This window comes from Gymnogyps californianus, unplaced genomic scaffold (assembly GCF_018139145.2).
Source record: "Gymnogyps californianus isolate 813 unplaced genomic scaffold, ASM1813914v2 HiC_scaffold_61, whole genome shotgun sequence".
NCBI classification, from domain to species: Eukaryota; Metazoa; Chordata; class Aves; order Accipitriformes; family Cathartidae; genus Gymnogyps; species Gymnogyps californianus.
Window position 1 is genome coordinate 2,200 of NW_026114454.1, and position 144,179 is coordinate 146,378.

The 144,179-nt window shown below is 43.3% G+C and overlaps 1 protein-coding gene and 1 pseudogene across 1 annotated transcript; one reads left to right on the top strand and one right to left on the bottom strand.

The window, feature by feature from the left end:
* The first annotated feature begins 1,366 nt into the window (after positions 1-1,366).
* On the top strand, positions 1,367-27,126 carry LOC127029012 (S-phase kinase-associated protein 2-like; annotated as a pseudogene).
* Positions 27,127-34,406: 7,280 nt separating this feature from the next.
* LOC127029013 (NAD kinase 2, mitochondrial-like) lies at positions 34,407-68,250 on the bottom strand. Its single transcript, XM_050914683.1, has 12 exons — positions 67,873-68,250; positions 52,043-52,131; positions 51,597-51,685; positions 49,978-50,059; positions 47,242-47,325; positions 44,716-44,852; positions 43,568-43,646; positions 41,106-41,249; positions 38,816-38,871; positions 38,679-38,732; positions 38,088-38,211; positions 34,407-34,575 (listed from the first exon to the last, which is right to left on the bottom strand). Exons 1-12 carry the CDS (start codon positions 68,248-68,250, stop codon positions 34,437-34,439), a joined length of 1,455 nt encoding a protein of 484 aa, XP_050770640.1. The 3' UTR covers positions 34,407-34,436.
* Between the last annotated feature and the right edge of the window lie 75,929 nt (positions 68,251-144,179).

Here is a 144,179-nt window from a genome sequence, read left to right on the forward strand (position 1 = left end):
TTTTTCCCCCCTCCTTTTTTTTTTGTTATATTCCTTTTCATTACTATTATTATTATTACATTTCATTATTATTATTGTTAGTATTATATTTTACTTTAGTTATTAAACTCTTCTTATCTCAACCCACAAGTTCTGCCTTCTTTCCCGATTCTCCTCCCCATCCAACTGGAGCGGGGGCGGTGGGGGGCGGGGAGTGAGGGAGAAGCTGCGTGGTGCTTGGCTGCTGACTGGGGTTAAACAAGACAAATAGTAATGAAAGGAATATAACAACAACAAAAAAAAAAAAAAGAGGGGAAAAAAAAGAAAAAAACCCCAGTGATGCATAATGCAATTGCTCACCACCCGCTGACCGATGGCAGAGCCGCGATCCGCGCCTCCCAGCCAACTCCCCCTGTTTATATACTGGGCATGATGTTCCATGGTATGGAATACCCCTTTGGCTAGTTCAGGTCAGCTGCCCCAGCTATGCTCCTCCCAGCTTCTTGCACACCTGCTTGCTGGCAGAGCATGGGAAACTGAAAAGTCCTTGGCTTAAGATAAGCGCTACTTAGCAACAACTAAAACATCAGAGTGTTATCAACAGTATTCTCACGCTAAATCCAAAACACAGCACTGTACCAGCTACTAAGAAGAGAGTTAACTCTGTCCCAGCCGAAACCAGGACAGAAAGGGAGGAATGGGCAAGGGAGGAGGAGCGAGGCCGCAAGGGAGGGACGGGTGAGAGAAAGGGAGGAATGGGCGAGGCAGCGAGGGAGGAAGGCGAGAGAAAGGAGGAATGTGTGAGGGGCTCCCGCCACGTCCCGCTGTGCTGGCCGAGGTGTCGCCGCGCCTCCCCCGGCGTTCCCGCAGTCCTGCCCTGTTCCTGCGAGGAGGCTCGGTGCCGGCTGCGCCTCGGCCCTTCCTGGGGCCGCGCTCGGATCCCCGGTGCTGTCAGGGCTGTGCTCTACCACACCTCCTAGATCAGCTTTTTCCCCCTGCTCACCCCCTTACTCCATCGGGGAACGGGATGCACTTAATGCCCCGGAGGTTGTAGCGTGAATCTGCCTGACTGAGCACACGCCTCCACTGTGTCTGCTGCTTGTACTTTCAGTGCCCACAAATCCAATGGCACCCAATACCAGTTTTAATTCAAGTTATTGCCCTGCATGGTGATGTGGATTATGTGTTACTGCGAAATGCTTCTGTACAAGGAGTCCCTCTGTAGCCATCTTGTGTTTGGTATCAGTCTGGCTATACCTTCAGAGCATGTGGGTTTTGCTGTGTCTGCAGAAAACATCTCCAGGAGATTGCATCCTCTAGCAGCAATGTTTTTACCAGCTTCACCTGGGATTGGGACTCCAGCAAGACCTCAGAGCTTCTCTCGGGCATGGGAGTGTCTGTCCTTAAGAAGGACAAGCTGGGCAATGAAAACATGCCACAGGACCTGTTAGTGTCACCCTGTCCTCCTCAGAAATGGCAGAAGGTGAAGGAAAAGGATTGTCATTGTGCACCGGCCTCAGCTGCTCCAAGGCAGAGTCAGGTACTGTCACCCCAGTCCAGGTTTCATCTGCCGTTCAGTAGATGGAGAGTGGGCATCACAAGCCTTTAAGCAGAGGTGATGTGTCCAGCTCCAGAACTGTGGCCCACGTATGCCATGCTTGGCTCCTGCCTAGACCCGCCAGTCCCTGTGTGCCTGAGGTTTGTGCTGTGTATCCCTGTGTCTGTCCATTCATGCTGCTTGGCACTTGGGTCGCATCTTGGCCCAGCAGGGCCCTGAGCTGCATATGTTGCTCTGCCCGTGGGACCCACTCTAGGAGATGTTTCACCACGTGCCAAGCAGGGCCAGGCTCCTCACAAAATACAGCTGCGACTGCCAGATGAATATGATCTATTGGTGCTGCTGTCCTCAGTATAATTTTGAAACCCGGGGCGGGGGGGGCTTGTATTTTTTTTTACTTAAGCATCTAAGAAGTAAGAGACTCAGTCCTCAAGACCAAAGGGATCCAGATCCACATCTTTTGCTGTGCAGGCTGTGAGGTATGCCAGAGGGGCAGCATCTCCGCTTCTGTTGGAGTTGAGCTGTGAGCAACGCGAGGGACCCTGCCAGAGAGTTACAGGGAAGGTGCAGCAAAGGGTGTAAGGCTCCTGGGCTGAAAAGGGACTGGCAAGGAAAGAGCAGGGCTGTAATCTGAAGACCTGGGGCACTTGAAGAAGGGGTGATGGGATGCTGGGTTCCTTTCCCTGGTATCAAAATGTGTTTTCAGACTGCAGCAACTATGTAATGCAAAATAGAGAAACAACTCTTTCCAGACACCAGGCTGTCATATGAAAGGTGAGAATGTCCTCAGACGGCCCTGCTTTTAAATAAGAGGGAGTGCTGGGTCATAGGCAGCTGTTCTTCAGCTCCACCACCCAGAAATCTCCCATGTGACTGTCAACACCTTCTGGAGCCCTGTATCTACTCATGAGAAGCTGAAATTGCACCACATCTTTCAGATAATTCTTGGGAGGGTGGGGGGGTGTATTGGGTTTGTGTGCAAGGTTTTGGTAGTGGGGGAGCTACAGGGGGGGCTTCTGTGAGAAGCTGCTAGAAGCTTCCCCTGTGTCCAATAGAGCCAATGCCAGCCGGCTCCAAGATGGACCCACCACTGGCCAAGGCCGAGCCAATCAGCAACAGTGGTAGCGCCTCTGGGATAACATATTTAAGAAGGGGAAAAGTTACTGTGCAGCAGCAATTGCAGCCAGAGAGAGGAGTGAGAATATGTGAGAGGAACAACTCTGCAGACACCAAGGTCAGTGAAGAAGGAGGGGGAGGAGGTGCTCCAGGCGCCAGAGCAGAGATTCCCCTGCAGCCCCTGGTGAAGACCATGGTGAGGCAGGCTGTCCCCCTGCAGCCCATGGAGGTCCACGGGGAGCAGATATCCACCTGCAGCCCGTGGAGGACCCCATGCCAGAGCAGGTGGATGCCCAAAGGTGGCTGTGACCCTGTGGGAAGCTGGCGCTGGAGCAGGCTCCTGGCAGGACCTGTGGAGAGAAGAGCCCACACTGGAGCAGGTTTGCTGGCAGGACTTGTGACCCTGTGGGGGACCCACGCTGGAGCAGTCTGTTCCTGAAGGACTGCACCCCGTGGATGGGACCCATGCTGGAGCAGTTTGTGAAGAACTGCATCCCGTGGGAAGGACTCACATTGGAGAAGTTTGTGGAGGACTGTCTCCCGTGGGAGGGACCCCATGCTGGAGCAGGGGAAGAATGTGAGGAGTCCTCCCCCTGAGGAGGAAGGAGTGGCAGAAATAATGTGTGATGAACTGACTGCAACCCCCATTCCTCGTCCCCCTGCTCTGCTTGGGGGGAGGAGGTAGAGAATTCGGGAGTAAAGTTAAGCCTGGGAAGAAGGGAGGGTGGGGGGAAGGTGTTTTTAAGATTTGGCTTTATTTCTCATTATCCTACTCTGATTTGACTGGTAATAAATTATTTTTTTTCCCCAAGTCGAGTCTGTTTTGCCCGTGACAGTAATTGCTGAGTGACCTCCCTGTCCTTATCTCGACCCATGAGCCTTTTGTTATATTTCCTCTCCCCTGTCCAGCTGAGGAGGGGGAGTGATAGAACTGCTGTGGTGGGCACCTGGCATTCAGGTCGTGGTAGTTAGCATGCATGTTTTAAGGAGCACTTTGTAGTACCTGCTTTTCTCCGTGTACCATGCAAAAGCATAGCTCACCTTGGGCTTCCTTCTGGGAGCCTGATGTGCATAGGAAGGATGGGGATTTCAGCAGGGGAAAAAAAAGTAGTCCAATACCAGATTTCTGAGGCCTCCTTTTTGACTTGTCTTTCCCCTCCCGCATTCAGGTGAGTGTACAAGCCTTAGAAGTAATGAGATGCTCTTGTTTCCTAAATGAATATGTGAATAAGATTATTGTCATTATTTTTCCATAGCTTTAGAATGTATACTAAGTTGATGTTATGGAAAGTTCTGCATTTGCCTGTCATACATAGGCAAAGATGATAATAATATCTTCCTACAATGAAGAGCTGAAAGGGGGATGAGTAGTGGGCTGGTGTATGTATAGCCTAGAGAGAGACTGTAGTGCTTTTAACAACCAAGCCAAACAAGGCATCTGATAAACAGGCAAAAATGAACCAGCTTTAACTAAAACACATTCACTCTTTCCCTAAAGGTATTTCTTGGGATGCACTTCCAGATGAATTGCTATTGGCAATCTTTGCATATTTGCCCCTAAATGACTTGCTGAAAGTTTCCTTGATTTGCAAGAGATGTCATCTTCTCTCGTAAGTATTACTTCTCATCACTTAGCACTAAGAAAACATTTGCTTCCATAGATTGATAAATGATCTGGTTCTTATCTTGTATATTCATGTATAATTCAATTTGTGCTGTATGTGGGTTATATGTATGTATTATCAAAAGATGGCTCACATTTTAACATTAGTAAATTCTATTAAATGGCTTTCTCTTCTCTGTCTTTTGTGACACTGAAAACCTTCTGTGGTTGTACTCATAGTTCTGACCCTTCATTACTCACTAACAAGTAAAATTCTGTGCCTTAGGTTTGATGAATCTCTCTGGTAGACTCTCAATCTGACTAGTAGAAATCTGCTGCCAGGAGTGACTGGACAGTTGCTGCCTGCAGGTGTTACTGTATTCTGCTGCCCAAGATCTTGTATTGGGAATCCATTGTTTAAAACAAGCAAGTAAGGCTTTTTGTCCATGTTCTAGATCCTGAAACCACGTCTCAAATATTCACAATTTCTCTGTGTATTTTTGGTTTTAACATCTCCACCAGTAGTAGCATTTGTGCTGTCTCTGTGGAGTGTGGAAGAGCTGATCAGTGGTTAAGCATGTGTTGAAATAAGAGGATCTGCATTCAACTGTCAGTTATTTAAAATCAAGTTAATGTAATTTTTGAAAGTATACTTCAAGCACTATCATCCACTTGCAATTTATTTTTTGTAGAACCAAGAATTGTCAGCCTCTCCAGCATTTTTATATGTGAAGCTCAAAAAAATTGTTTAACTCCAGCAGGATAGACTTGCAGCTGTTGTGATGAATCCTATAAATGCCTTGATGATAAGAGTTCTGCAGTTTTGGCTGGTAGCTTAGCAGTAGGCCAAATTAGCTTAGTATGTCCAGTGTGCAGCTGAAGTACAACAGTATAATTATTTTCTGCAAGCTTTGTATGCTTTTAGTGTATTTGGTATATTTATGGTATGGGGAATTTGTGGAGCAGGTTTTTAATGTAATTTTAGTAACCTGCCTTTCTCCTTTTTTGGACCTCTCCGAGTTCAACATATGGATTTGTCAAACTGCACAGTGTCTGTTGCAGATCTTCTTTGTCGGTGTGAAAGGCTGCAGAACCTCAGCTTGGAGGGACTAGTGCTTTCTGACAATATCATCAAGTGAGTAACATGTTTGGGAATATTTGGTAAATACCTTCTGTTTGGTGCTGTCATTTTGTGCAGGCTAGCGAAAGAATGCAGTTGAGAGTTGTCCATTGTGGGAGTTTTTTGAAATGGCCAGTTTTAGGCACCTAACAGAGCTAGCTGGTAGGCTAGATGAGCTGCCTCTTTCCTCTCTATCCTCCAAGAGATGAGGTGAGGAGGAAACACCTCTCTAGAAGAGTTTGTTAGGTTGTTTGTTTTTTTTTATTATTCCCCAGAGTAAGGGGAGCCTAGAGAAACTGCTCATCTCTGTAGGGTTTATGTGTCCCTTGGCTGTTCCTGCAGCCAAGCTGCACAGCAGAGCTACTTCTATTTTCCCATTTCTGTGCTCCCAAGAGAGCTTTGTGTTTGGCATACATGTTCTTTTCTATTTTAAGGGGTCCCAGCAGCTCTCCCACCAGATGCCCTATGTGCTTCTGCACCATTTCTCACTTCTTTGTTGACCTTCACTCTGAGCATCTGGAAAATTACAGATTCTGTCAAGCAGATGAACTGTTGTTTGGTTAAACTGGAAAGACACTAATGGGTGTGCAGTCAACCACCTGTTCAATCACATCAGGTGATTGTGGAGGTGCCAGGGACCATAGGTCAGATGGCAGAGGCTCTGGGTGTCCTGCTTTCTACTTTTGAGCTTTCTGAGCTTTTTCATGAGTTTCCTTAATCATCCTTAAAGGAAGTCTTGTTGGTGGGTAAAACCCATTTATGTCCTTTTGATTATCATGTAAATTTGATTTTTCTCAATGAAAGCAATATGTGATCCTCACAAAGCTCCCTTTGCAATCAGAGTATGGCATGAATGGCAGAAAACTGTGCCCTTTCATCCATCCATGATAGAATAATCCTTCAGTAACCTTTTACTTTATGAAGCACTGTGTTCAGATTGACAGTTCCAGTGATTAAACCACCTGCTGGCAGGAAGTCACTGAATTGAGCCACAGTCAATCTGGGATTTATATCCTGATCTTTCCACCGACTTCCTGTGAGATGTTGGACAATTTACTTAATCTTTGCTTCAGCAAAAGCATGTTTGTAATCAAACTGCTGCAAGTTCATAGACAGACAAAGCCTTAATATTTCTCTGCCTCTCAGGGGTAGATAATGCTATCTATTGCTTGCTCTGATTACTTGGATCATGAGCCCTTTAGAGAATGGCAGTCTGTATAGTGCACAGTGAATAGCAGATGGCAAACCTGATCTGGGCTAGGAATGCTAGTGGCAACCTAGGACCATTGCTTTTATGACAGTACAGTATGCGTTGGCTTCACCACTGCATGTTCTCCAGTGATATTCTGGGGGAGGGAGAAAGCTTCTAATTTCTTTTAACTGTTTTGTTTTTTCATTTACATATAGATTGCCAGCTAAAGGCTCTAGTTGTGCTGTTTTCTGTGTCTTTGTCCTCTGGTTACATCTACAACACCTGCACATAAAACAAATACTTTGTCCAGCCCCGAATAGTGATATGCTATAGGTAATCAAGCATGTAAAGAGAATTAAGGTCACAACATGGCCAATGCTTATATAAAACTATAAAGTATTTTATGCTAATTAGGATTAATTGGTCATCTGACCAATACTAATAATGGATAGCCAAAGGTCTCTTTTCCTCTCAATGTGAACATCTGTTCAGTAGGAACAGATTCAGGTCACCAACCAGAAGCAAGATGAAAAGACAGTGTCTCCCCTTGGCAGTCCTCTGAGAGAACCATTTTACTTCCTAAGAGATTATTGAATCATTCTGATTGGAAGTGGCCTTGGGAAGTCACTTCAACCTCTTGCCCAGAGCAGGGTCTAAATTCAGCACTGGCCAGGTTGAGGAGGACTTTCTCTGGTTGGGTCTTGAAAACCTCCAAAGACAGATTCCACAGCCTCTCTGGGCAACCTGCTCCAGTGCTTAATTATTGTCATAGCGAAATTTGTAGTCATGAATACAGGAACCTGGTAGTAGATGTATTACAGTTTGAGTTCTGATATTTATCTAATACAGTTGATATTTTTAAGGCAAAAACTTATATTTCAGTCATTCTTCCAAACAACTCTTTGTTCATTTGTGTGTAGGTTGGAGGAGCTGAACTTGTCCTGGTGTGACTTCACGTTACTTCAAAAGTAACCCAATTAAATTTAAGTGGATACAGACAGAATCTGCAAATATCAGGTAAATAGCAGCATGGCATACATTTATCCCACTATGGGATAAAGCAGCGGGCTTTATATTTTCTTCTGGTTGGCATATGCTGTGTGTAGTAGAAATATCATGCACTAACACTGATTTTGTGCTCTGTATAGCTTGATGTTCTTGCTGTCAGAGAATCTTACTCATGTCTCTGGCTCAGCCATGAGGGACGAGATAATTTGTCTTCTGAATTTAAAAACAGTCAGGTGAAAGCTCATTTCATCTTCAGTTGAAAGGTGTATAGCCTGCACTTCTGAAGTAAGCCCTGGAAACAAGATACGCTGGATCCCATGTTCCACTGTGAACTAGCCTTCCAGATACTGTGGGAGGGAGCTCAGTTCTCGAAGCCTTCTTAAGGCTTCTGCTATTGTTGCTGCTGAAGGTGTCTTCCTAAAGAGAACAGTCTTGAGTTTCAGCCTGACGTGATGTCCTACAGATACCAGTTAATTTGGAAGGCAAATAATCTCAGCAATCAACATAACTATTCACTTGCTAATAGTTCTAGGAGGGAAAGCTGCGTAAAGTTGCAGGGTAAAAGAAATTGCAGAAAAATCTAGATTTGGGGAGAGAGGGCACAACAAAATGGACAGGAGCATAGATAAAGGGTGAAATGGCTTTGGTGGTGAAGAGAAATTCATTTTCTCAATGAGCAAATGTGACAATAGGGCATTGGCTGACAAGCAGGTAGGTGGCACACAGGCTGAGACCTCCCTTTGATCTGTTTAAATGTCACACAAACCTTGGCATGCATTCCCTTGTGGGGAAATACACCAATCTACTTTTTATCTCAGCCCCAAAACCATAAACAAACGCACTACATAATCTCCTCCAAATCAAGAATTTGAACCTTCTGTTGGTCTGACCATTAGAGACAATATGCAGAGCTCTTCTGTTTGCAAAACACTTTCTATGAGTAATTTTACTGTTTCAATGAAACTTAGAAGGCATAAGATTTGAAGAGTTTACTAACCATCATAATTTAAGTATTGTTTTCTTTAGTTTTTGCGTGTGAATTCTGAAATACCAAAATCTTCTTGTATGTTGATATTGACCTTGCTAATAGTGGCCTTTTAGATGATATCTGAGTCATAGGTGATTCTATGCTATTTGCAGACAATGAAAACATGGTCTCAAGAATTTACAGTTTAAATCAGGAAAACCATAATATTCTGTCATGAGGGAAGAACTTTCTGTGGGTAAAAACGGAGACCACCTAAAGAACTTGATGCTTGTATTGGGTTTGCGTGGCAAGGTTTTGGTAGTGGGGGAGCTACAGAGGGGACTTCTGTGAGAAGCTTCCCCTATGTCTGATACAGCCAATGCCAGCGGGTTCCAAGATGGACTCGCCCCTGGCCAAGGCCGAGCCAATCAGCAACGGTGGTAGCGCCTCTGTGATAACATATTTAAGAAGGGGAAAAAGTTACCGCGCAGCAGCAATTGCAGCCGGAGAGAGGAGTAAGAATATGTGAGAGAAACAACTATGCAGTGTGGTGGGTTGACTCTGGCTGGATGCCAGGTGCCCACCAAAGCCACTCTATCGCTCCCCCTCCTCAACTGGACAGGGGAGAGAAAATATAACGAAAGGCTCGTGAGTCGAGATAAGGGAAGTTTAATAAAGCAGAAGCAAAGGTCGTGCACGAAAGCAAAGGAAAACAAAAGATTTTATTCTCTACTTCCCATCAGCAGGCGATGTCCAGCCACTTCCTGGGAAGTAGGGCTTCAGTACGCGTAGTGGTTGCTCCAGAAGACAAACGTAAATAACGAATGCCCCTCCTTCCTCCTCCTAGCTTTTATTGCTGAGCAGATGTCATATGGTATGGAATATCCCTTTGGTCAGTTTGGGTCAGCTGTCCTGGCTATGTCCTCTCCCAAGATCTTGCCCACCCCCAGCCTACTGGTGAGGGGGGGAATGTTGGAGAGACAGCCTTGATGCTGTGGGATCACTGCTCAGCAGTAGCCAAAACCCTGGTGTGTTATCAACACCTTTCTAGCTACCAATACAGAGCACAGCACTATCATTGTCCCAAAAATCAGGATTCTTTCACCCGGTGTGCAAAAAAGCCGATTAACACACAGAGTCGAGATATTTGTTTATTTTGTGTCCGCACAGAGATGGGTGCTAGGTGGTAACTCCACAAAGCTAGCACACCTGGTTAACACCCAGTAAAGCATTTTATACCTTTCGAGCAACAGTTATCAGTATTTTTACAGTTTCGCTGAGTTACCCTCGTTCCTATTGGTTCTCGCAAACCTCATCTCCACTTGAAGTTGCAGCGTCCTCCTTTTTTACTGCGCATGTGTCCTGGTTTCGGCTAGGACAGAGTTAATTTTCTTCCTAGTAGCTGGTATAGTGCTGTGTTTTGGATTCAGTAGGAAAAGAATGTTGATAACACACTGATGTTTTTAGTTGTTGCTAAGTAGTGTTTATCCTAAGTCAAGGATTTCTCAGCTTCTCATGCCCAGCCACCAAGAAGGCTGGAGGGCACAAGAAGCTGGGAGGGACACCGCCAGGACAGCTGACCCAAACTGGCCAAAGAGCTATTCCATACCATATGACATCATGCCCAGTATATAAACTGGGGGAGCTGGCTGGGAGGGGGGATCGCGGCTCGGGAAGTAACTGGGCATCGGTCAACGAGTGGTGAGCAATTGCATTGTGCACCACTTGCTTTGTATAGTTTAATTCTTTTAGTATTACTATTGTCATATTATCATTATCATTGTTTTTCATTCCTTTCTGTCCTATTAAACTGTCTTTATCTCAACTCACGAGTTTTTTTTCCTGATTCTCTCCCCCATCCCAGGGGTGGGGGGGCAGTGAGCGAGCGGCTGCGTGGTGCTTAGCTGCCGGCTGGGGTTAAACCACGGCAGTCCTTTTTGGCGCCCAACGTGGGGCACAACGGGTTGAGATAACGACAAATCTGACTGGAATGTGTTAGAACAAATTTGTTAAACATACATTATATTAGTTCACTAGTCACTGGTCACAATGTTGATGTATTCGCTCTCAAAGTTGGTGCACTTGTTCTTAAAGGTGCAGTACGTAATACCTTACTTGCAGTATATGCTCCCTGTTGTGCTGTTTATCACCCGTGGGAACTGGGCCAGAGTTATCATGTTGTTCTACTTTGTAACACTGGCTTATGATACGATAGAATTGCTGGTCGTGAAACTAATCTGGTATTTGTACTCAGCATTGCCGTCACCTCCGTACTTCAGGAGCCGTCTATCAGAAACTATTAATAATTACACCTTGTACCTTTTCTCATCGGAGAGCCAAGCCACGGGGGAGACACATTTCTTCACCTTCCCCTTCTCCTCCAGGCAAATTACAGTGGCTCTTGAGAATTTTGAATATCCTTGGGATGTTCAAACCAGCATGTTCCTATTGTTATGTCTCCTGAACGTGTTCCAGGTCTTGTTTAAGGTTAAACAACTGTTTAAGAATACCACCCAGAGATCTGCCCCAAGGCTGGATAGTCATGGGTGGCATGGCATGTGGGAGAATATGGGCAGGTATCTAGAGAACTTCTCACCTCCAATGGTTTGGAACTTCACTCCTGAACAACTACAGGACCCTGATGAAGTGATAGACTATCTGAAAGGAAAATGCTGTGGCGATTCCAAAGACGCACAACTTATCGCACTGTGCTGGGCCCTGGCTAGTATCTACCAAACACTGCTCGATACTGTGCAGCACCCTCAGGGGGAAGGGAGGGAAAACAGACCGACAGATACTGTGGCTACTCCAACCCCTGCAACAGACACAGCGGCTACTGCAACCCCAGTGACAGGCAAGGCGGCTACTCCAGCCCCCACAACAGACACAGTGGCTACTCCAACCCCCACAACAGACACGGTGGCTACTCCGACCCCTGTGACAGGCGCTGCGGCTGAACCAGAGAACCAACCTGTGCCAGTATCAGTCGCCCCTATACAGAAGAAGAAATATACAAAAAAATCAGTTCGTTTAACGAAGGATGAAGATGAACCAGGGCCATCACGAGAACAGGAGGAAGAGGCAGAACCAGAAGTAATCACCCGATCTCTATCCCTGAGTGAGCTGCGGGATATGCGAAAAGATTTCAGCCGTCGTCCAGGCGAGCACATTATCACCTGGCTGCTCCGATGCTGGGACAATGGGGCTAGTAGCCTGGAATTAGAGGGTAGGGAAGCCAAGCAGCTGGGATCACTTGCTAGGGAAGGTGGCATTGATAAGGCGATTGGAAAAGGGACACAAGCCCTCAGCCTCTGGAGGCGACTCCTGTCAAGTGTGAAGGAAAGGTATCCCTTCAAGGAAGATGTTATATGTCAACCAGGCAAGTGGACCACCATGGAAAGAGGTATTCAGTACCTGAGGGAATTAGCTGTGCTAGAGATGATTTATTATGACCCGGACAGTTTACAATTACCCAGAGATCCAGATGAAGTTCAATGCACATGACCCATGTGGTGGAAGTTTGTACGGAGCGCACCATCATCGTATGCCAACCCATTGGCAGTAGTAACTTGGAAAGACGAAGAGGCACCGACAGTGGATGAAATGGCTCGCCAACTCCGGCAATATGAAGAAAATCTCTTTTCATCCCTACGAGCCTGTGTCTCGGCTGTGGAAAAACTGTCTGAAAAGTCCGAAAAACTGATCGAACTGATCGAAAAGTCCTACTCCCCACCTGTACAGACCAATATCTCAGCTATTAGGAGTGAGCATTCCTCTGCTCAAGAGAGAGAATATAGAAGGTACACACCACGGGGTACCCTGTGGTTTTACCTGCGTGAGCACGGAGAGGATATGAGGAAGTGGGATAGAAAACCTACCTCGGTCCTAGATGCACGGGTACGTGAATTGAAAGGAAAAACAACCACAAAAGGGGATTCTTCCAGGAAAGATGCCGCTCCGGTTGCCAGACAAAGTAGAAGGGCTTCTGACCCTCTTGAAGGGACCTCTAAGTCATTTTTACAAGAAGTGAGTAACAAATACTCTGACCAGGATTAGAGGGGCCCTGCCTCCAGCCAGGTGGAGGAAAGGGACAACCGGGTTTATTGGACTGTGTGGATTCGATGGCCTGGCACATCACACCCACAGGAGTATAAGGCTCTAGTGGATACCGGTGCACAGTGTACCCTAATGCCATCAAGCTATAAAGGGGTAGAACCCATCTGTATCTCTGGTGTGACAGGGGGATCTCAACAGCTAACTGTATTGGAGGCTGAAATAAGCCTAACTGGGAATGAGTGGCAGAAACACCCCATTGTGACTGGCCCAGAGGCCCCATGCATCCTTGGCATAGATTATCTCAGGAGAGGGTATTTTAAAGACCCAAAGGGGTATCGGTGGGCTTTTGGTATAGCTGCCTTGGAGACAGAGGGAATTGAACAGTTGTCCACCTTGCCCGGTCTCTCTGAGGACCCTTTGGTTGTGGGGTTGCTGAGGGTTGAAGAACAACAGGTGCTGATCGCTACCACAAGGGTGCACCAGCGGCAATATCGCACTAACCGAGACTCCTTGATTCCCATCCATATGCTGATTCATCGACTGGAGAGCCAAGGAGTGATCAGCAGGACTCGCTCACCCTTTAACAGCCCCATTTGGCCAGTGCGAAAGTCTAATGGAGAATGGAGACTAACAGTAGACTATCGTGGCCTGAATGAAGTCACGCCACCGCTGAGTGCTGCTGTGCCAGACATGCTAGAACTTCAATATGAACTGGAGTCAAAGGCAACCAAGTGGTACGCCACAAGTGATATCGCTAATGCATTTTTCTCAATCCCTTTGGCAGCAGAGTGCCGGCCACAGTTTGCTTTCACTTGGAGGGGCGTCCAGTACACCTGGAATCGACTGCCCCAGGGGTGGAAACACAGCCCCACCATTTGCCATGGACTAATCCAAAATGCACTGGAAAAAGGTGGAGCTCCAGAACACCTGCAGTACATTGATGACATCATCGTATGGGGCAACACAGCAGAAGAAGTTTTTGAGAAAGGGGAGAAAATAATCCAAATCCTTCTGAAAGCCGGTTTTGCCATAACACAGAGTAAGGTGAAGGGACCTGCACAGGAGATTCAGTTTTTAGGAATAAAATGGCAAGATGGACGTCGTCACATCCCAATGGATGTGATCAACAAAATAGCAGCTATGTCTCCACCAACTAATAAAAAGGAAACGCAAGCTTTCTTAGGTGTTGTAGGTTTTTGGAGAATGCATATTCCAAATTAGAGTCTGATTGTAAGCCCTCTCTATCAAGTGACCCGGAAGAAGAATGATTTTAAATGGGGCCCTGAGCAACAACAAGCCTTTGAACAGATTAAATGGGAGATAGTTCATGCAGTAGCCCTTGGGCCAGTCCGGGCAGGACCAGATGTTAAAAATGTGCTCTACACCGCAGCCGGGGAGAATGGCCCTACCTGGAGTCTCTGGCAGAAAGCTCCTGGGGAGACCCGAGGTCGACCTCTAGGGTTTTGGAGTCGGGGATATCGAGGATCTGAGGCCCGCTATACTCCAACTGAAAAGGAGATATTAGCAGCATATGAAGGAGTTTGAGCTGCTTCAGAAGTGGTTGGTACTGAAACACAGCTCCTCTTAGCACCCCGACTGCCGGTGCTGGGCTGGATGTTCAAAGGGAAAGTCCCTTCTACACATCATGCAACTGATGCTACGTGGAGTAAGTGGGTTGCACTGATCACACAATGAAGTCGAATAGGAAACCCCAGTCGCCCAGGAATTCTGGAAGTGATCACAGACTGGCCAGAAGGCAAAGATTTTGGAATATCAGCAGAGGAGGAGGTAACGCGTGCTGAAGAGGCCCCATTGTATAATAAACTGCCAGAAAAGGAGAGGCAATATGCCCTGTTCACTGATGGGTCCTGTCGCATTGTGGGAAAGCATCAGAGGTGGAAGGCGGCCGTATGGAGTCCTGTACGACAAGTTGCAGAAACTGCAGAAGGAGAAGGTGAATCGAGTCAGTTTGCAGAGGTGAAAGCCATCCAGCTGGCTTTAGACATTGCTGAACGAGAAAAATGGCCAATACTTTATCTCTATACTGACTCATGGATGGTGGCCAATGCTCTGTGGGGGTGGTTGCAGCAATGGAAGCAGAGTAACTGGCAACGCAGAGGTAAACCCATCTGGGCTGCTGCATTGTGGCAAGATATTGCTGCCCGGCTAGAGAACCTGGTTGTGAAAGTACGTCATGTAGATGCCCACGTACCCAAGAGCCGGGCCACTGAAGAACATCAAAACAACCAACAGGTAGACAAGGCTGCTAGGATTGAAGTAGCACAGGTGGATCTGGATTGGCAACATAAGGGTGAATTATTTCTGGCTTGGTGGGCCCATGACACCTCAGGTCATCAAGGAAGAGACGCAACATATAGATGGGCTCATGATCGAGGGGTGGACCTGACCATGGACACTATCGCACAGGTCATCCATGAATGTGAAACATGCGCTGCAATTAAGCAAGCCAAGCGGTTAAAGCCTCTTTGGTATGGAGGACGATGGCTGAAATACAAATATGGGGAGGCCTGGCAGATTGACTACATCTCACTCCCACACACCCATCAAGGCAAGCACCATGTGCTTACAATGGTGGAAGCAACCACCGGATGGCTGGAAACATATCCCGTGCCCCATGCCACCGCCCGGAACACTCTCCTGGGCCTTGAGAAGCAAATCTTATGGCAACACGGTACCCCAGAAAGAATTGAGTCAGACAACGGGACTCATTTCCGGAACAACCTCATAGACACCTGGGCCAAAGAACACGGCATTGAGTGGGTGTATCACATCCCCTATCATGCACCAGCCTCCGGGAAAATCGAGCGATACAATGGGTTGTTAAAGACTACATTGAAAGCAATGGGTGGTGGAACTTTCAAACATTGGGATACACATCTAGTAAAGTCCACCTGGTTAGTCAACACTAGAGGATCTGCCAATCGGGCTGGCCCTGCCCAATCAGAACTTTTACGTACTGTAGAAGGGGATAAAGTCCCTGTAGTGCACATAAAAAATATGCTAGGGAAGACAGTCTGGGTTACTCCTGCCTCAGGCAAAGGCAAACCCATTCGTGGGATTGCTTTTGCTCAAGGACCTGGATGCCCTTGGTGGGTGATGCGGAAGGATGGGGAAGTCCGATGTGTGCCTCAAGGGGATTTGATTTTAGGTGAGAATAGCCAGTGAATTAAATTGTATTATGTTAATTGCTATATAACCCTGCCACTGTATGTTATCATTAGTATAGTTGTTATATGCTATATCAACAGTATTACAGTAAGAATTATCTAAATTAATAAAGAATGAACTTTGATAAAACCAAGTGAAGTGCAGTAGTGATGGAACCAGGACTGACTGCAGCATGCAACAATCCAACACTACACACCATCCTCCTGCTGCGCCCAATGTCATCTGCTCGCTGCACTGCACCAAAGCCTGATCCTGCTCTGCCAACTGAGCGGACTTCGCACCATCCCTCCTGCCCAGACAGACTGTTATGATAGATGGAGTCCAAAGTCATGGACTGAATGAACTCAACAGACATTTTAAATGGACATTTTAAAGGTTTATACATTAAGGGAATTATATCTGTGTGTATATGTATTAAAAGGCAGCAAAAGTGGTGGTGATTAATTGAAAATGCATTGGAAATTGTGGGACCTGGACATGATGTAGGTGGTATAGAATAAGGGGTGGATACTGTCCTGGTTTCAGCTAGGACAGAGTTAATTTTCTTCCTAGTAGCTGGTATAGTGCTGTGTTTTGGATTTAGTAGGAAAAGAATGTTGATAACACACTGATGTTTTTAGTTGTTGCTAAGTAGTGTTTATACTAAGTCAAGGATTTCTCAGCTTCTCATGCCCAGCCAGCAAGAAGGCTGGAGGGGCACAAGAAGCTGGGAGGGGACACAGCCAGGACAGCTGACCCAAACTGGCCAAAGAGCTATTCCATACCATATGACATCATGCCCAGTATATAAACTGGGGGGAGCTGGCTGGGAGGGGGGATCGCTGCTTGGGAACTAACTGGGCATCGGTCGGTGAGTGGTGAGCAATTGCATTGTGCACCACTTGCTTTGTATAGTCTAATTCTTTTAGTATTACTATTGTCATATTATTATTATCATTATCATTGTTTTTCATTCCTTTCTGTCCTATTAAACTGTCTTTATCTCAACTCACGAGGTTTTTTTCCTGATTCTCTCCCCCATCCCAGGGGTGGGGGGGCAGTGAGCGAGCGGCTGCGTGGTGCTTAGCTGCCGGCTGGGGTTAAACCACGACAGCATGTTCTGTGAGGAAGGGGCTTCTGTTGGTAGGGGGCTCTCCCTACCCGAGGGCGGGTTTTCTAGTATGTTAATTAGGAGAGTTCACTCAAAGTTCAAGTAGCTCTTTGGTTGCCCTTGTGCTTATCTTGGTATTTCTTTACCCAGCTAACTTATGGTGTCATCTTGTTTCTCTTCTCAAGGTTGCACCTTGTTAACTAAGTAGCATCCTTTGGTTTTGTTTCTCGCATATCTCCAACACTATGAGGGCTGCTATGGGGAAAATTAACTCCATCTCAGCCAGATCCAATACACGCAGACACCAAGGTAAGTGAAGAAGGAGGGGGAGGAGGTGCTCCAGGCACCAGAGCAGAGATTCCCCTGCAGCCCATGGTGAAGACCATGGTGAGGCAGGCTGTCCCCCTGCAGCCCATGGAGGTTAACAGTGGAGCAGATATCCACCTGCAGCCTGTGGAGGACCCCACACCAGAGCAGGTGGATGTCCGAAGATGTCTGTTTTGCCTGTGACAGTAATTGCTGAGTGATCTCCCTGTCCTTATCTAGACCCATGAGCCTTTTGTTATATTTCCTCTCCCCTGTCCAGTTGAGGAGGGGAGTGACAGAGCAGCTTTGGTGGGCACCTGGCATCCAGCCAGGGTCAACCCACCACAATGCTCTAAAAGGGTATTTTAAGTGTGGAAAATTTTTGGTATTTTTTCACTACATGTAAGAATTTCAGGCATCTCAACATTACTGCGTCTCAGATTTCTACAGCAATATCATTTGAATTACTCACTTGCTAAGTTGCTGGTGCAACTGACTTTTAAGGATACTTCTTTGGATTAAATGGATCTATTTTGCTGAGGATTTAAAAAAGTACCTGTAAGGTATCTTGATAGGCAGACTATATGCTAGTCTAAATGTATATCTTTTTAACAAAAAGTTGTGTTTCAAATGTGGGGTTCCAGTAGAGAAAATGTAAATGAACATATATGGAAGTGAGTAGGCTGTATAAAGCATGCCTATCTTGTTACTGAAAGATAGGCTGACTGTGGTGACTTCTTCAGATGTTAAAACACTGGTGGAAAGATGTCCTTCTCTTGTCCATTTAGGTCTAAGGTAAGATGACCTGTGCATCTAGTCCTTAAATCCTTATGGTTCAGAGGATTGCCAATTCTATTGCTGTGCAGTAATTATATAGCAATAATGCATGAATGTGTAGGATTTGCACAACCAGAAAATGCTTTCTATGCTAAACCTACAAAAGATTTGCTATTTGGCGTGACCTAATCTGGAGCAGGTAACTAACTTTAAGATTTCTTTGTGTCGTGGTTTAACCCCAGTCAGCAACTCAGCACCACGCAGCCGTTTCCCCCTTCCCCCTCCCAGTGGGGTGAGGAGGAGGAAAGCAAAGGAAAAAAAGTAAAACTCGTGGGTTGAGATAAGAACAGTTTAATAACTAAAGTAAAATGTAATACTAACAATAGTAATAATGAAATATAATAATAATAGTAATGAAAAGGAATGCAACAAAAAGAAGGGGGGGGGGGGAAGGAAAAAAAACCAGTGATGCACAATGCAATTGCTCACCACCCGCTGACCGATGCTCAGTTAGTTCCCGAACCGCAATCCGCACCGCCTGGCCAACTCCCCCCTGTTTATATACTGGGCATGACGTTCCATGGTATGGAATACCCCTTTGGCTAGTTCAGGTCAGCTGCCCCGGCTCTGCTCCCTCCCAGCTTCTTGCACACCTGCTTGCTGGCAGAGCATGGGAAACTGAAAAGTCCTTGGCTTAAGATAAGCGCTACTTAGCAACAACTAAAACATCAGGGTGTTATCAACATCATTCTCACACTAAATCCAAAACACAGCACTGTACCAGCTACTAAAAAGAAAGTTAACTCTGTCCCAGCCGAAACCAGGACAATATCCACCCCTTATTCTATACCATTTACGTTATGCCCAGATCCCACACTTTCCAATACATTTCCAATTAATCACCATCACCTTTCCTGTCTTTTAATATATACGTATAGATATCATTCCCGCAGTCTATGGGCCATCTCTATCAAATGTCTGTTGAGTTCATTCAGTCCATGACTTTGAGCTCCATCTATCGTAACAGTCTGTCTGGGCAGGAGGGATGATGCAAAGTCCGCTCAGTCGGCAGAACAGGATCGGGCTTCGGTGTGATGTGGCAGGCAGGTGACATTGGGCGCAGCAGGAGGATGGTGTGTGTTGTCGGATGGTTGCATGCTGAAGTCAGTCCTGGTTCCATCACTACTGCACTTCACTTGGTTTTGTCAAAGTTCATTCTTCATTAATCTAGGTGATTCTTACTGTAATACCATTAATATAGCATATAACAATTATAATAATGATGACATACAGTGGCAGGATTATATAGCAATTAACATCATACAATTTAATCTATTGGCTGTTCTCACCTAAAATCAAATCCCCTTGAGGCACACATCGGACTTCCCCATCCTTCCGCATCACCCACCAAGGGCACCCAGGCCCTTGAGCAAAAGCAATCCCACGAATGGGTTTGCCTTTGCCTGAGGCAGGAGTAACCCAGACTGTCTTCCCTAGCATATTTTTTATGTGCACTACAGGGACTTTATCCCCTTCTACAGTACGTAAAAGTTCTGATTGGGCAGGGCCAGCTCGATTGGCAGATCCTCTAGTGTTGACTAACCAGGTGGCCTTTGCTAAATGTGTATCCCAATGTTTGAAGGTCCCACCACCCATTGCTCTCAATGTAGTCTTTAACAACCCATTGTATCGCTCGATTTTCCCAGAGGCTGGTGCATGATAGGGGATGTGATACACCCACTCAATGCCGTGTTCTTTGGCCCAGGTGTCTATGAGGTTGTTCCGGAAATGAGTCCCGTTGTCTGACTCAATTCTTTCTGGGGTACCGTGTCGCCATAAGATTTGCTTCTCAAGGCCCAGGAGAGTGTTCCGGGCAGTGGCGTGGGGCACGGGATATGTTTCCAGCCATCCGGTGGTTGCTTCCACCATTGGAAGCACATGGCGCTTACCTTGACGGGTTTGTGGGAGTGTGATGTAGTCAATCTGCCAGGCCTCTCCATATTTGTATTTCAGCCATCGTCCTCCATACCAAAGAGGCTTTAACCGCTTGGCTTGCTTAATTGCAGCGCATGTTTCACATTCATGGATAACCTGTGCGATAGTGTCCATGGTCAGGTCCACCCCTCGATCACGAGCCCATCTATATGTGGCATCTCTTCCCTGATGGCCTGAGGTGTCATGGGCCCACCAAGCCATGAATAATTCACCCTTATGCTGCCAGTCCAAATCCACCTGAGCTACTTCAATCCTAGCAGCCTTGTCTACCTGTTGATTGTTTTGATGTTCTTCAGTGGCCCAGCTCTTGGGTACATGGGCATCTACATGACATACTTTCACAACCAGGTTCTCTAGCCGGGCAGCAATATCTTGCCACAATGGGGCAGCCCAGATGGGTTTACCTCTGCGTTGCCAGTTACTCTGCTTCCATTGCTGCAACCACCCCCACAGAGCATTTGCCACCATCCATGAATCAGTATAGAGATAAAGTATTGGCCATTTTTTCTCATTTAGCAATGTCTAAAGCCAGCTGGATGGCTTTCACCTCTGCAAACTGACTCGATTCACCTTCTCCTTCTGCAGTTTCTGCAACTTGTCGTACAGGACTCCATACAGCCGCCTTCCACCTCCGATGCTTTCCTACAATGCGACAGGACCCATCAGTGAACAGGGCATATTGCCTCTCCTTTTCTGGCAGTTTATTATACAGTGGGGCCTCTTCAGCACGCGTCACCTCCTCCTCTGGCGATATTCCAAAATCTTTGCCTTCTGGCCAGTCTGTGATCACTTCCAAAATTCCTGGGCGACTGGGGTTTCCTAGTCGACTTCATTGTGTGATCAGTGCAACCCACTTACTCCACGTAGCATCAGTTGCATGATGTGTAGAAGGGACCTTCCCTTTGAACATCCAGCCCAGCACTGGCAGTCGGGGTGCTAAGAGGAGCTGTGTTTCAGTACCAACCACTTCTGAAGCAGCTCAAACTCCTTCATATGCTGCTAATATCTCCTTTTCAGTTGGAGTATAGCGGGCCTCAGATCCTCGATATCCCCGACTCCAAAATCCTAGAGGTCGACCTCGGGTCTCCCCAGGAGCTTTCTGCCAGAGACTCCAGGTAGGGCCATTCTCCCCGGCTGCGGTGTAGAGCCCATTTTTAACATCTGGTCCTGCCCGGACCGGCCCAAGGGCTACTGCATGAACTATCTCCTGTTTAATCTGTTCAAAGGCTTGTTGTTGTTCAGGGCCCCATTTAAAATCATTCTTCTTCCGGGTCACTTGATAGAGAGGGCTTACAATCAGACTCTAATTTGGAATATGCATTCTCCAAAAACCTACAACACCTAAGAAAGCTTGCGTTTCCTGTTTACTAGTTGGTGGAGACATAGCTGCTATTTTGTTGATCACATCCATTGGGATGTGACGACGTCCATCTTGCCATTTTATTCCTAAAAACTGAATCTCCTGTGCAGGTCCCTTCACCTTACTTTGTTTTATGGCAAAACCGGCTTTCAGAAGGATTTGGATTATTTTCTCCCCTTTCTCAAAAACTTCTTCTGCTGTGTTGCCCCATATGATGATGTCATCAATGTACTGCAGGTGTTCTGGAGCTTCACCTTTTTCCAGTGCAGTCTGGATTAGTCCATGGCAAATGGTGGGGCTGTGTTTCCACCCCTGGGGCAGTCGATTCCAGGTGTACTGGACGCCCCTCCAAGTGAAAGCAAACTGTGGCCGGCACTCTGCTGCCAAAGGGATTGAGAAAAATGCATTGGCAATATCAATTGTGGCGTACCACTTGGCTGCTTTTGACTCCAGTTCATATTGAAGTTCTAGCATGTCTGGCAGGGCAGCACTCAGCGGTGGCGTGACTTCATTCAGGCCACGATAGTCTACTGTTAGTCTCCATTCTCCATTAGACTTTCACACTGGCCAAATGGGGCTGTTAAAGGGTGAGCGAGTCCTGCTGATTACTCCTTGGCTCTCCAGTTGACGAATCAGCGTATGGATGGGAATCAAGGAGTCTCGGTTGGTGCGATATTGCCGCCGGTGCACCCTTGTGGTAGCAATTGGCACCTGTTGTTCTTCGACCCTCAGCAACCCCACAACCGAAGGGTCCTCAGAGAGTCCGGGCAAGGTGGACAACTGTTCAATTCCCTCTGTCTCCAAGGCAGCTATACCAAAAGCCCACCGATACCCCTTTGGGTCCTTGAAATACCCTCTCCTGAGATAATCTATGCCAAGAATGCATGGAGCCTCCGGACCAGTCACAATGGGGTGTTTTTGCCACTCATTCCCAGTTAGGCTTATTTCAGCCTCCAATACAGTTAGCTGTTGAGATCCCCCTGTCACCCCAGAAATACAAATAGCTTCTACCCCTTTACAGCTTGATGGCATTAGGGTACACTGTGCACTGGTGTCTACTAGAGCTTTATACTCCTGTGGATCTGATGTGCCAGGCCATCGAATCCACACAGTCCAGTAAACCCGGTTGTCCCTCTCCTCCGCCTGGCTGGAGGCAGGGCCCCTCTAGTACTGGTCATAGGATTCTCCACTCACTTGTAAAAATGGATTAGAATTCCTTTTCATAGAATCAGGAGTAAGATCAGCCCTTCCACTCTGTCGGCCACACCGCTCGCAGTGCTCACTGGAGGCTGAAGCAACCATTTTCCTGGAAGAACCCTCATTTGTGTTTGTTTTTCCTTGCAATTCACGTACCCGTGCATCTAGGACCGAGGTAGGTTTTCCATCCCACTTCCTCATATCCTCTCCGTGCTCACGCAGGTAAAACCACAGGGTACCCCGTGGTATATACCTTCTATCTCCTCTCTCTTGCCCAGAAGAATACCTTCTCCTAATAGCTGAGGTTTTGGTCCGTACAGGTGGGCGGCCAAACTTATCCTCAAATCGCTGGAACTCTTGGGACCATTTCTCGGCTAGCGTGTCTGGCAGTTTCTCCACAGCCGCGACGAGGGAGGAAGTGAGACTTTCTTCGTATTGCCGAAGTCGGCGAGCCAATTCATCTACTGTTGGTCCCTCCTCGTCTTTCCAGTCCACTACTGCCAATGCACTGGAATACGATGATGGTGCACTTTGTACAAACTTCCGCCACATGGGTCGTGCACATTGGACTTCATCTGGATCTGTGGGTAACTGCCCATCGTCTGGGTCATAATAAACCATCTCCTGCACGGCTAATTCCCTCAGGTACTGGATACCTCTCTCCATGGTGGTCCACTTGCCTGGCTGACATACAACATCTTCCTTGAAGGGGTACCTTTCCCTCACGCCCGATAGAAGTCGCCTCCAGAGGCTGAGGGCTTGTGTCTTTTTCCCAATCGCCTTGTCAATGCCCCCTTCCCTAGAAAGGGATCCCAATTGCTTGGCTTCCTTACCCTCTAATTCCAAGCTACTTGCCCCATTATCCCAGCATCGGAGCAGCCAGGTGATAATGTGCTCGCCTGGATGATGGCTGAAGTCTTTTCGCATATCTCGCAGCTCACTCGGGGATAGTGACTGGGTGATTATCTCCGGTTCTGCCTCTTCCTCCTGTTCTCGTGATGGCCCTGCTTCACCTTCATCCTTCACTAAGCGAACTGATTTTTTTGTATATTTCCTCTTCTGTATAGGGGCGATTGATATTGGCACCGGTTGATTCTCTAGTTCAGCTGCATCATCCATCGCCAAGGTTTGAGTAGCCACAGTGCCTGTTGCTGGGGTTTGAGTAGCCACAGTACTTGTCATAGGGATTAGAGTAGCTGCAGTAGCTGTCGCCAGAGTTTGAGTGGCCGTAGTGCCTGTCGCCAGAGTTGGAGTAGCTGCAGTCGTGGGAGCTGATCTCTGGGTGGTATTTTTAAATAGTTGTTTAACCCTAGGCAAGATCTGAATCACATTCAGGAACAGGCTGATTCCTAGCAGTACGACCATACTAAGTTCAACATCCCAAGGATATTAAAAAATTACAAACTCCTCCAATGCTATTGCAATTAACCTGGCAGAGAAAAGGAAGATGTGGGAAGATATCTCCCCAATAGGTTGGCTCCCCGAGGAGAAAAGGTAGAAAGTGCAATTATTAATATTCTCTAGGAGATAGCACCCGAAGTACGGAGATCTGTCCTCCACAGATTGGTTCCCAGAGGAGAAAAGGTGAAAGGTACAATTATTAATAGTCTCCCATAGGCAGCTCCTGAAGTACAGAGGTGACAACAATGCCGAGTACAAACACCCAATTAGTTTCACGGCTTGCACTTCTATCATATCATAAACCAGTGTTACAAACAACAACAACATGATAACTCTAGCCCGGTTCCCACAGATGATAAACAGCACAACAGGGAGCATATACTGCAAGTAGGGCATTACATAACGCAATTTCAAGAACCACAACACCAACTTTGAGAGCAAACGAACCCACATTGTAACCAGTAACTATCAAACCAATACAATGAATACTTATAACAAGTTTGTTTTAACACACTCTGATCAGATCCGTCGTTATCTCAACCCTTCAGGCCCCACGTTGGGCGCCAAAAAGGCTGTCGTGGTTTAATCCCAGTCAGCAACTCGGCACCACGCAGCCGTTTCCCCCTCCCCCTCCCAGTGGAGTGAGGAGGAGGAAAGCAAAGGAAAAAAAGTAAAACTCGTGGGTTGAGATAAGAACAGTTTAATAACTAAACTAAAATATAATACTAACAATAATAATAATGAAATATAATAATAATAGTAATGAAAAGGAATGCAACAAAAAGGGGGGGGGGAAGGAAAAAAACCAGTGATGCACAATGCAATTGCTCACCACCCGCTGACCGATGCTCAGTTAGTTCCCGAGCCACGATCCGCGCCGCCCGGCCAGCTCCCCCCAGTTTATATACTGGGCATGACGTTCCATGGTATGGAATACCCCTTTGGCTAGTTCAGGTCAGCTGCCCCGGCTATGCTCCCTCCCAGCTTCTTGCACACCTGCTTGCTGGCAGAGCATGGGAAACTGAAAAGTCCTTGGCTTAAGATAAGCGCTACTTAGCAACAACTAAAACATCAGAGTGTTATCAACATCATTCTCACACTAAATCCAAAACCCAGCACTGTACCAGCTACTAAAAAGAAAGTTAACTCTGTCCCAGCCGAAACCAGGACACTTTGTAACCTCAGCATAAATGTTACATACATATAGGATTTGTTAACTAACAAGTGATTGTAGTTGATAGGTAGAGTGGAAGGAAACATTTAGACACATACAGTTTATGAGCCTAGTATCCTAGAGAAGGTGTAGTTCAGCTCTGATATAAATTTGTTACTTGGCCATAGAACTGTAAAAAAAATAAAAAGTGTATTTTGGTTTTGACCTAGTCAATTAAAATAATTTGAAATCTCATGTAATTGCCTTTTCATGGCATGAGTTCTGCTACAGAATATCTGCCTGCAGAGAAGCTTATGCTTCACTTGCCCTTCAGTGAAAATGAAAATTCCTCCCCCCCACACACACTAGAAATGGGTTACTTCCATACTAAGGAAAAAAAAAAAATACTTCAGTGGTAGAAAAAGTTGTTAATATTCATTAAACTTCTCAGCCTGAATTTTAGAAATATCAAATTTACTGCTGCTTTATACTTAAACCTCTATTTCATGTGTTCTCATGTACAGTGACAGCGTGATGTTGAAGCCTGAGTGCTTCCAGTATTTTCATCAACTCATCTTTCTACAACATCTGTGTCTTAGCCAATGTTATCAGATATCACCCACTGCCTTAGTGTAAGTAATCTCTAAATAGCTTTGGTTTGCTATTCATAGAGAGAATAAATGAATTTAAGCTTATTTTATTTTAGGCTTAAAATTGCAAGTACTGTTTTGAAAAACTTACTGGTACAAGGAATTAGGAATAAGGTACTAAGATAAAATAACCTGACTAGTAGAGCATGTACCTTTGAGAATCCAGACTGGAACCAAAGTTATCTGAGATAATCTTTCCGTGATGTCAGTCTGTACTCATGGAACTTGCTGCTCAGTGTGTGCATAGTGTCTTCCCTTAATGGCATTATACTACTTGTCCTCATTACTGTGAGGTACAGCTGGAGGTTCCAGTCCTGCCAATGACCAGTATTAGTGTCAATATTAGGCTTTCAATTATGCAATAAGGAAGGTTAGTCCTTTGGAAAAGTTAACAGTGTGGATAGTACTTGCTGACTAGCTAATCTGTGTATATTCCTTTGCTTTTGTATGCACCTGTTATTGGTTGCCACTGAAACACAGCTTATTTATTTGCTTGTGGGGTTTTTTTTCTGCCTTTTATTATTATAGCAGCTATCCATCTTAATCCTCTCGGGAAGGATGTCAGTCTTAAGGAAATGATCAACACTAAGAAAGAGGTTGTGAGAGGAACAGGACTATCAAAACAGGAAACTGAAGAACCTTTTCTGTAGTAGCACGTGCTGTCACGATGATAGCTTGTGTATCCCTGCCTTCCAATTTTGTCCAATACTTGCTTACAGACACATAGTTTACATGATGACTGGGCAGATGTGAAGCAATCAAGAAGCCAGGGCTGGCTACTTACCAAAACAACGTAACAAATTGGAGATCAATAATACCTAGGGGCTTGTGTCCTCTGAGCCACATCCTGAAACTTCATCTAGGGCAATTCCTTCCACTTGTTCTAAATATTCAAGTCCAGGGAAATGAAAGGGGAGGAACCAGTTTGTTTTCACTCTATGTGTGAGAGAGAGTGAGAGAACAGTAAGAAGCAATTTATTCAACTGGTTTCCTGAAATAACAATACAGAGAACTAGTTTCAATTAAATATGTGCTTTTAAAAAGTAGGAAGGGGAATTTAGCTTAAGTAGTTATTCACCTTACTTCTAAAAATTTAGTAGAAATGCAGTTATCTAGTTAGGATACAGACTGCAAAAAAAAACCCAAAAAAACCAAACCAACCTGTTTTCAGGTTAATGATTCATTTCTTATTGCTCTCTTTCTAGAGAACTTGGTGAAATTCCAACATTAAAGACTCTTCAAGTATTTGGAATAGTGACTGATAGCTCCTCAAGGAAGCACTTCCTGACATGAAGATCAATTGTTCACACTTCACAACTGTTGCAAGGCCAACTGTTGGCAGTAAAAAGAACCATGAGATTTGGGGCATCAAATGCAGATTGACACTGAGAAATCCTAGTGGCTTATAATCATGTACAATGCACTGGATGCAATAGACACGCTATGTGTAGTGAAGCTCCTTAAGCAGCAGAGTGCTGGAGCACCTTTAATCGTAGTATTGTTTTCATAAAAAGCATTCTAACTTGATTTTATGCCTTAATGTAGTTTCATAAATATTTTTACAGTTTGTTTTTTTTACTTGAAGCCTTTAGAAATCTGATGATCTCTGAGCAATTGTAGAAATTTCTTTTAAGTCTTGGTTGGTTTGTTTTTTCTTTTTTATAAGGAGAGCTTTTTTTTTTTTGAGAGCTTTTTTAGAAAAAATTATGAAACAATCACTATAATTAAACAATATCAGCCTCTGGCAACTGTTGCAGGTTCTGATGCAGCTTTTGTTGCTCTAAGGTGTTCTAAAGATGCTTTTTAGTTAACTCTTCCAGCTCTATAACTCCTGAAGCAGCTTGCAGAGGTGCTAGATGTCTTAATAAGGCTTATTAAGGAATTGTCTTGGTCTGAGTTTGCAGAACTCAAAAACAAATAATGGTATTAAACTTATTCAAATCCTTAATTGAACAAGATGTATAGTAAGATGAGAAGTTACCCACTGTTTGTGAGAGGGGCAGAGGACTGAATCTGAATTCACCAAACCTGAAAACAGTGAACAGGAAAAGGGAGCTCTCTCTTAGCTGCTTTTGTATAGAGCTCAATACTGTACAAGTAAGAAGTTTTTCTTTACCAGGCCACAAAGGTAACATCTATTTTTAGCATTCTTTATTATTAGCAAAATATAGGCTGAAAAGCCCATTCAGAATAAGCATGTGTAAAAGTAGATGCTGGTTATCAATTGTTTCATGTTATGCTGCTAGGTTTTCTGATTAAATGTTACAGAACATTAATGTAGCTTCTGGGAGTTTGAATATGATCTCAGATAAAACTTCTTACAAAAGTTCTCTTTCTTTAAAGAATAAGATCTTTCAACTGCAACTAGTAAATTGGCAGAAGTCTTGCAGGAAGAGGGCTCAAATGGTTCTAGATCTCAGACCAACAACAAAACCTGGGACTGCAGCATAAGAGCAATGAAAGGAATAGATCCTTTGGTGCTATTTTATAATAGCTTATGTTTAGTATCATTTTAGTATAATTTTACTACTTTAATCTGTAACACTAGACTGCAGTGGTTAGTGTTGGTTTGGTTTGTTTTTTTTTTTTTAAAGTCATCATCAGTGTCCTCCTGCATAAGCATAGGTAGGGCATGAATGTGCTTGCAGTAAGGAAGTGGTGAATTTATTCATGGATGTTTAAGGTTATGCTACAGCATTACTGTAGGGCTGTTGCATAGGTGTAGTGTTTTCCCATCTCAATTTGAAGAAAAGAGCTCAGGAATAAATATTTGGTAGTATAGAACAGATTAGTTACTGTGGAAAGATTGTATGAGTATTAGAAGTTGATATTTAACTTGGTTTTCTATACTAGAGCAAATACAGCATTATCTTGTCAATCTGTTCTAAGCTTTTTTTTTTTTTTTTTTTTTTTTTTTTTAGAATAGTTCAGTTGGAAGGGACCTACAAGGATCATCTAGTCCAACTGCCTGAACACTTCAGGGCTGACCAAAAGTTAAAGCATGTTGTTAAGGGCATTGTCCAAATGCCTCTTAAACACCGACAGGCTTGGGGCATCGACCGCCTCTCTAGGAAGCCTGTTCCAGTGTTTGACCACCCTCTCGGTAAAGAAATGCTTCCTAATGTCCAGTCTAAACCTCCCCCGGCACAGCTTTGAACCATTCCCACGCATCCTGTCACTGGATACCAGGGAGAAGAGATCAGCACCTCCCTCTCCACTTCCCCTCCTCAGGAAGCTGTAGAGAGCAATGAGGTCACCCCTCAGCCTCCTTTTCTCCAAGCTAGACAAACCCAGAGTCCTTAGCCGCTCCTCATAGGACAATAGAATCCTCATAGGATTAATTAAATTTAACAGGGTGTAAGTAACACTTAAATCACTAATCAGCTTGTGCCCCTTACAAAGGGGTTAATGGGCAACCTACCTTGTGAAAACTGGAGTGGAGAAAGGATGGGAGGTTGGAGGATACTGGATAGTCTACTGCTTCAGTTTGCAGCCTTAGGTTTATGCCTTAAATTACTTCAAGAAACAAGTAAATCTTTGCAGCACAGCACTATTGTAAATTCTTCTTCTCCCTATACACAATGTAACCCCATACAACTTTTCTTGCATTTAATAAAGATCTAAGGAATTGCTCTATTGGACAAAATAACTGATGGATGGGAGAACACTTTCCCTGACTTGCCACCAACTTTGTGTCATGGGTTTAAAAAAAAAAAAAAAAAAAAAAAAAAAAAAAGGAGTGTCTAAACAATGGTGGTTTAAAGGACAGGGTATCACCAATACATGTAGCATTCAGACTGCTTTAAAACCCTGTACAAAATTGGGATAGTAATATGGCTTTAGCTAGAAGGAATAGTCCTGAACTTTTTTTTTTTTAAATACCAGGTTCAGTGTTGGAAGAGGACAAACATTTCTATTGCAGATTTGTTATGAAGGCAGCTGTAGCAGACGCATAATGGAAGTCCTCTGGGTGAGGTGCAGCACTGACCTTTTCCTAACTGAAAAAGTTAGTTGGTAGCTCCAAGCAATCCATACCAAAAACCGCCACATAGATAAGTCTCTGTATTTTACCTATGGAAAGAAAGCACGAAGGCTTAGAAACCATTATTTAAAACAAACTGCATAGCAAGCAAGAGGAAGCTGAGCACATGAAACATTTTTGAAAGTTGAAATAAGGCACAAGACAGCTTCGTGTATCTATTAAGTTTTTAATTTTTATTACATAATGTATAAACACCACTTTTTTTAAAAAAAAACCAAAGAATGACAGGTCTAGTTTAGCAGAACACAGAATTGTGAACTGGCACTAAATGAAGAGACCATGGATTTGATTCAGCAGGTAGAAGAGGTAGAGTTCAGTGCCAGTCCAGGCAGATTAAATCAGTGTTAAACCAATACTCAGTCCTGTCACAGAACACTGTCTACCAGGTAAGTTGTCTGTACTGCAATCCTTTGTAATGAAGGATCCTTAAAAAGGATTCTACAATTCTTTAATTAAAAAAGGTAGCTGCTTACTGTTTATCTATTATAGATCTCTGAATCATCCTAGTTATTTAAATCAAGCATTCACCAGTAAATGCTTCAACAGAAGTGCAGTTAAATACAGACACAAAACCAGTAGAGGCCACTCAGGAGTAGGTCAGGTTTCCATTTTCCTAAGTAACAGTTGGAATTTAACTGTGAAATCTCTTACTAAGCCCTAAGCCAGATCATACTTTGGCTCTATAGGGCTTGAAAACATTGCCTAATGACTAAAATGCCTAATGACTAAAAAGTCTCAGCATTCAGAATAAGGAATGACAGGCATCTTTAAGTATGCACCCTGATCAGACTAATCAGTCTCCATTAAAACATTACAGCACACAAACGCATCTAAATAAGTAGGGGACAGAGTTTCTGCCATAAATTTGTCTATGCAGGTAATTCAAGGACACTTTCAATACCTAAACCTCTGATCTAACACAGTGGTAAAGTCCTAGGAAGTCATAAATTAGTGCTACTGGCATTGGTGGGGTGGTTTGGTTTTTTTGGGGTTTTTTTTTTTTTTTAATCTTAACAGCATATTGACTAGTGTACTAGACAGAGGCACATAAACCATCCTTAACTGGTTATAGATGGATTAGGAATAACTAAAACACCCTAGTCTCTGTGCAGTCAACTTTCTAAAGAAAGATTAGTCTTTTGTATCTTTACCTTTAGGCCAGTTTTGCAGATTATTTTAGACATTGAGAGCTTTACTCTGATAGTTCCTGAACTTACTGTCATGGTTTAGCCCCAGCCAGCAACTAAGCACCATGCAGCCGCTCCCTCACCCCTCCCCCCCCCCCCCGCCCCGGTGGGATGGGGACAAGAATTGAAAAGAAAAAGTAAAACTCATGGGTTGAGATAAGAACAGTTTAATAATTGAAATAAAATAAAATATAATAATAATAATAGTAAAAGGAAGATAACAAAAAGAGAGAGAGATAAAACCCAAGAAAGACAAGTGATGCACAATGCTCACCACCCGCTGACCAATGCCTGAGTAGCGATCCACCCCTCCTGGCCAACTCCCCCCTGTTTATATACTGGGCATGATGTTCCATGGTATGGAATATCCCTTTGGCTAGTTCGGGTCAGCTGCCCCAGCTATGCTCCCTCCCAGCTTCTTGCACACCTGCTTGCTGGCAGAGCATGGGAAACTGAAAAGTCCTTGGCTTAAGATAAGCGCTACTTAGCAACAACTAAAACATCAGAGTGTTATCAACAGTATTCTCACACTAAATCCAAAACACAACACTATACACCAGCCACTAGGAAGAAAGTTAACTCTATCCCAGCTGAAACCAGGACACTTACCAAGTTTTAAAAGAATATTTGGCTACTTTGATTTTCCCTTTCTGGTCTGCGATCCAGATGACTCAAGCAGATACTATAAATAACTCAATCTGCAGCACACTTAAAAGGTGAAATGTACACAAACAGTGATAGCTTATTCAGAAAGCTCTATCAGTATCACATTTTCCTAGAATTGAATGGTCCAGTCAAATCCATTTCCTCCAAATTCTGTTTCAGAGTGAATACAAAAACTAAAGTAGTAAGTAGTAATAAAGTAGTAGTATCAGCAAAAAAACCCTTTATACACTACTTCTACCTATAAAGATCAGTTTACATTTTGTGATTGGCAATAAATACAGATTGGCCACACTGGAGAACATTCCCATTAGACCTGAGAATATTTGTTACAGAAGTCTCTTCACTCAAAAATAGTTTGAGGAAAACTCACTTTTGGAAAAAGATCTGTAGTAGACAAGACAAAACCCATTTGTTTCAAGTCATGTAGCAGAAGAGTTCCTGCTGTAGTAGTCTTCATTTTGTCAAATTCTGCCCTCTCATCTATGCATTAATCAGCACAAACTTTCAAAGGCAGTCAAAGTTCACAGTTTCTCTAAAACATTATCTAAAAAGTCACTTCCTCTTCTATAAGAGCTTTTTTCCATTATCAACTTGCAACACATAATCAGAGACATATAAAATTAAAATTAACTTGTTGCCAATTAAATATCAGTAGAATTCAGCACAGGATTGGAAAATTAAACTTTCTGGAGAAGTTAAACTCATACTTGGAAAACTGGGAGACACATAGGTATTAACTTGAGCTCCAACTACTAACTAGCACCCAGCACATCCCATTCTTCAGTTATAAAGGAACTCAGAACCTAAAACTCCAAACCATTCAACTTAAGGCCAAATATCTTTCTTAGTGATAGCCACCTGCATATGCTACCGTGACTGAACACCTGCTAGCCAGCTAATCCATTCAGTGAAGGAGTATATCTTACTTCAACATGTTTTCTATAGTTTGTATATTCCTATTAAAGGGCTCAAGAAAACCCTTGGGTTTCAAGTCCCTCTCTATCCAAAGAGAAAAGGTAAAGAGCTACCTCATTCAAGATGTGAAAAGAGCTTCTAGAAATTAAACCAGACTTTACTTTTGATGTAAATCTACAAAGTAGAAAAAAATACTGGAAGAGAAAAAAAAAAAAAAAAGCACATCACAAGTTGTATGAAACTACAGAGTTGTAAAATTTTTGAAAAGCATACTGTATTAGATTTGCGTGGCAAGGTTTTGGTAGCGGGGGGGCTATAGGGGTGGCTTCTGTGAGAAGTTGCTAGAAGCTTCCCCTATGTCCAATAAAGTTAATGCTAGCGGGTTCTAAGACAGACCCGCCGCTGGCCAAGGCCGAGCCAATCAGCAACAGTGGTAGCGCCTCCGTGATAACATATTTAAGAAAGGCAAAAGAAGTTACAGGGGAGTTGCAGTTGCAGCCAGAGAGAGAGCAGAGTGAGAAGATGCGAGAGAAACAACTCCTTCTTCCCTGACCTTGGTGTCTGCGGAGGGGGAGGAGGTGCTCCAGGCACCGGAGCAGAGAGATTCCCCTGCAGACCATGGTGAAGACCATGGTGAGGCAGGCTGTTCCCCTGCAGCCCATGGAGGTCCACGGTGGAGCAGATATCCACCTGCAGCCTGTGGAGGACCCCATGCCAGAGCAGGTGGATGTGCCTGAAGGAGGCTGGGAGCCCGTGGGAAGCCCACGCTGGAGCAGGCTCCTGGCAGGACCTGCAGACCTGTGGAGAGGAGCCCATGCTGAAGCAGGTTTGCTGGCAGGACTTGTGACCCCGTGGGGGACCCACGCTGGAGCAGTTTGCTCCTGAAGGACTGCACCCCGTGGATGGGACCCATGCTGGAGCAGTTCGTGAAGAACTGTAGCCCATGGGAAGGACTCATGTTGGAGAAGTTTGTGGAGGACTGTCTCCCGTGGGAGGGACCCCACGCTGGAGCAGGGGAAGAGTGTGAGGAGTCCTCCCCCTGAGGAGGAAGGAGCAGCAGAGACAACGAGTGATGAACTGACCCAAACCCCCATTCCCCGTCCCCCTGCACCGCTCGGGGGGAGGAGGTAGCGAAAATAAGGAGTAAAGTCAAGCCTGGGAAGAAGGGAGGGGTGGGGGGAAGGTGTTTTAAGATTTGTTTTTATTTCTCATTATCCTGCTCTAATTTGACTAGCAATAAATTAAACTAATTTTTTCCCCCAAGTCGAGTCTGTTTTGCCTGTGACGGTAATTGGTGAGTGATCTCCCTGTCCTTATCTCGACCCACAAGTCTTTCGTTTTATTTTCTCCCCTGTCCAGTTGAGGAGGGGGAGTGATAGAGCGGCTTTGGTGGGCACCTGGCATCTAGCCAGGGTCAACCCACTACACATACAAAAGGTTTGTATTTCCATTTCTATTATGTCAACATCGGGATTTACCAAAATCTGTATATCCTTGCATCAAATCACTAGATTGACAGTCAACTTTTATAGAAATGTATGAAGGTGTTTAGTAAGTCTGGGACTGATGAAACTAAAAAACTGTACATCTGAATATTTAATGCTACTGACTTAATACTTGAACCCATCTACCTGTGTTTAAAAAGATGTTTTCATGTTTGCCTTACAGGTTAAAAATGTTGAGGTAAGACTTCAGATATATTTCCTTTACACCAGATGCAAAAAGAGCTTAAATATCAGGCTAAGATTTCCCCAACCGAAGGAATGAAAAGCATCTCAAGCTTCCTCCAAATGCTCTTGCATCCAAAAAAGCCAACTTCCAACTTAATGCAGCACTGTTATGTGCTGTCTATCTCCAGGAGTTCCCTCTCTGGATCCAGAATTGTTTCAGCAGAATACACTAGGGTCCTTCATTCTTCCAGCAGAACAGTGCACAGTGCATCCTCTATATCAATCATTATTGAAGCTATTGCCCCATCATTGAACTCAAAAGATGTTCCTCCATCTACAACCATACATGCATCCCAACAACGGGAACGGACGCAGACTCTGCAAAAAACCCAAAAAATAAGTTTTCACAAAATAGCTTAAAAAAATTAGGTATTTCACACAAGCACTTATCTGAACAATGAGACTGGTTCTTGGACATTCCTTTGTGTGGGTCAGTAAATGCTTAATCACACAGGAGCATGCTTAGAGAAGAATTTAGCATAGTACTAAGCACTAGAATCCCCCAACCTATGAGTACTTTGTACAGACATAGCAAAGAGTCCAGAGAGAACTTAAGGACCTGTTCAAATGGAGACTATTACTCCAAGAGTCTGAGAACAGCCTGTAACATAACACTTGATATTGAAAGCTGCAGTTTAGGTGTATTTTTTTTTCAGCAAGCTACTGATTATCCCATTTAATAGTGATTTGCTTAATCTTTCACAGAAAAGTTTTATATTAATTTACAATTCTAGTGTATGGTCTTCATGTTAAGTGGAACATGCAGTCTCAACTAGCAATGCTTGAGATTCAAATAATTTGGATATTAATATAGTCTATTTTGTTACATTAATCATTCACAGAGAGAAGGGAAAGTCACTTCAAACACAAAGCTGAAGGTCAGAATGCTTGCCAGGCAACATCATGAACAGATATGGCAGCATATTTGTCCTGGTTTCGGCTAGGACAGAGTTAATTTTCTTCCTAGTAGCTGGTATAGTGCTGTGTTTTGGATTTAGTAGGAAAAGAATGTTGATAACACACTGATGTTTTCAGTTGTTGCTAAGTAGTGTTTATACTAAGTCAAGGATTTCTCAGCTTCTCATGCCCAGCCAGCAAGAAGGCTGGAGGGCACAAGAAGCTGGGAGGGGACACCATCAGGCCAGCTGACCCAAACTGGCCAAAGAGCTATTCCATACCATATGACATCATGCCCAGTATATAAACTGGGGGGAGTTAACTGGGAGGGCGGATCGCTGCTCGGGAACTAACTGGGCATCGGTCAGCGGGTGGTGAGCAATTGCATTGTGCATCACTGGTGGTTTTTTTCTTTTGTTGTTGTTTGTTTGTTTTTTCCCTTCCTCCCCCTCCTTTTTGTTATATTCCTTTTCATTACTATTATTATTATTGTATTTCATTATTACTATTGTTAGTATTATATTTTACTTTAGTTATTAAACTGTTCTTATCTCAACCCACGAGTTTTACTTTTTTTTTTTCCCCTCTTTCCTCCTCCTCACCCCACTGGGAGGGGGAAGGGGGAAGCGGCTGCGTGGTGCTTAGTTGCTGGCTGGGGTTAAACCACGACAATATTACTGTCAATATTAGAGTTTGACTACTATATCTTTAAGCTAATAAATTTAAGCTTATAAAACTTAAGGCAGCTCTTCTACAGCTGGACAAGACAGGATAAAGCTACTAACCATATTCTTCACTTACCTTTAAAAGGAAAATTAACTCAACCATTGGGATTTATCCTTTCAAATATGTAGAAAGTGAAAACACTATTTAATAAAGAGTTCTCCAAACTTTTTTCATATTGCTAGATGGGAACTAGTAGTGATGCCAGAGCAGCTGCAAGACTGCAGTCTCACATGGATGTGCTTGATTGTTCCTGACTTAGGCCTTGGTCTAGACAATCTTCTGATCTCCAAAATTTAATCAGCAATTATCCAGTGACTTAAATTTTCATGAAGACACATCTTTCATAAATATGGAAAGCTGGGAAGCATGGCCATAGTGTCAAAGCTTAATTGGTCTGTGATCACTAAAACACAGTCAAGTCTGGACACTGCAGAAGAACGTGGAGGCATGCTCCACTCCATCTCACTCTGGGCAGCTACTATGTCAAAAAAGATAAATAACAACAGAGGGGAGATCTCTAGTATCAAGAGCTAAAGATCAACTGTGACAGGCAGCAAATTCTACTTCAAAAAGGAAAAATGGGCAGATATCCCTCATAAGTATGCAGACATTTGTTGCTCCAGTATAGTTTTTACAGTATATCCCATGCTGAGGACTCCAAATAAGACAAGACTTAGTCCTGGAGAACCCATGGATGAAGATGCAATTATTTGCTCCTATTTTAGCCTCTCCTTTTACAATCTCTTAAGATTTTCTCACCCTTGAGACCTCCCAGATCAAAATGACTAAGAAGCAGTAAACATTTAGAGACATGACTCATACACAGTAGGCCTCTAATATCACAATATTTAGCCCCAGTAGACAGAGATGTCCTTTATTACCAGGTCATAAGATGTTTTTGTAACACTGATGTGGCTCAAAAGGAGTGGAATTTGAGTCTCCTTCCACTCAAAGCAGGCCTTACTTGAAAGACAGATTAGGTTGCTTAGGGCCTTGCCCAGTCAAATTTTGAATATCTACAAGGACAGTGATAGCACAATCTCTGGGTAACCTATTCTACTGCCTGACCATCCTTACTATGAAAAATTTTTTCCTTTTATTTTTATCAGAATCTTACATCCTATAAAATCATGGCTGTTGCTTCATATTCTGCTCTGAAAAGAGTTTAACTCAGCCTCCTCTGTAACCATCCATTATGTAGCTGAAGACAGCAACCGGATTCTCCCTGCTTAGTCTTGTCTCCTCCAGGCTAAACAAAAGCACCCTTTGAGTCTCTCCCTTATACACCATGTGTTTTGGCCCCCTAATCATCTCAGTGGCCCTTTCCTAAATTCACTCCAGTTTGTCAATGCCTGTTTCTCATACTTGGGGAAATGGCACACACCCAAAACTGGGAACAGTGAGATTATTTTATTCTGTAAGATTGTGCATGGATCAAACATTAAAAAGGCATAACCCAACTTGGAAACATTTTCTTCCTGTTCTTATGAGAACAATACTCAAAAGCCCCTCAAAACACAAACTGATGTTGAAACACTTCAAGTGAAACTCCTGGATTACTGTTGCAGTTTAATCCCAGCCAACAACTAAGCACCATGCAGCCGCTTCCCCCTCCCCCGTCCCAGTGGGGTGGGGAGGAGGAAAGGAAAAAAAAGTAAAACTCGTGGGTTGAGATAAGAACAGTTTAATAACTAAAGAAAAAATAAAAATACACTACTAACTAAGAATAATAATAATTGTAATGAAAAAGAATACAACAAAAAAAAAGAAACAAGAAAAGAAACCAGTGATGCACAATGCAATTGCTCACCACCCGCTGACCGATGCCAGAGCCACGATCCGTGCCTCCTGGCCAACTCCCCCCTGTTTATATACTGGGCATGATGTTCCATGGTATGGAATACCCCTTTGGCTAGTTCGGGTCAGCTGCCCCAGCTATGCTCCCTCCCAGCTTCTTGCACACCTGCTTGCTGGCAGAGCATGGGAAACTGAAAAGTCCTTGGCTTAAGATAAGCGCTACTTAGCAACAACTAAAACATCAGAGTGTTATCAACATTATTCTCACACTAAATCCAAAACCCAGCACTGTACCAGCTACTAAGAAGAGAGTTAACTCTGTCCCAGCCAAAACCAGGACAATTACTCATACTTCGACAAATACACAGAATGAAATAACTCTGCAGCTGACTGCTGCAGCCAACACTTACTTTGAAGAGAAACCACACTGCCGACTACTTGAGAAAACTCTGTTTACAATAGGTTCTCGAATACTGAAAAACATCTTTGGTTCTTCTAGACTGTAGAGCAAGGAGTCATTGAAATCATTTGTTACTGTAAATAGAGAAATCAGCCATTAGTTTTTCCAGAGAAAATTAGTTACTCAGAAACACACATTCCTCCAGAAAAGAGCAGCTTCCCTACCGAGAGGGAATATTGAGTCTTGCCAGATGTTTGATAGCCTTCGCCTTCAAAATGATTTAATTTTACAGACGATTCCTTTCAGTTCTATTGCATGACTAACACTCAACAGCTCTCTTCATGTGATTAAGTACTAAGTGTTTCAAATCTTAGGAGAACTGAAATTCTCCTGAAGATCTATACATATGAAAATCTAAATAAGTGCTTTCATATTGAGTCAGACATTTTTCACCAAATGTGCCTACTAAATAATGGTTGTAAGAAAGACTAATATTGCAAGAGCACTAAAATACTGAAAGCAGCGCTGAGTATGAGAGTACTGTTAAAATGAACTGGTCAAAGTTACGATACCTTAAAGAAATCTTGCCTTTTTCACTAACCTTTTTGTACTAGTTCCATGTTCAGTGGCATATTCAAGCTTCCATGCTTTTTAGCTGTTGAGCCAAGAGAAAAAGCCCCAATTAGATAGGAGTATCTTTATATAAACTTAGCCAGTAGTGCCACACTGTTCACTCACCAATCTTAAGGATCTCTTCAACAGCTTGATTTGCTACCTTGTTAATATTATAGGACCTAGACAGAGAAGTAGAAGTCTTGTTTGCTAAGCAATACAATTTGGGAGGAAAAAAAAAAAACACACCAAAACCCCAAAACAAACAAACAAAAAAATCTTGCATACAGATGAAGAACCAGGTTCCATAACAGGAAGAAGAAGAAAAAAAAAAAAAAGAATGCTATTAACTGTGAGCTGACATCAGTCTCTTCAAAAAAAAACCAAAAAAACCTTAAAGTAACTCTTGATTTGACATCTACCTGTGGTTTTGTAAACCTTAATCCATTAAGTAAAGTCTTCAGGAAAGAAAAGCAAGATACACAGGGTATAGTCTCCTTATCAATAATCCTCCTGCCTTAAAACCCCAATAACTGGTGATTTAAGTCTGCATTAGAAAAACTGAAACATGACAGTTCCACAGATTGTGTGCGTTCTTATCCCTTCTATCCACCTCTTGCTAATTAATTCCTTCTGTTAGTTCTAATTTATGGGACCCAACACTTCTTTACAAATATTATGCGCCTCTGTCCATACCATAAGGCGTGGGCTTGAATCTCACAAGAATTGGTGTATATAGAAAAGGAACAGTTAGATCAGACACTTTTGCATTTGCCACATTTGAATGCATGACAAGTCAGCATAAAGCCTCAGTCTGAACCAAGTCTAAACTCCAATAAAAGTCTCCCTCCTGTACCCAGGATCAAAATGGATTAGGTACTAATCACAGCCTCCGTGCAGCAGTACTGTGAACATCTCATTTGCCCAGGTCTCAGTAGAGCTTACAATCCTCAGCCCAGCACTTCTGTTGTGGCAGTAAAATACCTCAGACTGCAACAGACATCCACTATACATCTAACAGACTACAGAGCTGCTGAGAGTGGTTGTTCAAAGCTCTTCCTCTTACACTCGTTGCTTACCTGCAAGCCTGAGCAGATGCTTGGGAGAAATGGAGATGCACAGTCTGAAATCATTCTCTCTCAACTACATATCCTTTTATGCAAGTTTTGACAGCTGAAGGAAGCAATTGGACATTTAAATGCATCTCAGGCTGAGGAGGTCTGAAATCCCAGGAGAGCCCCTAAACCACAGGCTAAGGAAGATCACCCCACTGAGGCTTGGCCTCAGTTTAGAAAAGTCCAGCAGTACACACTGATTACAGCAATGAAGATGGGCAATCCTGGAATTTGGTCCCTGGTTCTGGGATTGCTCAGTACAGAATGTATAATCAAATGAAATGCATAAGAACAGCTTTGAACTAAGACTGTACATTCCCAAGGTACTAAACACTAGGAAAGTTCCCCTAGCAGTCTGCCAATTTCATCCTTGGCAGCCTCCAGGACCAAGTTATGCTGACTGAATACAAAATTCTGAATTACAAAGAGTAAAACCCAGTAACCATGGCTACAGCATGAATATTCATTTTTTAATTTCCTTAAAAGCTTCGGGTTTAGTTCATCTTAGCTTGCCACATAAATCCAGGGCCTGTTGTACAACTTTAAACTATAAGCACAGCCAGATTTCCAAATGAAAGAGGCTCTCACTGTACACATCTCACAACTAAATTGATTAGACTTACATGCAGTACTGCAGCTTGTGTAAACTGAAGTTAAGAAAATTTACCCCTTTGATTAAGCACAGCTCTGCTTAGATATGCCCGTCTTTGTTTAAGGGGAATATTTTGGCAAAGAGACTGTGCCCTTTCAATTGTTTGAAAGAGGCTTGGAAGGAGAACGGACAGTAGATGTGCTAGAGAACACTTGATACTGTTTCCAAGTACATGTTTTCCCAGTTCTTCTTAGAGCATAGATTTTTATGAGTTTTCCGAGCTACTTCATCTAAACATTTTAATTTTAGCCAACAAGAGTAGTTCAGACACCACCACCCCCACACCCCAATATGCTCTGCAAGTCAGACAGAGAAGAGTCTCTTTCCCTCACCACCTCCAACCATTCATCTCCATGTGGGACATGCAACTCTTTCACCAAAATTACACCTAAGGTAAACTTCTGTCTCAATGCCTCAGCTCCTCATCCTTTCAACTCTTCTTTCCATACCTACAAGTGAGGGGTGCTCTGCTCTTCTCATACACCTGAGACAGCTTTGAACCATACTGACAGTGAGAATATTTGGACATAACTGACATGCACTGTCTTACCCATAGCTCAAGAGAGTCTCAGTACGGACAAAATGCTAGATGGACCTATTTTGCTTATCTGAAACAATATTTTATATCAAAGCAGCAACATGTACTTACCATGCTTTTGATCCTGTTCCAGTACACACATTAAGCCCTGAACTCTTCTGTTTTTCCCAAGGACCATCATCAACTGATACCTCATAATAGGAGGCCCTATGAAGCGAGAATTTAAAACTGGGTTTGCAGGACTTAAAGTTCTCCCTGAATAAGACAGAACACACAGCCTTATCAGGCACAAACATTTTGAGGGGCTAGCTTCAAATCTGGATGACAATTTCACAGGCTTTGTACAGTGTTTCCAGTTTGGCAGCCACTTTTGATTCACTGTTTTATAGCAGTTTTTATAATGGACAAAAGTGATTTGCAGCATGAACTTTTAGGCAGTTTTTCTGCAGCTACTTTTACGAATTAAATGCCGCACAAAGAACTCATATGGGAATAGCTTTGTATACAAGCAGGGTTTGCTAGACTTATAAATGAAACTACAAATACATTACCTTCCTTGCATAATTGTTGAACTATCACATAAACTGTGTTTATGCTGTGACTGGGTCTCAAAATTACATCAGGGAATGCTAAGAGGTAAGGAATTTCAATGTCAGTAAGTAATAGCATGGCTTCAAGCTGAATTCTTTATCACTTCGGTAATTAAAAATCCACTGTGATTCTTCACAAACAGTTTTACAACACTCAGCAGGCTTAAGTTTCTCTCCAGGGAAAATTCTTCCTAAAACTCAAATGTAGTAAGTCTTGGGGCACAATCATCATTCTGCATGGTATTATTCATATATCAGGGGATTCCTAATGTTAGGCCTATGGCAACCCATCTCTCTCCATAAGCTTCATAACATCCAGGTGTATATTTATGAACCAAAGTTGTTGATGTTCATAGTGCCTAATCCAAACAGTACGATATAGTCTTCAGATTAATAGATACCCTCTTAGAGAAACACCACATTCACTGTGTTCAGCATGACTGAGTTTCACCCTTTTTAGTAAAAGGAGCTTACTGAGCTGTTTTAGGTGATGAACATTTCAGTCTGGATCGACTAAGAATACACCTCTTGAATATTTGGTGTCAAACGGTTTAGACTCTTAGTAACTAAGAGCATTGTGTGTACTCACTCTTGAGAAGATGGGAAGATTAAAGAACTGGAAGCATGTTAAGAACACAGATGCACAGCTTGATTCAGTTTAAGAATTTTTGCAAGCTAGGTATGAAAGGTTTTTTTCCTTCAATTCCTTGTTTTCTTAATTGACATGCAGAATAAGCCCTTAGAAGAAGCACCTAGAGTCATTTTGTCTTAATATACAGCAGATGTGTATTTGAACCTTACAGAAGGGTCATCTGTGTGACATCATTATTTAAGTCTTCAAGAGTAAGGTCCTATTAACACAAAATTTATTACTAGAGATTTGTTCCTACAGGCACTGTGTTCCCCAATGCTTCTCAAATATACTGGAACCAAAGACCACAATGTATTTGTGAAATTCAGAAGTAGAGGGCTATTGTAAAGTGTTGGAAAGCAGTTCTGTGTTCCTCTATCACTGTATGTTAAAGAAACTTTTTAGAAACTTGATAAAATTAGGTTTGATTTAGTAGAGAGCAAAATTTGTATCTCAGACTAATTCCTTCTGCCAGTCTGAGGTTGCAGTCCAGGTGGAAGATAAAGCACTCATGGAACATTTATACTGTTTCCAGCAGCAATCACAGTGTCCCAGGCACTGTACAAACACAAGACTACGTTACACCCTAAAGTTTAAAAAAAAAGAAAGATAGATACAGAATAAAGGGAAAAGGGATATAAGATACAAGTAAAAGTTTGGCCAAGTCCTGACTAAGGATCATGTTTTAACTCCTTTCCCACATCCTTCTTGTTATAGTTTGGCTAGCAGAAATGCATTGATCTTCAGGACAGAAAGGACAGTCAAAGGTATCCCAGATAATGCAGTACCAGGATTTGATACAAACTGGTTTCTTAAAAAGAAGAAATAAGTGTTGGACATTTTCCCACAATAACAAAGCTTCATCAGCCAAAGGCAGGCTGATACCTTTGCCTCTAAGGACAGAAAGGCAGGGAAAGAAGTTACTAGGATTTCAGTTTGGTCATGCTAAAAGCTTATGAAAAGATATTTAAGAAGATATGCAGGAGAGGAGACAGTTTAAGTAAGGATATTTAAATCTTCAATCCACTGTAAAGATAGTAATTGAAGGTATTTGATTATGTAAGAACTAGCCAGGAAAGGAATAAAACAACAAAGAAGAAAGCAAGCAGCCAGGAATAATGAAAGATGGAAAGGCCAGACAGGAAGGTGGACAACCAGAAATTAACATCACTGCACTTAAATCTCTGAATATACACTTTGTAATCAGCAACAATACAATCAGTGTTATATATTCATGGACTAGAACAGAAATTTGACAGCAAAGACATCCCATCACTGATTGCCCATTGCAATGTCATAAAAAGAAATTAAGTCAGTTGTGCCTTGCTGCAACAACAAACAATTAAATATACCTGGATGAAAGAGATTCCCCAATGAAGACTTCATTGAGTGCTCTCACTGGTAAAAGATGTGGACCAGAAATGTCAGATCCTGCAGATATTGAATATAACAGTTATAAATCATAGCTCTAAAACCCAAATTTTCAAAAACAATTCACAACTCATTGGAGGACACACTCTGCTGCCTGGGTTTGCATTCTAGACCTAGTGCTCCATCTTCTTCAAGGACTCACTTTTTCCCCTTACTGGAGACTACAAGTATTTGAACCAAGGTCAATAAGGCAATGACACTTATTTTCAAACATTGCTTTCCCCAAAAACTCGTGGGCAACCAGACAGATTGAAGTCTTCTCTTCTGTCACTCTAACCTAGTTAAATTCACTGACAGTGACTTAACAGACATTTCTGATAAAGTTCAAAGAATTAAACTTCATACCACAGGGTAATTAAGGGGGATTAACAAATTGTTCGTGTTGACTAAGGACTTCTCACTGAGGAAATGCAGGGCTAGACACAGGTTTAGGATAGAACTGTGCATCTTCAATCCATCATAAAGAAAACAGTTGAAGGTGTCTGATGACCAAGAAATTACCCAGGAAGAGATTCTAACTTCTAATTTCTCATTTGCTTGCAGGCAGTCTGTGACAGCTTTTTCAATTGTGAGGTAACCTACCTCAAATTTAGCACAAGTTAAGAACACGCACACACGCTTTTAGTGTGGAGCAGCTAAACGCATGGTAAATTGTTCACATGGTAACCCAAAGTGTCTATAGTAACCCTAAGATATACCATTTTAAAAGAGTTCAGGTATTTTGCCAGCAGATAATACTATTTAAAAACATCTCTAAATTAACTGTTAATACTGAAAACTAGTTCTAAGTGTACAGTCCAGAATAAACACATATAAACTAAAAATACTCCCTTCTAAAAAAAAAAAAAAAAAAAACCAAAACCAAAAAACCAACCAAAAAAAACCCCCCAAAAAAACCAAACCACAAAAAAACCCAACTTAGTCTGGGTCTTCAGCTAACAAGAACCATCTCTCCCTGCCTCTCAAATATAGCAACCAGACTTCAAATACTTCAACTCTTACAAATCTTTATCTCCTATTCCAAGTTATCACAACAAAGTGATTATTCTTGTCACAGATTTTAACCTACTTTGATCCTGGAATCTTTCATTTATGTGAGCCCTGTTGTGTTGCTCTTGGCTTAGCTGCTGTTCATGTAAGTCTACAGGGGTAGGGTTAATACCAGTTCCTTCAAGATACAGTCGGATTCTTTGTCGCCACTGCCACCTTAGGAGAAAGAAGTTGGTATCAGTAGCTGAAATATTTGTTACAGAATTAGATAGGATCAGAGAGTCTTCACTCTCAAAGCAGAGCATCTTAAGATTAAAAGTTAAATATATTTGAAGTCACATTTCAAGTTTTATAGCTTCTGCTATCACTTCTAAATTTAGAAAGTTAATCATACTAAAATGTAAAATACTTTACGCTTACCAATTTGCTACCTAACGCTTTTTTATATGAGTAAAGTAAGAGGACACTGGCCAAAAGTAGTCTACAAACATTACATTATACATAACAACCCATCTTTTTAGGCATGTGATCCTAACTTATGAATTCATGACTGATGTAATGAGTTTGAGAACAACAAGCTCTCAGGAATTTATACAGCAATACATGCTGTATTTTTACCATCTTTTGTTTGTAATTTGCAGACATCCAGAAAAGCAACTCTAACCACCTCTTTATACATTAGGGCCACAAGTATCCTCTCATTTTAAGAATCTCTCCTGGCCTAGAAACTTTAGGATGCTTAAGAGGAGTTCAAATTAAGAAAGAGAAGGATATAAAAGGCATTCTTCCTTAAGCTGTTACATCATTCAGATTTCTTGATTTTTTCCTAGAGAAGATATCAATTCCTTTTTCTTCTTACAATTTAGATATTATTTTTAAAAAATAGTAATAATAGTTTTGATTAAGAAAGCAAATCACAAGGAAGTGTTTTGAGCACATCTTTTCCCAGTTCACACTGTTGATATCCAGGTGACAATAACCAGCTTACATGTTTCCTGAAATTACAGCAAGGAAGACTTACACATTATATGAATACATTACTAGTTTTCCCTCATTGTCACTAGCTTCCTTACAATACTCATGTCAAAACCCCTATAAAATTAGAAAATGGGACTGTATCCCTATTGTACCCCTATTCTGAGATCCTGTTACACTGTTTACCATCAAAAAAAAAGAAACGTGGGTAGTCTGATATAGTTTGTCCTTTATAAATCAATGATGTTGGTTGTTTCATGGGACGAGGTAAGTGCTTACACAGATTGTTGCACTAAAGTGGCTGACGCACACTTCAAGGATAAGGACAAGGAGAAAAGACAATCCTCCTTTTCCAGTCTCTGGCACCTCACCATCCTTATGTAACTCCGAGCTACCAAAAGCTCTTTCAGACAGACTGATCTACTTATCCATCCTTTTTAAAGTTTCCTTAGGCCCAAATAAATCTGAGAACTGCCAAGTCAAACACCCATTCAGGTCCTTGCTTAGGAACATCAGTTCTTATTATTCTGAAACAATAACTAGGAAGATCCTTTCTGTTTCACTCTGGTGAGGCTCCAGCTCCATAATGAGCAACAACAGGAGTGTCAGCAACAACAATATAACATAACATCCAACAAAACATTAGAAGTGGCTAGAGTATCAAGGGAGGTTACGTGCATCAGCACTACCAGCTTTACCTAAACAACTTAGCATGATGGAGAGTTAAAATATTCTGTTTTCTAGGTCTCAGAATATTTGATTTGAAGGTACCTTTTCATTTAGTAATACCTATTGAAACCCCTTCAGTTATTTATAATCAATCCTGATGACTGTATTCACCTCATTCTAGAACTTTTCTATGGCACAAATACAGTTACACTTCAAGCTACAAATTAAATAACCCAGAAGTATAAACAAAAAAACAATTGCAATATATTTTCATGTGAATGACTTATTTCTGTTTGATGGTTTGCCATCATAAAAGTATCCTGGAATGTTAATACACCACAGAACAATGTATCTTTTTAAGAATTTTTGAAAAAAACCTCTTTCCTAGTCTGTCCTTTAAAATTCAAATTGCTTCCTTCTCAATTCAAGGGAAATTCTTCTATTTTAAGAATATCTAGTATTGAAAACATCAAGCTACCTTCAGCATAAAGAAAAGCTTTGCCTAACGTTAATCTGGTAACAAAATTTAAGCCACTCTACCGTAATCACCAAAACCCCAGATGCATCACACTGACCATTTCCTAACTGCATAGGCTTCATTAGCTTCTATTAGTATGGCCCATCACAAGTGCTTTCAAGTGTTAAAATACATAAACCAATACATCCTTTACAAGAACACAGTTCCTCATTTATGTATTTGCTAAGTCAGAAAAGAAAATCAATTATTGAAGGTCATACCAAAAGTCTTTTTGCTGGAATTGGTAGTCAATTTTATCCTTTGTATTCCAATCCCACTCTCAACTACAAACCCATTTTTCAACACTGTAAGCATCTACACAGAATTCACGGTTTGAGGCATTAAGATTTTACTAAGCATCATCTGCTCCTTAGGAACTGCACATCATTAAGTATTTTCCAATCGTAATATGTTTTTTTAAAACCAATGATCAGTGAATCCTACCTGAACTCACCACGATAAAGCTTCTGTAGTGCTTCAGGAAACGATTGCGTATATCTCACAGGCAAGCATAAGTGACCCTCTGATCTGGAAGCAAAAAAGGACAATGAAAATGACAGTATAACTATCAAGATTTGGTCCCTTTAAAAAAAAAAAAAAAAAGCAGCTCTTTCTGTTACATAAAGCAAAGCTAGACTTTGACCTTTATGAACCTATACTATTCTTACATACATAACACATCAGCAACAATACGCCTCTCAGCTCCTGAGGTGTATGTATGTGAGACATCAGAATCTTTCTCCCACATTTCCTCTAAAAACTGGCTGTTCAGCTAGCAATCCTGCAGGAATACGTAGGTACTAATATAGTTCGTGTCACTATAGTTCTAGGCAAGGAATTCAAGCTTAATAAACCTTGCAAGTTAGAAAGAATATTTCCTCAATTTACACACAAGTTAGTGATACAAGACAGGTAAGTAACATGCCTAAGATCAAAAGAATCTCATGTCAAAGCCAGAAGACTAAACATTGTTCCCCTTTCATGAGTGATATTTGATAACTTGAAGGCACTTTGTTATTTGAACCCTGCTATTCAGGCTTGATATTTGTCCTGGTTTAACCCTGGCCAGCAACTAAGCGCCACACAGCTGCTCGCTCACTTGCCCCAGTGGAATGGGGGGAGAATCAGAAGGGAAAAAGTGAGAAAACTCGTGGGTTGAGATAAAAACAGTTTAATAATTAAACAGACATTTTAAAAAAAAAAAAAATTGTAAGGGGAAAAAAAAAAGAGAAAAATAAAACCTAAGAGAAAGACAAGTGATGCAAATGAAAACAATTGCTCACCACCAACCGACCAATGCCAGCCAGTCCCTGAGCAGCAGCCCCCCTGCCAACCTCCACCCCCAGTTTTATTGCTGAGCATGACATCATATGGTATGGGATTATCCCTTTGGTCAGTTGGGGTCAGCTGTCCCAACTGTGTCCCCTCCCAACTTCTTGTGCATCCCCAGCCTACTCGCTGGCAGGGCAGTGTGAGGAGCAGGAAAGGCCTTGACACTGTGTAAGCACTGTTCAGCAGTAACTAAAACATCAGTGTGTTATCAAAACTATTTTCAGCACAAATCCAAAACATAGCCCCATACAAGCTACTATGAAGAAATTTAACTCTACCCCAGCCAAAACCAGTACTGTAGAATATCTATTCACAGCATTTGAAAAGTTTTGGAAGAGGAATAAGGTATGGAAAGAATTAAAACTTTTTGGCCACCACTTATCTACTAAGATTAAATTAACTGGTAATATCAGAAGCAAAAATCTAAATCTGGAAATCTCAGCAGACAGAGTCTTAGCAAATTCTGAGTTTTACTTGCCATCCATTTGAAGGTTATACCAACCAGGCAGTACTAATACACTGCATCCACCTGCCCAAATCAATCTTATGGCTAGGTGGATGCAACTTGTGTGTTTATAAGAGGACAACTAAATGCCATTAATCAGCTGAGGAGGCAGCATCCTCTGAGGTATGGCATGGTTTACATGAAGAAATCAGAACAAACTTCATTTGAGGCCCTATCAGATTTCCAATAGGATTCACCTTCTTCATAAAGAAACGAAGTTTCTGAATGTTCAAGCACCACACTGTTAGTTGCTTTAAGTCCCTTTTCCTGTCACTGTTTTATACTGCCATCTCTAGCATCAAGCTTCTGGTTAGTAATACAAGTTAACTAGCTGTCTTGGTTTCGGCTGGGACAGAGTTAATTTTCTTCCTAGTAGCTGGTACAGTGCTGTGTTTTGGATTTAGTGTGAGAATGATGTTGATAACACTCTGATGTTTTAGTTGTTGCTAAGTAGCGCTTATCTTAAGCCAAGGACTTTTCAGTTTCCCATGCTCTGCCAGCAAGCAGGTGTGCAAGAAGCTGGGAGGGAGCATAGCCAGGACAGCTGACCCGAACTAGCCACAGGGATATTCCATACCATAGAACATCATGCCCAGTATATAAATAGGGGGGAGTTGGCCAGGAGGGGCAGATTGCTGCTCGGGCATCGGTCAGCAGGTGGTGAGCAATTGCATTGTGCATCACTTGTCTTTTCTTGGGTTTTATTTCTCTTTTTTTTTGTTATATTCCTTTTTATTACAGTTATTATATTTTATTATTATAATATTTTATTTTAGTTATTAAACTGTCCTTATCTCAACCCATGAAGTTTTACCTTTTTTTTTTCCTGATCCTCCTCCCCATCCCACTAGGAGGGGGGAGGAGCGAGCAAGCGGCTGCGTGGTGCTTAGTTGCTGGCTGGGGTTAAACCATGACAGTCCTTTTTGGCACCCAACGTGGGGTGCGAAGGATTGAGATAACAACAGATCTGATCAGAGTGTGTTAAAACGAATTTGTTATAAGCATTCATTATATTAGTTTAATAGTCACTAGTCACAATGTTGATTTATTGGCTCTTAGAGTTGTGGCACTCCAAGTGCTGTTACATTGGTGTGTGAAAACAGCTGTGGTAGTTTAACAGAGTCATGCTTATCCAATATTACTTAATGTCCTCTCAGATGAGACAGGATAACTCATTATGGAAACTTTTCTAATAAAACAACAGGTTCACTTGATATCCACAATCCACTAACACAGACATTTATGCTGCCAAATGCCACAGGCATGCCACGTACATCATGAAAACAGATGCATATTTGTGCCTGATATTAAATAAAGCATTGCTTTCCCAAATGTGTTTTTACCTTTCAGGATCAGTATTTACTCCAATAACTGGTTTAAATTTATCAAAGACCTTACTGGCTGCCAGCAACATTGTACCATCACCTACAGAAAAAGCAAAACGAAAGTTAGAAGTTAGTTTCACTTCACATTCTAGTATCCCAAACAAAATAGTCTCACATGTACTGCAGCATTACCATTACATGCTTTTGTATCAACAACCAATCAGGTAAGCTGCACAAAAATAAAATGGGATCAAAAAACTACTGACACCTTTTAAAGCAGAGTAGTGACAACTGAATTCAAGATAACAAATGTGATTGGAAAAAGTATTATTTATCTGACAGCTATACACACCCAGGCAACTGAATTTGGCAGAAGCAAGTTTGAAGAGAGATTTATGGAAGTTCCTGTATGTTTATGAGCTAGTAAGAAAAATTCTTTAAGAAAATAAATTTAGAAAGTATCACTAATCAAAGCCACAAGAGACAGGAAACAACACCAAATTTTACTGTGAATCCCATGAAAACAATGACTTTAGTTCCATCTCAGTTGTTCTCCTAGAAGGCACAATTTAAAGGTCTTATTTGGTCCCAAATAGGCATGGAAAAGAAGCCTCGGATAAAACTGTTGAAGTAGAAATCTTTAAGTGCCACCGGTTTCTTCAGATATTGATATTCTTTCCTGTCTGTTAAACAGAAGGACAACTATAATCTGAATCAGTCTTTGCACCAAGATATAAGCTCTGAAAACTGTTGATGATGTACCACTTCCCAGTTGCTTGCCTCATAACCATGACAGACGTTGCCACAGCCAAACTGGCAGAGGAAACATTCCCACCTCACTTTAATCTCCAACTTAGAGGAGTTCTTTGAAGTCTACAGGAGTATATTAGGATGTTTCAGGAATGAACACATATCCCTTTCTACCCATTCTGAGTGGTAACCAGTAGCTAAGGGCAAAGCAGACCAGTGGTCAAGTCTAACTGCCACAGATGATTGAACATTAAGTTAGAGTCTAGCAACACACTGCAGTATTTGCAGCAAATCACAAAAGTAAGACTGAATGAACTGCTGCAATCCAATGTTAAAAAGAATCAGTCCAGTTAGTTGCTCTATTGGTTCATTTAAAAAGCTCTAAGCAGTCACACAGGCTGCTCAGAAGTTGCATACTTTTACCTGTACCATCCAACTAGATACTCCAGTAACTGGAATTAAGTGTGAAAGCAAGACAGACAGTTTGGGCAAGGGAAAAGGTAGCATGTTAGTCTCCACTCTCATACCTAAAACCAGAGAGTAGGGTTTAGGGCTATGTATAACCACATGATAGCAAGCATTTTATCCTCTTTAGTTGAAAACTATAGTAGATGCCACAGTTTATACTGTTTTACATGAAGTAATACTAAACTTTTCCAAAGTGGCCATGCACTGGCATGCACTTCTTAGTGCTACAACTTTAGATACTAGAGGAAGAGAGGATGGTCACAACCATTGTATTTTGTCATATTTTCTGACAATTAGATCAGCAATTTGTTTTCAAAACATGCATACCTCCAGGTGCTTCACACACTGCAATTTTTTTTTTTTAAAATGTATCTATGAAAACATACTGAAACAAATACTTCCCTTCCATAAAGTCATACCTCCTGCTGATATAACAGCATCTGCCCACCGAACTGTCTCTTCATTATAGTCTTGACGTTTAACAAGACGAACTTCTATCCTCTCGTTCCTATAAATTGCAGGAAAAAGCCTGAATGTGTCCTATATTGTTCCTTGTCACATCCTTCTGAAAAACTGACATGGAATTAAGGAGTAATTACAGTGGTATTTGGTTTACAAGCATTTGACCCTCACAAATCCTTTACATCTTTTTCACTTGTTTTCAAGACGATAATGCACTGTGTTAGTTAACTGAACTGAGCTAGCTCATATTACAATTGTTTCAGGAATGACTGTTCATCTGCATCACCTTGTTTTCAGTATTCCTACTTTATTAGGGCTTGTAACAAAGTTTTCTTTCATTGTTTTACACAATCCATGGATATCTGCACTGTTTCTTAAATTCTCAACACCCATATATTCTTACCGTAAACTGTCTACAACATGTTCCACATTTTTTGTATGAATGCAATGCCGCTCCAGTAGACCAGCATAGTTAGATCCCTTCAAGGCAAGCTGTAAGACACAAATTGATTTTGTAGTAGTTAATCACTACAATAAGTGCTCAAGTAATACAAATAGAAGTGTCATGGTTTAAGCCCAGCCAGCAACTAAGCACTACGTGGCTGCTCGCTCGCTCACTCCTCCCCCCCCCATGGAATGGGGAGGAGAATCAAAAGAAAAAGGTAAAACCTCATGGGTTGATATAAGGACAGTTTAATAGGACAACACAAGGAGAGAAGTAGTAACAACAACAATAATACTAATAAAAGAATGTATAAAGTGAGTGATGCACAATGCAATTGCTCACCACCCAGAACACTATGCTCAGCCCCTTCCCGAGTCACGATCCCCTCCTTCCCCCCAGCCAGCTCCCCCAGTTTACATACTGAACATGACATCATATGGTATTGAATATGGCTAGTTCGGGTCAGCTGTCCCGGCTGTGCCCCCTCCCAGCTTCTTGTGAAAATTAACTCTATCCCAGCCAAACCCAGGACAAGAAGCTATAAAAAAAGCACATATTTTATCTCAGTAGAGACACATGCTTTTATAAGCATTCCATTAGTTACATCTCTATATACATACCAGTCAGCTTACATTCACTAGTTCTTTAAACTAGTTACATGGCCACAGCAGCCAAGAGTCACAGACCTTTTAAGGGCTCTACAAAAATATGCAAACAAGTATGCTACACTGACTTCTATGCCACTTCAGACACTTTGCTTTCCCTGAATTTGCTAAGTAATTTAAACTCTAGGTAAATCTACATAAAATAGTTATACTAACTATACTCCTCTGTCATGTGCTAAAAGCACCCAGACAGTTACCTAATTACCTGAAGAGTTATAAACATTGTGCTATAGAGAAAGAGGCCAACAGAAAAAGCAACAGGAATAATAATTAAGAAAACGGGCATCTTTGAAATACCTAGAGCATTAACCTTCAGATTGTATTTCAGCTAAAATGGAAGACTGCCAAGTGGTGACAAAGGTGACGTTTCCCCTACATCAAAAAAAGCTTAAGGACAACCCACCTACTGCCTTTGATATTGGCCCCTGGATTACAGACCAGATTTTTCAAACAAATTCATATCAATAACAAGACAAACAGTATTTAGCAGTTGCATTCTAGCATCATTCTTCCTGGAAGCTGGAGAAATTAAATACTTAATCTTGACACACTCTTTAGACCATGGAAACATTTTGCAGTTCATACAGATAGACTCAAATGAGCAGGCAGGTAAGACTTCTGGCTGAAGATTAGATTTTTTTTGCAACAGATTTCTGTACAAGTAATTCAGTCACCATCTGTATGCATTCATTCTTCACCTCACTTAGTCGACATTGTTAAATGTTCAAATAGCTGAGTACATAAAAGCTGAGGCAATTACAACTGCAGTTGTAATTTTAGTGTTTGAGAGCACAGAATGTCTTACAGAACAGATATCTTTATACTAAGTATTGAAATTCTTGGCTAAAACATGAAAAGAAAGCTATTATGACAGACCAGTGTTGAGTTTATTTGGCATTTCAAGTAGTACAGAGTAGCAATTTGATCTGAGTATCAAGTCTACCTGAAGAAAAATGGAGTTATACCAAACACCTGATAACATCTATTAAGTAACTTTGTATAAGGTGGTTTCTTTAGGTTTTATTTTTTAAAATCCTCATGAAGACTTAAATGACGTAAAATAGAGCTCTGACATTTTACAGGAAAAAGTTATCATCCAAAGTAATCCTTGTACTTCATTTTACCACTAACCTTTTCATGAAAGGTCACTTCCTTCCATGGAATAAGCAGATATGTTTTGGCCCATGAATCTGAAGAAAGCCTCATAAAATTGAAAAAATCCTAAACTAAACGTCATGGGGCAGTAGTATATACTCCTGTAAAACTTATCCATACTAACACAGAAAAACTAAAAAATTACAAAGAATGTTAAGATGCCTACCAGTACAGTACAAGGAGTATATTGTAAACCACTAAACATTTAAACTTAGACAGCAATATTCTTCCAGAAATTGCCAGACTGAAGACTGACTTTTTAGACATAGGCTGGAAAATAAAATGCTATTCCTACAGAGCTCATGATCTTTAAACTGGAGTACGCTTAGAATTTCTTAGTGTTGAAGTTGTAAAAACCTACACATGACCCCTCACATAGCTCTGGAGCCCTGCACTGCAGGTTAAATAATTTCTTCCAGTGGTTATCTGGAAAGAGAGCAAAGGAAACTGAAAAGTACTGATGAATAGAAGTTATCGACTATAGGTCTGTAAACACACAGGAAATACGACGTTTGCCAAGTCCTACTTGCTGAGGCCACCAGAACAAGAAAAAGCTGTTCTTTATTCCCATAGAGAGTAAGGGTGGAACACACAGGAAATGTCACATCAGAGCACAAGGATAATCAGCTAAGGGTGGCATCAGCAGAAGTACACAAAAGCAGAAGTATTCAGAGAGTGGGAAGAAACAAGTACAACTATAGGCCTATTAATCTGACCTCAACAGCATGCAAGATTGTAAAATAAGATACATGAATATAAACGAGAGCTATTCTAGCTAAAAGTGCATTAGCACATGAAAACAGGGACAAACTGGCCAAAAATACATTCAGGCATAGCTTCAGTAGTGTCCTTAAACCTCACAGCAGAGATGCACTACAAAGCAGACTTCCAGAAGAGCTTGCATTGGAAAACACACTCAGATGAGCAGAATGTGCTCTATGATGGAGTTATTTTTCCTTATGAACCTGAAGGAGAAAAGGACTAGACTGAATGTCCCAAAAAAAAAAAAAAGCTCTTATCTTTCAGCCTGATCTTTTTTAATGAAAGAATAATTTTTCACAGAGCTCCTTTAACAGTCATTTAGGCAAGAGACATTTGCTTGACTGCCTTCCTTTTGGAGTCTTAACTCTCATCTTTGGCAAATCTCACACCACTCGGTTTGAACTGTGGGACTGTTGTTCTAGAGTAATGCTGGCCCCCAAGTAACAACATTGCACAATTAGGACGTGGCTTATAGCAACAAATACAAAAGCAACACAGCCAAGCAATATCCAAATACCTGCTATTGTCTACATACATGGATTATGATCCTTGATTTAGAGAATGGGGAAAAGAAAAGCCATAGCCAAGTTTTACTAACATTTGCTAACCTAAGCATTAGGATAAAATAGTACGCTCTCACAAAACAGAAAGTTGTGAATGTTGTCCAGAGAAAAGTTGTGAATCAAGCACCTTCTACATCTTATCCCAGTACACTAAGATTAACAGGAACTTTTCAGATGCATTTTGACTATGTATGAATACATATATAATATATATTCATATTCTCATTACTAGGCTTATCCTGAATTTACAGCACTAACCTTCACATTGCCTTAACCTACCATTGCACCAGGATGAAGTTAATGTCTCAGTATACCAATCAGTTGTTTTACGACTGTTGCTCATTGTGCTGGTTTTGGCTGGGACAGAGTTAATTTTCTTCATAGTAGCTAGTATGGGGCTATGCTTTGGATTTGTGCTGGAAACAGTGTTGATAACACAGGGATGTTTTAGTTATTGCTGAGCAGTGCTTACACAGAGTCAAGGCCTTTTCTGCTTCTCACACCACCCCACCAGCAAGGAGGCTGGGGGTGCACAAGAAGTTGGGAGGGGACACAGACGGGACAGCTGACCCCAACTGACCAAAGGGATATTCCATACCATATAACATCATGCTCAGCAATAAAAGCTAGGGGAAGAAGGAAGGGGGGGGGACGGGACGGATGGACGACGACACAAGATGACATTCAGAATTATGGTGTTTTGTCTTCCCAAGTAACTGTTACATGTGATGGAGCCCTGCTTTCCTGGAGATGGCTGAACACCTGCCTGCCGATGGGAAGTGGTGAATGAATTCCTTGTTTTGCTTTGCTTGCACAGCTTGTTTTACCTATTAAACTGTCTTTATCCCAACCCAGGAGTTTTCTCACTTTTACCCTTCATATTCTGTCCTCCATCCTACTGGAGGGGGAGTGAGCAAGTGGCTGTGTGGTGCTTAGCTGCCAGCTGGGGTTAAAACACAACACTCATGCAGGAGTTAAACTAAATCTCTGACTAGAAGAGAGGAAAAAAAAGGCAGCATAGATCTAGAAACAATTACTCTCAAATTTCCACAATGAACTTGCCCCCACACACACCCCATCAGGAAAACAAGAACAGATCACTGCTTTCCAATCTATCAAATTTCTACAGAAAGAACCACCAAACAAATGGATTTAGAAAGCAACAGCTAAACACAGAAGTTAGTATTTTTTTTTCTTCAGGCCAAAATTCAATGACCACTATAGGTAAAAAATCATCTAGCCATTTCTAAGCAGAGCACAGCATTATTAAAATTCTTGTAAGTATTTACCCCTGTGTTCTCTTGTGGATCCAAATGTACAGTGGTACATTTGAAGGTAGTATCTTTACATTGTCTCTCTAGATTAACCACATCTCCCAAGTACAGACAGTTAGTGCTCTTGGTTTTAAAAGAAACAAGCATTTATTTTGACAGGGCTATGGAAAAAAATTTCTTCTTTTTCCAAGAGTGTTAAGTTTTGAACTAGAAACAGCTTTGAATATAGCATGTGCTTCAACTAATACACTCTTCTTAGCTTTCCTGACAAATAAGGAATACCGACTAAAAATTTGCTTAAGTACCAAAGTCTAAGACTGGCAATCCATGGTTGCATGCAAGTAATTTTCCTATGTTCTAGTGTTAACTACTAGTTAAGTTAAATCTTCATCTGTCACATTAAAAACAAATTCAGTTTTCCTCACAGGTCAGGCAGACACTGAACTGTCTCATTTCTCCTCATCTGTATTTAAGAGCTCTGATCACATATTAAGCTTTCCTATTTTGTAATGCAAAAATAATCCACGTACAAATAAAGTGGGATTAAAGCATGATTCAGTTTCTGAACCTTAAAAAATAAAGCACAAAAGACAAAGAAAAATAAACTGAGCAGTTCACCATGACAGAACCTGCCCAGTAGAAATCTGCACCTTGGAGACCCATTTCAAGTGCTCCACAGAAAAGGGTCTGCTAGAAGCACAGCCACAGCAACCTTGAACCACAAACCTGAACCTTCAGTGGGTTTTCCAGCATCAGCTGAAACTGATGGGGGAGTTGAATTTGGTGGCTGTATACAACAGGTGTCCAGGTTGGGATATGACACCAGCCTTCACAGTAAGTGTTGGACAGCATGCCCACCCTCAATTTCTTCTAACTAGAGAAGAATTATCAAGACAAATACCATTTATGAGCTTCAGTTGCTGTATTTATAATAATGACCCTGCTTTCACAGAAGTTGCTCAACGACTTAAACTTCTCAAACTTCTTAAAAGGTGAAGTGTGTTCTCCTACTTACTTTTGCATTAGAAACTAAATGCATCATGGTTTTGCTAAAGGAAAAAAATTAGATAGTAGGGTCACCACATTTGGAAAAAAAACCACACTAGTCAAATTTAAGTCTTTATTGAACAATTCCAGGCTCAGTGAATTGATGCTTTATTCGATAAGCCTCTGGCTGAACCTTTTACTAACAACAGGGCAGGCTTCAGCAGAATCATGCTTGCAGTACTAGTGGATTAAACCCCATTTGGGACACTCAGCTCTTTCAGGGACCTGCAGTCCAGGTAATTGAGACTAGCAGGAGTGCTCCGAGGCCCTCTCTGAAGTGAGCCGGAGAACCAGTTTCACTGAGCAGCAGCAGGTCCTAGGTGAACTTAAAACACATTGGTTTCAGATAATTTAATAGTTAAAAAATGCAATCCACAAACTCAATGTCTTGTTTACAGGATGGCTTTAATAATGAGCATTTGCCTTAGCTAAAGTAGCAGAGAACCATGCAGCTTCCCAAAACAAAGTCCTACTGAGAATCAACATGACCTAGGCCCCAGGTTTAAGTTCTCTATAAAGCTTTAAACATGAATCAAGTCTTCAATTTCAAACTACTGCCGAGTTGCAAGCTGCAGGCATTAAGCTCAGTTGCTCCCCCTTTCCCACTCTGGGTTATTAGCTATTATACAGACCATTAACTGCTTGCTTATAAAAAATTGTGGTAGGTTAACCTATATGGTAGGTACTGACCTACTATAAAAGAAAGGTAGTAGGCTGGTCCTGTTAGAGATATGCAAGAAACAAAACCAAAGGATGCTACTTAGTTAACAAGGTGCAACCTTGAGAAGAGAAACAAGATGACACCATAAGTCAGCTGGGTAAAGAAATACCAAGATAAGCACAAGGGCAACCAAAGAGCTACTTGAACTGTGAGTGAACTCTCCTAATTAACATACTAGAAAACCCGCCCTCGGGTAGGGAGAGCCCCCTACCAACAGAAGCCCCTTCCTCACAGAACATGCGCAGTAAAAAAAGAGGACGCTGCAACTTTAAGTGGAGATGAGACTTGCAAGAACCAATAGGAACGAGAGTAACTAAGCGAAACTGTAAAAATACTGATAACTTGCTCGAAAGGTATAAAATGCTTTACCGTGTGTTAACCTGGTGTGCTAGCTTTGTGGAGTTACCACCTAGCACCCATCTCTGTGCGGACACAAAATAAACAAATATCTCAACTCTGTGTGTTAATTGGCTTTTTTGCACACCGGGTGAAAGAATCCTGATTTTTGGGACAACAGTCCTACCTGACCTGTCTACTGTTGACTGCTGAACTAACCAGTTGTCAATTGCTCAGAATTGTTCCTAATAGTTTGGCCATTTGCTAGGTTTCTACCAGTTTGGTACTTCACCCCTCGTGCTGTAGAAGCCCAGTGAGCTGCTTTAGCTAGGAAATTTTTTTTTGCTTATATTTCCTCACTGTTTTCTTCAGCAACTTGGACCCTTCACTTTCATTATAGTCACAGAAGCCTTTCAAATGCTGCCTTTATAATCATTACTCTATAGCAGATATAAAGTGTTTTGCATATTGTAGCATTTTGTATTCCATTACTTCTGTAGTAGCTGACTTCAATAATTTCTTCACTTGGTAAATGAAACTGACAACATTATGTTCCTGAAACTTTATAAAAATGCTGCTTTGGAGCAAGAGTTTGATCTATACATGAAGTAAAAGTGCCATAAACCATTTTCTAATTCTTCATATACCACATTAAAGTATTATTGTAATTTTAACCACAATTGAAGAATACACAGTGGTTTGTAATTCAAAGGTTAATGCAGAGCAAATTGTGTTAACTATAAACAAATCAGTAACTATTTTCTGCACTAACAGGTTTCTAGAAATCCAGTGTGTGTTGGGTTTGTGTAGCAGGGGAGAGGCTACAGGGGTGGCTTCTGTGAGAAGCTGCTAGAAGCTTCCTCGGCTCCAACTCAGACCCGCCTCTGGCCAAGGCCGAGCCAATCAGCAACGGTGAGAAGCTGCTAGAAGCTTCCCTGGCTCCAAGTCGGACCTGCCTCTGGCCAAGGCTGAGCCAATCAGTGATAGTGGTAGCACCTCTGTGATAGCATATTTAAGAAGGGGGAAAAAATGCTGAGGTGGTAGGAGAGAGGAGTTACAGAGAAGAGGGATGTGAGAGAAACAACCATGCAGACACCAAGGTCAGTGAAGGAGGAGGTGCGTCGGAGCAAAGATTCCCCTGCAGTCCACGGTGAGATGGCAGGCTGTTCCCCTGCAGCCCATGAAGGGTTAACAGTGGAGCAGAGATTCCCCTGCAGGCTGTAGAGGACCCCATGCCAGAGCAGGTGGCTGGGCCCAGAGAAGGCTGTGACTCTGTGGGAGAGCCTATGCTGGAGCAGTTCATGGAGGACTGCAGTGCATGGAAAGGACTTGAGTTGGAGAAACTCATGGAGGGCTGACCCCCGTGAGAGGGACCCCACGCTGGAGCAGGGGAAGAGTGCGAGGAGTCTGCCCCCCGAGGAGGAAGAAGCAGCAGAGACAACGTGGGACAAACTGACTGCAACCCCCATTCCCACCCCTCTGTGCCGCTGTGGGGGAAGGAGGTAGAGGAATCGGGAGCAAAGCTAAGCCCGGGAAGAAGAGAAGGGTGGGGGGGAAGGTGTGTTTTTAAGATATGGTTCTATTTCTCATCATCCTACTCTGATTTGATTGGTAACAAATTAAATTTATTTATTTTTCCACAAGTCAAGTCTGTTTTGCCTGTAACCATAATTGGCAAGTGATCCCTCCCTGTCCTTGTCTCGACCCATGAGCTTTTTGCTGTATTTTCTCCTCCCCATCCCACCGAGGGGGGAGGAGTGAGCAAGCAGCTGCGTGGTGCTTTGTTGCCGACTGGGCTTAAACCACAACACAGTGCAATCCAGACAATTCAATCATTCAGTTCTCATTACTTCAGCAGGACACCAACATAACAATATCATAAATCACAACTAGCTAAGTACTTAAAAACAATATTAAAGTCACTTCCAAAAAGCAGCCTTTTTTGGCTGTATAAAGTATCAGATGCTTGGTGAGATAGTCTGTGAAGTTTAGTTTAGCTACACTGAAATGCCCTACTTCTGAATCTATTTGCTATATATGACTAAGTATACTTGAATGGGGTGCTGGAAAAAAAAAGTGGATGGAATGTAGTAATTCCTTTTTCCATAGTGTTTGTTTGTTTCCATCATTTTCCAGACTCCTCTTATGACAAAATGACAACCTAGAAGGAACTTTTTAATAAAGCAGAAGCAACTAAAGTTACTTAGCATTGATGCAAGTATATAAAATTTCAAAGGTAAAGATACACAACCACAGCATGCATTTGTTAACTTGAACAACATTTATACCTATCTCAGTTTCCAATGGACTAGCTCAAAATTTTTATTTCTAAAAAAAGTGTCTTTAGCTTTATATAATCTTGGTGTACTACAATCTGTGTCTTGACTTCTGTATGCTTCAAATTCAGTAGATTGAGACAATTTTTTCTCCCCTCTTTTTGGGGTGAGGTAGAGCCAACTATAGTCCTACCAGTTTTTAAACACTTTATGCATTCCCTAGAAGAAGAAAATCTGCCAGAATAATTCACATTACAGAATAAGCAACCAGAGATAGGTAGTCTGAAATCATCAGAATGATGAAAAGCTTCACGGTACCACTTCATTCATTAAATAAGTTTCCATTTAAAGATACTATCTTCAAATGTACCACTGTACATTTGGAGCCACAAGAGAACACAGGGGTAAATACCCCAATACTTACTGCTTTTTAGTATAGCTCAACTTTTTTTTTTTTTTAAACACAAGGGCTTCTAAATTTTTTAAGAAAAAAACTCTGCTGAGTTATCTGATTTCATTTAAAAATTAGAATTCAGTTGAACTTTCTTTCTGCTACCTTCCTTGCATCTGTAAAAATCCTAGTGTTTTGAAAATATTTAAGCAATCTTTTCTAACGAGAGTTCTAGTGGATCACAGGCATCTGGATTGAAGTGCAAGTCTCCCAAATCTAAGAACAAAATGCCTGGCTAGTTTCCAAAAAGTGTACCTTGGGGTGGTGGTGTGAAATTCACAAACCCAAAAGGCTAGCAGTTAGGAAAGGTAATTCCAAAGTGATACATTAAATGGTGAAAGATGTATTTTTTGTAAAAGAAGGTAAAGAATTTTTTCTCTAATAAAAGAATCAGTCATCAAGTTTGAAGTAAAATAGTATATTTCCCAAGAGAGAATTTTCTAAGAAACATGAAAACTTTAATGTGCAGATCAGTAACAGCTGGTGCTGTAAGCATCTAAATGGGGGGGGGCCTGCTTACACACACACTCCACACACAATTCTGTGGGTTTTGTTTTGGTGTGCAAGAACATACAAGCTCCAATTGAAGCTCTCCTACCTGTTGGGAGATAAGCCTTCCTGACCAGCCCTGCTCAGTATGTTGTTGGTGTTCTATATTAAAGATGAGTTCACATTGTGCCTCTTTCAGAGGAGGCAATATCCTGCTAACAGGATACCTTTTCTCTACCCAGATACCGGTTTTCAAGAAAGCTGTATGAGCTTCACATTTCTGAGATGATCATCCCTGCCAATTTGTTGCAGTGGTCCAAAAGAGCCAAAACTTGTTTCAAACCTCCAACTCCTTGCTCTCCCTCCCCACTCCAAATAAAGACACATAAAAGAGTCACAGTAGAGTATCAACTGTAGTCCACATTGAATCTTCTTCCAATTAAGACCAAAATGAACATAACTTTTCATTTGACAAGACATTTTCAAAGGTAATTAAAACTGCATATGAAGTGTTTGGACAGCTAATTTTGTTGACCTTCCCTAAACACCTTCCAGCAGTGAGAAGTTAGCAGTTGCATCTCAATTGTGCTATCAATCAAAAAAAATAGGACTCAGGAAGTTAGCTTTATCTACTACTGGGACATTAAGTTCTCTTAGTTTATATAAGGACAACAGCAATGCTTGCTCTGTATAGGTTTTCTGAGAGTGAAATAAACAGTTGTAAGTGGCCTTAAAATTCTTTCAGGACATACAGTAGCTTTCAGTATTGGTTGACTGGATCATTCATTTTTGTAACCAGCCATATTTAGATGCCAATCCCAATAACCAGGTCACAGGAAATTCAAATTGCTGTCATTTCTGGTAAGCAAACTGTTTGTAGGGACTTAGGAAGATGACTAGTATTTTTATTTAACTTATAGCTGGTAACTGCAAGTGTTAGAAATCCAATAGTCTCATGAAGGCAAACAAAATTGTTCCCTGTGTAACTTGATGCATGGAATTTATTGATGCAACACTTTTTTTTTTTTTTTTTAAAGTGCCAGGTCATTTTGGGGCATTTTTCTTTCTCAGTATTAGAAATCTCTCATTTTTATAGGTCTCTAATCTCCCTTCTGAACTAAAGGCTCTGAAAACCTCCCCTGTACAACAGCATTCAGAGCACTTAATCACACTTTTCAGAATAGTTCAGAATTAGAATACTAATGACAATAGTCAGATGTGTTTAGGTACAGTTATCAACAGATTTAAAAGACTCATTTGTAAGTGTATAAGAGCATCTGCCACAAGATACATAAACAACCACCTGGAGCAAGCATGCATAACATATATAGAGATGCAATGAAAGATTTAATCTTTTACAGATCTACTAAATATTCTTTCAGGAGTGTTTGCCCTTGCTCTCCATCTCTCCCCCATCTGTTCTGCTTTTCTGCTGCCTAGACTGTTTCTTCACCTCACCCATCTCTATTTGCACAGAGAAAGAATTCAGAAATTCTGACCTTGCAACCTTTAACAGTGTTTGTATAGTACAACTCACTTGGTGCATCAAAAAAAAAAAAAAGAGGCCACAGCTGCTCAGGGCCTCTATTTCCTATTAGAAGTGTCAAAGTGTCAGACAGCCAGTTTTGATATTGACATATTCTGCTGCTTGAAGTATGCTATGATTTATATAGTATATCATATATATGATATATGCTATGATTTCTATCATATTTTAATGAATCATTGGCATACACATCTTCAGCCTCCTTAAGTATGGAACAAATCCTATTTAGAGGCCCAAAGACACACATGCAGTGTCACTTGTGCATTAAGACAGAAAATGCAGTAAGTCACTTAAATACATAAACACACAGATTGCAACAGCCAAGTTCAGGTCTACTGTCCTGTTTCAGTGATCAGGCACAACTGCTTAAGCCCATGATGATCATTATTTGTGCTATACTAAAACCTGAAGCTTTCAAGTAGAGATGTCAGTTACCTTCCAGGAACTTGCAAACATCTCTTCTGCCCACAACTGGTAGGCAAACAAGCCCAGGTACAGCTTCCCAAATCTAAGCCTCCAACATTGCCTTGAAATTGAATTTCTGTATTTAAGATAGCCAGTGTCTGGACATCTGAAGATCCATGACAGATGACAAAGGCACCATGCCCCTCTGCTGGTACAGGCTCCCTCATGCCACAACACTGCCACACCACAAGCCAGCTCTAGGGTCACCTGAGCTTGAGCCCCTGCAATATAACATCATCAGGTGAGCCAAACTTTTCCTATACACTTTTGCTTTCACTCTTTGCCACTACCCCAACAGCAGTCTTTCACATGAGCCTCGATTCCTACCCTACTCTCTGTATGGCTGTTCTGCATGACTGAGCTCCCACACCAGATTCACAACTGCTTCAAATCATGACCTTCAGGATAAATTGAGCATCACCCTGGGTAGCAGCAGTAGGGACTCGCTGCACATCCAAGGGCAGTGTCTGGCCTGTTCCTCAGAGACCAGTAGTCTTGGGACCAGCTTCTCAAGTCTCCCCAGGAGAAGCGGGGACACAGGGAACACAGAGTGCAGCTAACCTCAGGAAGCAAAAAGCATCATGATCCTAAGCTGCCCACAAAGGATGTGGCACAGAGAGGGAAGGACACTTTGCAGCAATCACTCTGCTAAGAAGTGATCTCTGTCCACAGTAGAGAGGGTAAGAATCTCCTGAACCTTCATCTAACATATTTACTGAGAATGCTGTTAGCTCGAAGAGTTTGAGAAAAAAAAAATTGAGACCAGAGTCATAGAAAAATGTAAATACAGAAATTTTTTACAGGTCAGCTAAAAAATGTGGGAAACAGGAATTCTCCTTACTGCCTTCACTCTCTTATTTCCTATTTCAAATATGTAATTTTGGAAGAGCTTTTCAGTGTGTTCTTGCACAAATCTTTGTATTCCCACCCACACAGCAAGAACCTAACTTAATATTGCTAAACACAGTTAGACAAGTTAGTGTTGCCAGGTAGACAAAGCCTATGAGTTTTATTGCTGCAACTCCTCACATAGAGGTATTTTGAGGGGAAAGCTAGATTAAAAAAAAGCACCAGTTTTCTAGAATAAAAAACCAAATACAGAGAATTAACTTCTTATACCTGCAAGTTTCTCCAAAAGGACAAACTCTAAGGTGTTTCTGCAACTACTACAATCAGACACTGTGCATTTACAGGTGGGTTTTTTTTAAATGCATCTTCAGACTGATACAAGTTACCAATCCTGCAAAACATTAATTCTTGTGAGAAGAAAAACTGCAGCTATCGCTACATTCAATTGAGAGCACCTTTAGGGATGTTCAACACTCACTAATGACACCGCTCACTAACTGATTCGCTGTCCCAGTCTTGCCTGTACACAAGCAGTTAAGGAAAGGTGAACAAACAGGCCATTTTGTTTTTGTTTTAGCTGTGCACTGAGGACAACCTGATTCTCTATACTTAACAGCAAGAAATGCTTCCTCAAGAGAAGCTTAAACAGAGACAGAAAACCAGTCTTACAGATGAGCTGTAAGAGACATTGCTTTTCCATAGCCACCATACGAAAGGAAGTAGAGGGACATCTCAGCAACAGGAACCTACATTATAGGTGAGAATAAGAACACAGGGTGAAGTTTCCACATTAAACTTGGTATCATATGATATTTGATTAGAGAGCTTTACAAAACATGTAAAAGTGTTTGGACAGGAATTACATAGGAGATGGATGACCAAGGCTATACAACTGTATTGTGTTTGCATGGCAAGGTTTTGGTAGCAGGGGGCTACAGGGGTGGCTTCTGTGAGAAGCTGCTAGAAGTTTCCCCTGTGTCCGATAGAGCCAATGCCAGCCAGCTCCAAGATGGACCCGCTGCTGGCCAAGGCCGAGCCAATCAGTGACAGCGGTAGCACCTCTGTGATAACATATTTAAGAAGGGGGGGGGGGGGGGGGGGGGGGGGGGGAACTGTGCAACAGCAGCAGCAGCGAGAAGAGAGGAGTGAGAATGTGAGAGAAACAACTCTGCAGACACCAAGGTCAGTGAAGAAGGAGGGGGAGGAGGTGCTCCAGGCACCAGAGCAGAGATTCCCCTGCAGACCATGGTGAAGACCATGGTGAGGCAGGCTGTCCCCCTGCAGCCCATGGAGGTTAACGGTGGAGCAGATATCCACCTGCAGCCCATGGAGGACCCCACACCAGAGCAGGTGGATGCCTGAAGGAGGCTGTGACCCTGTGGGAAGCTCATGCTGGAGCAGGCTCCTGGCAGGACCTGTGGACCCATGGAGAGAGGAGCCCATGCTGGAACAGGTTTGCTGGCAGGACTTGTGACCCCGCGGGGGGGACCCACTCTGGAGCAGTCTGTTCCTGAAGGACTGCGCCCCTTGGAAAGGACCCATGCTGGAGCAGTTTGTGAAGAACTGCAGCCCGTGGGAAGGACTCACATTGGAGAAGTTCGTGGAAGACTGTCTCCTGTGGGAGGGACCCCATGCTGGAGCAGGGGAAGAGTGTGAGGAGTCTTCCCCCTGAGGAGGAAGGAGCAGCAGAGACAACGTGTGATAAACTGACCCAAACCCCCATTCCCCATCTCCCTGTGCTGCTCGGTGGGAGGAAGTAGAGAAAATCGGGAGCAAAGTTGAGCCCAGGAAGAAGGGAGGGGTGGGGGGAAGGTGTTTTAAGATTTGGTTTTATTTCTCATTATCCTACTCTGATTTGACTGGTAATAAATTAAATTAGTTTTCCCCAACTCGAGTCTGTTTTGCCCACGACAGTAATTGGTGAATGATCTCTCCCTGTCCTTATCTCGACCCACAAGCCTTTTGTTATATTTTCTCTCCCCTGTCCAGTTGAGGAGGGGGAGTGATAGAGCAGCTTTGGTGGGCACCTGGTGTCCAGCCAGAGTCAACCCACCACAACAACTATATAGTTTGTCCCTGTTACATAAGTTACTGAATTTGGATTAAACTTTCAAATGCACTTAAGTGAATAGAGATCTAAAATATTTCCAATTGTAGGAGACCAAAGGCTAGACAGACCAAAATTAATGATCTTATTCAGAATAAAGACAGTAGTATGAGCTCATGACCTGGTCTGCACAGACTGCTGACAACCAAAGTAACTCCAGCAAGTACCATCCTTTAGCCCCCCCGGTGGCAGATGACACAGAGCACTGAAAGGAGACAGTCACAGGGTACATGTAAGACAGGACAGGGTCACTGAGCTTGGTGGAGATGAAGACACAAGACACTGGGTGCACATATCAACCCTTAGAGATACCTGCTTTCCTTAATATACCTTCATTAATGGAATAGCCACTGGTTTTGTACTGAGTGTTTCTTAAAGATCAAATAAAAAGGCAAGACGGATGTGAATGAGAGATTTAGCTGTTTAGCTGGAGTAGTTAGAAAAAAAACCTGACAGATGAAGTGAAGAAGCAAGGCAAGGATACAGAGCAAAGAAGCAGAAGGAAATGAGAATGAATCCTCTCTAAGCCTCAGAGAGGATTTTCACAACATAGTGCTTTCCTCAGCACACACTTTCCTAAATATAGTATTTATATTACACATTGCGAGAAAAAAAATTGTAGCTTGTTGAACATTACTGGAATTACTCCGAGAATAAAACTCAAACACGCTTACTACGCAAATACCTCAGTAATTTGCAATAGATGAATGAAGGGAGGTTAAGCTCGTACCCCCTCTCCTAGCCTACCGCAGCGAGCGGTGCCGCTCACCAGCTCACACAGACGGGCTCAAGGGCCTCGGGAGGCGGCGGGATGGGTACAACCGCCCGGCAACGGCCGAGCGCAGGGAGAGCGGCCGCACCCCCGGCCCACGGCGCCGCCAAGACGAGGGGAAGGCTCAGGCCCACCCCAGACACCTCTTCCCCGCGCACACGGCCCGGCGGGCCCCTCCAGAGCCTGGGCATCGCCTTCGTAACTCCTCAAACCTCCCCGCGCTCGGACACGTCCCCACAGCCCGGCCCCACCGCGACCCCGGCAGTAGCGCCCGGGGAAACCGGGACCGCCGCCCCCTCCCACCGCTCACCAGCTGCTTGAGGTCCTCCTCGGAGAGCCCGGCGTAGTGGTATCGCTGCTGCTCGAACTCGTACCGCGTCGTCTTCACCACCACCACCACCCGCGCCGGCCGGAATCCACCGCCCGCCGCCCCGAGCCTACCGCAGCCCCGTCGCCGCGGCGCGCACAGCCCAGCCCCCGCCGCTCCCCGCCCTACCGCCGCACAGCGGGCGGCGGGGCTCAGGCCGCGGGAGGCGAGGAGGCGCCGGCGAGCACCACCGAGCATTGGCAGCCCCGGCAGGGCGAAGGAAACCCCCACCGCCCGCTGGCAGAGCAGCAGGGAATAGCGGGTGGCCGCTCGGCTGACAAGGCAGAAGTAGCCGTAGAGGAAGCCCCGGAAGGAGGACATCACCCGAGCTCACTCTCCCCCCCCAGGGCGGAAGCCTGCAGCCAGCACGCGGAAACGGCTGACCCCACTCTGCAGCAACCTCCACTCCTGAGCACCGCTCAGCACACGTGGCGCAGCCACACCGCAGCGCAGCACCCCTCCCTACGCGCAGGCGCCGCCTCCACTAATGTCGAAGAGCGCCACAACACACCCACCCTTCGCGGGGGCGGGGCAGGAGCGGTGGGGAGCGCTCCCGAGCCGGGCCCGGCGCAGCGCGCGCCCTTCCCGACCAACTGAGCCGGCTCGAGGAAAGGAAGGTGGGGAGAGTATGTGGCGAGCGCTTGCCTTCTAGTGCTTTGGAAGCACGGATTGCACACGCGACTGGCGCACAATATCTTTCCCCCGCCATCTTTCTATGCCCCCGGCTCTACCTCCTCGCGGGCCCGGTGGGCGGGACGGTGCGCGGGTTGCGTGCACCTGGCGCCAACGGCCGTTGTGAGGGGCTGGGTCCTCTCAGCCGGGCTGCTTCGGCTCCCCTGCCTCAAAGGGACGTCACCTGTATCCCTTCCTCATGGTCTGTACAGCCCTTTTCTGTGCTAACAGTTTCTAAAATAAAGCCAGTTGCATCCTCTGTTTTAACTCATGGAGACAGGACTTGGTACCTGGCAGACTCTGGAAATCCTGAGGTGGACCTCAGTGAGGTGCCTTGCTGGGAAGTTGGCTTGCTTCCATGTTAAACGTCTGTCTGAGGAGAAGGATTTGGAAAGTTAGAAAAACACAACAGGTCCTTTATTTAAAAAGGACTAAATACTGCATCTTGTGAGGATCTGATGAGAAACATGTAGTTTGAAAAGTCCACCTCTTATTCATGACTATTCTGGTCTTTATTACATTTATTACAATGTCTGAGGAAGCAAAGAAAAAGGCAACACAGTGAAAGCAGCAGGCTTGGAAAAAGACCTGTGCAGCAGCGCTGTGAATGCATGTGAGTGGGACAATTCTGCATTTTGCAAGTCCAGGGGAAAAAAGGAAATAATCGATCCTGAGCTACTTTTTAATATTGTAAGCAAGCTATCTGGAAATACTGTTGGTTGTTGGTTTTTTTTATATCAGTATCAATAACTGCCTTTTCAGGTGTTATCTTTCACACACAGTACTTCTACACTAAATGCTTCATTTATGCACATTTTTCTAATTACTCACCTTGTGCCTGTTCTTTCCTTGGGGGAAGTTACGGCTTATCGCTGTGGGGAAAGATTGAAGCAGCAGCTTTTTACCTGTCAGTGCAGCACTCTTCTACAGTGCTTTGCTAAATACGAGAGTCTTAGGAAATCAGACTAGCTAAAGCCATTCAGCCCTTCCCTACTCTTGTATAATAATACAAAAGCTCCATCCAGTCTTTACTGACAGGTAGGAGGATTTTTTATCTATCTACTGATTAACTTAGCCTTGAAGGAAACTACCACAAACCAGATTACCAGGAGAGTAATTAAACATAACTAATTCCTTTGCTAACCAGAAAATGCCTCATTCTGTATAACCATTAACTTTTGGATTGTACAAAGCAGTAGATAATACAAAATCCTGGAGACCAAAAGGGATATAAGAGGTTTGGAAAATTTACAGCTCTATTCTGAATGGTATCTATCTCTTTTATAACTTATTTGACCATTGAGCTGCTCCTCTAGGATTCTGTGCTTCACACGTTACCTATTTATATTGAATTGTTTTGATCTTTGTTTGAAAAACAAATCATCTTCAACCTCTAAGGAGAGCTTGAATATGGAGCAGTATTTTACCCTGAGGCCATGCAATTATCATATTATGGTCTTTTGAATTAATGCCCACAGCAAACATTATAAGCATAAAATATGAAAATATATATTTTAAAATGTAAATTCAAAACAGTATATGATATCTTAATGTTCTGGAAGCAGAGCTGAGGCACAGAACATGAAGTGATTTATCCAGGGTTCCCAAAAGGAAGTCTCTAACAGACTAGCTGAAGGGTACACAGATCATCTTAATGGAGATATGCAAGAAACAAAACCAAAGGATGCTACTTAGTTAACAAGGTGCAACCTTGAGAAGAGAAACAAGATGACACCATAAGTCAGCCGGGTAAAGAAATACCAAGATAAGCACAAGGGCAACCAAAGAGCTACTTGAACTGTGAGTGAACTCTCCTAATTAACATACTAGAAAACCCACCCTCGGGTAGGGAGAGCCCCCTACCAACAGAAGCCCCTTCCTCACAGAACATGCGCAGTAAAAAAGGAGGACACTGCGACTTTAAGTGGAGATGAGGCTTGCGAGAACCAATAGGAACGAGGGTAACTAAGCGAAACTGTAAAAATACTGATAACTGTTGCTTGAAAGGTATAAAATGCTTTACTGGGTGTTAACCAGGTGTGCTAGCTTTGTGGAGTTACCACCTAGCACCCATCTCTGTGCAGACATGAAATAAACAAATATCTCGACTCTGTGTGTTAATCGGCTTTTTTGCACACTGGGTGAAAGAATCCTGATTTTTGGGACAACAATCTGACACCCTTGTGGAAAAAGGTTTAAACTTTCCATAACACATAAAATAGAGTTTGTGGAATGTTACTTACAGTTTGCATCTTATTCTGTAGATGGACCTACTTACAAAATGTTCAATAGACACTACTTAACCTCTCCCTTACTACACCTTTTGATTTGAACATACACCTGATATACACAGGAACAAGACACAAGTATCTGTCAGATGACACTTTACTTATTTTGAAATATATTCACAATTTGTGACATATGACACATGTTCATGCCCCATCTTCAATGACTTCAGAGCAATACACCCAGTGCATTAATGGACAGATTAGTTAATACAGAATTAGATTAATAAGCATAGGCATTTTAGCCTGGTATTCTTATAGGATACGAGTATGGAGCAGGGGTGAATTCCACCACCATGGTGAGGCAGGCTGTCCCCCTGCAGCCCATGGAGGTTAATGGTAGAGCAGATATCCACCTGCAGCCCGTGGAGGACCCCACGCTGGAGCAGGGGAAGAGTGTGAGGAGTCCTCCCCCTGAGGAGGAAGGAGCAGCAGAGACAATGCATGATGAACTGACTGCAACCCCCATTCCCTGTCCCCCTGTGCTGCTCAGGGGGAGGAGGTAGAGAATTTGGGAGTAAAGTTAAGCCCGGGAAGAAGGGAGGGGTGGGGGGAAGGTGTTTTTAAGATTTGGTTTTGTTTCTCATTATCCTACTCTGATTTGACTGGTAATAAATTAAATTATTTTTTTTCCCCAAGTCAAGCCTGTTTTGCCCGTGGTGGTAATTGGTGAATGATCTCTCCCTGTCCTTATCTCGACCCATGAGCCTTTCGTTATATTTTCTCTCCCCTGTCCAGCTGAGGAGGGGAGTGATAGAGAGGCTTTGGTGGGCACCTGGCATCCAGCCAGAGTCAACCCACCACAATAATAAACTGGAAATTATCTATTCTGTGTTACAAAACAATGTAACTGGAAAAAATTATGTGTAAAACCTAAATTATTCCTATGTTGTTATACTAGCTGCAAAACTCGTAATGCACGACTGTACCAGCAGTTTTACATAAGAAGTTCTCCAATTGTAGCTTTTTTCATCCAAAAGAATTTATATATTGCTTCTAGTGTAGTTACAATCTAGGACAACTCTTCATTTCTACTCCTTATTAAAGTCTGTAATGACTTCTTGTGATTATTTAATTAATAACTAGTTATATAATTAACTAATCCAATCATTTACATTCTCTAGATTTTCTTTATATGCCCCTAAATACTACTGATACCTGAAAATAATAGTGCTATCTTTGTGTTGAAAATGATAATGCTATCAGTGTTAGTTGCGTTTATAGAGGAGGAGGTAAACAGACCATCATGGTAACGTTTCACAAAACTGAGTCCTCAAATTTTGAGCCCAGCTGACCATAGCTGTTAATTCTGATTATTCAGAGGAAAACTCCAGACTAACACTTAGAGAACACATCACTCGTTCAAGACATCAAAATCTTACAAGGCAGGTAGATGAATACATTAGCAGGTATATTCTGATTGAATTTCTGATCCCAGATTCTATCCATGTGTGCTTGCATTTTGCTTGCAACGTATGTACCCTCATCAGTGATTACATAGTTGGGTCATATAATTTGCTTCATAAATTCCAAAATAGAGGCGGATTCTTCAGAAAAAACAAAATAAATGCAATTATTCTTATGAATACAAATTATTGAATTTTTTCACACAAAACCAATGAGAAGGGGCAAGCTTTTATGTTTACACTTTCATTAGAATATGTTTTAATTAACAGACATTTACTTTTCTACTTTTCTTCCCAGTCTTTGTTTATGCAAAGCAAACTACACCATCTAACACAACTGACTTCAACATTTCAGAAGCAATTTGAATATGCTCAAACAGCTGCACACATTGTTTTGTAAGAATGAATTTAGTGTTTGTGAAAGATGACTCTGGAATCTGAATTCCACTTTTTAGACAGACAACTGCTGTAGAACAGGCAATGTATGCTTTTTTCTAGATTTTCCTGCCGGTATGCTCCAGTGTTATGTCCTCTAAAACCCATTTAAGGAAAATGGTTTCGGCTAGGACAGAGTTAATTTTCTTCCTAGTAGCTGGTATAGTGCTGTGTTTTGGATTTAGTAGGAAAATAACGTTGATAACACACTGATGTTTTTAGTTGTTGCTAAGTAGTGCTTATACTAAGTCAAGGATTTTTCAGCTTCTTATGCCCAGCCAGCAAGAAGGCTGGAGGGGCACAAGAAGCTGGGAGGGGACACAGCCAGGACAGCTGACCCAAACTGGCCAAAGAGCTATTCCATGCCATATGACATCATGCCCAGTATATAAACTGGGGGAGCTGGCTGGGAGGGGTGGATCGCGGCTCGGGAAGTAACTGGGCATCGGTCGGTGAGTGGTGAGCAATTGCATTGTGCACCACTTGCTTTGTATAGTCTAATTCTTTTAGTATTACTATTGTCATATTATTATTATCATTATCATTGTTTTTCATTCCTTTCTGTCCTATTAAACTGTCTTTATCTCAACTCACGAGGTTTTTTTCCTGATTCTCTCCCCCATCCCAGGGGTGGGGGGCAGTGAGCGAGCGGCTGCGTGGTGCTTAGTTGCTGGCTGGGGTTAAACCACGACAGTCCTTTTTGGTGCCCAACGTGGGGCACAACGGGTTGAGATAACGACAAATCTGACTGGAATGTGTTAGAACAAATTTGTTATAAACATACATTATATTAGTTCAATAGTTGCTGGTCACAATGTTGATGTATTTGCAATCAAAGTTGGTGCACTTGTTCTTAAAGGTGCAGTACGTAATACCTTACTTGCAGTATATGCTCCCTGTTGTGCTGTTTATCACCCATGGGAACTGGGCCAGAGTTATCATGTTGTTCTACTTTGTAACACTGGCTTATGATACAATAGAATTGCTGGTCGTGGAACTAATCTGGTATTTGTACTCAGCATTGCCGTCACCTCCGTACTTCAGGAGCCGTCTATCAGAAACTATTAATAATTACACCTTGTACCTTTTCTCATCGGAGAGCCAAGCCACGGGGGAGACACATTTCTTCACCTTCCCCTTCTCCTCCAGGCAAATTACAGTAGCTCTTGAGAATTTTGAATATCCTTGGGATGTTCAAACCAGCATGTTCCTATTGTTATGTCTCCTGAATGTGTTCCAGGTCTTGTTTAAGGTTAAACAACTGTTTAAGAATACCACCCAGAGATCTGCCCCAAGGCTGGATAGTCATGGGTGGCATGGCATGTGGGAGAATATGGGCAGGTATCTAGAGAACTTCTCACCTCCAATGGTTTGGAACTTCACTCCCGAACAACTACAGGACCCTGATAAAGTGATAGACTATCTGAAAGGAAAATGCTGTGGCGATTCCAAAGAGGCACAACTTATCGCACTGTGCTGGGCCCTGGCCAGGATCTACCAAACACTGCTCGATACTGTGCAGCACCCTCAGGGGGAAGGGAGGGAAAACAGACCGACAGATACTGTGGCTACTCTGACCCCTGCGACAGGCACTGCGGCTACTCCGACCCCTGCGACAGGCGCTGCGGCTACTCCAACCCCTGCGACAGGCGCTGCGGCTGAACCAGAGAACCAACCTGTGCCAGTATCAGTCACCCCTATACAGAAGAAGAAATATACAAAAAAATCAGTTCGTTTAACGAAGGATGAAGATGAACCAGGGCCATCACGAGAACAGGAGGAAGAGGCAGAACCGGAGGTAATCACCCGATCTCTGTCCCTGAGTGAGCTGCGGGATATGCGAAAAGATTTCAGCCGTCGTCCAGGCGAGCACATTATCACCTGGTTGCTCCGATGCTGGGACAATGGGGCTAGTAGCCTGGAATTAGAGGGTAGGGAAGCCAAGCAGCTGGGATCCCTTGCTAGGGAAGGTGGCATTGATAAGGCGATTGGAAAAGGGACACAAGCCCTCAGCCTCTGGAGGCGACTCCTGTCAAGTGTGAAGGAAAGGTATCCCTTCAAGGAAGATGTTATATGTCACCCAGGCAAGTGGACCACCATGGAAAGAGGTATTCAGTACCTGAGGGAATTAGCCATGCTAGAGATGATTTATTATGACCCGGACAGTTTACAATTACCCAGAGATCCAGATGAAATTCAATGCACACGACCCATGTGGCGGAAGTTTGTACGGAGCGCACCATCATCGTATGCCAACCCATTGGCAGTACTAACTTGGAAAGACGAAGAGGCACCGACAGTGGTCAGTGAATTGAAAGGAAAAACAACCACAAAAGGGGATTCTTCCAGGAAAGATGCCGCTCCGGTTTCCAGACAAAGTAGAAGGGCTTCTGACCCTCTTGAAGGGACCTCTAAGTCATTTTTACAAGAAGTGAGTAACAAATACTCTGACCAGGATTAGAGGGGCCCTGCCTCCAGCCAGGTGGAGGAAAGGGACAACCGGGTTTATTGGACTGTGTGGATTCGATGGCCTGGCACATCACACCCACAGGAGTATAAGGCTCTAGTGGATACCGGTGCACAGTGTACTCTAATGCCATCAAGTTATAAAGGGGCAGAACCCATCTGTATCTCTGGTGTGACAGGGGGATTGTGAAGGACTGGAAGCTGTCAATGTCTCAAACATTGTAGATAAGTAAAACCCTGAGTTTCAAACAGTGTCGGGAAGATAAGTAAATCGCTTGCAAGTGTTGAGACATTCTTTGGTTATCTAAAGAATGTGGGGGCCCGCTTGCAGATGTTGAGTATCTAAAGACATGTGGGGGTAGGGGCAGCCAGGACTTCGGCCTTCATCCCGGCAACCCCCAGGAGGCAGATTACAACCACCTAGCAACTGCCGGCGCAGGACCAGCCGACACGGAAGCAGGGACTAGAGACTGTATAAAAAAGGGAACCCTTCTCCATTTTGGCGCGCGCCCATCACCGGAGGATTGCCACGCTCGTCGCCAACATCGCGGGAAGATTGCCACGCTCATCGCCGACATCGCGGGATCCAAGGGTGGTGACTATCTCTTTTCTTTCCCCCCCCCCTTTCTTTTCTTTTTTCCTTATTCCTCTCTTTTCTCTCTTCTTGTGAACGTTTTGCTGCAACCCACGCTGCCCACCGTTATGCCTTCCGCAGTTTGGATTGTTTGAATAAAGCGTTCAAAGTGATCGTTTGGTGTCGTTTCACCTTAATTTAGCCCGGGGGGATCCCAGAACCTCTACGGCCCTCTGGTCTGTCCAGTCCGGGTCGTAACAAATTTGGCGTAATAGGCAGGATTCCCTCATTGGTGCTAAAGCGATCACTGGGACTAGGCTTTTACCAAAGCCCCTCTCTGAGAGGAGTCATACACCAGGGGAGACAGTCCTCTGAGGACTAGTACGGGATCTGGTCCCTATAATTGTACACTCATAATGGCCTCCCTGGGAGGACCGATTGTAGATTGTACCCCTCTCCTGGAGAGGTTAGAGGGCTATAGCGCCCGACCTTCTCTCTCTGGTATGACTTGGGCCCACAATAATTGGCACGATCCACAAGCGGTAGCCGACAGAATTTCCACCTTGGCTAAAGAATGAAAACTGAAACTAGGAAAGGGGAAGGCAGTAGTTTGTGCGGTTTTAGGAGCAGCTCTGGTGGCAGCACAATGGAATAAACACATGGCCCAACACGTGGAAGGGGAGACAATAAAATCCCTTCAAGATCTGGTGGGGGCTCTGCAGGAGTGTCCTGGTTTCGGCTGGGACAGAGTTAATTTTCTTCTTAGTAGCTGCTACAGTGCTGTGTTTTGGATTTAGAGTGAGAATGATGTTGATAACACTCCGATGTTTTAGTTGTTGCTAAGTAGCACTTATCTTCAGCCAAGGACTTTCCAGTTTCCCGTGCTCTGCCAGCAAGCAGGTGTGCAAGAAGCTGGGAGGCAGCAAAGCCGGGGCAGCTGACTTGAACTAGCCAAAGGGGTATTCCATACCATGGAACGTCATGCCCAGTATATAAACAGGGGGGAGTTGGCCGGGAGGGGCGGATCGCGGCTCGGGAACTAACTGGGCATCGGTCAACGAGTGGTGAGCAATTGAATTGTGCACCACTTGCTTTGTATAGTTTAATTCTTTTAGTATTGCTATTGTCATATTATTATTATTATCATTATCATTGTTTTTCATTCCTTTCTGTCCTATTAAACTGTCTTTATCTCAACTCACGAGTTTTTTTTCCTGATTCTCTCCCCCATCCCAGGGGTGGGGGGGGCAGTGAGCGAGCGGCTGCGTGGTGCTTAGCTGCCGGCTGGGGTTAAACCACGACAGTCCTTTTTGGCGCCCAACGTGGGGCACAACGGGTTGAGATAACGACAAATCTGACTGGAATGTGTTAGAACAAATTTGTTATAAACATACATTGTATTAGTTCAATAGTTGCTGGTCACAATGTTGATGTATTTGCTCTCAAAGTTGGTGCACTTGTTCTTAAAGGTGCGTTATGTAATACCTTACTTGCAGTATATGCTCCCTGTTGTGCTGTTTATCACCCGTGGGAACTGGGCCAGAGGTATCATGTTGTTGTACTTTGTAACACTGGCTTATGATACAATAGAATTGCTGGTTGTGGAACTAATCTGGTATTTGTACTCAGCATTGCCGTCACCTCCGTACTTCGGGAGCCGTCTATCAGAAACTATTAATAATTACACCTTGTACCTTTTCTCATCGGAGAGCCAAGCCACAGGGGAGACACATTTCTTCACCTTCCCCTTCTCCTCCAGGCAAATTACAGTGGCTCTTGAGAATTTTGAATATCCTTGGGATGTTCAAACCAGCATGTTCCTATTGTTATGTCTCCTGAATGTGTTCCAGGCCTTGTTTAAGGTTAAACAACTGTTTAAGAATACCTTTCGGAAATCTGCCCCGAGGCTTAATAACCATGGGTGGCATGGCATGTGGGAGAAAATGGGCAGGTATCTAGAGAACTTCTCACCTCCAATGGTTTGGAACTTCACTCCTGAACAACTACAGGACCCTGATAAAATGATAGATTATCTGAAAGGAAAATGCTGTGGCGATTCCAAAGAGGCACAACTTATCGCACTGTGCTGGGCCCTGGCTAGTATCTACCAAACACTGCTCGATACTGTGCAGCACCCTCAGGGGGAAGGGAGGGAAAACAGACCGACAGATACTGTGGCTACTCCAACCCCTGCAACAGACACAGCAGCTACTGCAACCCTGGCAACAGGCAAGGCGGCTACTCCAGCCCCCACAACAGACACTGCAGCTACTGCAACCCTAGCGACAGGCAAGGCGGCTACTCCAGCCCCGACAACAGACACTGCGGCTACTCCAACCCCTGCGACAGGCGCTGCGGCTACTCCGACCCCTGCGACAGGCGCTGCGGCTACTCCGACCCCTGCGACAGGTGCTGCGGCTACTCCGACCCCTGCGACAGGCGCTGCAGCTACTCCGACCCCTGCGACAGGCGCTGCGGCTGAACCAGAGAACCAATCTGTGCCAGTATCAGTCGCCCCTATACAGAAGAAGAAATATACAAAAAAATCAGCTCGTGTAGCGAAGGATGAAGATGAACCAGGGCCATCACGAGAACAGGAGGAAGAGGCAGAACCAGAAGTAATCACCCGATCTCTATCCCTGAGTGAGCTGCGGGATATGCGAAAAGATTTCAGCCGTCGTCCAGGTGAGCACATTATCACCTGGCTGCTCCGATGCTGGGACAATGGGGCTAGTAGCCTGGAATTAGAGGGTAGGGAAGCCAAGCAGCTGGGATCACTTGCTAGGGAAGGTGGCATTGATAAGGCGATTGGAAAAGGGACACAAGCCCTCAGCCTCTGGAGGCGACTCCTGTCAAGTGTGAAGGAAAGGTATCCCTTCAAGGAAGACGTTATATGTCAACCAGGCAAGTGGACCTCCATGGAAAGAGGTATTCAGTACCTGAGGGAATTAGCCGTGCTAGAGATGATTTATTATGACCCGGACAGTTTACAATTACCCAAAGATCCAGATGAAGTTCAATGCACACGACCCATGTGGCGGAAGTTTGTACGGAGCGCACCATCATCGTATGCCAACCCATTGGCAGTACTAACTTGGAAAGACGAAGAGGCACCGACAGTGGATGAAATGGCTCGCCAACTCCGGCAATATGAAGAAAATCTCTCTTCATCCCTACGAGCCTGTGTCTCGGCTGTGGAAAAACTGTCCGAAAAGTCCGAAGAACTGATCGAACTGATCAAAACCTCCTACTCCCCACCTGTACAGACCAATATCTCAGCTATTAGGAGTGAGCGTTCCTCTGATCAAGAGAGAGAATATAGAAGGTATACACCACGGGGTACCCTGTGGTTTTACCTGCGTGACCACGGAGAGGACATGAGGAAGTGGGATAGAAAACCCACCTCGGTCCTAGATGCACGGGTACGTGAATTGAAAGGAAAAACAACCAGAAAAGGGGATTCTTCCAGGAAAGATGCCGCTCCGGTTTCCAGACAAAGTAGAAGGGCTTCTGACCCTCTTGAAGGGACCTCTAAGTCATTTTTACAAGAAGTGAGTAACAAATACTCTGACCAGGATTAGAGGGGCCCTGCCTCCAGCCAGGTGGAGGAAAGGGACAACCGGGTTTATTGGACTGTGTGGATTCGATGGCCTGGCACATCACACCCACAGGAGTATAAGGCTCTAGTGGATACCGGTGCACAGTGTACTCTAATGCCATCAAGTTATAAAGGGGCAGAACCCATCTGTATCTCTGGTGTGACAGGGGGATCTCAACAGCTAACTGTATTGGAGGCTGAAATAAGCCTAACTGGGAATGAGTGGCAGAAACACCCCATTGTGACTGGCCCAGAGGCCCCATGCATCCTTGGCATAGACTATCTCAGGAGAGGGTATTTTAAAGACCCAAAGGGGTATCGGTGGGCTTTTGGTATAGCTGCCTTGGAGACAGAGGGAATTGAACAGTTGTCCACCTTACCCGGTCTCTCTGAGGACCCTTCGGTTGTGGGGTTGCTGAGGGTTGAAGAACAACAGGTGCCGATCGCTACCACAACGGTGCACCGGCGGCAATATCGCACCAACCGAGACTCCCTGATTCCCATCCATACGCTGATTCGTCAACTGGAGAGCCAAGGAGTAATCAGCAGGACTCGCTCACCCTTTAACAGCCCCATTTGGCCAGTGCGAAAGTCTAATGGAGAATGGAGACTAACAGTGGACTATCGTGGCCTGAATGAAGTCACGCCACCGCTGAGTGCTGCTGTGCCAGACATGCTAGAACTTCAATATGAACTGGAGTCAAAAGCAGCCAAGTGGTACGCCACAATTGATATTGCCAATGCATTTTTCTCAATCCCTTTGGCAGCAGAGTGCCGGCCACAGTTTGCTTTCACTTGGAGGGGCGTCCAGTACACCTGGAATCGACTGCCCCAGGGGTGGAAACATAGCCCCACCATTTGCCATGGACTAATCCAGAATGCACTGGAAAAAGGTGGAGCTCCAGAACACCTGCAGTACATTGATGACATCATCGTATGGGGCAACACAGCAGAAGAAGTTTTTGAGAAAGGGGAGAAAATAATCCAAATTCTTCTGAAAGCCGGTTTTGCCATAAAACGGAGTAAGGTGAAGGGACCTGCACAGGAGATTCAATTTCTAGGAATAAAATGGCAAGATGGACGTCGTCACATCCCACTGGATGTGATTAACAAAATAGCAGCTATGTCTCCACCAACTAGTAAACAGGAAACACAAGCTTTCTTAGGTGTTGTAGGGTTTTGGAGAATGCATATTCCAAATTATAGTATGATTGTAAGCCCTCTCTACCAAGTGACCCGGAAGAAGAACGATTTTAAATGGGGCCCTGAACAACAACAAGCCTTTGAACAGATTAAACGGGAGATAGTTCATGCAGTAGCCCTTGGGCCGGTCCGGGCAGGACCAGATGTTAAAAATGTGCTCTACACCGCAGCCGGGGAGAATGGCCCTACCTGGAGTCTCTGGCAGAAAGCACCTGGGGAGACCCGAGGTCGACCTCTAGGGTTTTGGAGTCGGGGATATCGAGGATCTGAGGCCCGTTATACTCCAACTGAAAAGGAGATATTAGCAGCATATGAAGGAGTTCGAGCTGCTTCAGAAGTGGTTGGTACTGAAACACAGCTCCTGTTGGCACCCCGACTGCCAGTGCTAGGCTGGATGTTCAAAGGGAAGGTCCCTTCTACACATCATGCAAGTGATGCTACGTGGAGTAAGTGGGTTGCACTGATCACACAACGAAGTCGAATAGGAAACCTTAGTCACCCAGGAATTCTGGAAGTGATCACAGACTGGCCAGAAGGCAAAGATTTTGGAATATCACCAGAGGAGGAGGTAACGCGTGCTGAAGAGGCCCCAATGTATAATAAACTGCCAGAAAATGAGAGGCAATATGCCCTGTTCACTGATGGGTCCTGTCGCATTGTAGGAAAGCATCGGAGGTGGAAGGCGGCTGTATGGAGTCCTATACGACAAGTTGCAGAAACTGCAGAAGGAGAAGGTGAATCGAGTCAGTTTGCAGAGGTGAAAGCCATCCAGCTGGCTTTAGACATTGCTGAACGAGAAAAATGGCCAATACTTTATCTCTATACTGACTCCTGGATGGTGGCAAATGCTCTGTGGGGGTGGTTGCAGCAATGGAAGCGGAGTAATTGGCAACGCAGAGGTAAACCCATTTGGGCTGCTGCATTGTGGCAAGATATTGCTGCCCGGCTAGAGAACCTGGTTGTGAAAGTACGTCACGTAGATGCCCACGTACCCAAGAGCCGGGCCACTGAAGAACATCAAAACAATCAACAGGTAGACAAGGCTGCTAGAATTGAAGTAGCTCAGGTAGATCTGGATTGGCAGCATAAGGGTGAATTATTCATGGCTCAGTGGGCCCACAACACCTCAGGCCATCAGGGAATAGATGCAACACATAGATGGGCTCGCGATCGAGGGGTGGACCTGACCATGGACACTATCGCACAGGTCATCCATGAATGTGAAACATGCACTGCAATTAAGCAAGCCAAGCGGTTAAAGCCTCTTTGGTATGGAGGACGATGGCTGAAATACAAATATGGAGAGGCCTGGCAGATTGACTATATCACACTCCCATAAACCCGTCAAGGCAAGCGCCATGTGCTTACGATGGTGGAAGCAACCACTGGCTGGCTGGAAACATATCCCGTACCCCATGCCACTGCCCGGAACACTATCCTGGGCCTTGAAAAGCACATCTTATGGCGACACGGTACCCCAGAAAGAATTGAGTCAGACAACGGGACTCACTTCCGGAACAATCTCATAGACACCTGGGCCAAAGAGCACGGCATTGAGTGGGTGTATCACATCCCCTATCATGCACCAGCCTCTGGGAAAATCGAGCGATACAATGGATTGTTAAAGACTACATTGAGAGCAATGGGTGGTGGGACTTTCAAACATTGGGATACACATCTAGCAAAGGCCACCTGGTTAGTCAACACTAGAGGATCTGCCAATCGAGCTGGCCCTGCCCAATCAGAACTTTTACGTACTGTAGAAGGGGATAAGGTCCCTGTAGTGCACATAAAAAATATGCTAGGGAAGACAGTCTGGGTTACTCCTGCCTCAGGCAAAGGCAAACCCGTTCAGGGGATTGCTTTTGCTCAAGGGCCTGGGTGCACTTGGTGGGTGATGCGGAAGGATGGGGAAGTCCGATGTGTGCCTCAAGGGGATTTGATTTTAGGTGAGAACAGCTAATAGATTAAATTGTATGCTATATAATCCTGCCACTGTCTGTCATCATTATTATAACTGTTATGTGCTATATTAATGGTATTACAGTAAGAATTACTTAGATTAATGAAGAATGAACTTTGATAAAACTGAGTGAAGTGCAATAGTGATGGAACCAGGACTGACTTCAGCATGCAACAATCCGACACCACACACCATCCTCCTGCTGCGCCCAATGTCACCTGCCTGCCACATCACACCGAAGCCCAATCCTGTTCTGCCGACTGAGCGGACTTTGCATCATCCCTCCTGCCCAGACAGACTGTTACAATAGATGGAGCTCAAAGTCATGGACTGAATGAACTCAACAGACATTTGATAGAGACGGCCCATAGACTACGGGAATGATATCTATACGTATATATTAAAAGACAGGAAAGGTGATGGTGATTAATTGGAAATGTATTGGAAAGTGTGGGATCTGGGCATAACGTAAATGGTATAGAATAAGGGGTGGATATTGTCCTGGTTTCGGCTGGGACAGAGTTAATTTTCTTCTTAGTAGCTGCTACAGTGCTGTGTTTTGGATTTAGAGTGAGAATGATGTTGATAACACTCCGATGTTTTAGTTGTTGCTAAGTAGCACTTATCTTCAGCCAAGGACTTTCCAGTTTCCCGTGCTCTGCCAGTAAGCAGGTGTGCAAGAAGCTGGGAGGCAGCAAAGCCGGGGCAGCTGACTTGAACTAGCCAAAGGGGTATTCCATACCATGGAACGTCATGCCCAGTATATAAACAGGGGGGAGTTGGCCGGGAGGGGCGGATCGCGGCTCGGGAACTAACTGGGCATCGGTCAACGAGTGGTGAGCAATTGAATTGTGCACCACTTGCTTTGTATAGTTTAATTCTTTTAGTATTGCTATTGTCATATTATTATTATTATCATTATCATTGTTTTTCATTCCTTTCTGTCCTATTAAACTGTCTTTATCTCAACTCACGAGTTTTTTTTCCTGATTCTCTCCCCCATCCCAGGGGTGGGGGGGGCAGTCAGCGAGCGGCTGCGTGGTGCTTAGCTGCCGGCTGGGGTTAAACCACGACAAGGAGCAATTAGGAAATGAGACAAGACATCTCTCTGATCAGCTTACCGCCGAGCGGGTGACTAACCAACGGCTACACACTGCTTTGACGGAAGCTTTGGAGCGGGAGCGAATATTGCGGGAACAATTAGATGAAATCCGCTCCCCAATTGTTGTAGAAAATTCGGATGCCGATTCTGACGAGGGGAAAAATCCAAAATCGTTATACCCTCTTAAAGACCTAGACCGTATAAAAGAAATATTTTCCCTCGGGGAGGGAGCTGTAATGCGACCTTTGATTAAAACTGAGACTGTGGATGGTGGTCAAGGAGGACCCCAACAAGTTACCACTCATATCATTCCCTATTCTCCCACTGATTTGGGTAAAATTCAGGAGAAATATTCCCGGGGCCCCTGAGAAACTGAAACTGAGTATGTGTGGAGAGTGTCTCTTACCGGGGGGGACCGTATCTTGCTGAGTGAGGACGAGGCGAGAGGATATTGGGGTCCGGGAGTTTTTCTAACCACAAATGACAATAGAGAACCCTGGTCCCTGACCCAAAGAGTGGCATACTGGGCGGGTGGATTGGATCCCATGGAAAGGGGAGACCCCTTCTCGATTGAAACGCCTACGGCGGGGCACGTTTTAGAGAGTGTACAGAAAACTGCGTGCCTCCAGTTGATGCATGACCGGTTATTGGTTCCGCAACAGCCCTCTCCCATGCAATATGTGGCAGACCCCGACAGGTTGCATCCCCTTATAAGAGGATTACCTGATGCTTTGAAATTATATGCGGTGCAACTACAAGATCGGTTGAGGGCGCCTCGACCCCAGAGAAGGGGAGCCCCCCCGGAGACGACATGGGGAGAGGTGGCACAAGAATTGATTAATTACGGGAGACGGATGGGATTTACCGGCCAGGGAGAGACAAAATCCAAGGCGGACCTTAGGAGGGTGGAAGGCAATGGGCGAATAAAAGCTGCACCCCCGAGGCCGACGCGGCCCCCTGATAGTAAAAGATATGTCTTATGGACAGAAGGCATCTCAAAGGGGATCCCCAGGGAGGTGATGGATGGGTTACCCACCCCCAATCTGGAAAGTTTGGTGAAAAGCTGGGACAAAATAAAGGAATCCCCATCTCCCTCAAACCCCAAGGATTTTGTTCTCCCATCCCGGGAACCTGAAACAATAATCCCATCCGCCCCCCCCAGGAGACTGCATTGATCGATCTGAGCGTCCCGGAGTCGGGAAACCCCCTCCGCCGTCCCCAGTCGGTGAGCCGGGGGATGGCCGGTGGATCTATTTAAGGAGGCTCACAGAAAACGACAAAGGGGACTTGTTAATTACCTTTCCCCTGGGTCCCTTTAAAACTCCAGTCACCTTTTTAGTAGATACCGGAGCCCAGATGTCGGCTCTCCGGGAGGACGTGGCTAACCGCTACGGGATAGTGGCGGATAAAAAGCGAATTTGGGTTACTGATGTGTTTGGAAATTCCAGACCTCAACCGACTGCTCGAGTAAAATGCTGGTTGCCTGGGGACGAATCCCCGATAGAGGTTTTGATGATATTGGGGAGGTTGCCGACGAACATCTTGGGACTTGATTTGCTCCGAGGGCGTGCTTGGGTGGACTCGAAGGGAAAAGAGTGGGTGTTTGGTTTACCGACAGTCACGGTGCGACTGCTACAATCCGCGCCGGAATTACCCCCCTCTAAGGTTGTGAATGTTAAACCCTATCCTCTCCCTCTAGGAGCTAGAGAAGGGATTGCTCCTGTGATTTCAGACCTGAAAGAAAAGGGAATAATTATCCCTGTACATTCCCCCTATAATTCTCCCGTTTGGCCTGTCCGCAAGCCAGACGGCAGATGGCGGCTAACAGTCGATTATCGGCACCTAAACGCCAATACAGGCCCCTTAACCGCCGCGGTGCCAAACATAGCAGAACTAATCGCAACCATCCAGGAACAAGCACACCCGATTTTGGCAACCATTGATGTAAAAGATATGTTCTTTATGGTTCCCCTGCAGGACTCAGACAGAGAGCGTTTTGCTTTCACATGGGAAGGTGTACAATACACATTCACTCGCCTTCCCCAGGGCTATTGTCATTCACCGACTATTGCCCATTATGCTTTAGCACAGGAACTTGCCCAAATTACCCCCAGGGAAGGAGTCAAAATATATCAGTATATTGATGATGTGCTAATCGGTGGCCCTGATGTTTCCGTGGTAGGACGGACTCAGGAAGACATAATTACCCATTTTGGAAAATTTAGGACTCCAGATTCCAACAGGGAAAATACAACTCCCGTCCCCTGAAGTGAAATTTCTAGGCATCTGGTGGAGGGGAGGAACAGTGTGCTTTCCCTCAGAGACCTTAACTACCCTCCAGCAAGTGAAAGCGCCTGGTAACAAAAGGGAGCTTCAACACGCTTTAGGCCTACTGGTATTCTGGAGAAAACATATTCCGGACTTTTCTATTATAGCTCGACCTTTATATGACCTGACGAGGAAAAGGACCTCTTGGGAGTGGACCCCTGTCCATGAGGAAGCCTTAAAACTATTGATCTTTGAGGCTGGGGTATACCAGGCTTTAGGGCCAATACACCCGACTGATCCACTCCATATTGAGTGGGGCTTTGCCATCCACGGCCTATCAATACACATGTGGCAGCGTGGACCTGAAGGACCAACTCGCCCTGTCGGGTTCTACTCGAGAAGCTTCAAAGATGCTGAAAAACGATATTCAATTTGGGAGAAGGGTCTTTTTGTAGTTAATCTAGCCCTACAGGAGGCTGAAAAAATCATAAAGCAACAACCGATTATTTTGAGAGGGCCCTTTAAGGTCCTGAAGCCAGTGCTGGCTGGGACCCCACCCCCGGCAGGGGTTGCACAGCGAGAAACAGTCAGGAAATGGTATGCGCAGTTAGATCACTATTGTCATGCACGAAGGGTAGAAGAAGGGGCACTTAAGGTACTCCAAATACAGGAGCCACCTGATGGCCAATCCAACCAGGATACCCCTCCTTCCCTTATAAAACCAGCTCCTCCATTTGAACCTCATTTGAAAAATGTGTGGTTTACTGATGCGTCCTCAAAAAGGGAGGGAAAGGTGTGGAAATATCGGGCAGTAGCCTTACATGTTGATTCGGGGGAGCGGATTATAACAGAAGGGGAGGGAAGTGCTCAGGTGGGGGAGTTGGTGGCAGTGTGGAGTGTGATTAAAAGAGAAGCTGAGAACAAAGAATTGTCTTTTATTTACATGGATTCATACGCTGTATTCAAAGGATGTACCGAGTGGCTCCCCTTCTGGGAACAGAATCAATGGGAGGTTAATCGCATACCCGTGTGGCAGAGGGAAAAGTGGGAGGAAATATTAGAGGTTGCTAAACAGGGGACTTTCTTGGTGGGATGGGTAGCCGCACACCAGAGGGGGGATCACCCAGCCCATATTTGGAACAATCAGGTAGATTCGCTGACACGTTTAGCTCCAATGGCAGTGGAAGCCGAAGAAAAAGAGTGGGAGCGCCTGCTGGAGTGGTTACACGTGAGACGCGGTCATTCAGGAGTTAAAGATCTTTTCAGGGAGGCTGGTAGCAGAGGCTGGCCAGTAACTCGGGAACTGTGTAACACGATCACTTCTGCTTGCAGTCAGTGCCGCACCCGATTAGAGAGGCATCCCTTGCAAGGACCCCCTCTCCACTTACGGGACGGAAAGGGTCTCTGGGAAACTTGGCAAGTAGATTACATAGGTCCTTTCAAAAAATCAGAGGGAAAACAGTATATTTTGGTTGGGGTAGAAGTCGTCTCCGGCCTTGTTCAAGCCGAAGCAGTGGCACGAGCTACCGGGGAAAATACGGTAAAAGTGTTAAAGCGATGGTTCAGTTACCTACCCAAACCTAAATCTATCCAATCTGACAATGGCAGCCACTTTACTGCCGGGGTGGTTCAAGAATGGGCAAAGGATGAAGGAGTTCAATGGACATTCCATACCCCTTACTATCCCCAGGCTAACGGGATAGTAGAAAGAACGAATGGGTTATTAAAACATGCTCTCAAGCTGCACAGTGCTGGGTGGCCCGCACGGCTCCCGGATGCTGTGGCAAAGGTTAACAACAGGTGGGGAAAGAACGGATGTCCCAAACTCACTGCTTTCTGTCCAAAACCCCCCTCTTCACTGCCGGGAAAAAGGGAAGATGAAGACCCAGAAAAACCCCTCCATTATCTGGGACAGCCAGTTTTGGCTGATCTGCCAACTATAGGGGAAGTACCCCTCACTCTAAAAACCCCACTGAATCTTTACACATGGGTGGCTACTGATGCCCACGGGAAAGACCATCGCATTCACACCCGATGGATAATCCCGTCTTTCTAATATATGTATTACAGGTTGACAGAAGCCCATCGTGGGACTTAGGGTTTCAGTTGTTCAGCGGGTCATTCTTTGCATTGTTTGCCTGATCCTGTTAGGCCCGTTGCTGTTCTTTATTAGGGAATAGATGGTGTGGGGAAAGTTTATATTCTTACTTTGTGAATGTATAATCTTGTCTCAATCAACGGGGAATCTGAATAACCAACCCAACCTGGCATGGGAATTGATTACTGGTTTCGTCCGAATCTGGAATCGAACAGACCAAGGGTTTTGCGTGGACCTCCCTACGTCCGCGTCAGAGGGTCTCAAATTTGCCATTATTTGGTTAAATCTCTCACGAGTGTTAAATTCAAAATTAGAAATGTTAAACCAAAAGTGTATTCAGAATACTCTCTGGAAGGGACAATGTTTGTGGGGAATTGACTACACACCTCCTCCAGGGTGGGAAGCTGACTACATACACTCTCCAGTAGCCTATAGGTTTCCAGTTAACACGACCTGGAGGGATATGTGGAAGGCTACATGCTGGAAGCAACAGCTCTGTATGGGAACTATGAGTGCTACCCTTGCAGCCCGAGAGGGTTGGACAGCATGTCCCCAGGAAGTGCACCTCCCTTGCATGTCTGTACTGAATTCAAAGTGGTGTCCCCGGGAGGAGGGGATCCCTTGTAATCTGGTACGTTGGTGGGACCCTCCCCCTCACGGTGAACCCCTACAACATGAATATAATGTTCCGTTATCCCCAGGTTGGTGTATTCAAATTCCTCGCAGATGGGGTGGCTATGCCCACCAGAATCGTTCTCATTATGAATATGCTTGGTCCTTAAGCATGCTTTACTTGATCCAGACAATATAATTGATGTGCGGGAAATAGATCCCCTACCCTATAAGAACACCCCCTTAATGACCTGTTCACGGACCATTGATTGTGAATCGTTAACATGGGACCCTATAGAAACATGGTATGTCTCAGTGTGGTGGGTTGACCCTGGCTAAATGCCAGGTGCCCACCAAAGCAGCTCTATCACTCCCCTCCTCAGCTGGACAGGGGAGAGAAAATAAAACGAAAGGCTCGTGGGTCGAGATAAGGACAGGGAGATCACTCACCAATTACCGTCACAGGCAAAACAGACTCGACTTGGGGAAAAATTAGTTTAATTTATTGTTAGTCAAATTAGAGCAGGATCATGAGAAATAAAACCAAATCTTAAAAACACCTTCCCCCCACCCCTCCCTTCTTCCTGGGCTTGACTTTACTCCTTATTTTCTCTACCTCCTCCCCCCCCGAGCAGCGCAGGGGGAACGGGGAATGGGGGTTTGGGTCAGTTCATCACACGTTGTTTCTGCTGCTCCTTCCTCCTCAGGGGGAGGACTCCTCACACTCTTCCCCTGCTCCAGCGTGGGGTCCCTCCCACGGGAGACAGTCCTTCACGAACTTCTCCAATGTGAGTCCTTCCCACGGGCTACAGTTCTTCACGAACTGCTCCAGCATGGGTCCCATCCACAGGGTGCAGTCCTTCAGGAACAGACTGCTCCAGCATGGATCCCCCACAGGGTCACAAGTCCTGCCAGCAAACCTGCTTCAGCATGGGCTCCTCTCGCCACGGGTCCGCAGGTCCTGCCAGGAGCCTGCTCCAGCGTGGGCTTCCCACGGGGTCACAGCATCCTTCGGGCATCCACCTGCTCCAGCATGGGGTCCTCCACAGGCTGCAGGTGGATATCTGCTCCACCGTTCACCTCCACGGGCTGCAGGGTGACAGCCTGCCTCACCATGGTCTTCACCACGGGCTGCAGGGGAATCTCTCTCTGCTCTGGCGCCTGGAGCACCTCCTCCCCCTCCTTCTTCCCTGACCTTGGTGTCTGCAGAGTTGTTTCTCTCACATCTTCTCACTCTGCTCTCTCCGGCTGCAACTGCAACTCCCCTGTAACTTTTTTTCCCTTTCTTAAATATGTTATCACAGAGGCACTACCACTGTTACTGATTGGCTTGGCCTTGGGCAGTGGCGGGTCCGTCTTGGAATCCGCTGGCATTAACTTTATTGGACATAGGGGAAGCTTCTAGCAGCTTCTCACAGAAGCCACCCCTGTAGTCCCCCCTGCTACCAAAACCTTGCCACGCAAACCCAATACACTCAGAATTGCAAACTTTCATTCGGGATATGTGTACTTGTTGGGATTTTCCGGTACCAGGATTTAAACCTAGAGACCCCAGGTGTAAAGGGCCCATTACCAGTCGAAAAACTGCATTAAAATGTGGAGTCACACTTACCCACGAAACCAAGTGGAACCTTGTGTGGAAAGGAGGAATCGGAATAACTAAATCCTATGACCCATTAACGTGCTCCACTACTAGATATCCATCCCCTCAGGGCACCTTTTGGGCATGTTCGAATGGGAAAATGTACTCACACCTGCATGTACACGAAATGGCAGGTTTACGCTGTACCATCGGCGTTCCAACAATGTGCCCTTCTAAAGTGTTCAATTTCTCAGTGCCCCATCATAACAGAAGGCGCCGGGAAAGTGATGGACCCGAGACGTGACCTGAGTGGGCAGTGCATGGAGTTCAAGTGCCTGATTATTATACCTGGGGCATGACAACATCTCTGATGTTGGAGAATATATTTACCCCATATGTGACCCTTAAAAGGCACCAATTCATTTTAGAAAATCTGACCTGGCAAGTACACGTCCTAAGCAATTGGACCCGTTATGCCTTCGGGGAAATGAATTTACAGATTCAACAAGTGTCTAAAATGACTTTGCAAAACAGATTAGCTTTAGATATGTTATTGTTAAAGGAGCAAGGTGTATGTGGAATGTTAAATCTCACCGATGGAGAATGTTGTCTCACCACACACAACGCAACCACCACCATAGAAGAAGCGCGAGAGAAGATGAGAGAGGTGACAGAGAAAACCGGAGAACTTTTTCAAGCGATGCAGCCCAAGGATCGGTTTAACAGCTGGGATCCGAAAACTTGGCTCACCTCTCTTGTAGGCTCACTGGGACTTACAGGTTGGGGAAAATGGCTTGTAAACATTGGCCTCAAGATACTGTGTGGATTTTTATTTTTGATGATGGGCCTTGCAATAGGCAGATGTATGATCTCTCGCTTGCTATCCTCCATTACATCTATTCATCATGTACGGATCACAACAGTCGAGGAAGACCTCAGGGAAAGTGACTTTTGAATATTGTTGTAATGTTAGGACTGTGGGTTCTTATTTTGCCTATTCTTGTTACTCTTACCTTGTGTTTCCTCTTTCTGCTGTCTGTGAAGTCGCCACCCTGGATGAGGATTATATGGACAATGTTTGAGCCACGGGGTGGTGTGAGGGACTGGAAGAGTTAATGTCTGTAAATGTCTCAAATATTGTAGCAACCAAGGTACGGTCTGCATAACAAAGAGGGAGGGCCATCAGCAAGAAGTTGGTTGGCATGGACACAGGGGGCATGCCGGAGGGTATGCAGTCCGGTGTTCTGGCAGACCCAGCCTGGTAACCCACCATATATGGTCAGAGGTCACACAAAGTTTATCTGAGGAGGGGGCTTGTAGCTCCTTGGAAAGTCCCTAAGACCACCACCCCAATAAGCCGCACATGCTCAGTAGGTGAAGAACCCTCTGGAACACTACCATATATGTTGAGAACTGTCTAGAACGAACCCATATAAGTCTTCAAGAGGCGTGACTGTGGACGGAGATTTAGACTATAAAAGACACACCTGCAAAGAGCCACGTGGCACGCGCACCCATCACCAGAGGATTACCACGCTCGTCGTCGACGCCGCGGGATCCAAGGGTGGTGACTATCTCTTTTCTTTTCCCCCTCTTTCTTTCTGTCTTTTCTCTCTTCTTGTGAACGTTTTGCTGCAACCCACGCTGCCCACCGTTACGCCTTCCACAGTTTGGATTGTTCAAATAAAGCGTTCAAAGTGATCGTTTGGTGTCGTTTCACCTTAATTTAGCCCGGGGGGATCCCAGAACCTCTACGACCCTCTGGTCTGTCCGGTCTGGGTCGTAACAGCCCCAGCTGCAGGCTGTTGTACAAATGTACTGGGAACTACTAAATAACAAGAATGGTGAGGAGGAGTAGCTCACGTTGACCGATTCACCAGGTTCTCTAGAGAAATGTGCGCAGCTGGATGTCCCACTGCTTGAGGGCTTGGCAAACATACAAACAAAAGATAGATAATATATCTATGCATAGATGTATGGAACAAGTACAAAGTAGTCTATATTTAGTGCACACATAAATCACTTTGCTGACAAGTAATTGTATGCTTATGCAAGAAATGACACAATCCCTCCTTAGAAAAACACCCTAGAAATTCACAGCTGCTGAAGTCTCAACCACGGGTGGACGCTCTGTCATGCCTGGGTCTTCCCCGCTGCCTCCCTTCAGGGTGCTCCTGGAGCTTCCCCCTGCTGTGGGATTTGTGAGTATACAGAATAAAAGGATATTAATTTCAGCATTGTTGTGGTTCATTTCTGAATGTGAATCCATTCCTGCTATTTTGCATAACAACAAGTCTGGGGAATGCTTAGAGAGGCACAAGGCCCTGGCAATTGAAAAAAAAAACCAAACTGATTGACTATGATTTTCTGTGAGAAGTATAAGGCCTATGTAGAAAAAAACCCACAGATGTAAAGGCTGGAAGTGCATAACATGCTATGAACAGATCTGCAACGTAAACCAGCACCAGTGTTTCATTCCCATGATCAAAAATCCAGAAGCAAGGCAGGGCTATATTATCTGTGACATGGAATGTATGCAGGAAACCAGAACACATGTCCCGAACTACATTTTTGCCATGGAGTTAGCACCAGATGCCCCTTGGGATGAAGAAGAAGGAGAATGGGAGTTTAAAAGGGATACACATCTTGTGGACTTTTTATTGGGTTGTTTATGGACACAAAGTTTCAGGGCTACACATTCCTAGCACATAATGCAAAAGGCTACAATGGCTATTTTATTGTTAGTCAGCTTCTGAAGAAGAAAATGGATGTGCAATTAATCACCCAAGGTGGTAAACTTATGTGCATAGAAGTACCCAGCCTGAGTATACACTTCATAGACTGTAAATTTTTTACCCATGAAACTAAGCAGCCTTCCACAAGCTTTGGGTATTGAGGGTTGCAAAGGTTATTCCCCCATTTTTTTCAACACTGCTGAAAATCAATTTAAGTGGGCCCTCTTCCACCACCAGAATATTATTTGGTGGACAGCATGATGCTTGAAGAGAAAATACAGTTCTTGGCATGGCACACAGCTAATCAGAAGATTTTTGACTTGCAGAAAGAACTGAGTTACTATTGCCAACAAGATATAAATTTTGAGGGAGGCTTGCAGATCATACAGGAATGAGATTATGGTCATGACCTGTTGCAGATTTGTGGTGGGTTGACTTTGGCTGGCTGCCAGACCCCCACCCAGTTGGTCTCTCACTCCCCCTCCTCAACAGTACAGGGGGCGAAAATAAGATGGACAAGCTCATGGGTGAGATAAAGGCAGTTTAATAAGAAAAGCAAAGGCAGCATGCAAAAGCAAAGCAAAACGAGGAAATTCATTCACTACTTCCCATCAGCAGGCAATGTCCAGCCACTTCCTTGGAAGTAGGGCCTTAGTACATGTCACAGTTGTTTTGGAAGACAAATGCCATAACCACAAATGTCCTCCCCCTTCCTCCTCCTTTCGCTCAGTTTTTATTGCTGAGCAGGGTGTCATATGGTATGGAATACCCCTTTGGTCAGTTGGGGTCAGCTGTCCTGGCTGTGTCCCCTCCCAAGATCTTGCCCACCCCCAGCCTACTGGTGAGGGGGGGCAATGTTGGAGAGACAGCCTTGATGCTGTGGGAGCACTGCTCAGCAGTAGCCAAGACACTGGTGTGTTATCAACACCTTTCTAGCTACCAATACAGAGCACAGCACTATGAGGGCTGCTATGGGGAAAGTTAACTCCATCCCAGCCAGACCCAGACAACATTCTATGAGAAAGAGAGCAGTGAAAAGGTGAAGGTTTAATGCTGTATAGATCCCTTTCAGTATACTACTCTAGCCTCTACTTGCATGTCCATGTATTGGTTTATGTTTCTCTAAACCTAACACAGTAGCACTCCTCCTTCAGATGGCCATCATCAGGTGAAAAAGAGATATTTGACCCCCTCTATTCAATGGCTTATGTACGTGATCGAAAAGGAAAATATTCAAATCCGTCACGTGTTACAAGGTGGTGAATATCAAGTAGGATCCTACTTCTTGGATGGCTATGCAGTCATTGATGGGGTGCCAACAGCTTTTAATTTCCTGGGTGTTTTTTCCATGGCTGTATCAATGCTACAATGACAATGACTGGCACCCTCTGGCAGGGGCCACCTTTAGATATTTATACTACACAACACAGCAAAAGATGGACCACCTAAAGAGAGTGTGCACCCATAGTGACGAAGAAAGAGCCTTTGTGGGTACCTGGTGTTCCCCAGAACTGAACAAGGCTCTGGAGAAGGGCTACAGGATTTTTGACATCTATGAGATTTGGCATTTTGAACAGAGAGGTAGCAGTCTTTTCTCAGATTACATAAAACTCCACCTCCACCAGAAGTAGGATGTTTCAGGCTACCCCGGCTGGTGCACAAATGATGACAAAAATGCTAAATATGTTGAAGATTACAGGCAGAAATGAAATGTCATTTTGCAGCCTGAACATATGAAGAAAAACCCTGCCAGATGTCAAATTGCAAAACTGTTCTCAAATTCTCTGTGGGGAAAATGAGAGATCCAATCTATCCAACACCACCATTGTAAGAGAACCAGATGAGTTGTATGCTTACTGCTTTTCTCCAGATTATGATGTGTCCTCTTGTGATTCTATTGATGAGGACACAGCCACTGTCTCATAGAAGCATGCCAATGAATGTATGACCCTGGAGTGCAACACTAACATTTTTATAGCTTTCTTCACCACTGCATATGCACGCCTAGAGCTTTATGATCTCTTAGATGCCCTGCAAGACAGTTGCCTTTATCATGACACAGACCCTGTGTCATGGTTTAACCCCAGTCGGCAACTAAGCACCACACAGCCGCTTGCTCACTCCCCCCCGGTGGGATGGGGGAGAGAATCAGAAGGGTAAAAGTGAGAAAACTCATGGGTTGAGATAAAGACAGTTTAATAGGTAAAGCAAAAGCCGTGCACGCAAGCAAAGCAAAACAAGGAATTCATTCACCACTTCCCATCGGCAGGCAGGTGTTCAGACATCTCCAGGAAAGCAGGGCTCCATGACGCATAATGGTTACTTGGGAAGACAAATGCCATAACTCCGAATGTCCCCCCCTTCCTTCTTCTTCCCCCAGCTTTTATTGCTGAGCAATGATGTCATATGGTCTGGAATATTCCTTTGGTCAGTTGGGATCAGCTGTCCCGGCTGCGTCCCCTCCCAACTACTTGTGCACCCCCAGCCTACTCGCTGGCAGGGCGGTGTGAGAGGCAGAAAAGGCCTTGACTACTGCTCAGGAGTAACATCCCTGTATTATCAACACTGTTTTCATCACAAATCCAAAACATAGCCCCATACAAGCTACTATGAAGAAAATTTAACTCTATCCCAGCCAAAACCAGCACACCCTGTTGCATTGGGTTTGCATGGCAAGGTTTTGGTAGTGGGGGGGCTACAGAGGTTGCTTCTGTGAGAAGCTGCTAGAAGCTTCCCCTATGTCCGAAAGAGCCAATGCCAGTGGGTTCCAAGATGGACCCGCTGCTGGCCAAAGCCAAGCCCATCAGCGACAGTGGTAGCGCCTCTGTGATAACATATTTAAGAAAGGGAAAAAGTTACTGCGCAGCAGCAACTTCAGCTGGAAAGAGGAGTGAGAATATGAGAGAGAAAGAACTCTGCAGACACCAAGGTCAGTGAAGAAGGAGGGGGAGGAGGTGCTCCAGGCACCGGAGCAGAGATTCCCCTGCAGCCCCTGGTGAAGACCATGGTGAGGCAGGCTGTCCCCTGCAGCCCATGGAGGTCCACGGTGGAGCAGATATCCACCTGCAGCCCATGGAGGACCCCATGCCAGAGCAGGTGGATGTGCCTGAAGGAGGCTGTGGCCCTATGGGAAGCATGCGCTGGAGCAGGCTCCTGGCAGGACCTGTGGAGAGAGGAGCCCACGCTGAAGCAGGTTTGCTGGCAGGACTTGTGACCCCGTGGGGGACCCACGCTGGAGCAGTCTGTTCCTGAAGGACTGCACCCTGTGGATGGGACCCATGCTGGAGCAGTTCGTGAAGAACTGCAGCCCGTGGGAAGGACTCATGTTGGAGAAGTTCGTGAAGGACTGTCTCCCGTGGGAGGGACCCCATGCTGGAGCAGGGGAAGAGTGTGAGGAGTCCTCCCCCTGAGGAGGAAGGAGCGGCAGAAACAACGTGTGATGAACTGACCCAAACCCCCATTCCCCGTTCCCCCTGCGCTGCTCGGGGGGGGAGGAGGTAGAGAAAATTGGGAGTAAAGTTAAGCCCGGGAAGAAGGGAGGGGTGGGGGAAGGTGTTTTTAAGATTTGGTTTTATTTCTCATTATCCTACTCTGATTTGACTGGTAATAAATTAATTTTTTTTTTCCCCAAGTCGAGTCTGTTTTGCCCATGACGGTAATTGCTGAGTGAACTCCCTGTCCTTATCTCGACCCATGAGCCTTTTGTTATGTTTTCTCTCCCCTGTCCAGCTGAGGAGGGGGAGCGATAGAGAGGCTTTGGTGGGCACCTGGCATCCAGCCAGAGTCAACCCACCACACCTGTGATATTCATGAGTCATCTGGGGAATTGGAATCCACTCACTCGGTGACTATTTAGGTGAGTTGACAAGCAAGTTGCCACCAGATGGGCACATTACAGAGTTTGGGTTATCAGGCCCCAAACCCTATGGCTACTTGCAGTCTGGAGGAAAGTGTTGTTTAAAGGTTAAAGGCATCACTCTAAATGCAAAAAAATGAGAAAAGATCAGTTTTGAGGCTGTGAGGGATCTTGGGTTGGATTACAGCATAAATGCAGACAGTGACGACCCTAAAAAGATCATGATAGAGCAGCACTGTATCATCAGGAACAAGCAGTAGTGGACAATAGAAACCAGGCCCGTCTGGAAGATGCAGAACATGGTCTATGACAAAAGGGTACTGACTAAAAATTTTAAAAGCCTCCCCTACAGTTTTTGATCATGGGCATGCTCTGGAAGCACATCTTTTCTACTATTCTAGCAGGGCCTAGCAACTGTGGGAAAAGTTATTTTGTAAAAAGTCTTTTGGAGAATGCCAACCACTTGTTTTCTGTTATGCCTGAGAATATTGTGTGGTGTTACAGTTCTTGGCAACTGTTGTATCAGGAGCTACTCTATAAATATTCTTTTATCAAATTTGTGGAGGATTTACTTGAAAGTCTTAGAGATAACCATTTATTTCCCCTAATAAAGTAAATATGGTTGTGATCGATGATTTGATGAACTCTGCTTGTGAGAGTGATGAAACTGAGAAAGCTTTTACTAAGTATGTGCATCACAGGAATCTTAGCATCCTGTATATTGTCCAGAATGGTTTTTTGCCAGGGTAAAAGAGTCACACCATCACTCTCAACACAAAATATATGGTGTTATTTAAGAACCCCTGAGATAAGCTCCAGGTTGTGTCCCTAGCCAGGCAGATGTATCCCAGCAAGGCCCTATTCTTTTCAAGATGCTATGAAGGCACCATATGGGTACCTGGTTGTTGATTTAAATGCTTCTACCCCTGAGGCTTTTCCTGCCTGTGCAACCGGCAATTGTCAAGAAAATTCCCAACTGGTCTGCTGATAGAGGAGAGAGGCTAGGATGCAAAGTATAGAATTACAACGGTAAATATTTATTCATGTGCATGAGGTGTCCCAGCCAAATTGGGGCACCACGAATGTGGTTTTACACAGGGTTCTTATACCCTTCAAATGTTCAGGTACAACACGATTTGACTAATCACTAACACCCACACTACCGGTTACTAATCATAGTAAAACTTTGCAAAGCAACTATATTTCTGCAGCATTCTTGCTGCTTGTCTATTGATCCAGATGTCCCTGGAGTCAGTCTTGCTAGAGTTATTTATCTATGACACCAGATGACACTGGGAGGGTTTCAGAGACATGTTAGAGGGGCTAGGATGCTGGCGTTACCTTGGTTGTCCAGGAGTATCCTTTATCCTTCGTGTACAGCTCTAAGCTTCCAAGAAGCAAAGTCCTTATTTCCAGGGCCGCGCTGTCCTTTAGTCCGTTTTACTTAAGCATGAACAATACCAAAGTCTCCAGTAAAATTCCACTACCTCATTACATTACAGTGTATAATGTGAACTAATATATACGTTAACAAAGTTAATACACTTTCATACTATAAAGACTGATTGATATAATAGTTAGGGAAGGGAATTTTCATAACACAATTCACATTGTAAGGATATGTGGAAGGAGAGTGTCTGCTCCTTTAAGGGTATCTGGTCAAAGGAGCCATAAACAAGAACATACAGAGACAAACCTGACAGACACATGATAAGGGAGGTCCTGATAAGAACAAAACTGGTCAGTTGCACTTTGGTAAGGATATGTGGAGTATGAGAATGTTTTGGGTTTTTTTCAGTTGGGAGGATAAGGAAAGGGAGGGAGACAAACACAGAGTGTCATAAAACCTGACCAATTAGTGTTAACAAAGACATCAATCAGAAACAAACATGGTCAGTCACACTAATTGATGGGCTATCAAGAAGCTGCAGGCAAACCAGGACTTTGCAACTGATAAGGATGCAAACCTCGCCAATCACAACAGACTACATGACAGGAAGAGGGACCTGACTTCCCAGGCAAATGGTACGCGTGGCAGCCTGCAGGGAGGGAGCTGGACTTCTGCCGGAAGCTGGCGCAACTGTCACTTCTTATCTTGCATAAAAGTTGTCCCTATACTACTGGCTAGTATCGGATTGCATCTTTTCTAGTTGTCCTGGTTTCGGCTAGGATAGAGTTAATTTTCTTCCTAGTAGCTGGTATAGTGCAGTGTTTTGGATTTAGTAGGAAAATAATGTTGATAACACACTGATGTTTTTAGTTGTTGCTAAGTAGTGTTTATACTAAGTCAAGGGTTTTTCAGCTTCTCATGCCCAGCCAGCAAGAAGGCTGGAGGGGCACAAGAACTTGGGAGGGGACACAGCCAGGACAGCTGACCCAAACTGGCCAAAGGGCTATTCCATACCATATGACATCATGCCCAGTATATAAAGTGGGGGGAGTTGGCCGGGAGGGGCAGATTGCTGCTCGGGAACTAACTGGGCATCAGTCAATGAGTGGTGAGCAATTGCATTGTGCATCCCTTGTTTTGTATAGTCTAATACTTTTAGTATTATTATTGTCATATTATTATTATCATTATCATTATTTTTCCTTCCTTTCTGTCCTATTAAACTGTCTTTATCTCAACCCACAAGGGGTTTTTTTTTTCTGATTGTCTCCCCCATCCCACTGGGTGAGGGGAGTGAGCGAGCAGCTGCATGGTGCTTAGTTGCCGACTGGGGTTAAACCAAGACACTAGTGCAGATAAACAGTCAGTCCTGTCACTGCTAATGAGGGACAGCAGAAATGCGTCAAAAAGATTGTTTCTAGGTTTTTCCCTACTGCACTGTGCCTTAGGTTGTATGATGCTTGGTCATTTTTGTTAAGGACCCTGTATGCACGTATTTGTGAGTACATGTGTAAGTACTTAGTTTCCTGTACTAATGTTATTTTATTTTATTCTAGGCTTTTATATGCACTTTCCCCAAAGCACTACAAGCAGAGTATAAGACAAAGGAAATTATCATACAGGTAATACTATATCTTGCCATATTTGCCTTCATTTTAATGAATACTCGAAAAAAGGTCTGGGATTTGCTTCTCAAGGCCCAGGATAGTGTTCCGGGCAGTGGCATGGGGCACGGGATATGTTTCCAGCCATCTGGTGGTTGCTTCCACCATTGGAAGCACATGGCGCTTACCTTGATGGGTGTGTGGGAGTGTGATGTAGTCAATCTGCCAGGCCTCCCCATATTTGTATTTCAGCCATCGTCCTCCATACCAAAGAGGCTTTAACCGCTTGGCTTTCTTAATTGCAGCGCATGTTTCACATTCATGGATGACCTGTGCAATAGTGTCCATGGTCAGGTCCACCCCTCGATGGCGAGCCCATCTATATGTTGCATCTCTTCCTTGATGACCTGAGGTGTCATGGGCCCACCGAGCCAGAAATAATTCACCCTTATGCTGCCAATCCAGATCCACCTGAGCTACTTCAATCCTAGCAGCCTTGTCTACCTGTTGATTGTTTTGATGTTCTTCAGTGGCCCAGCTCTTGGGTACATGGGCATCTACATGACGTACTTTCACAACCAGGTTCTCTAGCCGGGCAGCAATATCTTGCCACAATGGGGCAGCCCAGATGGGTTTACCTCTGCATTGCCAGTTACTCTGCTTCCATTGCTGCAACCACCCCCACAGAGCATTTGCCACCATCCATGAGTCAGTATAGAGATAAAGTATTGGCCATTTTTCTCGTTCAGCAATGTCTAAAGCCAGCTGGATGGCTTTCACCTCTGCAAACTGACTCGATTCACCTTCTCCTTCTGCAGTTTCTGCAACTTGTCGTACAGGACTCCATACAGCCGCCTTCCACCTCCGATGCTTTCCTACAATGCGACAAGACCCATCAGTGAACAGGGCATATTGCCTCTCCTTTTCTGGCAGTTTATTATACAGTGGGGCCTCTTCAGCACGCGTCACCTCCTCCTCTGGTGATATTCCAGAATCTTTGCCTTCTGACCAGTCCGTGAACACTTCCAAAATTCCTGGGCGACTGGGGTTTCCTATTCGACTTCGTTGTGTGATCAGTGCAACCCACTTACTCCACGTAGCATCAGTTGCATGATGTGTAGAAGGGACTGGCAGTCGGGGTGCCAACAGGAGCTGTGTTTCAGTACCAACCACTTCTGAAGCAGCTCAAACTCCTTCATATGCTGCTAATATCTCCTTTTCAGTTGGAGTATAGCGGGCCTCAGATCCTCGATATCCCCGACTCCAAAACCCTAGAGGTCGACCTCGGGTCTCCCCAGGTGCTTTCTGCCAGAGACTCCAGGTAGGGCCATTCTCCCCGGCTGCGGTGTAGAGCACATTTTTAACATCTGGTCCTGCCCGGACTGGCCCAAGGGCTACTGCATGAACTATCTCCCATTTAATCTGTTCAAAGGCTTGTTGTTGCTCAGGGCCCCATTCAAAATCATTCTTCTTCCGGGTCGTTTGATAGAGAGGGCTTACAATCAGACTCTAATTTGGAATATGCATTCTCCAAAAACCTACAACGCCTAAGAAAGCTTGCGTTTCCTGTTTACTAGTTGGTGGAGACATAGCTGCTATTTTGTTGATCACATCCATTGGGATGTGACGACGTCCATCTTGCCATTTTATTCCTAAAAACTGAATCTCCTGTGCAGGTCCCTTCACCTTACTCTGTTTTATGGCAAAACCAGCTTTCAGAAGGATTTGGATTATTTTCTCCCCTTTCTCAAAAACTTCTTCTGCTGTCTTGCCCCATACGATGTCATCAATGTATTGCAGGTGTTCTGGAAATTCACCCTGTTCCAGTGCATTTTGGATTAGTCCATGGCAAATGGTGGGGCTGTGTTTCCACCCCTGGGGCAGTCGATTCCAGGTGTACTGGACACCCCTCCAAGTGAAAGCAAACTGTGGCCGGCACTCTGCTGCCAAAGGGATTGAGAAAAATGCATTAGTGGTATCACTTGTGGCATACCACTTGGCTGCCTTTGACTCCAGTTCATATTGAAGTTCTAGCATGTCTGGCACAGCAGCACTCAGCGGTGGCGTGACTTCATTCAGGCCACGATAGTCTACTGTTAGCCTCCATTCTCCATTAGACTTTCGCACTGGCCATATGGGGCTGTTAAAGGGTGAGCGAGTCCTGCTGATCACTCCTTGGCTCTCCAGTCGATGAATCAGCTTATGGATGGGAATCAGGGAGTCTCGGTTGGTGCGATATTGCCACTGGTGCACCCTTGTGGTAGCGATTGGCACCTGTTGTTCTTGGACCCTCAGCAACCCCACAACCGAAGGGTCCTCAGAGAGTCCGGGCAAGGTGGACAACTGTTCAATTCCCTCTGTCTCCAAGGCAGCTATACCAAAAGCCCACCGATACCCCTTTGGGTCCTTGAAATACCCTCTCCTGAGATAATCTATGCCAAGGATGCATGGGGCCTCTGGGCCAGTCACAATGGGGTGTTTTTGCCACTCATTCCGTTAAGCTTATTTCAGCCTCCAATACAGTTAGCTGTTGAGATCCCCCTGTCACCCCAGAAATACAAATAGGTTCTACCCTTTTATAGCTTGATGGCATTAGGGTACACTGTGCCCCGGTATCTACTAGAGCTTTATACTCCTGTGGGTCTGATGTGCCAGGCCATCGAATCCACACAGTCCAGTAAACCCGGTTGTCCCTCTCCTCCGCCTGGCTGGAGGCAGGGCCCCTTTAGTCCTGGTCATAGGATTCTCCACTCACTCTTTGTAAAAACAGATTAGAATTCCTTTTCATAGAATCAGGAGTAAGATCAGCCCTTCCACTCTTTCTGCCACACCGCTCGCAGTGCTCACTGGAGGCTGAAGCAACCATTTTCCTGGAAGAACCCTCATTTGTAGTTGTTTTTCCTTGCAATTCACGTACCCGTGCATCTAGGACCGGGGTAGGTTTTCCATCCCACTTCCTCATATCCTCTCCGTGGTCAAGCAGGTAAAACCACAGGGTACCCCGTGGTATATACCTTCTCTCTCCTCTCTCTTGCCCAGAAGAATACCTTCTCCTAATAGCTGAGGTTTTGGTCCGTACAGGTGGGAGGCAGAACTTATCCTCAAATCGCTGGAACTCTTGGGACCATTTCTCGGCTAGTATGTCTGGCAGTTTCTCCACAGCTGCGACGAGGGAGGAAGTGAGACTTTCTTCGTATTGCCAAAGTCGGCGAGCCAATTCATCTACTGTTGGTCCCTCCTCGTCTTTCCAGTCCATTACTGCCAATGCATTGGCATACGATGATGGTGCACTTTGTACAAACTTCTGCCACATGGGTCATGTGCATTGGACTTCATCTGGATCTCTGGGTAACCGCCCATCGTCTGGGTCATAATAAACCATCTCCCACACGGCTAATTCCCTCAGGTACTGGATACCTCTCTCCATGGTGGTCCACTTGCCTGGGTGACATACAACATCTTCCTTGAAGGGGTACCTTTCCCTCACGCCCGATAGAAGTCGCCTCCAGAGGCTGAGGGCTTGTGTCTTTTTTCCAATCGCCTTGTCAATGCCCCCTTCCCTAGAAAGGGATCCCAACTGCTTGGCTTCCTTACCCTCTAATTCCAAGCTACTTGCCCCATTATCCCAGCATCGGAGCAGCCAGGTGATAATGTGCTTGCCTGGATGACGGCTGAAGTCTTTTCGCATATCTCGCAGCTCACTCGGGGATAGTGACTGGGTGATTATCTCCGGTTCTGCCTCTTCCTCCTGTTCTCGTGATGGCCCTGCTTCACCTTCATCCTTCACTAAGCGAACTGATTTTTTTGTATATTTCCTCTTCTGTATAGGGGCAATTGATATTGGCACTGGTTGATTCTCTAGTTCAGCTGCATCATCCATCGCCAAGGTTTGAGTAACCACAGTGCCTGTTGCTGGGGTTTGAATAGCCACAGTGCTTGTCATAGGGATTAGAGTAGCTGCAGTAGCTGTCGCCAGAGTTTGAGTAGCCGCAGTGCCTGTCACCAGGGTTGGAGTAGCTGCAGTCGTGGGAGCTGATCTCTGGGGGGTATTTTTAAATAGTTGTTTAACCCTAGGCAAGATCTGAATCACATTCAGGAACAGGCTGGTTCCTAGCAATAGGACCATACTAAGTTCAATATCCCAAGGATATTCAAAATTTACAAACTCCTTCAATGCTATTGCAATTAACCTGGCAGAGAAAAGGAAGATGTGGGAAGATGTCTCCCCAATAGGTTGGCTCCCCGAGGAGAAAAGGTAAAAGGTACAATTATTAATAGTCTCCCATAGGCAGCTCCCGAAGTACAGAGGTGACAACAATGCTGAGTACAAACACCCGATTAGTTTCACGGCTTGCACTTCTATCATATCATAAACCAGTGTTACAAACAACAACAACATGATAACTCTAGTCTGGTTCCCACAGGTGATAATACAGCACAACAGGGAGCATATACTGCAAGTAGGGCATTACATAATGCAACTTCAAGAACCACAACACCAACTTTGAGAGCAAAAGAACCCACATTGTAACCAGTAACTATCAAACCAATACAATGAATACTTATAACAAGTTTGTTTTAACACACTCTGATCAGATCCGTCGTTATCTCAACCCTTCAGGCCCCACATTGGGCGCCAAAAAGGCTGTCGTGGTTTAACCCCAGTCAGCAACTCAGCACCACGCAGCCGCTTCCCCCTTCCCCCTCCCAGTGGGGTGAGGAGGAGGAAAGCAAAGGAAAAAAAAGTAAAACTCATGGGTTGAGATAAGAACAGTTTAATAACTAAAGTAAAATATAATACTAACAATAGTAATAATGAAATATAATAATAATAGTAATGAAAAGGAATGCAACAAAAAAAAGGAAGGGGGGGAAGGAAAAAAAACAGTGATGCACAATGCAATTGCTCACCACTCGTTGACCGATGCCCAGTTAGTTCCCGAGCCGCAATCCGCCCCTCCAGCCAACTCCCCCCTGTTTATATACTGGGCATGATGTTCCATGGTATGGAATACCCCTTTGGCTAGTTCAGGTCAGCTGCCCCAGCTATGCTCCCTCCCAGCTTCTTGCACACCTGCTTGCTGGCAGAGCACAGGAGACTGAAAAGTCCTTGGCTTAAGATAAGTGCTACTTAGCAACAACTAAAACATCAGAGTGTTATCAACATCATTCTCACACTAAATCCAAAACACAGCACTGTACCAGCTACTAAGAAGAGAGTTAACTCTGTCCCAGCTGAAACCAGGACATAACTCCACAAAGCTAGCACACCTGGTTAACACCCAGTAAAGCATTTTATACCTTTCGAGCAACAGTTATCAGTGCTTTTACAGTTTAGCTGAGTTACCCTCGTTCCTATTGGTTCTCGCAAGCCTCATCTCCACTTAAAGTCGCAGCATCCTCCTTTTTTACTGCGCATATTCTGTGAGGAAGGGGCTTCTGTTGGTAGGGGGCTCTCCCTACCCGAGGGCGGGTTTTCTAGTATGTTAATTAGGAGAGTTCACTCAAAGTTCAAGTAGCTCTTTGGTTGCCCTTGTGCTTATCTTGGTATGTCTTTACCCAGCTGACTTATGGTGTCATCTTGTTTCTCTTCTCAAGGTCACACCTCGTTAACTAAGTAGCATCCTTTGTTTTTGTTTCTCGCATATCTCCAACAATTCCCCCCTTTGAGACTTAGATAAATAGTTCGTATTTAAAATAATTCTCAGTTAAATCTTTTCATTCTAAAATTTCCATCTCTGGGAGGCTTCAGAATTTTCCAAAACTGCTCATAGGTTCCTTCCCATTGACATATGTCTTGTTGGAATTTTTTCTGTCCTTTATAGGGAAGTTTTGAAGTTTGAGGAATTTATCTCCCTCTGTCATGAGCATGCATACCCTGGGTGATTGCATTAGAGCAATTTGCTTCATCATGAGCCAAACCTTAAAGTACAATATGATTATAAGCAGTAACCATAAACATGTTAGTGATAATAAGATCCCATCAATATTATAACTATAGGTAGTTCATTAGTCCGTAGAGTTTTTAGAAAGTCTTAGCTTTAGCGCTCCCGTTGATATAGATTTCCACTGTTCCTCTGGGGGAGCTCCCTTCACTCTTGTATGGTGGATCCAGGAGCTGATCCCTTCTACTTTTACTGCAGTGTATGTGGTCAAGAGCACAAGGTAAGGTCCCTTCCACTTTTATTTTAGTGGTTCATCTTTCCAGGTCCGGATGTAAACCAGATCTCCGGGCTTGAAGTTATGTACCGGAGAGTCCAAAGGAAGTGGAGCTCGCTGGTTGAGATACCTGTGTAAAGAGGATAATACCCGCAAGAGAGATAGCAAATAATCTTTCAAAATTCCTTCACCTTTAATGTGTATCTGATCACTCCAGCTACCCACCTCAGTGACAGGATATGGTTTTCCATATAATTTCAAAGGGGCTTATCCCTTCCCTCACTCAAGGAGTAATCCTAATTCTCATCAAAGCAATTGGTAGAATATCTACCCATTTCAGTTGGGTTTCTTGACATAATTTAGAGATTTGTCTTTTAAGGGTCTGATTCATCCTTTTTACCTTCCCACTGGACTGTGGCCTCCAAGGGGTATGCAGATCCCACTTCATCCTGAGGAATTTAGATACCCCCTGGATTATTTCTGAAATAAAGTGAGGTCCTTTGTCTGAGGATACTCCCTCAGGTACTCTGAATCTGGGGATTATTTCTTTTAGTAATATCCTAATTACTTCCCTAGCCCTATTGTTGCGACAAGGGAAAGCCTCAGGCCATCTGGAAAACGTATCCACTAGAACAAGTAGATACTTATGCTGTCCATATTTTGGTAATTCAGAGAAATCTATTTGCCAGTATTCCCCAGGAGTTATTCCTCTTTTTACATCACCTGCTGGCGGCTTTCTTTGTATTTTGGAATTATTTGCACAACAAGTTTGACACCTCTTTACTATTATATCTGCATTTGTCTGCATTTTTGGCCCTATAGTGTATCTCTTAAAACTGCTTATCATAGCATCGGCTCCCATGTGAGTTTCTTCATGTAGTTTCTTGAGGAGAGCTTCTATAATTTTCTTTTAATTTCATCAAAACTACTCCGACACTCTGGAGTCCATTCTAACAACTTCCCACAAGGCCCTTTGTGGCTGCATATAAGGGTTTGGCTATAAGTCCAAAATTGGGGATCCATATCCAGCAGAATCTGGCTATTCCCAGAAAGTTTAGCAGGCTTACTGTGGCTTCCGTACAAGTCTGTTCTGTATCTGCTCCAATTAAGATATCATCCACATACTGTAAGAGAGTAACATTATCATTATTAGTTTGCCATTGTTCTAATTCTTTGGCCAGTACTTCACTGAACAAAGTGGGACTATTTTTAAATCCCTGGGGAAGAACGGTCCAACACATTCGTCCTTTCCTTCCAGTAGTCGGATTCTCCCATTCAAAAGCGAAGAGTGTTTGACTCTGTTCATCCACTGGAATGCAGAAGGCGACATCTTTTAGGTCCAACACTGTAAAATAGGCATTGTTTTTGGGTACAGATGCTAACAAAGTATAAGGGTTAGACACCGTAGGATGTATGTCTTTGGTTATCCGATTTATAGCCCTCAAGTCCTACACTAATTGGTAATCCTGGGAGTGAGGCTTTCTCACCAGTAAAATCGGTGTATTGTATTCAGATTGACATTCTCTGAGCAGTCCATATTGAATAAAGGTATTTATCAGGGCTTCGAGGCCCTTGCGAGCTTCCAGCCTAATAGGATGTTGATGCACCCTTACTGGTTTTGCCCCCTCTTTTAGTTCTACTTTAATTGGACTCACATTTTTTGCTTTACCTGGGTTTTTTGAAGCCCATACCAGGGGAATTACTGCTTTTAATATAGCATCCAGAATATTCTCTTTGGATTCTTCCGACATTTCATCTGTCAGCAAGCAGATCTGAGCTCTCCAGGCGGTTCGAGGGGAGATATGGAGCTGTACAGCATTCTCAGAAAAGGTTATTTGTGCATTTAGTTTGCATAGTAAATCTCATCCCTACAAAGGTAGGGGGCATTCTGGCATGTATAGAAACTCATGAATTAATTTAGCTCCCCAGTTGTGCATTCCATTGGTTGTAAAAATGGCCTTAACATTCTTCTTCCCTTTGCCCCAGCAATAGGTATAGTTACTTTACTTAGAGGTCCTTTACAAGTGGTGACTACTGAATGAGTAGCCCCACTGTCAACTAAAAAAAATCTATGGTCTCGTTCCCCAGCTTAACTGGAACCAGGGGATCAGCTGGGGAGATTTTAATGTTCTCCCCCGGCCCCCTTCATTCATTGTCTGAATCTTCTAACATAATAAGATTAGCATTTTCTGCATGATCCCGTTCCTTTGGCCCCTCTCGTTTCAGGCATTCATTCTTCCAGTGTCCCTCCTGTTTACAGACCGCACACTGATTTAGCCCTAAAGGGGTTCAGTTTTGCGGACCTCTTCCCTGCATTATTCCACCACATCCTCCTATTCCTTTACTTTTTCCTCTACCCTTCCCTTCAACATAATTTCCATTTATTGCTGCTGCCAGCAAAGATGCGTGCAACTTCATTTTGTTCTGTTTTTCTTTTCTTTCCCTCTCATCTCGATTGTCATAAACCTTATACTTTATCAATTGTGAGATCGACATTCCCCCAGCTCCATCAACTTTCTGCAACTTTCTCCTTATATCCTGAGTCGACTACCCAATAAACAACATATATTGAACATCCTCTGATTTGCCTCATCGTCCGGATTCAAGTCCATCCATTTTCTAGCTACCTCACATAGCCTTTCGTAAAAGGCTGATGGATTTTCCTCCAGACCCTGCCTTACCTCATAAAGCTTAGACACATTCTTCAATTTAGGCACTCCATGCTGAACCCCATATAGTATCACCTGCTGATACTGCTTCAGTTGAGCCCTCGTTCTCCCCCCCATTAGGATCCCATTCTGGGTCCCTTTTAGTAGGTAGGAACTCCTCAGAATCTTCTTGCCTGTTTCTCCTTCCCCCTTCTTCCCTGGCCCTTTCAATCACCATTCTCTTTTCCTCTGCCGCAAAGAATGTATTTAGCAGAGCCTGTATATCTCCCCAGTTGGGATTATGTGTTAACATTATAGTTTCTAATAGTTGATGTACTCCCTCAGGGTTTCCCCTATAGGATCCAACAGATTGTTTCCAATTTAACAGGTCGGAGGTAGTGAACGGAACATGTACAAAAACCAGCAGTCTTTCCGGTCCCACCGCCTGTCTCAGGGGAGCCTGTACAACTGGTTCAGCGTGCCCTCTAGTCCGGCTGGAAATGGGGCTAAAATTCTCATTGCCCGATTGTAAATTAGGATCGATTGGCAATTGTCCAGCACTGCTTTTGTATAGTGGTGGGGCTGTCGGGACTAACAGTTGCACATCTTTCTGCTCTTCTCCCCCTGCAGTCTTTCTATCATCACAGCCTATGCAACAAGCACTCTCCTTTTTCTCAGAAGCTGTATACATCACTAGGTCAGTCTTTAGCTTACATTTTTCCCGCATATCAGATTTTCTATACAAAGTCATAAAGGCATCAACATAAGGTACTTCATCCCATTTCCCCATCCAACGGCAAAACGACATAAATTGTCATATAGCATTATAGTTTACCGATCCATTTTCTGGCCAGACCTCATCATCACCCAATTTATAATTTGGCCACCATTGATTACAATATCTTTTCATTTTATCTTTAGTCATCGGATCTCCCCCAAACTTATTCCAATTTTTCAAAATACACCCCAAAGGGCTACAGGGAGGAATCGTGGATTGGCTTGATCCCATTTTAACCAAATTTACCTATTTGCTGGCTTTGACTCCCTTGGTCAGTAATTACCACTCTGACCCCCCTTGGTCAGCTTGCACACTCAGTTCTGACCCCCCTGGTCAATTAAGGCAATCCTTGCCAAGCGTCTACGTGCAACTTTACCCTTAAGCTTCTACGGGAGTCATTGAATTTGTAATTAAATTTTATGCTCACCAATCCAAGGATTCATTCCCCTTTCACCCTGATACAAATATCTCTGGTCGGCGTTGCACCTTTAAGTCACTCGTCGCCCCGACTTCGGAGAGAATCCAGAGGAGTCCCCGATCAACAGGTCGGTGCGTGCTGGAGCTCGGTCCGGTCTGCTGTCGGGGACAGCAAGACGATCCGGGCAAGGCCTTATGGCTGTCCCATCTGGGGTGCCAAAATATTGTCCCAAAAATCAGGATTCTTTTATCCAGTGTGCAAAAAGCCGATTAACACACAGAGTTGAGATATTTGTTTATTTCATGTCTGCGCAGAGATGGGTGCTAGGTGGTAACTCCACAAAGCTAGCACACCCGGTTAACACACGGTAAAACATTTTATACATTTCAAGCAACAGTTATCAGTGCTTTTACAGTTTAGCTGAGTTACCCTCGTTCCTATTGGTTCTCGCAAGTCTCATCTCCACTTAAAGTCGCAGCATCCTCCTTTTTTACTGCGCATGTTCTGTGAGGAAGGGGCTTCTGTTGGTAGGGGGCTCTCCCTACCCGAGGGCGGGTTTTCTAGTATGTTAATTAGGAGAGTTCACTCAAAGTTCAAGTAGCTCTTTGGTTGCCCTTGTGCTTATCTTGGTATTTCTTTACCCAGCTGACTTATGGTGTCATCTTGTTTCTCTTCTCAAGGTTGCCCCTTGTTAACTAAGTAGCATCCTTTGTTTTGTTTCTCACATATCTCCAACAATATCATTACTTATTCCATGCAGTACTTGAATCCTTTGCAAGTACCTATTATTTGTCAGATGCTGTGAGATTCTGCAGCTTTGTCGTATTTCATGAAAATACAGAAATATAAAATCCTGAGTCTTATTTATACTAGCTCTTGGCACTGTTTCATATGGCTCTCATCTCTGGCTGACACCTACCCTCCTAGTCTAAGGTTTACACTGCTGTTTCTCTTGTAATAAAAAGAGGAGTGAAATACAACTCATGCCTTCAGTATATACCTATTAGCATAGCCTACAAATAAGATTTTTAAAGTAATATATTTGGGGATTTTGTTTGCTTTTTGCAGCTTCAGCCTTTAGGGTTCATCTTTCCAGGTTTTTTTCCACATCATAAAGAGTACACATACAGGGGTTTTCTGTTGGTTTTTTTTTTGTGTGTGTGTGTGTAGTAGAATGAGTTAATTTTAGAAGCAGCATCTTTGAGAAATATTCAGAAACTTGACAACATTGAATCACTCCTTGATAATTAGATGTACAAAAGTCATATTAAGGAGAAAACCTGAGAGTGTTTCATAGCCATCGTTTGACAGGTCTTACAATTTAAACACTAATTGTCTCAGGATATGACATGAAACAATAATATGTTGACAAGTAAAATAGCTTCCTTTCAAGGAATCGTAAAAAGTACACTTAGAAAGTGCCCAGAAACAAAAGTAACAGATACCAAGAAAGAGAAAAAAGTCAGAAGACGACAACCAAGCTGAAATTTAGCTATGTTCAAGCAAATATCGTTAGAATTTTTTCATTTGAAGTAGAACATTTTAGGAGTTTCAGTGAAAATCAGTAACTCCTTATTTTTATAAGCTCTGGAGTTTTAATTCAGAGTAATATCTCAAAGTGCAATATAGGAAGTCAGGCAACTCACCACCATCAGGAATTTTACTCTTGATTCTATAAGCAAAACCTATCAACAGTCTTGTGCATCTACAGTTTTGAGTAAACCAGCTAAGCCAACCCAGTAAGTCACCACTGCCCTGAATGAGGACATATGAGCACTGTTTAATTATAGGCAAAAATGTTCCCATGATGAGCCATACCTTCAGCTGGATTTCATTTGCATAGTGTCACTGATTTCTGGTTCTCAGCTACTGCAAATTGACAGTACTCCATTATTTCAGTGGAGCAACACTGATTTATGTCATCTGAGAATCTGGCCCTATATTGCTGATGTAAACATTTTAGTGAACACTTGATAGAGATTTCTTTATAAAGCAATGTGAAAGACTTACCTTAGAAGCTGAGTACGTTGTATATAATTGAAAAGGGAAAGTACCCAGACCAGAGGACAGATTCAGAATAAGACCTTTCTGTCTGAAATTTAATTTTAAAAGTTACATTCAATTTACTTTTAACAGCATTACAGTAAAAACCTGCACAACTTTTTTTCCCCAGAAGGCAGAGCTCTTCTATTATACTACTAGATGTATAGACTACATTCCCAAAAGACTCAATTTTTATAGTTTAGTTAGGTGCAATTAAGTCTAAAACAGCTAGAAATAATGTCATAAGTGAAATTTAAATACCTAGTACAACCAGAACCATAGGAACATTGCACATGCTATTGTACATCTAACAGAGCAAAAACTGCCATCAGATGAAATATTGTATGCTCCTAAGTAATTGATAGGTCCCCTTTGCTCATTAACCAGCACATTCTTTTTTCTGTTTCATGCATCCATTGCTTTAGCTTCCCTATTCACAACTCCCTGTACAAGTCACTAAAAACAATTCTTTCAGCAACAGCCAGGAAAAAAACCCACAATTAAACAGTAAAAGCTTATTTTGTTGCCAAGACTGTCTAAAACAGTAGTTTTCTAGAAATTCCATCTGAAGACCTTAACTTCTGGTTTAAGGACCCCCATGTCTAAAATACACATTGTATTAAAAGGAGAAAAGGGATTCTTATTTACATAGCTTAATTAATCTCTCTGAAGAAGTACAGGTATTTCCAGTGCTTGAACAGAATTATTCCAATCACAACTATCACTCTTAGAAAAATATTACAATATATTCAAATGCAATTGCTTGCCTAATTAGATCCATCCCATGCCATTTTATTTCTGCAACACATGTAAATTTTTACTGGAAACAGACCAATATTTTATACTTTCTGTCTTTTTCTATAGTTGACTGACAATTTGTGGCAGTTCCTATCATTCATTCACACAGCACTAACAGCAAGAAAAATAAATCTTACTGAGTGACATACCATAAAGTGGTGAAATTAATCATGAAAAGCATAGCTGCTACTGAATAAACTGGAGGCAGCAACTAAAACCTATTGAAAGTTCTAGAAAAATATATTTTTACCTTGGCTCCATTTGTTTCAAAATTATTTGTGTTATCTGTAAGACAAATATGTTAAGAATTATATCCAATCTCCCTCTTTCTGATTGCAGTTTTGACTCATTTTTTCACAAGATTTTCCATTTGCTCAAGCCATATGTATGCGATTCAAATAGCTAAAAAGTGGCACTTTGAAAGTTTTGGAAAAGATTTTAGAAATGTTAATGGTCTGCCAATCAGCTGAATTGTCAAAAAATTTCCAAAGGTTAGTCTGCTAAGCAGTGAAAATTTTATGCTTAGCCAAAGCTTTTCAACAGTATCTGATTTTCATGAATCTTCAATACTGAATCATAAATCTAATGAGAAAGTCAGTTCCGTGGTGTTTTTGCATTTTCACTTCTGGCTCTACCTGGATCAGAAATAGCAGAAAATCATGAAAAGACAAGATTTTTTTCTGCTACCAAAAGAGCTTTAGGATCATTTTTTATGCTAATTATTTAATCATCCTTTCTTATTTTAACAATGGACTTAGGCATGTTTATAATTTTTAAAGTGCAATTAAAACCTTCTTTAGATAAGAAATCTGCTGGTGGTTATTTGAAACGTATTCTTGATATTAAGCCCAAATTCCAAGGGAATTCATACTCAGACTATTGACTCATCATAAACACAAATAATGTATAAATCTTTGCAGGATAAGAGTGTGACCTAGCTTGTAAAAAGCAGTAATGAAAAGCAGTGCAATGGAATCATACAGCTTAATTCAATCCCTTTTAATTCCCTGCTTTTTCAGTAGTGTCATTGTGCACAAGGGGTGAGTATGAACAGGGTGGGGTTCACAAGCTTCATTTTCAGAAAGGGTTGTAAAAAAGAGAGGATGGAGATGGGTCATATCAGCTTAGGTGAAAGGGAATTTCCAAATATGGTGGAAAACATGGGTAAAGGTCCTGGCTCTGCTAACCTCACTGCTGAAAATGCCCCCGACATCTGTGGGAGCCAGGAATACCTGGAGCTCAGGTATCCAAATGTAGCATGGAGCACTGGGCAGGATCCTACCAGGAATCAAGCCAGGAAGGGGAAGCCAAAACAAGATTTAAAGATAATTTGGACCTAAACATGAGGAATGCTGACTAGGAGCATGATTTCTTCTCTGTATTTCGGAGGAAGGTGAATATTTGTGAAAAGCTGAAAAGGAAGTGGTTGTAATAGTGAGGGAAAGGAAGCCACAGACCCTCGTGAAGTGGAAGAGGTTGATTTTGTGGCATGTGTAAAGTATGAAATAATAAAGGAAGAACCCTTTTGTATCCAGACTGAGTGGGTACAAAGTATTTGTTATGGGCCTGTTTCTGTGAGGTGTGTATGTTTAGTATTCAGGTATTGCAGATATTTCTGTTCTCTTGATATATAAGTCAAATAAAACCTGGAGGCATAAAGTTCACCAAAATACTTTACAAAAGAATTTAATTGATTTATATTCCATGATTTATTATCTGAAGACATTAAGCAGCAGTAAAAATTTAGGAGGTATAGTTTGCTAGCCAAGGAAAGAGGAACATCTGTTGATAATTTTCATGCCATGTTTAGAAAGACATTAGCCAACGTTGAGATGAACTACAAAACGTTTACAGTAGATTTTGCAGGCTTGCTGCAAGTGGCAGGAATTCAGGTGCACACAGATGGCAGAAAGTCTACTTTGAGTCCTGTTCAGGAAGCTAGCTCTATTTGGAGCTTGATTTTATATCTAACTTTATACAAGCAACAGAGAGCATCGCCTCAAATGTGAATCAGATGCACTGATTTCTACCCAGAAATTTTGCCTTATTTCTTGGTGTACATTCAGATTTAGGAAAAGGCCAATTATTCCTTGTGTCAGCTCCTGAAGGACAGCAAGGCTGGCAGGAAGCCAGTTGTGGCTTCGGATCCAGCAGGCCAGTTTGCACCAAAACAGGACCTGTGTCAGAGGATGAGAGGACGCTGTTCCCTCCTTGCCCCTGGATATACTGTGAGTCTCAACCATCTCAAGTAACACAACCAGTACTCAAGTAACACAAGCAACCTGAGGAAATAGCAGACTCTGACTCCAGATCTGAAAAGTGGGCTGCACCTTGTGTGCAATTTTAGAGGACATCTTTCTCCATGACAGGGGTGAGGGGGAAGAAGTGCCCTTTTTCTGGCCCTCTTTCCAGGCTGTGGTTGTGCATGTGAAAGGGACAAAACCTGCCCTTTGAACCTTCAACCTATAAAAGCAACTCTGCTGGCAAATGACCCCCTAGTGGTCCCAGACTGGGGGAATGATACAACTACAAAGAAAAAGGAAATTGTGAGCATAAGTGCAGTGAAGGGAAAGAACAGAGCAACAGCTGGAGCAGACACCTACAGTGACCTTCTGATTGAAGAGCTCTATAAACAAAGTGAGATGGTCTTAAAAACTGTAATGATGTGGCCATCTTTCTTGTGGGCAATCAGAAGGGCAGCCAAAACTATAGTAACATAAAAATTAGGCTCAGACAAACCATTTGGCCTTTCTTTGCATCCCTTTGTCTGTAGAGAACTGTACTGCTGCAACCAGCACTGTCAGCCAACAAACAAGTACTCCAGATGACGTTACTCTTTCTCATTTAAGAATGAAACAATATATTAAAAAAAATATAAAACTATCATGCTGATAAATGAAGTATTCAGGGATAGCTTTTTAGAAAGTGATAATAATTCTGTAAAGGAGAAAGGAAAAAAAATCATTTCCAATATTTCTCATGTCTCTCCCTCTCTGTGACATAGATTTATGACTGTCTTTTAAGACTCAAACCATTCCAACTTTTTTAAAAAGTTCTAAATATGCCAGAAGCAAAGAGCCTAGGATTGCAAACATCATGACAGGTTATACACCTTTGTTAAAAATGAAGAGAAAACTTAATGAAAATTTAAAACTTGAACTGAGGTGTTTAATCTGATGTATTATAAAATGCATCATTGTCCTGGTTTCGGCTAGGACAGAGTTAATTTTCTTCCTAGTAGCTGGTATAGTGCAGTGTTTTGGATTCAGTAGGAAAAGAATGTTGATAACACACTGATGTTTTTAGTTGTTGCTAAGTAGTGTTTATACTAAGTCAAGGATTTTTCAGTTTCCCATGCCCAGCCAGCAAGAAGGCTGGAGGGGCACAAGAAGCTGGGAGGGGACACAGCCAGGACAGCTGACCCAAACTGGCCAAAGGGATATTCCATACCATATGACATCATGCCCAGTATATAAAGTGGGGGGAGCTGGCTGGGAGGGGCGGATCGCGGCTCGGGAACTAACTGGGCATCGGTCGGTGAGTGGTGAGCAATTGCATTGTGCATCCCTTGTTTTGTATAGTCTAATTCTTTTAGTATTACTATTGTCATATTATTATCATCATTATCATTATTTTCCTTCCTTTCTGTCCTATTAAACTGCCTTTGTCTCAACCCACGAGGTTTTTTTTTTCCGATTGTCTCCCCCATCCCACTGGGTGGGGGGAGTGAGCAAGCGGCTGTGTGGTGCTTAGTTGCCGGCTGGGGTTAAACCACGACAATCATTAAAAAGGATACATCTAACTCCTGATCTCAGACCACTTGGGAATCCTACTTATCAGATAGGATAATGTGCTGATGTGCTGCCTTTTGAACTTTACTAAGAGAATAAATCGGGCAGAAGCATGAAGTTGGTTAGAATATGCACTCTGCCAGAAACTTTCTTCTCAGAGAGTTATTAAAATCTTTTGAAAACCTGAGGAAGCAAAATAATGAATTCCTGAGTGACACAAGAACTGATCTTTGTAGGAATAGGAGACTCTTTTGAAGTAATTATAGCAGAATTTGAATATGAAGAGAGAAGCAATCAGACTAAGATGGCATTCATATTCAGAGGAAATTTATAGAGGGGGAAGCAAAAAGAGAAGCTGGGTAAGTTATTTTAACAACAAAAAGAGGTTAAAAAAAGATTTAAGAGTGGGGAGAAATGTAAAAAGACCTGTAATATTATAAAGCACAAGTTCTGGCTATATTTGAAAAGTTTTTGGAGAAATGTATCTCCTCAGAAATATAACAATACAATTTCAGAAATAACAGGATGTGGCGAGTTGACCCCAGACAGCAGCTAAACACCACACAGCCACTCACTCATTCCCTGCCCCAGCAGGACGGGAGAGAGAACAGGAAGAGCAAAAGCAAGAAAACTCTTGGGTTGAGAAAATTAATTCCATCCAAAATTTCTGCTTCAGCTTTGGTTTCCATTGTTTATTTACTCACATAAAATCACAGTAAGTATAACCTTTCTCCTTTTTTGATGACTGCTTAACTACAACAAAGTCTGAATCTGCAAATTCAAATCAGTGGAACAGTTGCAAAGCTTTTACATAACCACACATTTAAAAGCCTGATCCAGAGCTTCCTGCTGATTTTAGTGGCCTCTAGACCATACGCTTTGTGCTTTTCATAACTATATCTTCCTCTCCTTCCTTTAGTTTGTGCCATCTACTTGTTGTTATGTACTCATTTCCAACCTGACACAATAAATAACACGAGTCACTCTGTGCTTCAGCCAAAACCCACTGAAAACAATGGAAAAATCTTACTGGGATTTGCCACCAATTTCAGCAGGCTTTGGGGAAAACTCTTTATGCCCACAACCCAACTGAATCTAGGACAGATATCTGATTGACATAGCCTGAGCTCCTGGGGTCAACCAGGGTCCACCTCCCAGCACCTGGGATTGCATGAATAATGCTGCTGAAGTCAATGAGGTTTCCTCACATGCAAGAAGTCATTGGTCACTCTTGCACAATGTGCAGGAGCATTTGCTGGATAGATATGGTGGACTGACCTTGGCCAGCTGCCAAACACCCACCCAACCACTTTCTTACTCCCCCTCCACAGCAAAACAGGGAGAGAAAATAAGATTAAAAAGCTCATGGGTCAAGATAAAGACAGGGAGATCACTTACCAATTACCAGCAAGGGCAAAATAGACTTGACTTGGGGAAAATTAATTTAAATTATTGCAATGCAAATAGAGTTGGATGGTGAGAAAAAAAGACAAAAACTAAAACACCACCTTCCCCCCAACCCCCCCTTCTTCCCAGGCTCAACTTCCCAACTCCTCTACCTCCTCCCCCACACCCTGAGCAGTGCAGGGGGAATGGGGAGTTGCGGTCAGATCAGTTTGCAGCATTGTTTCCTTTGTTTGCTCTGGGATTTTGCATTTATTTTATCATATATAATAACACCTTAGGGAATGAAGGATTATGAGGGGTATGTGGCTCTAAGGCCCATAAGATTCTGCCTGTTAATTGGACTGGCACTTGTACATTAGGATGGGTTTTTCCTGGCATCTCAATACTCCCAGACCTCTTCTGGAATGATGGGCACAACTTACCCCAACGTACGAAACGAAATACAAAATGCTACAAATAGCTCACCCTTATTTTATTAAAAAGTGATTGCATACAAGAAATATTGAAGTATTCTATGCTTCATAAGATTAAGCTGTAGTTTGGCATGACTTAACAGCAGAAGAGTAAATGTGCTGTCATTTTAATAGGTGCTTTGAATAAAAAGTTGATTTAACTTTCAACTTTAGTTTACATGTGTGTAGTGTTGGGGATTTTTTTATTGTACCCCTTGAGGCAAATTAAACACATGTTTGTGCTCAAATAAAAAAAAAAAATTAATGAACAATGCATTGGACAGTCCTACTGCCATAAGTGATTCTACAAGGAGTCTGCAAAGATGCGTCAGGAGCCCGTTCCTTATATACACTTGCACCAGTACCAGTCCCATGATTGTAGGCGTGGGGTGCCTTGGCCCAGCACTGGGTTCATCCCCCAGAGCCAGCTCTGCTGCCCAAAGGTGGCCTCTGAGCACTTGCATTCCAGGATTGCTACAAGACAATGCTGTGGCTGTTTTTTATCTCATCACTGAGGGAAACTTCACTCCCTTACAGGGAGTCCTTCTGTCTCTGGCATTCCTGCTTCCAGCCAGTTTAACTCCTTTTGCAGTTGGGCCTTCTTGCCTTCCATGCCAGATCATTCCTTGGTCACAAATTACCACTGCTGATCAGTTACAATTTGAATTTCCCCTTCAGTGGTGTTTGGTAATTCTTAATCCTTCTCTTCCTCATTGCTATAATCCTATCATTCTGACATGTCACAGAACATACAGGTGTTTATGTTTCCTGTTGAAATTTGACATATTATAAGTTAACCTTCTGTCCTGGTTTCGGCTGGGATAGAGTTAATTTTCTTCTTAGTAGCTGGTACAGTGCTGTGTTTTGGATTTAGTGTGAGAATAATGTTGATAACACTCTGATGTTTTAGTTGTTGCTAAGTAGCGCTTATCTTAAGCCAAGGACTTTTCAGTCTCCCATGCTCTGCCAGCAAGCAGGTGTGCAAGAAGCTGGGAGGGAGCATAGCTGGGGCAGCTGACCTGAACTAGCCAAAGGGATATTCCATACCATGGAACGTCATGCCCAGTATATAAACAGGGGGGAGTTGGCCGGGAGGGGCGGATCGCGGCTCTGCCATCGGTCAGTGGGTGGTGAGCAATTGCATTGTGCATCACTTGTCTTTTCTTGGGTGTTATTTCTCTTTTTTGGTTATATTCCTTTTCATTACTATTATTATATTTTTATTATTATTAGTTATTATTATATTTTATAGTTATTATTATATTTTATTTTACTTTAGTTATTAAACTGTTCTTATCTCAGCCCACGAGTTTTACTTTTTTTTCCCCCGATCCTCCTCCCCATCCCACTGGGAGAGGGGAGGGGGGAGCAGCTGCATGGTGCTTAGTTGCTGGCTGGGGTCAAACCACGACAGTCCTTTTTGGCGCCCAACGTGGGGCAGGAAGGGTTGAGATAACGACAGATCTGATCAGAGTGTGCTAAAACAAATTTGTCATAAGTATTCATTGTATTGGTTTAATAGTCACTGATCACAATGTGGATTCTTTTGCTCTCAAAGTTGGTGTGATTGTTCTTGAAGTTGCATTATGTAATACCTTACTTGCAGTAAGGTATTGCTCCCTGTTGTGCTGTATTATCACCTGTGGGAAGTGGATTAGAGTTATCATGTTGTTGTTGTTTGTAACGCTGGCTTATGATATGATAGAAGTGCAGGTCGTGAAACTAATCTGGTATTTGTACTCAGCATTGTTGTCACCTCTGTACTTCGGGAGCCATCTATCGGAAACTATTAATAATTACACCTTTTACCTTTTCTCCTCGGAGAGCCAATCTATGGAGGAGACATCTCTGTACTTCGGGTGCCAACTCCTGGAGACTATTAATAATTGCACTTTCTACCTTTTCTCCTCGGGGAGCCAACCTATTGAGGAGACATCTTCCCACATCTTCCCCTTCTCCACCAGGTTAATTACAATAGCGTTTGAAGAGTTTGCAAATTTTGAATATCCTTGGGATGCTGAACTCAGCATGGTCCTATTGCTAGGAATCAGCCTGTTCCTGAATGTGATTCAGGTCTTGTTTAGGGTTAAACAACTATTTAAAAATACCACCCAGAGATCAACTCCCACGACTGTGGCTACTCAAACCGTGGTAACAGGCACTGCAGCTACTCAAACTCCAGCGACTGTGACTACTCAAACCCCGGCAACAAGCACTGTAGCTACTCAGACCCTGGCAACAGGCACTGTGGCCACTGAAGAACATCAAAAGAATGAACAGGTAAAGGCTGCCAAAATAAAAGTAGCTGGAGGAGGAGGAGAGGACTGGGATGTGAGAGAAACAACCATGCACACACCGAGGTCAGTGAAGAAGGAGAGGGAGGAGGTGTGCTGGAGCAGAGATTCCCCTGCAGCCCGTGGTGAGATGGCAGGCTGTCCCCCTGCAGCCCATGGAGGGTTAACGGCGGAGCAGATATCCACCTGCAGCCCATGGAGGACCCCACGCTGGAGCAGGTGGCTGGACCCGGAAAAGGCCGTGACTCTGTGGGAGAGCCCACGCTGGAGCAGTTCATGGAGGACTGCAGTGCGTGGAAAGGACTTGAGTTGGAGAAACTCATGGAGGGCTGACCCCCGTGGGAGGGACCCCACGCTGGAGCAGGGGAAGGGTGTGAGGAGTCCTCCCCCTGAGGAGGAAGGAGCAGCAGAGACAATGTGGAATGAACTGGCCACAACCCCCATTCCCACCCCCCTGCGCTGCTGTGGGGGGAAGGAGGTAGAGGAATCAGGAGCAAAGCTGAGCCCGGGAAGAAGGGAGGGGTGGGGGGAAGGTGTGTTTTTAAGATATGGTTCTATTTCTCATTATCCTACTCTGATTTGATTGGTAACAAATTAAATTGGTTTATTTTTCCCCAAAAATCGAGTCTGTTTTGCCTGTGACCATAAGTGGTGAGTGATCCCTCCCTGTCCTTGTCTCGACCCATGAGCTTTTGTTGTATTTTCTCCTCCCCATCCCACCGGGAGGGGGAGGAGTGAGCGAGCGGCTGCGTGGTGCTTTGTGGCTGGCTGGGCTTAAACCACGACAGTGTGATAACTTCCTGTGGGGTTGACAACAGTGCCAAAGTGGTTCACACTCTGCCAAAGGCTCCCCAGCACCAACGGTTGAACGCAGCCTGCCCCTGCGCAGCCCCAAGCAGTTAGCTGAAGGAGGCCTGCACTTTGTACTCACATGGGTTACTTAACTAAGCATGAGGTAAAAAAATGAAGTGGTGGTTGGGCGTAGCTAGGAGTGTTAGCGCCCAAATTATTTATATGGGCTTTGGTTGTGCTCTAAAGAAAGGGATGTTGCTTTCCAGTGCAAAGACTTGTGGGGTGCAACTGGCTGAAGTGAGGCTCTGCTGAGATCCAAACAGCACAGCATTTTTTCTTTTCCTTAAGTTTCTCAAGGGAGACACTGATATCTGATGTCCCACAGATGGAATGGGCTACATAACCAAATAGAAACCTTTACCTCCTTTTGACTCTGCAGCTGCAGAAGAGTTTCTAGCTGAGGTGCAGATGCTATGTCAAGGAGTTCTGTTGCTCTTTTTATACCTGCAGGAGAATAGCTGTCAGGCTACACAATTCAAAGTGTTTTCCTAGTCAGGAGAAACCAGTGTTGCTCAAGAGCCACTTTTCTCATTGCAAAGGCAAGTTTTCTTCTGTTCAAAAAGAAAAACATGGGTGGAAAACTTCTGTCAGAGAAGTGTTTTCATTAATGTTTTTATAACATTATTGTTGTGTAGTATGGTAATTAACTGATAAACTGTCACAGACTTTTAAAAGCCAGTAATTTCAAAGAATTTGTTGAGAATGGGGTCAGTCTCTTCAATTTAAGATCTGATTTATGTCTAATATATACTACTTCTGAAAAACAGTCTGATAGCAATGTTCTTTGGAGGCATATTTTGGAAATATGTAAATCTTTTCCCTTAAAATCTGTTATTATTTTGAATGTTGAGAGTGGTATTTTGCTGATCAAACCATTAAAACCCTTTAGTGAAGTGGAGGTTCCTCTAATAATTCCTGACAAAATAACGTACTTGAAGTCACAAGAAAGAATTTGTTGTCAATGGAGAAGCTGGACTTCCCTTTATCCCCCAACTTGTAGCCCATGTTTTTGACTATGGGAATCTTCTAAATTCCTGCTTATATCCTGCACAATGATTCCACATCATGCTGAAGGTCCCAGTTCTACAGAGAAGCTCATTAACATAGAACCCAGGGATACTGATTTATTTAGAAAGCAAGATCGAATGTGGAAGTAAATAGGCCTAATTTAAGTAAAAGAATCTAATATAAAGTGAGTGAGTTTGATTGGACAAGGCCCCAAGCAACCTGCTGTAGCTGACCCTGCTTTGAGCAGAGGGGCTGGACTAGATGATCTCCAAAGGTCCCTTCCTACCTCAGCTGTTCTGCGAGTCTGTGAAGTTAGTGTGTTTTTGTTAGCATAGTAATATTTACACCAGTGATAACACAGGAAGATCATCACAGCTGTTATCTTCTATATGGAAAGGAAGGATTAGTACCATGATTTGAAGAGCCTTCAGATCTCATGGGCAAAACATCTGCTCAGTCAGATGTAAAAGTAGTTCTTTCTTAATAAAAAGATATTTGTTAAAAGCTAGTTAATGTTTACTTACTGATAGACTAGATGGGCAGTTGCTTGCATAACAGGAATTTTCTTCCATCATGGACCACAACAATGTGCCAAATTCCAAGGAGTAAATTCAAAGTTTAAGCATGCTACACTCTAAAGTAATTAGCTTGGGCTCAGTCATAGTATATGGCTTCCAATTCCAAAAGTCAGACAATGACAACTTGAGGCTCTCTGTATACTCCATTGAACGGTGTAGACATGCCTTTAGCTTGGCAGTTGGTAACTGAATGTATCAGTTCATGCTGCTAATAATACTGACAATCTTGGTATCTTCTTGCAAGCGCCTTTTTGTTCTAAGGTAGTAAAAAATAAAACCTCAAACTGAGAAAACTTCTAATCATAAAATCACTGAAGATACTACATCTTTGATTTGATGTGGAGTCCTATATGGAATCATAGTCCTGTAGCTAGAATCTTCTCAAGATTAATATTCTTCAGTTAAAGTTTGCTATGTTTTTGCTATATTTTAGTTCATTATGAGCTAACAAAAGGAAAAAACCCAAAATAAAAGGGGAAAAAGCAAACAAAAGCAAAATTTGCTATTATTTTCTAACATTAAGTGTTATTAACATGTAAGTGCTGTATATCAAGTCTCCCAGATATGATGTATGAGGTAAGTTTGGGGGGTTTTTTTATGGTGGTTTTCATCTTACGGTCTGCAGTTCCCTATAAGTCCCTGGCATACTTTTAGCATATTTTGGCATAATCAAGGACAGCAAAACCATCAGTAAGCCTAAATTTTATATAAAGAGCTTACAAATTGTTAGGACTTTTTAGGGCTCTGCAAATCAAAAAACTGTGGAGAAACCTGTCTAATATAGGTGAGTAAAGATTCCATATTTATATGGTTGTGGTGGGTTGACCTTGGCTGGCTGCCAGGTGCCCACCAAGCTGCTCTATCATTCCCCATTTGCAACAGGACAGGGGAAGAAAATAAAACAAAAAGCTTGTGGGTTGAGATAAGGGCAGGGAGATCACTCACCAATTACCATCACAGGCAAAACAGACTCGACTTGGGGAAATTAATTTAATTTATTGCCAGTTAAACAGAGCAGGATAATGAGAAATAAGAACAAATCTAAAAACACCTTCCCCACCCCTCCCTTCTTCCCAGGCTCAGCTTCACTCTCGACTCTTCTACCTCCTTCCCTGCTGCGCAGGGGGATGGGGAATGGAGGTTGTGGTCAGTTCATAAGGCTTCGTCTCTGCTGCTCCTTCCTCCTCATGCTGTTCCTCTGCTCCAGCATGGGGTCCCTCCCATGGGAGACAGTCCTCTACGATCTTCTCCAATGATGTGAGTCCTTTCCATGGGCTGCAGTTCTTCAAGAACTGCTCCAGCACGGGTCCTTTCCATGGGGTGCAGTCCTTCAGGAACAGACTGCTCCAGTGTGGGTCCTCTATGAGGTCACAGGTCCTGCCAAAAAACCTGCTCCTGCATGGGCTCTCCATGAGCTGCAGCTTCCTTCAGGGCACATCCACCAGCTCCGGCGTGGGATCCTCCACGGGCTGCAGGGTGGATATCTGCTCCACCGTGGACCTCCATGGGCTGCAGGGGGACAACCTGCTTCACCATGGTCTTCACCACGGGCTGCAGGGGAATCCCTACTCCTGCACCTGGAGCACCTCCTCCCCCTCCTTCTTCACTGACCTTGGTGTCTGCAGAGTTGTTTCTCTCACGTTTTCTCACTCCTCTCTCCCAGCTGCTGTTGTGCAGTGTTTTTTACCCTTACTTAAATACATTATCCCAGAGGCGTTACCAACATCGCTGATTGGCTCATCTTTGGCCAGTGTCGGGTCCGTCTTGGAGCTGGCTGGAACTGGCTCTGTCCGACATGGAGGCAGCTTCTGGTGTCTTCTCACAGAAGCCACCCCTGCAGCCCCATCTGCTACCAAAACCTTGCCATTTAAACCCAATACAATGGTGTAAGTATAAGTACAAGTTAAAGCACAGTTTAGGTGTCACATGATTATAAATGGAAGCTCTGTTTCCTGCTCTTTTTTTTTCAGGTGCCTCTATTTCCTGGAATCTTCTTTTACTATTGGCCTTTCCTAACTCTTTATCTATGTTATGGCTCCAGTGTCCTTATGACCTTCCCGCTGCTGTTCAGAGCGTTTCTTTCTTCTGCTGATACTACATTCCCATCCCAGTGGCACTTGCTTGACAAGTGCAGTTCTCAGCACACCAAGTAGCCCTATAGCAGTCCTGGTGACCTCTGTGATACATAGCCACAGCCTCAAGGAGTTTGTGATAATGGAAAATTAGAGTTTGTCAAGAAGGTAGACACTTCTTAAGGTATTTCTTTGTACAGGCATGCATGGAGAATAAAATGGGTTCTATTTCAGACTCCCTGAATGCAAGTTCATGTATGATCATCCTCAAGAATGCAGTCCAGAAAAATGCTGTGTGATTCTTGGGAGGCAGTGACTGTTATATTTAGGAAGCTCCTCAACACCTAATGCAAAGGTCAGAGAGGCTCCAAACACTACTGGTTATAGCATAAAACAGCCATCCATAATAAATAATTTCTTTGCTTGTACCTTAATATGCACATAGATAATTAGCACTTGACCTGTGTGATGGCCTCCATGGTCAGGTCCACCCCTTGATGACGAGCCCGTCTGTATGTTGCATCTCTCCCTAGATGTCCCGATGTTTCGTGGGCCCATCGAGCTACAAATAGCTCACCCTTACGCTCCCAGTCCAGGTCCACCTGAGCTACTTCGATTTTGGCAGCCTTGTCTACCTGTTCATTGTTTCGATGTTCTTCAGTGGCGCGGCTTTTGGGCATGTGAACATCTACATGAGGTACCTTTAGAGCCATGTTTTCTACCCGGGCAGCAATGTCCTGCCACAATGCAGCAGCCCAGATGGGTTTACCCCTGCGCTGCCAAGTGGTCTTCTTCCACTGCTGCAGCCACCCCCATAGGGCATTAGCCACCATCCAGGAGTCAGTAGAGAGATAGAGTACTGGCCATTTTTCTCGTTCAGCAATCTCTAGGGCTAGTTGGATGGCTTTCACTTCTGCAAACTGACTTGACTCACCTTCTCCTTCAGTGTCCTCAACGACTTGTCATGTGTGGGACTCCACACAGCAGCTTTCCACTTCTGATGGTTTCCTACCACACGACAGGATCCATCAGTAAACAAAGCATAACGCCTTTCATCTTCTGATAACTCATTATATGGTGGTGTGCCTCTTGGGCACAAGCCATTCCTCAGGCAATGCTCCAAAATCTCTGCCTTCTGGACAGTCCATGATCTCTTCCAGGATTCCTGGTGGTTGGGTTTCCCCAGTCGAGCTTGTTGCGTGATCAACGCTGCCCACTTACTCCATGTAGTGCTGGTTGCATGATGTGTAGAGGGGATGTTTCCTTTGAACATCCAGCGTAGCACGGGCAGTCGTGGTGCAAGAGGAGATATGCTTCTGTACCAACAACTTCTGAAGCAGCTCGAACCCCCTCATATGCTGCTAGTATCTCTTTTTCAGTTGGGGTGTAGCGGGCTTCTGATCCTCGATACCCCCGGCTCCAAAACCCTAATGGTCGACCTCGGTTTCTCCTGGTGTTTTCTGCCAGAGGCTCCCTCCAGGTGAGACCATGCTCCCCAGCTGCAGTGTAGAGTACATTTTGCACAGCTGGTCCTGTCCGGACAGGCCCAAGAGCTACCACATGAGCTATCTCCTGTTTGATATGCTCAAAGGCTTGCTGTTGCTCAAGGCCCCACTCAAAATAGTTCTTCTTTCAGGTTACTGGATAGAGAGGGCTCACAAGCTGACTATAACCTGGAATATGCATTCTCCAGAACCCCCACAAGGCCTAGGAAAGCTTGTGTTTCCTTCTTGTTAGCTGGTGGAGACATAGTTGCTATCTTGTTGACCACGTCCATAGGCACATGACGGCGTCCATCCTGCCATTTTATTCCCAAGAACTGGATCTCCTGTGCAGGTCCCTTGACCTTGCTTTTCTTTATGGCAAAACCAGCTTTCAGAAGAATCTGAATCACTCTTTTTCCCTTCTCAAACACTTCTTCTGCCTTGTTGCCCCACACGATGATGTCATCAATGTATTGTAGATGTTCAGGGGCATCACCCTGTTCCAGTGCAGTTTGGATTAGTCCATGGCAAATGGTAGGGCTGTGCTTCCACCCCTGGGGCAGTCGATTCCAGGTGTATTGAACACCTCTCCAAGTGAAAGCAAACTGTGGCCTGCACTCTGCTGCCAAAGGAATTGAGAAAAATGCATTGGCAATGATGTCAATTGTAGCATACCACTTGGCTGCCTTTGACTGCAGTTCATACTGGAGCTCTAACATGTCTGGTACAGCAGCACTCAGTGGTGGTGTCACTGTTCAGGCCATGATAGTCTACTGTTAACCTCCACCCTCTGTCAGACTTTTGCACTGGCCATATGGGACTATTGAAAGGTGAGTGAGTCTTGCTGATGACTCCCTGGCTCTCCAGTTGATGAATCAGCTCATGGATGGGAGCCAGGGAGTCTCGGTTTGTGCGATATTGCCACCGGTGCACTGTCCTGGTAGCAATTGGCACCTGCTGTTCTTCAACTCGCAGCAATCCCACAACGAAGGGATCTTCCGAGAGGCCAGGCAGGGTAGATATAGCTGTTTGATCTTCTCTGTGTTCACAGTGGCTACACCAAAAGCCCATGGGTACCCCTTTGGGTCCTTGAAGTACCCTCTCCTGAGGTAGTCTATGCCAAGGATGCATGGGGCCTCTGGGCCGGTCACAATGGGGTGCTTTTCCCACTTGTCCCCTGTTAAGCTCACCTCAGCCTCCAATACAGACAATTCTTGGCATCCCCTGTCACTCCAGAGATCCAGATGGGTTCTGTGCCCCTATACCCTGATGGCACCAGCATACACTGTGCACCGGTGTCTACCAAAGCCTTATACTTCTGTGGGTCTGATGTGCCAGGCCATCGAATCCACACAGTCCAGTATACCCGGTCATCCCTTTCCTCCTCCTGGCCGAAGGCAGGGACCCTCTATTCCTGTTCCTGGTCAGAGTATTCGCTGTCTGACCCTTGCAGTGCCAGACCAGAAGTCCCCTCACCAGAATCAAGGGAGGTGATTTCAGTTCTTCTATGTCTGGGAGATCGCCGATTGCCTTCTTGTGTCTCTACAGCAACTATGCTGACAGCCTTCTTGGGTGACCCCTTCTTAACAGCTGTCTTTCCTCTCAGTTCACGTACACGGGCTTCCAGCTTAAGGTGGGTTCACCATCCCACTTCCTCATGTCCTCCCCTGGTCACGCAGGAAGAACCAGAGTGCACCATGCGGCATGCGCCTGGGGCTCCCTTTCCCTCTGACCGGGGCAGGAGGGGACTGACTTCTTGGGGCACCCCTAACAGCCAAGGTGCTGTTCTGTAGGGATGAGGAGGGACAGAGAGTTTCTTCAAAGTTTCAGAGTCAGGAAGACACTTTCTCCACAGTTGGTGTATCCATATCTGGGCAATACATTGCTGCCAAGCTGTTAGAATATGATGCTGGGGCACTTTGAATCACCTTCCTCCACATGGCCTGTGTGCATAGGACATCCTCTGGATCTTTGGAGACCTCATCATCGTCTAGATGACTGTAGATGACTTCCAGCACTGCTAATTCTCTCAGGTATTGGATGCCTTCATCTGCAGTAGTCCACTTTCCTGGGGAGTTCACAAGATCTTCCTTGAATGGATATCTTGCCCTCACACTTGAGAGGAGTCGTCTCCAGAGACTGCAAATTGCTGCCTCTTTTCCAATTCCTCTCTCAATCCCCCGGTTGCTAGCAAGAGATGCCAGCTGTTGGGCTTCCTTACCTTCCAGTTGCTGACTGTCTTTTCTTCTGCTTTCTTCTGTGTAAAATATTGCTCCAGGAAAGAAGAGCTACAGTGTGTGTGAACTAATGCCTGAAGCACTAGGCTGCATTATCATATTGCCGTTAATATGCCAAAGAATAGTTTCACAATCTTAGTAATGCCTGTATATCTTAGCAGCACATGGGAATCGGCATTTAAATCTCAAATGCTTATCTTAAATACTAATAAGTATTTACTAATAATTGGTACTACTGTCATAAATGTTGAAAGTTGTTTTTTTTTAAAAAAACGTAATTAATTAAAGGTTTGCATTCAGACTTATTGCTGATGAACTTTACTAGACTACATTCTTTATCTGAACTCTCAAAATGAAATAACCAAGATAATTTATTCCACAAAGAAGAGAAAATAGCATACATACAGTGCATAAAATATTGAACGTTTCACTTATTTTCTTATGACCTCTAAATTTGCATTTCAAGTAAAATTACGTGTATAATGTCTCGTAACTGCAACACCCATTGAAGTTAACAAGTTGAATGGTTGATTTCAATGGACACAGAAGCAAACTGTATTGTTACCTGAAGGTTAATAAGAGCAGAAAATTGTTGGCTAGTCTGACAGTAGAGCTCCTGCTGCTTCCTCTTTAGTTTAACATTTTCTGTCTAGATCAGATATAGAATAAACAAATTGGAGAAACTTGAATAATTGCAGTATGGAATGATCCCTCCTCGCTATCTGAAACCACAAAGGAGAGAGAAAATGAATTGTGTTAGTGGACTGAATGGCATATTTTGAAAATAGCTGTATAAAAGCATAGCTTGCTTTCTCATTTACAGTAACAATTAGCAGATAATGCATGTCCAAAATTTGAGAACTGTAAAAAGTGCTTGTATTGTGAACATAAACAGTTAAAAGAAATTATACTTTCATTGATATTGTATATTAACACTGAATGATGATGTCTTGAAATTTCTTAATGAATGTAGTGAAAATGATGAAAACTGTACTTGCTCATTTTTGGGCTAAACTCTGATTGGGTAAAGAACAGTGTCCTGAACTTCTCCTTTAGACGCTTATCTGTGTCTTGTTAACATATGTGTAGGCATAAATCTACCCCAGCTGAGAATTTTAATATTCTCCTAGAGTTCAGGATCTAAGTTGTTTCCTTCAAAATGAGAATAGGACTCACTATTTTCTTTTAAATTGAGGCCAGAGGAGACTGTGGTGCCAGTACTTTTGAGCAGTAGCCTAGTGGTTGGAGATCTGTCATAGTTTAACCCCAGCCGGCAACTAAGCACCACACAGCTGCTCGCTCACTCCCTCCCAGTGGGATGGGGGAAGAATCAGAAAAGTGAGAAAACTCATGGGTTGAGATAAAGACAGTTTAATAGGTAAAGTAAAAGCTGTGCACACAAGCAAAGCAAAACAAGGTATTCATTCACTACTTCCCATCAGCAGGCAGGTGTTCAGCCATCTCCAGGAAAGCAGGGCTCCATCATGCATAACAGTTACTTGGGAAGACAAACGCCATCACTCCAAATGTCCCCCCCTTCCTCCTTCTTCCCCCAGCTTTATATGCTGAGCATGACATCATATGGTATGGAATATCCCTTTGGTCAGTTGGGGTCAGCTGTCCCAGCTGTGTTCCCTCTCAACTTCTTGTGCACCCCCAGCCTACTTGCTGGTGGGGTGGTGTGAGAAGCAGAAGAGGCCTTGACTCTGTGTAAGCACTGCTCAGCAATAACTAAAACATCCCTGTGTTATCAACACTCTTTTCAGCACAAATCCAAAACATAGCCCCATAACAGCTACTGTGAAGAAAATTAACTCTATCCTAGCCAAAACCAGCACAAGATCTCACCTGGAACTGAGAAGATATAACTTAAGGCATGAGCAGGTTCATGTTGATGACTATCACTTCTCAAAACAGTATTCTTCTGGCCTATCAATGACTCTGGCATGAAGTATGGAGGGGTATCAATTCTGCCTAATGCTCAGTTTGACTTATTGTTCTATAGGTGATTAGCTTTTGGAATTCAAATCTGAAAATAGTGACCATCACAATTTCTGTGCCTGTCACTCTCTGCAGTGTAGTATAGGGAAACTGTAAATTTTGGTTATGAAAAAATTATTAACTTGTCTGAGACTGCATCTGGATTTTTAGATCATCCTCAATACTTTCTCCCGTTTTTGTCTTTTGCTTGTCACTCTTAGAGGTTCCTTGGCACAAGTATTCACAGGAGCTGCTCAAGATGGTAATTTGTAATTGGTATTAATCTTTCTCAAGTTGGTTTGTTGCAAGATAGATGTTTTTCTGCTTTTCAGGCTTCTGCTTCTTCCAAACTACAACCCTTGTCTCTGCACAGAGCCAACTTCTCCCCAGCAGCCTGGAAAGCCTTGTCCCCAGCCATTCTCTCTTGTGCTGTTCCCTCTGGCTGGCGCAACGCACATCCATCATATAAAAGAGCATGCAACTTCTATTTCTTTGGTCAGCAAGCACAGCTGTGCTCTTAAATGCATTTCGGCTATATGCCAATGCCCTCTACTTGGCTGCCTGGTTCTTTATAGTTTGAATGCTACTTTTTCCACTAGTAGAGCCTTCTTTGAAATGGAAACATCCTATAGTTATGGCGGCTTCTTTTTTTTTTTTTTCCTCCAACTATCAAGGATGTCATATAAAAACTTACAAGTTCTGAAACTACAAAATATCATTGAGTACTGGGAATCTTCTTCTTTTTTTTCTCCCCCCCCCTCAGCTTGAGGGCTGATTGTTTTGTAACAGTCAAATTTAAAAAAAAAAAAAAAGCAACAACCTTCCTCTGATTTTTGAAAACTTTAAATGCTAGGGGGTCTGATAGGTTTGACCTCATCACTTCCGATTTTTAAATGTGTTGAAAAATTTTTTTTTTCATATATTCATATTTACAATGGTGAGAAAAGAGCTTTGCTTTTTTTATATAATGTCACTTCTCAGGTAATTTGACAGAGTATGCGTATGCACATGCATGGCACAGAAGAGATTATATTGGGAGGGTTTCACCTAATTATTTGCCTGACTGAGAGTTTTGTTTCATTTTCAGTCAGGTTTCCTAGCTGAATTATAACATACTGCTTAAAATGGAAAGCAGTAAATATATTTTGAGTTTAGAAACAAATGTCTTAACAAATAAGGATAATTTTTCCCCCTTCTCCCCTCCTTATGCAAAACCCTTTCAAAATGAGAAGAAAGTATTCTAGGATATTACCTTTTCTCCTATGCTGCTCATCTAATTGTGGTAGAATTGAGATAAGATTGCAATAGATTGTAACTTCTCTAGACTTGTTATGGTAAGTTAATGTATTTGGATTTATATACTGCCTTCCACTAAAGAGTAAACTTGAAGATGACTACTATTGCATATACCATTAAAGTGTCAATCACTGCATCTGAGAGAGTGAAAGCAAGAGCAGACAGAAGTGATCACTTGGTAAATCCAGAACAGAAATTGCACTTCTCAAAGTCCCCACTGGTGTCTCAGTTATAACAGAAAGCTTGTTCAAAATCACAAGGATTAAAATATTTGAATAGTTATGGAATTGTATGCATACATTGTACAAAGTATTACACATTATTGTATTAAAACATAATTCTACCGAAAGAATGAGAGCAGTTTGCAGGTGAAATGATACAAAACCCCCTGCATCTTTCAGCTCTTTGAAGAAATTCTGCAGTTCTTCAATGTTCTAAAAACAAAAATATGTTTTTTTGGTGGTGTGTGGATTTTTTGGGTGTGTCTCTTATTTTTTTTTTCTCCTTTATAATTCAAGACACTTTCAATGCCAAAGATGCAAATCTGGAGGATGTAACTGATGATATATTAGCAAGCAGTCTAAGTAGCATAAATCAAAGATCATTCAAGAGTGCCAGTGGAAATGAACAGTGTTGCAGTAGTGACAGTATTTCAGAATTTCTAGAAAAATTACTTGAGATAACAGAAAATATAATGTAGTCTGAGTTGGAAATTAAACTGATTTAAGCTTTGATGAAATTTAGCTTTGTATGAGAATCCTGATGGAAAAAAATGTAACATATCCCCAGCTTGCATTTAGGCTGACCCTCAAATATATTTGGAAAATGAGATTCTACAACTAGAACAAATAGTCTGATACTTAGATAAGCTACTTTTGTGATAGAATAATCTCTAAAAGAAGGAAGTTTTTATACTATGCATTCTATCTTACTTGATACGCTAATTCCATCTGCACTGGGAACTCCACTATTTAATATTCAGCTGCCTTGTATTTTCAATAATGACTCCAAGGGACAAGCTGGACTGCTCTTTGATCAGTCTCTGGAGGGGGGAAGCATATTGACAGAATAATTACTCAGGGCCATATTTTAGAAGGTATTTAACAGTCCTCTAGTCCCACAAATCCATATAACTTTCTCCATTGTCCTTTTTTTTTTTTTGACAGCCTAATAGCAGCTTTACGTGGACCTGCCACCTGTCCCATGTTTATTCAATACCAGATCATCCTTTACTTCTGTTATGTTCCTTGCCCAAGATTAAATAATATGTCCCATGTGTCTTATTTTGAAAGCAGGCTGGCTTTTGTACCCTTAGTACTTTCCAGGATTATGAGAATGCACACTAATTTTCCTTATTCTTTGTGCAGCATACCATGCATATACTAATTTTTATAAGAACTAAAAACAATCAAACAATTTTTATTTATTTTTAGATTGTCACTCAGTCTTGCAGACTGTCACTTTGACACACACAAAGCATATTGCTATAGTTTGATTAGAAATTGCTACATTTTCTTTTAATTTAAAATATTTATTAGTCTTTGTATCAATTGCAGTGATTGTTTTAGATTTGGGCTCTTTTGTCCAGTGGTTATGGATATATGCATACACATGCACATAAAGAAAAAAAAAGTTTTCTAGTAACAACTGTTTATTTGAAACTCATTCTGTTTAAAAATCTCTACTTTTTATAAAGGCTTCATACTGGGGTTAATGAATTCTTGAACATTTCTTACTCTGTGTTGACAGAATATAATTAACTACATAAAGTTCAAGCACTGTGAATCACTTGGCATATTCTTTATTATTTTTTTGTTAATGTGAGATGGTTACAGTCTAAACTGAAGAATGCTGATGTTTTCCTCCTCACTTGAATGCCTTTCTTAAAATTCTCACCTCAGTTTTAAATTTGTATTCCTATGGTGAAATTCTGGTCCCGCTGGAGTCAGTGGATATTCTGCCATTGACTTTGAAGCCACGATGCAACCTCTTTTCTCCTGGGCCAGTATTCAGTCCCCCCTCAAGCCTCCGAAGCTACAAAATGACCTAGTGTTAATTACTTTTTACATTCCTTTACACAATGTCAACATAAATCCAGTTGCTAAACATGCAACAGTATTGTATAAAGACTTTTATAACTAAGCATTAACTGAAAACCATTTCTTAACTGATATACACATTTTCATTTTAAGCAATATTTATTGAAGCATCTTGAACAGTCGGTGCTTGGATAAAATGCTATTTTGGTGTTGAACACTGTAGTCTAGCAATTCTATTAATAAGTTTTTACAAAAATAATATTCACACTCCTCCTTCCTAATGCCAACTATTTGTTTATTTATTGCTTATCCAAAGATAAATTATGCAAGAATTAGCAATTATGCATGCCCTGAAGAAAGAAAATGGAATACTCCCTGTCAGTCAAGTTCAAATCCTTATTTTAGACTTTCTAAAAAATATGAAGTTTTGGAACAACGGGAGTTAGGATGGATTTTTTTGACCCAGCTGACCAATTTAAATCAAGTTTTAAGTTAGCATTCAAGTCTCTCAAGCTTTACAGTTGTCATACCTAGAGTTTGTTCTGAGCACAGTAGATATGTGGTGATAGGATATTGGTTTGGTGATTTACAGGAAGGTAATTGAGAAGCATTTTCAAAAACAACTGATATGGAATTAATAACCTTTAAAGAGGATTTGTAGGAGTCAAGAATTACTAGTGTAACATTTTTGTTACTTGAGTATTTTGGTGAGAATCAAATGACTCAATATTTTGATGATAAAAACTGTTCCACAACAGAATTATACATAATTTCAACTATTGTTGGAATGCATTCCAATACAGATTCAAAATCTATTAGAAAATCTGTAGCTGTGCTGGTGTGATATCATGATAGATATCTTTCGGCTGAGGCTTAGGGCTTTTTTGTGGGTGGTGGGTTTTTTTTTTTTGTTGTGTTGGTGGTGTGTGGTGTGTGTGTTGGTGTGGGGTTTTTTTATTTGGGTTTTTTTGTGTGTTTTTTTAAATTTTTTAACTTGCATATTGTTTAACGTATAGATCCCTGACTATTAAATTCTTATTTCTTGTATGCTGTCTTCATCCTGCCTCAAAAAAACAAATTTCTCAGGGGTCTAAACTTTTTTGTGTTTTTCAAATACAAATATTTCAAGACCAGGAATTTCCTGACCACTTCTTTCCTCCTCAATGAACCACACTATTTTAATCTCCAAAAACATAATAAAAGGAGCTGTCAGTGTAGCCACTTCTAGCACAAATTTGAAAGATGCAAAGGCCTCTTAACCACTCCACAAGTTAATTTGGATAACTTTGAAACAAACCTAGTACTAGTATAGGACAGATAAGTTAGCCAAATGAGACTGTCACTGACAGAAGTTGAAAAGTGAGGATGAAAGAAATCTGTGTCAAAATTGAAAGTATAAAATGGTTATTAAAAACAAGAAGGGGGTGGTAAGGGCAACAGAAAGTCTTATGAGGAGCGGCTGAGGGAACTGGGGTTGTTTAGCCTGGAGAAAAGGAGGCTGAGGGGAGACCTTATCGCTCTCTACAACTACCTGAAAGGAGGTTGTAGCGAGGTGGGTGTCGGTCTCCTTTCCCAAGTAACAAGGGATAGGACGAGGGGAAACGGCCTCAAGTTGCACTAAGGAAGGTTTAGATTAGATATTAGGAAAAATGTCTTCACTGAAAGGGTTATCAAGCACTGGAACGGGCTGCCCAGGGAAGTGGTTGAGTCACCATCCCTGGAGGTATTTAGAAGACGTGTAGATGTGGTGCTTAGGGATATGGTTTAGTGGTGGACTTGGCAGTGTTAGGTTAATGGTTGGACTCAATGATCTTAAGGGTCTTTTCCAACCTAAATGATTCTCTGATTCTATGAAAGACAACTTTTTCAGTGGTTCTGTATTACTGTTGATGACTTTTATAATCACAACAGTAGCATGTAGCCATGCCAGTCCAAGAAATATGCCCCTGGTTGACAAATAGTGAGGAAGATAGTCTAGGACTTTGCAGTCAGCAAATTAAAAACTAGAAATAGAGGATAGAGACTAATATAAATATTTCTGTATGCTGAGCAGCATCTTAAACATTGCTGAAAATACTACTCAAAAAATAAAAATTCAGACAAATCAATGTTAACTGCATTTTCTGACTTAAAGGACACATGGCTTGACCATGCTGCTCCCTGCTGATCTGAGATGCTGTAGCCAACTTCTGTAGGAAGAGATAAAGCACAAAGAAGAAAAGAAGATAAGAGCTAAAAAGAAATGAAGATTATCATTTTAGCCCAATGTTTGTACAACAGTGAAGAACAGAAGAAACGCAGTTGATTAAAAAAAAAAAACCCAAACCTTTTTGTTGACACAGGGGCCAAAAGTGTGGTTTTATGTCTGGCTAAGCTGTGTGCTGATCTATACATTATAGTAAAGCTTTTATAGACTTGGGATTCTAGGTCAGCCCAAGTCTCCTGGAAAAAGTGAGCAACACGGAGGATAAAACCACGGAAGATTAAAGGAAGATGAAAGTTTTAAACTTTAATTTCAGTCCAAAGCATCTGTTCACTGCAAGAGTCTGACTACTGAAGAAGTCTGAAGTTTCTTTTTTTATGCTATAGAACAGGACAAACAGTTACTTCTGTGTGTGTAATGCCAAGACAATTATGTAAACATCTTCCCCCCCCATCTGCTTTGTTCACAAAAAGACAGTAAGTCAAGGTCAGTTCAGAAAGCAAGTCACTTCCTTCAATGTGGGGTTACGTATTTGAAACAACCATTTTTTCTGTACACGTTGGTAACAATTTGGCTGAATATATTCTTGAAGTGCTTGTATTTGTCAATATATAAAATACTGAGGAATTTGTCAGTATATACTGATGAAAAAGAAATTCCTCCTAAAATCAGTTAGAACTCTGAAATGGTAAATTAATTGAACTATGCTTTATATAGCTTGTGTATAAAGAGAAATATGTTTGTTTACGAATACTTGGGACCAGCTCAGCTACTTTAATGATGATGCCAAGGAAGTAGATAGATTTCTATATTTGTGCTTTGTTCTTTCTGCTGACAGTTGTAGACTGTTAAAATGCAAATCAATAAGAACAATGCTATGGAGAGCTGTTAGCATTAAATTCTGGTCTTGAAATGCAAAGATTGCTCATCAGAGTTATTAAGAGAGGCATGTGGCAAGATGGATGGTTACCCCTTTCTGCTTTTGGCTGGGTGGCATAACAACAGTGAAAAAAACCACCTTGAACCTATGTTCATTTCCTGAATGAATATGGTGCTTGTGGGGTAGAGAGAATGATGGGAGTACAGATTTCCTACCCTACCACTAAATGTCTTCTGCCTTGAGGCTGGCAAAGGGAAATGCTGTGGGCAGCATCCCCGTTCTTATATCTGTCATGAATCCAAATAATCCAGCATGGATTGTGAATTGGAGACCCTTCTTTATGGTAATGTTTTGAGTGGTCTCTAGGTGTATAGCTCTGGTGTGAAATGTAAGAACTAGTTCATTACTCTTTCTTGAGCTAGTAGGCTTCTCTCGCAGAGAGACGAATGAGCCTGATGAGTGAGGGTGAAGTTCAAGCAAAAAAGAAAGTTCTGTGAACAAACAATTTAAGAGCAGATCCAGAGAGGAATAGATAACTGGTTCATGACATAATGGACTTCTAGGGAAAATGCCTGAAGTGATAGGCTGTCTTCTTGGTAAACTGCTGTAAAGCCAACAGCTTTAGCATCCATGGAAGACAAATATATTGAGGGCTGTGTAATTGTAACTGCAAGTATTTTGTGCACTTTGGAAAGACTGGAGTAAGAGAGAGTTAGCTGATTTTTTTGTCTGCTTACAAAACTAACAAACAGTGTTCAATGGAGTGCTTGGTACAAAATACTTGGAAGCTTTCTGATGCTCAGGACATAGCCATATGAAGAAGTAAAGTGGAAAGATCATTTACTGATACAGACTCTTCCATTTCTGGTTTGGTGTCAGATATTATAGTCTGTTGCAGACATGAAATAAATAGAAAAACTGAGTATTCCTCTTCTGTTTCTTTAAGGTAGACATAAAGAGAAAAAAATCCCATTTTAGAACAACTCATTTGTTCATTGTTGCTTCTGCTGAGCACTGTTATACATTCTTTATGGAGGGAAAGTGAGAAATAAAGAAAGCAAACACCATATTTGAAAGTGTGTAGCACAGAAGAATGTAGGACAAAAAAGTTTGGTAACATAGCTACATTTATAGACTGGTGAACAGAAGTAAAAATGCATTGAAAAATGATAGCAAATAAACAGGTCCTAAAGCAGACAGGACAGCTGGATACAGTAATGTGGGCAAAGCAGCATCCTGATTTAGAAGCAGCAAAAAAACTTTACAGCTGGTTACCTTGCCTAAAACTGAGAACATTCAGGGCAGTAATAACTGGTCCACTCTTTCTGTCTTAGATATCTGTCATCGGGGGCTGAGTTTATAAATCCTTCTATACCCCATGAAAGTATCTCATGGAAACCATGGCTCAACATACCAGAAGTATTGCCAAGAGTTCAAAATTCAGGAGTTATGTCCCTCAAAGATTGTGATGTTTCCCTTAAGAAAAAATGATTGAGTTTAAATTTTGAGCCTCTGAGACTAGTATTTTTCAAGGTTTTCCTAATCTCTATAGAAATTGAGACACTAAAAATGAGACACTTCCAGTGTATGCCATTGGGATATGAGGCTTAAAAGGGCAGGAATCATTAGACTTATGACTTTGTGACCGTTAACTGATAAAGTAGAATGTTAGCATTATTAATAATATAATCAAATTTAAACTTTGAATTAAACAAATTCTATCCCCTTGTTAAAACAAAGCCTATTGTGCTGAAAATCTAAGGTTAGTAAAGTCCAGGATACTTTTATGCAATCTGTTATAACTGTTAAATCAAAGTTCATAGTATTCCTTTAAGTCTCTCATAGGAAATGCTAGCCATCCACAGCTGCAGCGTTTCTGTTGTCTGCAAGGTAAAGTAGCAGATCTCAGATAGAAAAGAGGAATTGTGCCACAGCTGGATATAATGGAGATGTCAGGTTTAATAATTTGACTTTGCAGGTTGAGAATGTGATAGATTTCACAGGGGTTATTTATAGAATCCAGTCTCACTGATGCAGAGTTGGGAGAGTTTTGGACATATTTTCCTTGGCAAGCAAGTTTTCTTTTGCATAGAAAGACCACTAAGACTGAGAGCCTCAGGAGAGACTAATTAAATTGAGGAAGAAATGTCAAAGAAAGGGGAATTAAACTCATAATGAATGTCTTCTTACTTGATTTGGTAATCGCTTTTTCTTCCTTGCAGTCTCCCTTCTAGTAGCGTCACCTGCTTTATAGTTTTATATGCCATCCCTTGAATAGTGACAATTTTGGGAAAAAGCATAGGGAAAAGACAAATTTAGCAAGTCTCCACATTAAATATTGGCTGCTTTATGGTTTGTTTTACATTTGAAATCTAAAAGACAAACAGCTGTTAGCAAGCTTTTCAAAGCCTGAAGAGATTTTTGTTACAGCTTAAATCTGTAGTGGCCAACTTTCCTAATTGTCTTTGAGTTACTGAATGGTACCAAAAGAAAATATAATTGTCAATAATGTACATTATAGCAGAGAATCATGCTATTAGAGCAAAAGGAATGTCCTTTAGCAATCAGTCTTAATGTTTCCTCATTACTGAGAGTACAAATAAATATTAATATTCTTTTAACAAAGAAGAGTTAGGAGGCCTAGTTACACTTTTAAGTAAGGAGGTTTCAGTTGCTTGTTCTAATGGAAAATAAACAGTGATTTTTTTTTTTTTTGAAGCCTTATAGAAAAAAACATATTTCATTATTACCTGTTCTGGATGGTTGAGGGTACAAAGCATTAAGCTTGAACACCTTGACTAAACAAGTTCAACACTGAAGTCTAGATCTTTATTCTTACAAAGTCAATTGCAATTCCAGTTTACCTACCAAAGATTATCACCTGTTGAACTGAGTAGGTAGGGTTGAGTTATTTTTTCAAAACTGTGGTTGTGATGGCAGTTCATAAACTCAGAGGAGCAGCAGCTTGTCTTTGCATTCCCAGCCAAATTTTTACTCTAATTCATCTGATCCACCTCACATGGGTTGATGTTGGCTGGACTGAAATTCCACATTCTCTTAGGGTCCAAACCTCTAAAGTACTAGAAATTTTTTAGTTGGATTTTTATTCCTGAAGAGCTGCTTTATACTTTTCTCATCAAAATACCAAATTAAAATCTATCAGAAAATAAATGTCTTCTATCTCATTCTCAGCAATAAAAATGGAAGGCTCTATGCACAGGTGGGTGCTACAGAGATTCATAATGCAGTAATCTAATAATCCCTAGTTCAGTAGGTTACTCTAGAGTAAATAGAATGTATTAATTGATGTTAATCTATAATCAATTGATCAGGTTGCCCAGAGAGGCAACAGAGTCTTCATCCTTAGAGATATTCAAAACCTGACTGGATACTGCCCTGAGCAACCTGCTGCAGGTGACCCTGCTTTGAGCAAGAGGTTGAACTAGGTGATCTCCAGAGGTGCTGTTCCACCTCAGTGATTCTCTGATTAATACATAACCCAAGAAAACTTTCTCAGAGTTTCTCATAAGTCAGAAGAACTGTCTCAGAGCAAAAAGTCCTGTGTTAAAAAACAGGTCTAACTCAATGTTGGACGTTGTTCTGAAGAGTTAATTATGGAAGCTGAAAACCAGTCACTGTGCAGATGGCAGTGATTATGATTTAGCTGTATTTTCTGTATGCAAATGAGATGATCAGAATTTAGTCCTGTATGAGACTAGCCTTTGAAAATGCTTCTGTCAATATACTGAGCAGGACTATACATTTAAGTTAGGCTAAGTCTTAACAAAAAAACTGTTCAAGGACATCTTTCTGAATGCCCAGAAAGCCATTAATCCACATCTATTCAGACCTGAACTGGTCAGAAAATATCCAGGTCAAAAGGAGATATGAAATCTGTGTGGTGCAGTTGACATGCTGGAGGGAAGGGATGCCATCCAGAGGGACCTTGACAGGTTTGAGAGGTGGACCCATGTGAACCTCATGAAGTTCAACAAGGCCAAGTGCAAGGTCCTGCACCTGGGTCAGGGCAATCCCAAGCACAAATACAGGCTGGGCAATGACTGAATTGAGAGCAGCCCTGCAGAGAAGGAGTTGGGGGTGTTGGTTGATGAGAAGCTCAACATGAGCTGGCAATGTGCGTTTGCAGCCCAGAAAGCCAACCGTATCCTGGGCTGCATCAAAAGAAGTGTGACTAGCAGGTTGAGGGAGGTGATTCTGCCCCTCTACTCCACTCTCGTGAGACCCCACCTGGAGTACTGTGTTCAGCTCTGGAGTCCCCAGCACAGGAAAGACATGGACCTGTTGGAGCAAGTCCAGAGGAGGGCCATGAAGATGATCAGAGGGTTGGAGTACCTCTGCTATGAGGACAGGCTGAAAGAGTTGGGGTTGTTCAGCCTGGAGAAGAGAAGGCTCCAGGGAGACCTAACAGCAGCCTTCCAGTACCTAAAGGGGGCCTACAAGAAAGCTGGAGAGGGACTTTTGACAAGGGCATGTAGTGATAGGACAAGGGGTAATGGCTTTAAACTGAAAGAGGGTAGATTTAGATTAGATGTAAGGAAGAAGTTCTTTACTGTGAGGGTGGTGAGGCACTGGAACAGGTTGCCCAGAGAGGTTGTGGATGCCCCCTCCCTGGAAGTGTTCAAGGCCAGGTTGGATGGGGCTTTGAGCAACCTGGTCTAGTGGAAGGTGTCCCTGCCCATGGCAGGGGGTTGGAACTAGATGATCTTTAAGGTCCCTTCCAACCCAAACCATTCTATGATTCTATGAAATCAGTTATAAATGTATATTTCTAATAAGTATGTAAATGAAAGGAAAAAAAGGAAGGCATTGAATAAAAATGTCAAGTGAAATAGCTGGGAACTGATAAGGGCTAAAGAAACCAGGGCTAATGGAGCTAAACATATTGAATACACACTGAAAATTAAGAAAAAGAAAACCAATATAACTCAGAAAATTAGCAGGGTATTAGAAGAATCTGCTCTTTATCCAGTGCTCCTTCATGTATTTATCAGTAACTTAAATGAAGATATAAAACTTTTGCTCATAAAACTTGATCTTGAAAGAAAACTGATCAGTGCTATAAAATTCATTTTAATCCATCAGTAAGGAACGTAATGGGTGTGGAGACAAAGAGCACAGCCTATACCCCTGCATTATGGAAGGACTCGTTCTCAAAAGCTGTAGATGACTGTAGTTCAGAGAATATGCTTTGTTAGAAAAACTAGTTTGAAGTGCTTGTCTTGACCTCTTTTACCTGAAATCACCCCTTTGGTTGTGCCAGCATGAATGTTTGTCAAGTCACTCTGTAAAGCAGATCAGGGAGAAGATCTAAGCTCAAAACCAAAATAGACTTTTTATCATTTTCTTTAACCCAATCATTTCCCTGATTCATTTTATGGCAACGCCTACCAGTTCTCTTGAAAAAAACAACAGGAACATATAAGTACCGTAAAAAGCCCTCCGCTTACTGTGTCCAGTCTAGGACAGGAAAGGATGGGAAGACTCCTTGAGCTATTGGGAAGTCTTTGGTTAATAGTGTACCTTTGCAATTATGTATTTCTTTTCTCTGATTTTTACTTCAAACAAAATCATTATGTTCAGGGGTAAAATCATAGAATCAGAGAATCATTTAGGTTGGAAAAGACCCTTAAGATCATTGAGTCCAACCATAAACCTAACACTGCCAAGTCCACCACTAAACCATGTCCCTAAGTGCCACATCTACACGTCTTCTAAATACCTCCAGGGATGGTGACTCAACCACTTCCCTGGGCAGCCTGTTCCAGTGCTTGATAACCCTTTCAGTGAAGAAATTTTTCCTAATATCCAATCTAAACCTTCCTTGGTGCAACTTGAGGCCATTTCCTCTTGTCCTATCCCTTGTTACTTGGGAGAAGAGACTGACACCCACCTCGCTACAACCTCCTTTCAGGTAGTTGTAGAGAGCAATAAGGTCTCCCCTCAGCCTCCTTATCTCCAGACTAAACAACCCCAGTTCCCTCAGCTGCTCCTCATAAGACTTGTTCTCTAGACCCTTCACCAGCTTCATTGGATGCGCTCTTCTTTGGACGTGCTCCAGCACCTCAATGTCTTTCTTGTAGTGAGGGGCCCAAAACTGAACACAGTATTCAAGGTGCGGCCTCACCAGTGCCGAGTACAGGGGGACAATCACTTCCCTAGTCCTGCTGGCCACACTATTTCTGGTACAAGCCAGGATGCTATTGGCCTTCTTGGCCACCTGGGCACACTGCTGGCTCATATTCAGCCAGCTGTTGACCAACACCCCCAGGTCCTTTTCTGCTGGGCAGCTTTCCAGCCACTCTTCCCCAAGCCTGTAGCATTGCATGGGGTTGTTGTGACCCAAGTGCAGGACCTGGCACTTAGCCTTGTTGAACCTCATACAGTTGGCCTCGGCCCATCGATCCAGCCTGTCCAGATCCCTCTGTAGAGCCTTTCTACCCTCAAGCAGATCAACACTCCCGCCCAACTTGGTGTCGTCTACAAACTTCCTGAGGGTGCACTCGATCCCCTCATCCAGCTCATTGATAAAGAAATTAAACAGAGCTGGCCCCAATACTGAGCCCTGGGGAACACCACTTGTGACCGGCCGCCAACTGGATTTAACTCCATTCACCACAACTCTTTGGGCCCGGCCATCCAGCCAACTTTTTACGCAGCGAAGAGTACACCCGTCCAAGCCATGAGCAGCCAGTTTCTCCAGGAGAATGCTGTGGCAAACAGCGTCAAAGGCTTTACTAAAGTCCAGGTAAACAACATCCACAGCCTTTCCCTCATCCACTAAGTGGGCCATCTTGTCATAGAAGGAGATCAGATTAGTCAAGCAGGACCTGCCTTTCATAAACCCATGCTGACTGGGCCTGATCACCTGGTTGTCCTGTACATGCCGTGTGATAGCACTCAAGATGATCTGCTCCATAACCTTCCCTGGCACCAAGGTCAAACTGACAGGCCTGTAGTTCCCCG

Excerpts from the sequence above, each read along its gene's own strand:
- LOC127029013 (XM_050914683.1), bottom strand. The coding sequence starts at position 68,250 with ATGTCCTCCTTCCGGGGCTTCCTCTACGGCTACTTCTGCCTTGTCAGC. Across the intron at positions 41,250-43,567 it reads GGGGAATCTCTTTCATCCAG|GGAGAACTTTAAGTCCTGCA; the intron begins GTATATTTAATT and ends TGTCTTATTCAG. Across the intron at positions 38,733-38,815 it reads TGAAGAGATCCTTAAGATTG|CTAAAAAGCATGGAAGCTTG; the intron begins GTGAGTGAACAG and ends TTGGCTCAACAG.